Genomic DNA, 144,179 nt, shown 5'->3' on the forward strand with positions numbered 1-144,179 from the left:
ACTAAGACCATTTATAATGCTGCCTCCCAAGACCTACTTCACCTCAGAATGCAGCCTTTTGCCTGAAAAATGGGCGAGTACTGAGAAATTTTACTAGGTAATAATCATACCGAGCCTGTAGTGCGGCACCCGGCAGAAACTATCAGATTGGATTATTACCTGTCTCCACCAAGCAGTGCATCGTGTAGTTGATGTGGGTAAAGTCTTAACATGTAAACCTAGCTCAGGTGAAGAGGCTGAGGAGTTCCTTACCGTTTTAAGGAATGCTATGGTGCTTCCTCTGGTGACGCTAACTACCTACAAGGGTGATCATCCCAATTTAATGCCCTATGTATGACTCTCTTACCTTATCAGGTACAGAAAGCTATTAAAACCCACAATATCCACTGGCAAGATGCTGAGGTTGCACAATTCAGCCGAGAGGTTTGTTACTTCTGAGAATGAAAGGATCCCAAGAGTAAGACAGAACTTGCCCAAACTACAGTGGCTAAACTTAAACCCAGGATTCAAAGTAGACCTTTTCGTCTGCAAGGTCAGTCAAGTTAGCAAATGAAACCCTCATACTATCGTCCAGTATGGCAGGACAGTAGAAATGGTACTGTGTATTCACAACATCCCAATGGACCTTGCGGTCCTCCTATGTATCCTTCCCCAACAGTCCATGATGCCCCTATACATCCTCTCATTACTCTTCACTGCCTCCCCCACCCCCTAGAGTCCCCCAACAACTACACATTTGTTTCAATTGCAATGAACCAGGACATTGGTCCAAGAACTGCCCTTTCCATAACAGTCCCTGGTTCATCACCGCAGTAAAAACAACAGACAATCTCCTGGTCTCCCTCCCCAGTGACCTCAGCAGGTTGCCCTTTTACAGCACAAAACCCTTTTCAAAACTGACTCCCGGATATAGGGCAGCTTCCTGCTTTGAATTTTCCCATACTTACCGCTAGCCCAGAGGATGGACCTATGCTAATTCTTAACCATAATATCCATGATATTGAATTTATGTTTGACACAGAAGCCACTGTTTCATCACTTCCCGTCCATCTTGCTAATGCTTTTGATTTTCAAATCTTGGACGTTGATGAAATCCTGCAGTGTTTTGATAGTTCCTCTAATAAACATGCATACGCTGTCCCTCTGACAGTGGTGTGGAAAACTTGTGTCACGCTCCCTTTTTGCTTTGTTGTTACTGATAGATTACGTATCCCTCTACTCGCTAGAGATCTCCTCTGTCCTCTAAATATTACGATTCAATGTCATGATGATGGTATCCGGATTCAGGATCCACCTCATTTTGTTCAATGCATCAATACCAAACCAAAGCCTCCTCGATAGTGGTCATTTGATTTGGATCCTTATGTTTTTGATCCTATTTTACATAACGTCCCTCACCCCCACATTACTTTAGCTTATGATCTCAGGCTTGAACACACTATAATCCCTTACTGGTCACTACTCAGCACACTTGGGTGATTGGTGAGATCAGGTCACCAGCTGGTGGCGTTCTTTTCGTGTCAGTTCCTCTTCATAGCTGGAAAACTGGCCCTCTCATTTTCCCCTGTGTCACCACTCACTTGAACCCAGAACATAAAGCCTAAGAAGTAGGTTTTGACACACAGACTCTTTTTGACCATGCTGATCAAACTTGCCGTGAAATTCAGCTGCTCATTCAAGGATCAATCCTATTTTATGCACAGCCTTAGTCAATTCACGGCAGCCTTCATCATCATTATGCCCACCATCACCCGCAGGACGCAGTATACCCTGGAGTCTGGGTGGTCTCTAAAACACAAGTGGGCCTTGCTAAGGTCCCACCCATCATTGTTCTGATCAAACCTAATTCTGTCCTCCTGTCTATATCTCAATACCCCCTGAAACCAGAAAGTGAAGCTGGCATTCAACCTGTCATTGCTTTATTTCTACAGCAAGGCCTTCTAGTCCCATGCCATTCTTCTGTCAATACACCTATCTTTCCGATCCCTAAACCGGGATGTCCTGAATGTCGTTCACGACCTTCGTGAAGTAAATAAAATCATTGAGGCTCATATCCTCCAGTTGCTGTTCCTGCTACTATCCTCAGCCAAGTTCCAGTTGATGCCAAGCTCTTCACTATCGTTGACCTCCAACATACATTCTTTTGTCTTCCTTTGCATCCAATAGCCCAATACATTTTTGCCTTTTTTTAAGGGCCACCAATATATGTGGACTTGCCTACCTCAAGGGTTTATTCAGTCGCCAACACCCTTTTCAGAGACTCTTCACGCCCAGCTTGAATTATTTGAATTTCCTGGAGACATTACCCTAGTTCAATACATCGATTACCTCCTCGCCATCCCTGACAAAGTGTCCAATCACACTGACTCCACTACCTTTCTCAACCATCCACATCAATGTGGCTATATTGTACCCCCCAGCAAAGTTAAGACTAATCAGAAAGAAGTTAAGTTCCTAGGTACTCTCATTTCTGAATTCGATCGGTGCTTGACACGTGAACGTATTGATCCTATTCTTTGTATTGCCCCTCCAACCACTCCTAAACAGATACGGTAGTTTCTCGACCTCATCAATTATTGCCGACAATGGATTCCTAATTGTGCCCTTCTGATCAAAAATTATCTCCCCGTCGTCGATTAGTGAGCCTTAACGGTATGAACTCACCCCATAACAACTACAAGTCTTTACGGAGCTTAAAACTACCCTCTCTTCAGCACCCATGCTAGGCCGACGTTTGTATGACTGCCACTTTCATCTTTATGTTGCCAGACTTGATACCTGTGCTTCAGCTGTTCTCACCCAGCAGCATGGCTCCTCTTGGCACCCTATTGCCTATTTTTCTACTAAGCTTGACCCTGTTGCTCAAGGTATGCCTTCCTGCATCCAGATTCTCTCTGCCATCCATACTATGGTAGTGGCTGCATCTAATATAACTTTACATCAAAATGTAGAAGTCTGTACCTCACATTCTGCAGTATCCTTGCTGATTTCTAAACATACTCAACACCTCGTTAAGGTTCGTCTCAGTCGCTGTGAGATTTCATTACTTCTGAATCTGTTTCTCTCCTTTAAATGCTGCTCTAACACTAACCCCCCTACATTCCTGCAGGAAGAACTGCTTGAACTGCCTGATCCTCCCCATGATTGTGTTCTCAAAGATGAACTTGTTACTAAACCATGTCCTGATCTTACGGACGACACAGATGTGATCAACAAAACGGATCAAGATGCAGGGAAGATACCTGCCCAACTGTCGTCTGATTCATATGAATGGAAGTTTACTTGCTGGCTATGATCGCTGTTTGGATGGATCGTGTGGATTGTACTGATAGTCCTTGGTCTCATCCTAGGAATATACACTGTCGTCCGCTTATGCGTGAAATGGACTGTACATTTGTTTTTCACCTAAGCCAAAGAAGAGTCTGCTTAATTGACCCTTGTCTAACCCTCTACCTCCATGCTCAAACTTCCATGCTGAAATCCAGTATCTTTAAGACTCTGCTCCTCTGGACGATGACCTAGCAGAGGAGGCACTTGACTTATTTGAAAAAACAAATTGACTGAATGGACTAATTGTTATAAGCCAAGTAGTTGTCATGAATTAACAAAAGAAGGGAATAAGAAAGTCTATAGCCATAAAACTTGTCTTTAAACATTTAAACTAAAATATAATATTGAATTATAGAGCACATTTTCTGCACACTAGAAAATAGACAGTCAGGGAGGCTTGGTAAAAGGGGAGAACTCAAGGTATGCAGAAGATAACCAAGTGATAACAGGATACCCTAAGGCAATTAAGTACATTTGCCTTAACAGTGAATCTGTGCAAATAGGACACAGAGTGATAACATTCATGGCTGTTCCCTTGTGAAATTAATGACAGCGTTTGATTCTGACCCCGAAACGAAACTTGGTACTGTCAAAAGCCTTGTAATTGACAGTCAGGTCCTGTGAATTATAATGGATTCTTATTACCCTTTGCAAGCTAGGCAAACAGAGGGAAAAACACCTTTGCTGTTAAAAGTCCCTGACTTGAGAGTTCAAAAGGACAAGAGAGAGGAACCATTATAGCGCTGGGGCTCCCGAAGCCATTAAAAAATTACCTGCGTTGGATTGAACGTAATTGCATTTTTGAGACTTTATGATGGTATTGAGTCGCCATTACCGGTTATTAAATATGAACTCTGTAAAAGGTAATGTTGACGAAGCTTTAACTTACTTGCTGTTCTTGCAGACCACTCTACAGACCTTTCAGACTGCCCTACTGTCAATTCCAACTAATCAGATCTTATGTCTTATTTGAATCACAACCCTGAAAAGAGAACATGTTTAATTCGAAGACTAATGAATCAGTTTAAATGCAACCTTTTGGTAACATCTCAGCCTCGGGTCCAGTATGATTCAGTGCCTAAAAAGCAGGAGTCTGCTCCTAGCTTAGAAATTATTCTTGGCCTAACATTGAAGAGATTCTGGCACAATGTGTCAGGAAGCCATTTTATGGTCAAAAGTTTGCCCTCCTGCTTAGAAGCCGTTTTGGAAAATAGTTGTATCTGACTTGTGACCTGTGCAAGGTTAGGAACTCTCCAATTAGCTCAGACTGGTACCTCTTTATGATAGGAGTTTATCTCGCTAGCAGGCACCTAACTCGGCTGGATATGTTTTTCCCACCTGATGAATGGCTTAGGGCCTGTAGGAGTGATTAGTCAAACATACAGAGACCTGTCAATTAACATTTCTTCCTTACGAATTAAGAACATGCAATGTTTTTGTAAACTTTTGTGTAAAGGAAATCACTTTGTAGCAGTACATCAGAGTAACCTGCCAGGACACTTGAAGAGTTGGTCCCCTACTCTCCTAGGTTTCTCGACCCTAGCGAGTTTAGCTTATCGGTATCAGTGGAGCTATTGCTAAATAAAGGGGTGAACTAAAATTAAACTAAACTGCCTGTAAGAGAATTTATTTTATTCCAGACTGTCAAAGAGTACGACCTCTGGGACGAATCGTGAGAGGCTTCAGGTCTGACTCCACAAGGGATTCCCTGGGCTGTCTCAAATCCCTACTTTAACACTCCAACTCATCCATGTTGACAAGTTAGCCTAAACAGTCTAGTCCCATTTGCTAGCACTCGGCCCATATCCCTCTAAACCCTTCCATCTAGATTCCATTCAAATGTAGAAATTATACCAGCCTTCATGACTTCCTCAAGCAGCTAATTCCACACCCACACCACCCTTTGCGTTAAAAGGTTGTCCCTTAAGTCCCTTTTATTTCTTTGCCCTCTCACCCTAAATGTATGCCATCAAGTTCTAGACTCCTCCCAACTCAGAAAAAGACCTTGTCTGTTCATCCTATCAATGTCCCTCATGATTTTATAAATCTCTATAAGGTCGCCTCTCAGCCTCCAACGCTCCAGGGAAAACAGCACCAACCTATTCAGCTTATCCCAATAGCTCAAATCCTCCAACCCTGGCAATGTCCTTCTAAATCGTTTCTGAACCCTTTCAAGTTTCACAACAAACTTCTGACAGGTAGGAGACCAGAACTGCACACAATATTCTAAAAGTGGTCGAACCAGTGCCCTGCACAGCTGCAATATCACCTCCCAACTTCAATACTTGATACTCTGACCAATAAAGGAAAGCATTCCAAACAAAGTGTATAAGTCCTCCTCTGATATGCTTTTCCAAAATGCAGTGCCTCATATGTATCTAAATTAAACTCCATCTGCCACTTCTCAGCCCATTGGCCCATCTGATTAAGGTCCTGTTATCCTCTGAGCTAAGCATCTTCACTGTCCACTACACCTCTAATTTTGGTGTCATCTGCAAACTTAGTAACTATACCGCGTATATTGACATCCACAGCATTTATATAAATGATGAAAACTAGTGGACCCAGCACCCATCCTTGTGGTATACCACTGGTCACAGGCCTCCAGTCTGAAAAGCAACTCTCCACCACCACCCTCTATCTTCCTACGTGTGAGCTGGTTCTGTATCCAAATGGCTAGTTCTCCCTGTATTCCATGATATCTAACCTTGCGAACCTGTCTCACTTGGGGAATCTTGCCAAACGCCTTACTAAAGTCTATCTAGTACCCTGGCATTTAAGCCGTCAGGCCCAGGGGACTTGTCTGCCCTCAATCCTAATAGTTTGCTGTGTACCTTTTCCCTCTCAACGTTGATTGTTTAAGTTCTATCCTTTCTATCACCTCTGACTTGCCCGTTCCATTAGGAATGGTACTATTGTCCTCCAGCTTGAAAACTGAGGAAAAGGATTGACTTAGCATCTCTGCCATTTCAGTGTTCCTCCTATTAACTCACTGGTTTCATTTTCCAAGGGACCATAGCGACTCTGTTCCCTTTAGCATGTCAACAGAAGCTTTTGCTATTCTTTTTGATATTTTGTGCTAGGTTTCTTTCGTAATTTATCTTTTTTTTAGTATCCCTTCGTTTTATGTTTGCAAGTTTTCCAATGTTTCAGCCTTCGAGGTCTTGAATAACATTACGGAAAAGACTGAAAATTTTTTAAAACAACGTTAAAACTTAAAGACAAACCCACCTTTCAGGTGGCTGGCGAGGGGAGCAGGGAACACATTGGCCCCGCCCCCATTGTCTCCGATTGGTTGGATGCCTCGTCGAACCGCGCCCACTACACGCGGGGTGACGTCACGGTCTGGTCACCCAGTCCCTGGTGAGTTGGCGCATGTGCAGTGTAGGTCATGTAGCGAGACAAAGGCAGTGTTACTGAGTGTGGGAGAGGAATGGCGCCGGTGGCTTCAGGAACAAGAACAGGACCCGCTGGAAAAGCTGAGCAGCCCTGGCTGCATGTGTCAAGAGAATCCGAGGAAATGTTACGGGTCCAGTGATCCTCCTTCAGAACAGAAACAGGTTTCGGAAACATCCCGGAGAGGTCGCCAGGCCTGAGCGCCCGGGGAGAGGGGACAGTGAGTACCTACCTCGACACTGTCCTATCCCCCCGAGTCCAGGAACTCCCCACATACGTTCGAGACACCACCCACGCCCTCCACCTCCTCCAAGACTTCCGTTTCCCCAGCCCGCAACGCCTCATCTTCACCATGGATACCCAATCCCTCTAACCTCCATCCGCCATGACCAGGGCCTCCAAGCCCTCCGTTTCTGCCTCTCCCGACGTCCCCAACAGTACCCTTCCACCGACACTCTCATTCATCTGCCCGAACTGGTCCTCACCTTTAACAATTTCTCCTTTGAATCCTCCCACTTTCTCCAGACCAAAGAGACAGCCATGGGCACCCGTATGGGCCCCAGCTATGCCTGTCTCTTTGTTGGCTACGTAGAACAGTCCATCTTCCGTAATTAAACCGGCACCACTCCCCACCTCTTTCTCTGCTACATTCATGACTGCATTGGCGCCATCTCGTGCTCCCGCGAGGAGGTTGAGCAAACTTCACCGACACATTCCACCCTGACCTTAAATTTACCTGGACCATCTGACACCTTCCTCTCCATCTCCATTAATAACGACCGACTTGATACCAGCATTTTATAAATCCACCGACTCCCACAGCTACCTGGATTACACCTCTTCCCAATCTACCTCCTGCAAAAATGCCATCCCGTATTCCCAATTCCTTCGCATCCGCCGTATCTGCTCCCAGAAGGACCAGTTCCACCCAAGAACACACCAGATGGTCTCCTTCTTAAGATACCGCAATTTCCCTTCCCACGTGGTTAAAGATGCCCTCCAACGCATCTTGCCCACATCCCGCACCTGCGCCCTCAGACCCTGCCCCTCCAACCGTAATAAGGACAAACGCCCCTGGTACTCACCTTCCACCCTACCAACCTTCGCATAAACCAAATCATCCGCTGAATTTCCGCCACCTCCAAACAGACCCCACCACCAGGGATCTATTTCCCTCCCCATCCCTTTCCACCGTCCGCAAAGACTGTTCCCTCTGTGACTACCTGGTCAGGTCCATGCCCCCCTACAACCCACCCTCCCATACTGGCACCTTCCCCTGCCACCGCAGGAATTGCAAAACCTGTGCGCACACCTCCATCCAAGGCCCTAAAGGAGTCTTCCAGACCCATCAAAGTTTTACCTGCACATCCACCAATATCATTTATTGTATCCGTTGCTCCAGATGTGGTCTCCTGTACATTGGGGAGACTGGACGTCTCCTAGTAGAGCGCTTTAGGGAACACCTCTGGGACACCCGCACCAATCAACCACACCGCCCTGTGGCCCAACATTTCAACTCCCACTCACACTCTGCCGAGGACATGGAGGTCCTGGGCTCCTTCACCGCTGCTCCCTCACCACCAGATGCCCGGAGGAAGAACGCCTCATCTTCCGCCTTGGAACACTTCAACCCCAGGGCATCAATGTGGACTTCAACAATTTCCTCATTTCCCCTTCCTCCACCTCATCCCACTTCCAAACTTCCAGCTCAGCACTGTCCCATGACTTGTCCTATCTGCCTATCTCCTTTTCCACCTATCCACTCCACCACCCCCTCCCCCCATATCTATCACCTTCTTCCCACCCCCACTCACCTCTTGTACTCTGTTACTTTCTCCCCACCCCCACCCTTCAGGATCTCTGCCTGTATTCCTGATGAAGGGCTGTTGCCCGAAATGTCAATTTTACTGCTCCTCTGATGCTGCCTGAACTGCTGTGCTTTTCCAGCACCACTCTAATCTAGACTCTGGTTTCCAGCATCTGCAGTCATTGCTTTTACCGAGAGGAGACAGTGAGACAGGGGAGGATTGGAAACCGCGGGAGGAGGGAGACTGGGGAGTTTATAAACTCCTAGGGGAGGCCTGAGGCCGTGAATAAAAGCTCCGCAGGCCCAGTGTTTACTTTGTTTGGGGAAGGACCTCTGGGGGCAACCGGTCGCCATATTCGTGAGGGTACGACGCATGTTGTCTTGGGGCGTGGAGCGTGAGCATCCGTCTTGGTGAGGGCACCATCAACTGTCATTTCTGAGAGAGAATTCCAACTTTGTGGCAGCCTTTGTGTCAACTAGAATTTTCTCATTCTGGATGTAAGTTTGCTCGCTGAGCTGGAAGATCATTTTCAGATGTTTCATCACCATACTGGGTAACATCATCAGTGAGTCGAGTTGAGCACTGGGATTATGTCCTGCTTTCTATTTATGTATTTTGGTTTTAGGATGGTGATATCATTTCCGTTCTTTTTCTTAGAGCATGGTAGATGGGGTCCAAATCAATAAATTTCCAGTTGGAATGACATGTTCCAAGGAATTCTTGTGTGTGTTTCTGGTTGGCTTATTGGATGGTAGCTTGTCATAGGATGGATGTATGGTCCCAGTCAACACGGTGTCCTCCTTTGTCTGTATGTAAAGATACTAGTGATAGTGGATCATGTGATTTTGTGGATCATGTGTTTTTGTGGCTAGTTGATGTTCATATATCCTGGTGGCTCGTTGTATTCCTGTTTATCAGATGTTTGTTACAGTCATAGAATCCCTATGTGTGGAAATATGCCCTTCGGCCCAACAGCTCCATACCGAGCCTGTAGAGAGTATGCCAGCCAAGCCCATTCCTCTACAATTACCCCTGACTTATGTACCACTATGGGCAATTTTAGCATGGCCAATTCACTTAGTCTGCGTATCTTTGGATTGTGGGAGGAAACCGGAGCACCCGGAGGAAACAACACAGACACTGGGAGATTGTGCACACTCCACACAGACAGTCACCCCAGGATGGGATTGAACCCGGGTCCCTGGTGCTGTGAGGCAGCAGTGCTAACCACTGAGCCACTGTGCCGCCCCCTTATATTTCAACAGTCTTTCAACTTTAAACACATTCATCACAGTCTTCCCAGAGGATTAGACTGTTCTCTCTCATTAGAGATGGCTGGTGGTGGTTTATCTTGAGGATCACCACACCTCAGCCGAGGGGAAAGGCCGAGAAGGAGATCCTCACGTTTCTCCAGCTTGGGTGATACATAATGTGAAGCACCTTGGTATACTTTTGTTAAAGAGTTATCATCAGTATTAGCTGCTGCTATTGCTGTCATTTATTGGAAAGACTCATGTCAAGTGAAACAATTTCAGCAAGAAATTAGCAGCTGGCAGAGCTCCCCCACCCAATGCCAAAAAAGTGAATGTTTTTGTTGGTGAAAGAAAATTGGCAAAGAAAAAAAAGTTAAAGTATCATGTACCTTTAGAAAGAGTGGAAGGGTTGATTTTTCAAAATAAATGAAAACAACATTTATGAAATGGAGCAACAAACTAAATTAACAACGCAGGTTTCTTTTCACATAACTGCACGACTGCAAATGTCTGTATTATGGGAAAATGTTATGTACTAAAATATGTTCTTATTTTGTAAAGAGTCAGGTCCACAGGTTTAATTTTGTCAACAGTGATCAATAAGATCTTGATTGATACAGCATCTATGTGAGATACACTGGTAGTTAATATTTGATCGAGTAAGTCTCCAGTGACCACCACAAGAACAAAGTTTTTCCCTGTCTGAACTGTCAGAAAAGATGTGCTTTCTTCACAAATTTTGACTTCTTGGTGTGTTTGTATGTCTTGCAATATTTGATTTTAAACTATGTAATTTACAGTGAAAATGAATTGTTTGTGCTTTTTAATGTTGATTTTAAGGTCGCTGATAAGAAACGATATATGCATTTAGGCCGTCTAAAAATAGAATGTTTTTCATACTCAAAGTTGCTGTGCAAACAAAACACAATTTGGGAGGTGATGGTTGTTCCCTATCTCAAAGCCAATATAAATAATACCTGTGGTGTCAACACATGCAACCACTGCCTTTCACTCTTTTTTTTTGAAAATCATTGGGAATTTAACACATCACACTACTGCAGCAGAATCTGAGCACGTCACATCGGGCTTCCCATCAGGATGCTGGAACAAACCTCAACCTATTTTGGGATGTTGGGGAAAGTGCAAAATAAATCAATCACTGGTATATACCCTGTGGTTAAAGAGCGCTACAACAGTATTGTACGGACATGTCAGCTGTCTTGGTGAGACCTAACTTTACTCTGCGACACCTTGATTGGTTGTCGCTGACTGCATGTAAAACGAAACATTATGGAGTAAAGACATTTTTGCGACTGAAAATGTTTTATTTGGCCTTCAGCAGTCACACCTACAGTTTTACCATATATCTTGCTGCTTATTTTGATTTAACTTGATGATGATATGTAACCTCAGTTGCTAAACAACCCTCAGTGGAGCCTCAAGCGTTATTTGAGATCCAACACAAAAGCCAATTTCTTCCAAATACAAAATGTTGCTGACTACAAAGAAAAATCACACAAAAGCATTTATCCACACCCAGATCGATTTACCGCAAGAAATAGCAGTATTGGCCTTCTGCTCCACCATTCAGTGAGATCATGTCTGATCTGATAACCCTCAATTCCATTTTCCTGCCTTTTCCCCAAAACCCTTGATTCCCCACTGATCTTCCTTTGACACCTTCAATTTTTCAGAAGTTTAACTTATCTAGAACTTTGAAGACTGAGACACTTGGACACACAGTACCAACATCAGTCCTTGTTAATTGTCCTTGCTTCTGTGCCATAGAAAATTGTTTTCTGGATCCTTGTTTGAGTCTACAAACTGCTCAATAAGCTCAAACAACCCTCTTCTGTTCTTCTCATGAACCAATATCTCTGATAGCTCCATTTCAATGAAACTGAAAAAGCTTCCTATCACTTTTGGTTGCAGCCAATAGGGCCAATATTAAAGATGATTCTCATTTTTCTAAATACTTGAAATAGATTCAATTAATTTTAAACAAACAAGTTCTGACACATGTTCAGGTTCGTTTGAGAAGTTTAGCAGAATTGTTTTTCTCAGATGGGACAGTGAAACTTCTTTAGATTGTTTCCACTATTGGAGGTCTACCTCCAGTTCTTTTTCTTAGCACATTATAATGATCTTCTGAACTAGTTTTATTTCATTATATCCATCCCTTCAAACAAACCAATTCTTCCCATAAGTAAATTCATCCATCTCCAGCACATTCTAGGTGATATTGTTCCTTAAATTCCATTATAATGTCCTATCTCTTTCCTTAAATCTATGCCCCCTAATTGCTGAAGCCGTCCATCAAGGGGAAAAGTTTCTTCCTATCTAGACCCTAAGTGTCTTATCTGTACAAACAGGTCCTCACCCATCCTTCTCTGCTCTAAGGAAAATACCCTCAGCCGATCTAATCACTCTCATAGCTGAAACCCACCAACCTGCACCACCCTGGGTTAGTATTCCCTTCTGCACCCTTTCTAGTGCCATCACATCCTTCTAATAATGTGACGACCAGATCCAGTACTCCAGCTGTGGCCCAACGAATGTCTTGTACAGTTCCATCATGATCTCCTGGCTCTCATGTTCAATGCCTTAACTATTGAGGGCAAGTATTTCATCTGCCGCCTTAACCATTTCATCCACATGTCCTGTTGCCTTCAAGAATCTATGAACACATATGCCTTTTTCTGATCTTCAGTACATTCTAAGTTCTTGTGATTCATCATGTACTCCCTTGCCTGTTGATCCTCCTGAAATGTACCATCTCAATCTTTTCAGGATTGAACTCCATCTGTCATTGTTCTGCCCATCTGACCAACCCATCTTTATTGCCCTGTAGTCTAAAACTTTCCTCCTTGCCATATATTAGTGTGGGTTCTGAATTTCTTTTGGGCCTGATTTATTTAGGTTGCTATGTGTTTATTTTGTGGGATATTTTAAGAAGATTGGGAGGACACTTGGATCCAGTATCTGTTTATACCCAAAGAAGAAACTCAAACCAGAATTTTTTTTCTAATCCAATGTTTTCCCTGGTAACATTTTCACAATGACTTCAATTCCTGCAACACCCTTAGCTTAACTTAAACTATGTTCAAATCGAGACATTACTGAATGGAGATCATAACTTCTTGTACTATTAAATCTGTCTCCAGCAATGCTGCAAATTAGGTAACCTTGCATTATTATTTTATAACTGTGCTCAAAACCTTTTCTAAAAAGTGACCGGATGAAGATTGAAGTTGACTGAACTGCTTTCTTCATTTTAAAATATTGCCGAAAAAAGTAAATGTTCAACATATGCAATATTTTTCTTTCTCTAAAATAGGTAATGAGGTGAAAGGGAATAATGGACAAAGCAATGAAAACAGTGCTGACTCTAATTCAGCAAGTATGTTCTTTTCAATAAGTTTAATTCCATATTTACATTGATTACAGTTATGTGAGTGACACAAATAACAATACTTTAAGGCTGTTACTTAAGTTTAGAAATTCAATCACACTCTGTGTAGATGGCTTAAAATCATTATATCAAAAGCTTAAAGCGCTTGCATAAAACACAACCTCAGTTATGTTCATTATTTCCCAAAATGGGTTATCAAGTAAAAGGGAAGTATTATTGGAGATTTGATGACAGCGGGCAAAATGGCAACTCTAATTTCGCAAGTATGCAAGGTTTAAGCTTAAAATGCATGACAGGTTTATTTATCCAAGAAATAAGCACCTTTACTCTCTCTAATATTAGCTCCAATTATCAATATTTGATATGAAATTAGAAGATCTAGCTTGAGAAATCTACAACGTATTGCCACATGCTTGCCATAAATACGACAGGAACACAGTAAAAGTAGTGAAAATTAAGTCAGATGTTTGTGGTTACAGATCCATAAGATACAGAAGCAGAATCAGTCCATTCGACTTGTTGAGTCTGCTCCACCATTCGATCATGGCCAATGTTTCTCAACCCCATTCTCCTGCATCCTCCTTGATTTCCTTACTAATCAAGAGCCGACCTTTATCTGTTTTAAAAGCACTCAGTTACTTTCCTCATTTCAGTGGCAATGAGTTCCACAGAGTCAGCTCTTTCTGACTGAAAAAAATCTTCCTTATCTCATCCCAGCATTTCTTGCCACCGATAACTATGGGGGCAGAATCCATGTCTATACTTCCTTGCATGGTAATTTGTAAATAACATTTGTTTTTTCAGGTTCATTAGCTGCTGCTTAAGTGTGTTGGTAGATTTGTGGGCTACCATGATGCGGAGAGGTTTGAGTTGTCTGGACATCATTTCACAGATGTCTTTGATGTAAGGTAATGTGGCTAGGGTTTCTGCGCATGTGTCTGCTTGTTTGAGTTTGTTGTTGAGAAATCAGCGGACAGGGTTTATTAGGTACCGTTCTTCTTGAATATGTTGTATAAATATTTATCTTCTGCTCTTCGTAGTTCCTGGGTGGTGCAGTGTGTAGTGGCTCGTTGAAATAGTGTTCTATGCAGATTCGTTTGGGATGATTTGCTTCTGCATTAGGTACTTGAGTCTGTGTATGTTGTTTTCCTGTAGACGTTAGTCTGAAGTTCCCTATTGACTGTTCGCTCTACTGACATCTAGGAATGGCACTTTGTTGTTGTTCTCCTCTTTTGTGAATTTTATGCCAGTAAGGATATTGTTGATGGTGTTGTAGGTTTCTTCTAATTTGTTTCATTTTCTGATGACAAAGGTGTCATCACTGTGGCGGACCCAAAATTTGGGTTGGAGCACTGGGAGGGCTGTTTGTTCGAGTCTCTGCATTATTGCTTCTGCTAGGAACCTTGATATTGGTGGTCTCATGGGTGTTCTATTGATTTGTTTGGAGGTCTTGTTATTGAATGTGAAGTGGGTAATAAGATACGGGTCCACAAGCTTGACAATGTTATCTTTGCTGATGAAGTTGGTGCTGTTTGGTGTTTGTGTCTTTGATGGTTCTTGTAGTGTAGTCAGTGTTTCTTTGGCCACGTTGATGTTAATGGATGTGAACGGGGCTGTTATGTCAAAGGACAGCATAATTTCATCCTGTTCTATCTTGGTGTCTTTGGTGTTCAGGAATTCTTGGGTAGAGTGAATGGAGTGGCATGAATCTTCGACTTGGTGTTTTAGTCTTCACTGGAGGTCTTTGACTAGTCTGTATATTGGTGGTGTTCCGGGTAGTGAGACTATGGGCCTGAGGCGGGCGGGGGGCTCCTAGTTTGAAGAGGAGGAGAACAACAACAAAGTGCCATTTCCTGGATGTCACAGTAGAGCGAACAGTCAATGGGGAACTTCACACTAGCGTCTACAAGAAACAATACACACGGACCAAATACCTAACTACAGAAGCAATCATCCCAACGCCCACAAACGAAGCTGCATCAGGAGATTATTTCAACGAGCCACCACACATTGCAGCACAGAGGAACTGCGAAGAGCAGAAGAGAAATATGTATACGTACTCAAGAACGGATACCCAATAAACCCAGTCCACCGATTTCTCATTGATGCTTCCAAGCTAACCCTCAAATTTGGTTTGTCCCTGCATTCTTTCCTGGCTGTCTTTTGTGGGTTTTGAAAACTTTCCCAATCCTCTGACTGAGGATAAGAGTTGGGAAGTTGTGTTGTGGCTGTACAATATTCCACTTTTAGAATATTGTGTGCAATTCTGGTCTCGCTCCTATCAGAATGATGTTGTGAAACTTGAAAGGGTTCAGAACACATTTAAAAGGATGTTGCCAGGGTTTGAGCTGAATGGGCTGGGCTGTTTTTCCTCGTGCATCAGAGGCTGAGGGGTGACTGAGAGTCAATAATAAAATCATGAGAGGCATGGATAGGATAAATAGACAAGGACATTTCCCTGGGTGAGAGAGTCCAGAACTAGAGGGTAAAAGGTTTAGGGTGGAGGAGGGCAAGATTGAAAAGGGTCCTAAGGAGTAACCTTTTCATGCAGAGGGTGGTGTGTGTAAGGAATGAGCTGCCAGAGGAAGTGGTGGATGTTGATACAGCTATGACATTTAAAAGGCATCTGGGTAGGTATATGAATAGGAAAGATTAGGAGGGATATGGGCCAAGTGCTGGTAAATGGGACTAGATTAGGCTAGGATATCTGGTTGGCCCGAAGGGGCTGTTTCTGTGCTGTAGATCTGACTCTGGCTTGCCACTAACATTTGCCATGTCTGTATGTTTAGTTTCTCTCGGGTTGTCTGTGTCAATGCCTTAATGTCACATTCCACCCACCACATACCACCACCACCACAGGGACGATAACCAATTCATGTCTTTTTTTTTATCAAGAAGCTGTATATGCAGATTCATCCTGAATTTACACTTGTTTTGCTTCCCAAAATCAGACTTGCTCACTCTCAGCAATATCCCAATATCCTGAAGATAATAATTTTCACGTGGTGTTATCCAAAATTCGAAGGTGTCAGTCCTGACGTTTTTGCTTTTTCTGTCCCTGTAAGATCCTGAATCAGCAACTTCAGGAGAATTAATTTGAGGGAGTGAGAATAGAGGAAGAGAGAGTGAGTGGGATGCTTTCAATTTTGTGGAACAGCAAAAGAAAAAAATGTTCTGCAGAAAGTGGAGTAGCTTGTTCTGAATTTCTACCCTGGACTGACCGTGATGACTGTTGTAATCTCTTTTTCCAGAGTATTTGAAGATGTGAAGACTGAAGTTTAAAAATCAACAGATGAAGGGCCTATGCCTGAATCGTCGATTCTCCTGCTGTTTGGATGCTGCCTGACCTGCTGTGCTGTTCCAGCACCGCACTTTTCAACTCCTCTCCAGCGTCTACAGTCCCCACTTTCACATCAATGTCTGACAGTCACTCAATCCATCGGGACCTCAACGATTTTGAACTATGATTCTGTGAGAAGGAGCAAAACATTTTGGTTCCTGTTTCAGTCCATTTTCAGCATTAGTGGGACTGGATGAGAGTCTCTACTGTTACAGCGCACTGTGTGTAAAGCCTGAAACAGTTATCCAGCCAGGAAAAAGGAATTTACTGTGGGCAGGGGCTGTAGCTGCGGCCATGGTGAAACCAGAGGAATCCCACACCGTGGAGAAACCATGGAAGTGTTGCGACTGCGGGAGAGGCTTCCATGCCCCATCTGTCCTGGAGATTCATCGGCGAAGTCACACTGGGGAAAGGCCATTCTCCTGCCCCGAGTGCGGGAAAGGCTTTACTTGCTCCTCCCACCTGCTGGACCACCGCCGAGTCCACATTGGGGAGAAGCCATTCTCCTGCCCTGAGTGTGGGAAGGGCTTCACCTACTCCTCCCACCTGCTGGCCCACCAGCGCGTCCACGCTGGGGAGAGGCCCTTCCCTTGCTCTGAATGTGGGAAGGCCTTCAGCAAATCCTCGGACCTGCTGAAGCACCAACGGGTCCACAGAGGGGAGAGGCCATTCAGCTGCCCTGAATGCGGGAAGGCCTTCAGTGATTTCTCTACCCTGCTGAGGCACCAGTGGGTCCACACGGGGAAAAGACCGTACTCGTGCCCTGAGTGCAGGAAGGGCTTCACCCGCTCTTCTGCTCTGCTGACCCATCTGCGGGTCCACACGGGTGAGAAGCCCTTTAGCTGCCCAGAGTGCAGGATGGCCTTCAGCAGGTCTTCCCACCTGCTGAGGCACCAGCGGGTCTACACTGGGGAGAGGCCCTTAGAACATAGAACATAGAACAATACAGCACAGAACAGGCCCTTCGGCCCACGATGTTGTGCCGAACTTCTAACCTAGATTAAGTACCCATCCATGTACCTATCCAAATGCCGCTTAAAGGTCGCCAATGATTCCGACTCTACCACTCCCACGGGCAGCGCATTCCATGCCCCCACCACTCTCTGGGTAAAGAACCCACCCCTGACATCTCCCCTATACCTTCCACCCTTCACCTTAAATTTATGTCCCCTTGTAACACTCTGTTGTACCCGGGGAAAAAGTTTCTGACTGTCTACTCTATCTATTCCTCTGATCATCTTATAAACCTCTATCAAGTCACCCCTCATCCTTCGCCGTTCCAACGAGAAAAGGCCGAGAACTCTCAACCTATCCTCGTACGACTTCCTCTCCATTCCAGGCAACATCCTGGTAAATCTTCTCTGCACCCTCTCCAAAGCTTCCACATCTTTCCTAAAGTGGGGCGACCAGAACTGCACACAGTACTCCAACTGTGGCCTAACCAAGGTCCTGTACAGCTGCAACATCACTTCACGACTCTTGAATTCAATCCCTCTGCTAATGAACGATAATACTCCATAGGCCTTCTTACAAACTCTATCCACCTGAGTGGCAACCTTCAAAGATCTATGTACATAGACCCCAAGATCCCTCTGTTCCTCCACCTGACTAAGAACCCTACCATTAACCCTGTATTCCGCATTCTTATTTGTTCTTCCAAAATGGACAACCTCACACTTGGCAGGGTTGAACTCCATCTGCCACTCCTCAGCCCAGCTCTGCATCATATCTAAGTCCCTCTGCAGCCGACAACAGCCCTCCTCACTGTCCACAACTCCACCTATCTTCGTATCATCTGCAAATTTACTGACCCACCCTTCGACTCCCTCATCTAAGTCATTAATAAAAATTACAAACAGCAGAGGACCCAGAACTGATCCCTGCGAAACTCCACTTGTAACTGGGCTCCAGGCTGAATATTTACCATCTACCACCACTCTCTGCCTTCGACCGGTTAGCCAGTTTTCTATCCAATTGGCCAAATTTCCCTCTATCCCATGCCTCCGCATAAGCCTACCATGGGGAACCTTATCAAATGCCTTACTAAAATCCATGTACACTACATCCACTGCTCTTCCCTCATCCACATGCTTGGTCACCTCTTCGAAGAATTCAATAAGACTTGTAAGGCAAGACCTACCCTTCACAAATCCGTGCTGGCTGTCCCTTCTCCTGCCTCCAGTGCGGAAAGTGCTTTACCCAGCCCTCCAACCTGCTGACCCACCAGCGGATCCACACCTGCGAGAGACCGTTCTCCTGCCCCGAGTGCGGGAAGGGTTTTGCTGTTTCCTCTCACCTCGTGGCCCACCGGCGGGTCCACACAGGGGAGAGGCCATTCAGTTGTCCCGAGTGCGGGAAGGCCTTCAGCAATTCCTCTGCCCTGCTTTGGCACCAGCGCGTCCACACTGGAGAGAAGCCGTTCTCCTGCCCCGAGTGCGGGAAGGGCTTTACCCGCTCCTCCACACTGCTGACCCACCGGCGGGTCCACACGGGGGAGAGGCCATTCAGCTGCCCCGAGTGCAGGAAGGCCTTCAGTGATTCCTCTGCCCTGCTGAAGCACCAGCGAGTCCACACCGGGGAGAGGCCCTTCAGCTGCCCTGAGTGCGGGAAGAGGTTTACATTTTCCCGCAACTTGCGGAAGCACCAGCGGGGGCACCAGCGCTCACAACAATCAGATTCCACCGCTGACATTGCCATGAGTCCCGCCCAGGACTAATTCTCCTGACAGTGGGTGCAGTGGGAGAGTTGGTGCACTGTATTTGTTTTCCATTGGACTGCAACCTCACGGCTCAGGGGTGGCATTGTGACTCAGTGATTAGCACTGCCTCATGGCACCAAGAACCAAGGATCAATTCCACCCTTGGGGCGACTGTCTGTGTGGAGTTTGTGGAGGGGAGGAGAATGGATGAGATAAGAAACCGCTGCCTTTCTTGAGACAAGTCTCCCGGAGAGAAGTTGCTGACTGACTGTCTGATCTGTTGATCCTCACAGTGCCCCATTGCCCTCAGTTAATTGGAGGAGGTCCACACGGATGTACCGAAGCCCCTCTTTAGACAGTGGAAGGAAACCTGTGCAGACAGGGAAAACATGCAAACTCCACACCACAGGCTGGAATTGAACCTGGGTCCCTTATGCTGTGAGGTAGCAATGTTAAGCAGTGTGCCACCCCAATATGTTATAAAACTGGAATAAACCTACTAAGTTGGAAATGTGTCCATACCAAGAACTTACTGTAAATGTTTGGAAGCAAACGTCCACCGGAATTGTCTTTGGGATGGTTCCAAAACTAACTTCGTTAATGATTGAAATTACTTTGACCTCTGGAACTGTCTGCCAGAGAGTGTGTTGGAGTCAGATTCAATTATGGATCATTAAACTGAAAAGGAAAGCAATTGCAGTGTTCAGTGAAGAATAGTACAAGGTACTGTAGTGGGCGGCACGGTGGCACAGTGGTTAGCACAGTGGAGATCCGGGTTCAATTCCCGCCTCAGGTGACTGACTGTGTGGAGTTTGCACGTTCTCCCCGTGTCTGCATGGGTTTCCTCCGGGTGCTCCGGTTTCCTCCCACAGTCCAAAGATGTGCAGGTCAGGTGAATTGGCCATACTAAATTGCCCGTAGTGTTAGGTAAGGGGTAGATGTAGGGATATGGGTGGGTTGCGCTTCGGCGGGGCGGTGTGGACTTGTTGGGCCGAAGGGCCTGTTTCCACACTGTAAGTAATCTAATCTAATATGAGTTTCCTGATTGGGGCTGTTCACTTGCTCCTGTTACCATTTCAGGTTGCTAACTTTTCGTTAGCATCCTGCACATGTTGGGATTTTTTCTCCTTTCTATATCTCCTTGAGTGACTCAGTGACAAATCTAGTTTATGAATTGTTCCTATGATATCTCATGAGAGGGTTTATGATATTCACAGTGTGTCCAAGTGACGAAAAACAAACTGTTCATCTTAAATATTTGATTTTAAACAATGGAAATAAAATTAATGTTTGGAAAACACAACTTGCTGTGTAGTAAGATAATCAGAAATAGGAATAGGAGTAAGTAATTGACCGTTGAGATGCTCTGTCTTTCATTTATCTAAATTCTCTTTCCTACACTTGTTTTTTCATGACTTCATCTGCTGAAGTGACTACACTCCAAAAGCTTGTGATTTCAACATAAGAGCATAAGAACTAGGAGCAAGAGTCAGCCTTCCGGCCCTTCGCGTCTGCTCCACCACTCAATAAGATCATGACTAATCTTTTCGTGGACTATGCTGCACTTATCTGCGTTTTCACCATATCCTTAATTCTTTTATTTTTCAAAAACGTATCTACTGATTCTAGTGATTGCTGAAGTAATGTCAAATACTTCCCTGGGCAAGGAATTCCATAGATTAACAACCCGCTGGGTGAAGAAGTTTCTTCTCAGTTCAGTTTTAAACCTGCTTCCTCTAATCTTGAGGCCATGCGCTCTTATCCTAGTCTCACCTACCAATGCAACATCCTACTTTTATTTCTTTCATAATTTAATATATTTCTGTAAGATCCCCTCCAAACAAACCTGCTGGACTATAACCTGGTGTCATGTGACTTATGACTAAAAAATTTATTACGCATCCTCATAGCTGTGGGATTTCAGGGCTCGAAGATAGGGACACTACCACTGCGCCATAAAAAAACCCTCTGCAGCAAATAGGCCTTCTTCTATTGAATGAATGGGCAGTGGTTCCTTCTCAACATGGGATACAAATATTATACCCTCAGAGCCCATTACACTAAATTGAGCCCTCTTCGGTTGAATGAATGGATGCGGAGGTGCCAGAGTTGAATTGGTTGATAACGTTAAAAATCACATCTTCCCCCTGAATATGTGACATTACCGCTATTGCCGCAGAGCCCGTTGCAGTAAATTGGGTCATCTGCTGTTGAATGAATGAACGGGAATGAAAAGGGCGGATACACTGATGTGGTTGTGAAATTCCCAACCAATCCCAAAGCTTGTGGTCGGTACCGACTAATCGGAGAGAGAGATTACAGAAGGTTGGACCAACACGACACGGAATGCCAGCTGCCATTGGTCAGGTGGAGTAAGGTGCGCTCTGATTGGAGGGGACGCGGATGACGAGCGTCACTGAAGGAGGAGACGGTAAAAAGAAGAAAAACAAAGATGGCGGCGCGAGGCTGCGGTTTTCTCATCGACTCAGCGGGCGGTTTCTGACAGAGGGAGGGGCAGACAGGCATCGTTTACCTCAGAAAATACCTTTAAAATACATTTCAAATTAAAGTTGGACCTTTTCAAACAAAAGTTGTGAAAAAAAGGAGACAGTCCCCGGTGGGGTTTATTGTTTATTTGTGTATAATTCCCGGGGCCCGGGAAGGGGGAGGTGACGGTTACCGGGTGAACGAGAAAACAAATTAAAAATGTCGGCGGTGGAGGAGAGAGAGCCGGCGCTCGCGGCTTCTTCGGCGGCGGCCGGAGCCCAGGAGCTCAACAACCCCTCGGAGCTGGAGGAAGGTCCGAGCTCCAAGAAGCGGGGGGTCCGGCTGGAGGCTGGATTTGCTCAAGGCTTGTATCTATTAAATTATTTAAATGGTACCTACTGTATGGGGGTATGGTTTACATTAAAACCGGAGGGTCATGTCAGTGTTTGTTTATATTGAGCAGTTGTAGTTGGTAAAATACACTCCCTGGAGGAGCACCTTCTATGATGCTGCATTTCTTGCCTTCTGCCCTTCCCCCATTTGTTATCTCCCATTTGATTTTACATTTTATTTGGTCAAATTTAATTTCATATTAATGAGACTTGGTATTCACTGTGTGTTATTAATTTGTTTGTTGGATTATTGTAAGAAAAAATTAATGGTGTCATGTCATTTCTGATGTCAGAGTTTGACATTGAATGTGCAGATGTGAATATCAGTCAGTTGTGAAAATAAATCAAGAACTTGTGGTTCTGACAAAAAAAGCAGTTCACTGATATTCATTGCATTGTCTCATTTGAGTCTGACCAACAAACCATTTCATGTAGTCACCCAATTTAATTAAAATTTTCTTTGACTTAATTGAAGAAAATAACCCTGGCAGGCTAAGATTTGTACAATTTGTTTATAAGATTTATTTATACATCCCTTGCTCTCGATGTGGTCTCTGCCATATTGGGAGACTGGACACCAACTTGCAGAACATTTCAGGGAACAGCCCTGGGACACCTAAACTAAACGACCCCACTGCCTTGTTTCTGAACGCTTTAACTTCCCCTCCCAATCTGTCAAAGACACGCAAGTACTCTGCTGCCTCCCTCTTCCAGCTCTAGCTACCTGACACTTGTAGGAAGAACACCTCGTCTTCTGCCTTGGGACCCACTAACTACATGGGATCAATGTAAATTTCACCAGTTTCTTTATTCCTCCCCCCCCCCCCCGTCCATACCACACACCTTGTTCCAGATCCAGAGTTGAAAAATGTGGCGCTGGAAAAATGCCTAGAGGCCATGCCTCTAGGAATTCCCTGGCTGTTCTCTGGCATGGCACTCATCCACAGATTCTCTCAACAAACACATTGACCTGGACCCAATATACCGGCCACTGCAGCAGACAGTTGGAACTGACAACCGGCAGTGGCAGAGACAAACCACTATGATTGCTGGAGGAAACATCACAGGAGCGCTTCACAAGAGGATCCCTAGCACTGAGGATGTCACCTGGACAGGGAATGAAACGTCTGCAACAAAAATTCCCAGCTCGGCGAACAGAACCACAACAATGAGCACCCGAGCTACAAATCTTCTCACAAACTTTGAATTGAGCATTGAAGTTGGGACATCCTGTTGCAACTGTCACACATGCCACACAACACAAGGCGTGGTCCTTCTCTGACTTACCATCCCTTTGAATATCAGGGGGAAGACACCCCCTTCAATTGTAACATTTAGGAAAGATGCCTTATTTCAACAAAAATGTGCTGTGCTCACAGATGTTTGGACAGAGAAAGGGAGTTGCAGTCTGGGGTGAAGCTCAATCTTCATTCAGAGAAAGAGAGGAGCAGCAGTAGCTTCAGAAGCTCATGGTCCAACTTGCGCATTCAGACAACAGGGGGGCTCTTCTGGGAATGAAGCAATGTCTCCCCCTTTCCATTCCTTATCCTGGGAGGGAAAGAGAAGGGGGGAAGCACTGTTCACTTGCAGCAACGGGAGGCAGAGAGTATGAATCCAAGCAGGGATCAGACTCTGCAAAAGTCAATTTCAGTCGGCTTCTTCTGGAATATCGTGTGCAATTCTGGTCTCCCTCCTATAGGCAGGGTGTTGTGAAACTTGAAAGGATTCAGGGAAGAGTCACAAGGCTGTTGCCAGGGTCGGAGGGTTTGAACCACAAGGAGAGGCTGAATAAGCTGGGGCTGTTTTCCCTAGAGCATCGCAGGCTGAGTGTGTGTTTTTTAAAGAGGCTTATGAAAATTGAGGAGTGTGGATGGGGTGAATAGACAAGGTCTTTTCCCTGGGATATGGGGAGTGCAGAACTAGAGGGCATAGGTTTAGGGCGAAGGGGGAAAAATTTGAAAGGACCTTGCAGTCAACCTTTTTTTGCAGAGGGTGATGCGTGTATGGAATGAGCTGCCAGAGGAAGTGGTGGAGGCATCTGGATGGGTATATGAAAAGGAAGGGCTTAGATGGATATGGACCAAGTGATGGCAAATGGAACTAGACTAATTTTGAATATCCGGTCGGCATGGACAAGTTAGATTGAAGGATCTGTTTCTGTGCTTTATGTCTCTGACTGTATGACTGGTGAAAAGCATTGACATTCGTCGAAACATTTATGCAACAGAAAATTATAAGAGGGTAAAGATAAACCTCACGTCATTGATCAATGAATCCTGGTGTGGTATGGCTGTATTTCCAGTAATAGTCAGTATGGCATGGAAGGAGTCCAAAACGACGGCTTCTTTTACAGAAACTCACACGTAAATCCGAGTCTTCTGGGAATCTAAGACAACCGTGCGTTAATATAAGACAGATAAGTCTGGGGTATATGGTACATATTTGATGGAATGTTTATGGCTCTCAAAGCCTGATTTTCAGTGTTTCTGGGCTCATAATATTGCACTGAAGCATATTGTATATCTTCAGTAAGAACGTCAATACCGCATGATAGATGTCCATTCAGCAACTTGAGTGAACTCTTCATGGAGTATGCAATCCACCACATTACCTTGCTGTATACATTTACATAAAGATCAGCACAAAGATCTTGGGTATTAAGAGAGGAAAGAATGTTCCACAGAAACTAGAATTGTGTGTTCTGATTTTCTATTGTGGACTGACAGCAATGACCTTTGCAATCTATTTCCACAGGAATATTACAAGAGAAGAATTTGGAGGCAGAAATCTCAGACCAAACATCACATCGAAGTCTGACAGTCGCTTGATTCACCAGGACTTGGATATTGATAGCCTTGAAAACAAAGGGGAGAAGGTCTGTCTGCTGAGGTTTTAAACGTCAGTGTGACTGGAAACTCAGAGTCTCACATACCCACACACCAGAGTAGTGACTGGAACATGCTTTACAGACTGAATGAGAGTCCTCCAATTACCAGTCCACCAGTAACACCACACCTATGCTGTAAGTGTGAGCGAGTTTCAACTGATTGTTGAACCTGGAGAAATAAGAGGACACCTGCACCATGGAGAAATCATGAAAATGCAGGGAGTGTAGGAACAGTTTTCCTTCCCCACCTGCCCGATATTCATCAGCATTTATACACAGGGCAGCGGCCATTCACCTACATTCAGCACAGGAAAGGCTTCATTCAGTCGCATCACCTCCTGGTCCACATTGGGGAGAAACTGCTCATCTGCCCTGTGTGCTGAAGCAGATGAAGGACATTTTTTTTTTTATCCTGGATGGAACATACTGCAGGTATACCTGAAATAGATACATTTGTCTCTGTCCCATTGAGTCTCCAGCACAGGGCCAGGCTGGGCTGCTCAATTGGTGTCTCAGTGTTTATTCTCCATCTGAGCCTCCATCTACCCCTCTTCATTGCTCCCCCATCTCCCCTCCATCAGCATAAAGATATCCCCCACTTTTCGAAAGTTCACTTTACACTACTTCACTTTTACAAAAGACCTACATTAATACCTGTTCTCACAAACCGAAAGAAATCCGAAGAGGAGTGTCGCTTTTACAAAGAAAGGCATAATATAAATTAATTCATGGTAACTGCTTCTTCGCTTTAGGCCATTTCGGCTTATGAAAGGAACACTCTACTTTCAAATAGTGGGGGAAAGCTGTATCAATACAATACAGCACAGTCACAGGCCCTTCTCACTTGGTTTAGGCACACCGCCCCCCCCCTCAAGCCTGTACTAATTCTTAATCCTTACTTAGACCTGCAATTTGTTGCACATGTGTGGTTTCTGTTCCTCTGTTCACCTCCCCTTCATGTGTCTATCAAGATACACCTTAAACATTGTTAAGATGCCTGCTTCCACTACCTCCACTGGCAGTGCGTTCCAGAACCCCACCACCCCTCTGAAAAATTCCCCACCCCCACCACTTGTCCCCCAAACAGTCCCCCTCTCACCTTGAACCTGTGCCCTCTTTTAGTTGACCTTTCCACTTTGGAGGGAAAAAACGCCTCTGACTATCATAGAATCCCTCCAGCGTGGAAACAGACAATTCAGCCCAACTAGTCAACACCGGCCCTCCAAAGATTAACATATAGAGACCCGTTCCCTTACCCCTGTGATCTACATTTACTCTTGACTAATGCACCGAACTTACACATCCCAGAAAATTGGGGCAATTTACATACAGACAATCCAACTTATCCTGCCTCTCCCTGGACGCCATGGGTAATTTAGCATCGCTAATCCACCCTAACCTATACACGTTTGGATTGTAGGAGGAAGCCGGAGCACCTGGAGCAAACCCACACAGACACGGGAGGTGGGGTGCAGGGACAATGTGCCAACTCCACACAGATAGTTGCCTGAGACTAAAATCGAACGCAGGTCCCTGGCACTGGAGGTGTCTGTGCGAACCACTGAGCTACCCTGCCACCCCTGTCCAGCCAATCTGTGCATCTCAGCATTTTGTCAAGGTCTCCTCTCAGCCTCTGTTTTTCCAAAGAAAACAATCTAGGTTTATGCCTCTTCTGCTCATAACGAGAGCCCTCCAGACTAGACAATGTCCTGGTGAACCTTGTCTGTACCCTCTGCCAGACCACCCACATCCTTCCAGTAGCACAGTGACCAGAACTGCACACTATATTCTGAATGTGGCCATAATAAACAGCTGTAACGTAACTCTTACACTCAAGGAAGTGTGCTGTGTGCTTTTTTGACCACCGTGCCCACCTGCATTACCACTTCCACGGATCTATATGCCAAGATCTCTCTGTATGCCAGTGCTCCTATGTGTTCTGCCATTTATCATACAATTCTTATATTTCCTTCATCTCTATCGAGCTTCACCTTAACTGTCTTTCTCTCCTTCTCATCCCTCCACTCATCAGCATATCATAAAACCATAGCAGCAGAAATTAGGCCATTCAGCCTATTGAGTCTGCTTCGCCATTCAATTATGGCTGATAAGTTTCTCAACCCCATTCTCTCCCTTAACCCTTGATCCTCACGAACCTATCTATCTCCGTCTTAAATATATTCAGTAACCTGGCCTCCACAGCCTTGTGGCAGTGAATTCCATAGACTCACCACACTCTGGCTGAAGGAGCCTCTCTTCCCTCTGTTCTAAAGGGTCTTCCCTTGACGCGAAGGCTGAGCCCTCAGGTTCTAGTCTCTCCTACCAATGGAAACACCTTCTCAACATCCACACCGTTCATTATTTTGTAGGTTTCAATTAGATTCCCTCTCATCCTTCTGAACTCCATGAAGTATAAACCTAGAGTCCTCTAATGTTCTTCATATGTTAAATTTTTCATTCCTGGACCATTCTTGTGAACCACCTCTGAACATGTTCCAGGGCCAGTACATCCTTCCTGAGATATGGGGCCCAAATCTACATACAGTACTCTAATTGTGTGCTGACCGGAGCCTTACAGAGCCTCAGAAGTACATCCCTGCATTTATATTCAAGTCTGATCAAAATAAATGCCATCATTGCATTTGCCTCTCCAACTACTGACTCAACCTGTAAGTTTACCTTGAGAGAATCCTGGAGTAGAACTCCATAGTCCCTTTGCACATCAGACTTCTGAATTTTCTCCCCATAATCCTTCTGTTCCAGAGTAGCAGCAGAGATTTCCAGACACCTCGATTGTTTTCAGGGATACCAAGGGATCTTGGGAATTGCCAGTATCTCAGGAGGAGGCAGAGGGGAATGTGGTGTGGTCCTGTAAACTGCAGAACTTTCCAACTACCCGAGTTAGCAGGAACTCTTTCTGGACCAAGAAACAAAAGGGCCACTGAGAAACTGCTACATCAGAGGCAGAAATTAGGCCATTCAGCCCATTGAATGTTGGAGCAGACTCAATCATTCTTAAGTATCAAGGGTTACAGGGAGAATTGGGTTGAGAAACGTATCAGCCACGATTGAATAGTAGAGCAGACTCAATAGGCTGAATTGCCTAATTTCTGGGAGTTAACCATCCCTGGGAAGAAGGACGCAAAACAACAAGCTGTTTCCTGGGACAGATGAGCGAAGTGTTTAATAAGCTCATGATAAATGGACAATTAAGTTTGTCTGTGGAAGCAAGGCCCTGACGTAAAGGAGTTTTTTGCAGGAAACGCTGTATCAAACAAACCACTAAACCTCGAGGATAAGAAGGTAAGCTACAGACCGGAGATCTCCAGAAGTGTGGGGAGGTGGTGTTAGAATCTAAAGAAGCATCACATCACAGATTTGAAAGCGAGGAATCTCCACCAGAATTCAACTCCAGAATGATGTAGCAGCAGTACTTGGAAGAAGAATGTTGCACTGAATCCCTGGACACTTCCAAGAGACAGATACTGTTGGGGGAAACTCAGTTAAATTCTGCCATCAATTGGGTGATAGCCAAGTTGTGAGTGAGGTTGAACTTGGTTACATAGAAGAATACAGCGCAGTACAGGCCCTTTGGCCCTCGATGTTGCGCCGATCCAAGCCCACCTAACCTACACTAACCCACTATCCTCCATATGCCTATCCAATGCCTGCTTAAATGCCCATAAAGAGGGAGAGTCCACCACTGCTACTGGCAGGGCATTTCATGAACTCACTATTCACTGAGTAAAGAATCTACCCCTAACATCTGTCCTACACCGATCACCCCTTAATTTAAAGCTATGCCCCCTTGTAATAGCTGACTCCATACGTGGAAAAAGGTTCTCATGGTCAACCCTATCTAAACCTCTAATCATCTTGTACACCTCTATCAAGTCACCCCTAAACCTTCTTTTCTCCAATGAAAACTTGAGGAGTTTTATTTTTGGTTGCGACATACAATAAAGTGTTAATCATTGTTTCAGCAGTTAATTGTGTGCAGTTTCTGAGTTAAGAGCCAAATTAAGACGATTCACCCACAACCACAGTGAGAGGCTGGGATTCATGTTGACTCCATTGCATTCAGCACTACATTACGTCAATACTTTTATAAAGCAAAGGCTGACAGCCACACCTATCTCAAACAGAAACACCCAGAGGAGCGTGTCACCCAATAATCTGTAAAATTAGCATGAAAAGTGGTGTAACCTGCTCTAGTGATAAGAATAAATCCCCAACACTAAAATCAACAATCAGCAATTTATTTATCCAACTCTCACGGTGAACAAATGAACAAAAGTATTAACATACTGGATACAGGCCAGGAGCAGATGGGTGGCACTAGTTTAGTTGGGGATCATGGACTGGTTGGTCTGAACGGTCTGTTTCCAGGCTGCATGACTCCATAGCACGGAATGAATGGGGATCCATCCCAAAGATGATAAAGGTTTCAAGCACCACCTTAGGCAAATGTGTGGACACCCCTCCAGATAACTGAGGGCAGTGGGACACTGAGGGTCAGTAGATCAGTCAGCCAGCCAGTTCTCTCCAGGAGACTTGTCTCTCAAGAAAGGAAGTGGTTTCCTGCCCCATCAACCAGATTATCCAGTTTGGATTAGGTCCTATATTTCCAACAAAATAGGTAGACAGGGCAGTGTCTATAACAAATATGTTATTCAACTTGGAAGCGTGCTGAAGACATATACAAGGATGTTACCAGGATTCAAGGGTCTGTGTAAAAGGGAGAGGTTGGACAAGCCAAGATATTTTTATTTGGAGCATTAAGAGTCTGAGAGAGGCCCTTAGAGAAGTGAAGAGATCGTGAGAGGATGAATGCACGGGGTTAGGGAAGTGAGGGCAAGAGGGCGTCAGTTTAAGGTTAGAGGAAAAAGAATAAAAGGGAATGTGAGGGGCAACGTTTCTTTTCACGCAGATGGTGGTACACATATGGAATGAGATGCCAGCGGAAGTGGTTGAGGTGGGTACATTAACAACATTGAAAAGGCATTTGGGCAAATACGTGGATAGGAAAGGTATGGTAGGAAATGGGCCAACTGCAGGGAAATGGGCTTAGTGTTGATGGACAGTTTGGTCGGTGTGGACCATGTTGGGCCGAAGGGCCTGTCTCCTGCTGTCGGACTCGATGATTTGCATCTCTTTGTTGGTCAGACAGTTTTGAGTTTCCAAATGGAACATCTCACAATCAGGCCGAATAATATCCAATCTCATTCGTCAACTCTGATGCGGAGGTGCTGGTGTTGAATTGGGGTGACAAGGTCAGAAGTCACACGGCACCAGATGAAGTGATGAAGGAGCAGCACTCATGAAAGAGCAATGCTCCTAAAGCTTGTGATTTCAAATAAACTTGTTGCACTGTAACATGGTGTCGTGTCACTTCTGACTTCTTCAACTCTGGGTTTGTCTCAAACTTGATGGGATACTTTGTCCAACTCGGCATATTTTATCAAGATTGCTTGGAGGAATTTTTTTTTTAAAGATTAGATTCCCTACAGTATGGAAACAGGTCCTTTCGCCCAACAAGTCCACACTGACCCTCCGCAGAGTAACCCAGCCATTCCCCTATCCCTATTCCTCTACATTTACCCCAACTAATGCACCACACCTACACATCCCTGAACCCTATGGGACAATTTAGATGGGCCAATTAATCCTAACCTGCACACCTTCAGACCAGGGGAAGGAAACCAGAGCACTCAGAGGTAACCCATACAGATGTGGGGCGTGCAATGTGAAAGCTACACACAGACTGTCTCCCCAAGGGTGGAATTGAACCCAGGTCAGCATCGTGAGGCAGTGGTACTAACCACAGAGTCACCATGCCACCCCTGAGCCACGTAGGTGGGCTTGGTGGGGGTGAGTCCAGCACAAAACACAAAAGCTCACTGCACCCACTGTCAGAATGGGCGGGAGGTTCAGCCCTGGGGGTGACCCACTGCAGTGTCACTGGTGGAATCTGATTGTTGGATGCACTGGTGCCTCCGCAAGTTGCAGGACAATGTGAACCTCCGCCCGCAGTCGGGGCAGGCAAACGGCATCCCCCCGGTGTGGACCCATCGATGGGCCAGCAGTTTGGAGGAGTGGGTGAACCCCTCCCCGCACTCGGGGCAGCTGAATGGCTTTTCCCTGGTGTGGACCCGCTGGTGGGACAGCAGGTCAGAGGAATTGCTGAAGGCCTTACCACACTCAGAGCAGGCGAAGGGCCTCTCTCCCGTGTGGATTTGCCGGTTTCTCAGCAGGTCCGAGGATTTACTGAAGCCCTTCCCACACTCTGGGCAGCTGAAGGGCCTCTCCCCTGTGTGGACCTGCTGATGGGCCAGCAGGTTGGAGGACTTACTGAAGGCCTTCCCACACTCTGGGCAGCTGAAGGGCCTCTCCCCCCTGTGGACCCGCTGATGGGCCAGCAGGTTGGAGGATTGACTGAAGGCCTTCCCGCATTCTGGGCAGCTGAAGGGCCTCTCCCCCGTGTGGACCCGCTGATGGACCAGCAGGGAGGAGGAATTACTGAAGGCCTTCCCGCACTCTGGGCAGCTGAAGGGCCTCACCCCCGTGTGGACCCGCCGGTGCCTCAGCAGGTTGGAGGAATCGCTGAAGGCCTTCCCGCATTCGGGGCAGCTGTATGGCTTCTCCCCCGTGTGGACTCGCCGGTGCGTCAGCAGGTTGGAGGAATTGCTGAAGGCTTTCCCGCACTCGTGGCAACTGAAGAGCCTCTCCCCTGCATGGATTCGCTGGTGGGTCTGGAGGTTCTCCACCCAAGTGAATCCTTTCCCGCACATGGAGCAGTAAAACTTCCTCTCACCAGTGTGTATATGCTGGTGGGGCAGCAGGACACAGGAGCAAGTAAAGCCCTTTGCCCGCTCGGGGCAGGAGAACGGCCTCTTCCCAGTGTGATTGCACTGATGAGCCGCCAGGACAGGTGGGACATGGAAGCCCTTCCCGCAGTCGCCACAATTCCATGGTTTCTCAACAGGGCGTGTTTCCTCAGGTTTCTCCATGGCCGAAGCTTCATCTGCACACACACGTGTACAACCCTGCCATGAATTCTTCTTTCCAGGCAGTAGAGTTGTTTCAGGCTCCACACTCAGTGCGCTGCAACAGTAGTGTCTTTCAACCAGTCCCCCATACTCAAACAGGGACCAAAAAGAACGCTTTGCTCTTTCTCACAGAATCATAGTTGAAAATTGTTGCGGTCCTGATGGATTGAGTAACTGTCAGATATTGATGTGAAAGTGAGGACTGGAGACGCTGGAGAGTCAGAGTCAAAAACTGCATCGCTGGAAAAGCGCAGCACAGCAAGCAGCATCAGAGAAGCAGGAGAATCAAAATTTTGGACATAAGCCCTTTATCTGTTAACTTGAAACTTCTGTCTTCAGATAGTCTGTAAGAAAAGATTACAAAAGTCATCACTGCCAATCCAGTTTTTTTTTAATAGATTTTTTATTAGAAATTTAACATTTTAACAAGTTTACAAAAATAAACAAAACTCTCAGATATAAACATTGATATACAATTAACTCAAATATACAATAGCCAAAATTTAACAAAAAACAGAAAAAAACCGAAAAAGAAAAAAACCAAACAAAACTCAACTATCTACTAATCTAACCTACCAGTAACCAGAGTGTATATTTAAGTCACATGCTCGGAATGTGTTAACATCAGATATAATAAAACCCGTATTCGTGCGGGATTCCTCCCCCGAGGGGCCCCGGACCAGCCAGGTTTGTAATCTCAATTAAATAAAAGCCCTTGTTAGGATAGCCGAAATATCTGTATTTATGTCATTCAAGAAGGGCTGCCATATTTTATAAAATAATTCGGTCTTTCGGTGCACCATATTTGTAAGGAAAAGTCAAGGGGAATACATTCCATAATTAATCTGTGCCAATTTGAAAGTCCAGGGTGGCCCTCAGCCGCCCAGTTCACCAAAATATTTTTCCTTGCATGAAAGAAAGAATAGAAAATAGTGTCTTCCCGTACGTGTCCAGGGAGGGAAGGTTCGAAAAGCCCAAGAGGAGAGATACAGGGTCCACTTTAATTTCCGTTCCTAACGTTTCTGTCAGGGTACTTGCTGCTTTAGTCCAATATCTACGGATCTTATGACAGGTCCATAGGCAATGTACATGAGTGCCCACTTCTATTTTGCATTTAGGACACATTGGAGATGCTCCTGCCTTAAATTTTGCCAATCGAACCGGTGCTATATGGGCCCTATGAAGTATCTTCAGCTGGATAGCCTGAGTTCTGTTACAGATAGTAATTCTTCTAGCATTTTCCCAAATATCATTCCACGTTTCTATAGAGATTTCTAGTCCCAAATCCTGATCTCATGTTTTAAGCAGATTATACATATCTCCCGATACTTTATCATGTAGTAAATGATAAATAGTACTGATGGAATATACCCCCACTGGTCGTAGGACACTACATTCTCTATCTGATTTATAAAGACTATCTGATAACGTGGTCTTCTTCTGGATATAATCTCGAATTTGGAAGTATCGAAAGAGGTCTCCATTAGGTAATCCGAATTTCTGACGCAGCTGTTCAAAAGACATCAGGACCTCATCTTTAAATAGATCCCCTAAACATGAGATACCCCTGGATCTCCAGAGTTTAAAAGTGGCATCTGTAAACCCCGGTTGGAATCCCCATGCTCCCACTATCGGTGCATAGGGGCATGTTTTATGTGAATTGCCCTCATTTTGCCGCATTATATTCCAAGCACTGCCAGTCCAGTTAAGAATGAGATATCAAGGCATTGACACTGACACCAGAGAGAAACTGTACATATAGATGTGGCAAATGTTAGTGGCAAGCCAGAGTGATAGAGATATGTAGCACAGAAACAGACCCTTCGGTCTAATTCATGCGTGCCAACGAGATAACCTAACCTAATCTCGGCCAATTTGCCAGCATTTGGCCCATATCGTCTAAACCCTTCCTAATCGTATACCCATCCAGATGCCTTTTAATGTCATAATTGTACCAGCACCCACCACTTCCTCTGACAGCTCTTTCCTTAAAGATGCCACTTTCTGCATGAAAGACTTATCCCTTAGGTTCCTTTGTTAAGTTTTTTTTTTACATTACATTACAGTGTGGAAACAGGCCCTTCGGCCCAACAAGTCCACACCGACCCGCCGAAGCGTAACCCACCCATACCCCCACATTTACCCCTTACCTAACACTACAGGCAATTTAGCATGGCCAATTCACCTGACCTGCACATCTTTGTGACTGTGGGAGGAAACCGGAGCACCCGGAGGAAACCCACGCAGACATGGGGAGAACGTGCAAACTCCACACAATCAGTCGCCTGAGGCGGGAATTGAACCCGGGTCTCGGCGCTGTGAGGCAGCAGTGCTTCCCACTGTGCCACCATGCCGCCCACTTTTGCTTGAGCTTCTTACACTGCAATACGCCAACTTCTGTGAACAACCAAACTTTATTAAGTACAGTACAAGCTGTGGAGACACTCTTAACACTCTTCGCAATGCTGGTACACAACAGTACCAAAAAAAACAAACCCCTTAAACAAAGTAAAACTGAAACAGAGGCTTACAGTTGAAGTTAGAAGGGCAGAAGGAGACAGTGTTAGCAGCCTTTCTCCACATAGTCCACTGCTTAACTCACCCAAACGAGACTTCAGCTTTCAGGACTGACCACTCCCCTTTCATTGTACAGGTCACTTCTAAAACATAAAAGCTTTGGCCTCAAGTCTCATCTGTTCACATATAACCAAAAATGCCTCCCAATACTGTTTTTCATCTCTGTACTAAACCAGTCACTTCGGAGCCCAGGTTTTTTTACCACCCCTCTGAAAAAAAAACCAAGGACACAGCATCCTTGAGAAGAAGGACCAGCTTTTAGTAAAAGGACCAGCTTTTAGTAAAAAGGACCAGCTTTGTGACTGAGGGATATAGGCCAAACACTCGCAGATGAGATTAGATTAGTTTCAGAACATAGCATGGAGTAGTTGGACTGAAGGGACTGTTTCTGTGCTGTTTGACTCGGTAATTGTTCTGCAATGGTCTGAAAACCATTTCCTTGCCTTCCCCCATAAACATCCACTTCTTTGTTGTTCCAAAATCAGATGAACTCAGCCTTGAATATATTCAATGATCCCATAACTGCAGGAAGACATCCCCACTTCTGAACTCAATTCCTCTTGCTAAGATAACACCTGCTTTGCTCATTGCTTGCTGCACCTACCTGACAACTGGCATTGACTGGTATGGAAGGACGCTGAGGCCCCTTTATACACATTCCTGATGAAGGGTCGTGCCTGTAACGCTGACTCTCCTGCTCCTCGGATGCTGCCTCATCTGCTGTGCTTTTCGAGCAACATACTTTTTGACTCTGATCTCCAACATTTGTAGTCCTCACTTTCTCCACATCCCAATATATCACCATTTAAACTATGCATCTCCTTTCTGTTTCTCTCCCCACCCCCCACAGGGAATGCTATCACTTCACATCGTGGTACTGCATTTTCCATGAGTTTGCCAACTGAGACACAGACCTGGCCCAACTTTTCCAGAATCTCTCCCCTCCATAAATTGAGATTGAGAGAGACACACAATAGGGGCGTCTCTGATTAGCAGGAGGACCACGCTCCTTCCAGTCCTCCACGGCTTCCTACAGGCCCAACAAAAGAAGATCACGGGCAGTTTCCGCGGACAGCCAGGAGCACGCGCAGATTTTGCTGACACCGGCGAACATGCGTAGTGTGTTGTCACCGAGGAGCATGCGCAAGATGCTCTGTGACGTTGCTGGTGTTACCGACAGGTTTTGTGCCCAAATGACACTCGGAGACAAGAAAGGCTGGAGCGACATTTTATATTTATCCTGCGGCTCCACATTTTATTCCTTTTGCATTTTATTTAACTACTCATCTTTTCCTCAGGGTAGGGGACTCCCAAACTAGAGGGCATAGGTTGAAGGTGAGAGGGGAAAGATTTAAAAGGGACCGAAGGAGTAGAAAAAAAGTGTGAAAGTTAATTCCCCACAAGTGCCCTCTCCAAACCTGCACATCTTTGGATTGTGGGGAGAAACCGGAGCACCCAAAGGAATCCCACGCAGACATGGGGAGAAGGTGCAAACTCCACTCAGACAGTTGCCCGAGACTGGGATCAAACCCGGGTGCCTAGCGCTATAAGGCAGCAATGCCAGCCACTGAGCCTGTTCAGAAAAAGCAGCAATTGATTTATATGAGGGTGAGAGGGGAAAGGACTAAAAGGGACCTAAAGGGCAACTATTTTACGCAGCGGGTGCTGCGTGGATTGAATGAGCTCCCAGAGGAAGTGGTGGAGGCTGGTACAATTACAATATTCAAAAGGCATCTGGATGGGTACATGAACAGGAAGGTTTGCAGGGATATGGGCCAAGAGCTGGCAAATGGGCCGAGATTAATTTAGGATATATGATTGGCACGGAACAAACAGTTTGTTTCCACGCTCCACTACTGTTTCTACATAGTCAGAATTGTTATGACACGACTGCACCACCCGCTCCCCCAACTAATTTAAACCCAAAAAAGATTTACCCCATGTGGTAATGTGAAAATTCAAGAGGTAAGGAACTGTTTCTAAAAGTCACTATTTAAAGTTTTATTTAATGATCTAGGACACTAACTTGCAAGTGTTTAAATCTGCTGGGATTTTTCGTACCGCCAAATCTATTCAAATCTGTCTCAACCAGTTCAAATCTCGGACGAAAGCCCTCAAATTTTAAAACATTGTGTGCAACCTCCCCTACCTAATTTAAACCAGCAACATAGAGAAGGTTTAACCCATGCAGTAATCTGAAAATTCAAGAACCAAGAAACTATTCCCAAAGGTCAGTATTTAAAGTAAAAATTAACAACTTTATTTATTAAAGTCTAACGGAGAATAATTAATTAACAACTATTTACAATTCCTGTCTCTAACCTATCTTCTACCTTCCCCTATATGATACCAGTCCAATAAAAACCCCTGATTAAGATTTACCGAAAGATTCAAACTTCAAACCCAGCCTGCTGTTAAATCTTCTCTTTGGACCTTCCTCTGTAGATTTGCTCTCCAGGTCGGTGTCGATGTTTTTTCTCTGTGCAGACTCCTCTGGACAGGTACTCTCAGAGTTCTCACTAGCAGCCGACATTTGTTGGTCTTTTGGCAGTTCTCCTGTAACTGTTGAACTTTTTGTTTTGATTTTGTACTCCAAAGCATCAAATCGTTTCATTGGTGTTAATATTAGATTGGATTAAATTCCCTACAGTGCTGAACCAGGCCCTTCGGCCCAACCAGTCCACACCGACCCTCCGAAGAGTAACCCACCCAGACCCATTTCCCTCTGACGAATGCACCGAACACTATGGGCAATATAGCATAGCCACTTCACCTGACCTGCACATCTTTGGACTGTGGGAGGAAACTGGAGCACCCAGACTAAACCCATGCAGACACGGGGAGAATGTGCAAACTCCACACAGTCAGTCACCCATGGCTGGTGTGAGGCAGCAGTGCTAACCAATATTCTCAAAATACTAAATTCAAACTTGATTGGAATTCAGTATTTTGGGGCAAGATTTAAATCGATTGGCCAAAATTGAGTATGTTTTTGTCTCCAGGCAACCCAGCTACTGAGCTGTTCGACCAAATGTTAAATTGTTACCTTGTTCAGAACGTTTGGTGCTATGTCAGGTGGTTCTGCTCGCTTTTCAACTCTCTTGAAGGGAGAATACACCTCTACACCTTCTAACAGAACCAATTTTTCAAGACTAGGGTTCGGCCATTCACCCCTAACAGGAGAATGTGAGTACTGCAGATGCTGGAGATTAGAGTCAAGAATGTGGTGCTGGAAAAGCACAGCAGATCAGGCAACATCCGAGGAGCAGGAAAATTGACATTTCGGGAAAACTGACATTTCGAGCAAAAGCCTCATTCACCCCGAACAGCCTGTCCTCAACTGCACATAGTTCAAAGCAAGTTTTAGAAAGATGGCTGCAGCTTTGTCTTAATATAAAATTGAACATGCGTTCAAACTTTAATGCTGTTTCAGAATATATTATTCTCGCTATTCTCAATTTGAAAGATCAGCCATTTCTTGTGCACCCCGATCTCCCAGGCAGTTTCATCACCAACCATTCTCTCTCTCTCTCTCTCTCTCTCTCTCTCTTCTAAGAGCTTGATACAGCGATCAAAGAGAGCTTGAGGCATGAGAAAGTTCAGTGGGAGTTGGAAGAGAGACAGAATGGACAGGGTGACAGAGTGTGGGGGCCATTGAGAGACTGGGGGGAACAGAGGGTGGTGGGGGCTGAAAGGAAAGACTCGGGGGTCAAAGGGTGGAGGAAGAGAATGAGGGGGAGAGAGAGAAAATGGGGGGCAGAGACCTGCAGGGTGAGAGAGAATGGATGGGGGCGGTGGGTGGGGAGAGAGACAGCACAATTCAGACCTTCCCCAGGACTGGGGCAGTGTTCCATGAACTGGAAACTACTCCTCCCACAGCAGTCATTTCTCAATCCACATATGGCTAAAGGAGAAGAATTATATAATCCCTGCAGGCCATTTCACCTATCAAATTCACACTGACCTTCTGCACAGCATCCCACCCAGACTCATCTACTTACCCTACAGCTCTGCAGTTCCCCATGGCTAACCCACTCTAACCTGCACATTCCTGGACACTTTAGCATAGCCGATCCATCCGAAACTGCAGATCCTTGGACTATGGAAGGAAACCAGAGCACCCAGAGGTAACCCGCGCAGACAGAAGGGGGAGAACATCCCAAAGTTCACACTGCCAGTCATGAGAAGGTGGAATCAAATCGCTTCTAACAATTCTCCCACACCTGTAAAACCCTGAGCACCATGGGTAATTTAGCAGGGCCAATCCACCCTAACCTGGGCAAAGATAAAAATCACATGACGCCAGTCCAACAGGTTTATTTGGAAGCAGTAGCTTTCAGAGCACTGCTCCTTCATCAGGTGGTTGTGGAGTATAAGATCATAAGACACTGAGTTTACAGCAAAACATTACAGAGTCATGCCACTGAAATGATACATTGAAGAAACCTGGATTGTAAAGTCTTTCATCTTTAGAATGAGTTGCTGGTGTCATTAATATGTAAACCCCAGAACTTCTTATAAGACACCTACTCGAGATAACTTAAGGTTTTATAAGAAAAGATGACAACTCAGCTCAGACAATGCATTAAAGGTGTGAGGCCAGAGTCTGTCTGTATCCCAGTTTTTGAGTCAGACTGGTTCTATTTCCAAAGTGGAATTTACAAAATATTCCATGTATTGTCTGCCTGCAGACTGCATTTTTTGAGCAAAATAGATGGTATCTGCAAATACAAATTCACCCCATAGACCTCGGTGTGTGTGTGTGCACGTGCACACACACGAGAGAGAGAGTAAAAGTCTAGTTCCATACTGTATATCTCTGTCTATTGCATAACAGATGCTTTATTTCTGTTGATGTAAACATTGTTATAAAACATAGCTGGGTACTAATACTTAGATGTAAGGGAGAGACAATTCTTCAATTAGGGCACTATAAGAATCCTGGCAGACCCCTATTTCTAGTTTACTTGCCAATGAACAGACACAAGCACCTATTTAATTCTAACTTTTCGCCTGTTTTGTTATATTTTCTGGTATGATACTCTGTGTCTGGATGGTTGACAGGCTGGGAGATTGTGGGTTGGACTTTGATTGACTTTTATTGTTCCGGAAGGTGTCAAAGGAGGTTAAAGCTTCAGCAAAAATGAAGCAGAGCTGTGAACGGACAACAACTGTGTGGGAACAGGGAGATCAATAGAGGACAAAGAAACCAGGACCTGAAATCCGAGCTGACACCAGACTATCCTGTGATCAGTGCTTTGATTAGCAGTGTCAACCCGCTACCTTTACCTAGCTTCCCATTCGACTTGAATGCCTCATCTCCCCTCAATATTTAGGATCCAATCCTTGTCATCCTGAAGCTATGTCTCTGTAAGGAGTCCCAGATCATAATTATTCTCTTCAATGTGTGCAGTCAATTCATTCACTTTTGTTACATTGCAGTGCTATTACGACACAGAGTAACCCCCTCTGATAAATTAAACCAGAATCACAGAAATGATTCACCCCATGCAGTAATATGTAAAAGTTTGAGGTAAATATTTAAAGTAAGAATTAACAACTTTACTCTTTATGTCCAACATGCGAATCCTATGCCCTCTAGGTTTGAAGTTGCCTACCATGGGGAAAGGATTTTGTCTATCCAACCTATCCATACCCCTTATAAACTTCTGTAAGGTCACCCATCAGCCTCTAATGCTACAGGGAAATTATCCCTGGAGTATTCAGTATCTTCCTATCGCTCAAACCCTCCAACTCTGTCTACATCTTTGTAAATCTTTTCTGAACCCTTTTAAGTTTCACAACGTTCTTCCAGATGAGGGCAACGGGAATTGCACACAGTTTTCCAAAAGTGGCCTAACATGACCTCCCAACCCCTGTACTCAATGCTCTGACCAATAAAGGAAAGCGTACCAAATGCCTTCTTCACTATCCTGTCTCCCTGCAATTCCACTTTCAAGGAATTATGAACCTGCAAGGACACTGTTTAGCAACACTCCCCATTAACTATGTAAGTCATGCCCTGATTTGCCTTACAAAATGTAACACCTCACATTTATCTAAATTAAACTCATGTTGCCATTCCTCCGCCCATCAGCCCATCTGATCAATTCTAATTTGTATTGAACTTTATTTCCTCTCTCATCCACTAAAAGCTGAGAATCTCCATCCCACACACACTCCCTCCATTCTGACTTTGCTGAACCCAATTCCTGCTGTAATTCATCTTGAAAGGTGTGGTTCATGCTGATTAACAGGCCCACACTCGGGGGAGGTGGAGATCTAATTGAAACAGACAGAATTCTGAATGGCCTGGACAAAGTGCACATGGGGAAGATGTTCCTAATGGTAGGAGAGTCTAGGACCCGAGAGCACAGCATCAGAGTAAAAGGAATATCTTTTAGAACAAAGATAAGGCGAAACATTTTCAGCCAGTGAGTGGTGAATATGTGGAATTCATTGCTACAGAAGGCTGTGGAGGCCAGATCACTGAGTAGATTTAAGATGGAGATAGATAGGTTCTTGAGTATCAATGGGATGGAGGATTACAGGGAGAAAGTGGGAGAATGGGATTGAGAAACTTATCAGCCAGAACTTAAGAGTACAGCAGCCCTGATGGGTTGAGAGGCCTAATTTCAGCTCCTGTGTTTTATGGTCTCTTGTTGTTCTGGATTAGGAGTGGGCAAATTGGGAGCAGGAATAGGCCATTTAGCCTGTCGAACTTGCACCAGCATTGAACAGATCATAAGTAGATCTGAGTATACCGACGTAAAAGGTAAAAACAAGGACTGCAGATGCTGGAAACCAGAGTCTAGACTAGAGTGGTGCTGGAAAAGCACAGCAGGTCAGGTAACTCCTCGGATGCTGTCTGGTCTGCCATGAATATACCTACATTCAGGTTAATAAGCTGGAAATTTTTTCACTGGAGCAGAGGAGGATTATAACATCGTGAGGGGTTTAGATGAGGTGAACGGCCAAAATCCTCTCTCTAAGCTGGGGGTTCAAGATTACGGAGCAAATTTTGAAAGAGAGAGAGGAGAAAGATTTTAAAAGGATATGAGAGTTGCCATTTTCTTCCCCCCAGAGAGTGGTTTGTGTGTGGAATGAATTTCCAGACAAAGGGGTGGATGCAGATACATTTATAACATTTAAAAGACATTTGGATTAGTATATGAATGATGAAGTTTAACTTCAATAAATGTGAAGCGCTGGATTTTGGAAAAGCAAATCAAAGCAGGACTTAGCATAAAAAGTGTATAAGGTCCTGGGGAGTGTTGCTGAATAAAGAGACCTTGGAGTGCAGGTTCATAGTTCCTTGAAGGTCAAGTCCCAGGTAGATATGATAGTGAAGGCAGCATTTGGTATGCTTTCCTTTATCGGCTACAGCACTGAGTAAAGGAGTTGGGAGGTAGGTGATGTGCAGCTCTACAGGACATTGGTGAGACCACATTTGGAATTTGGGTGCAACTCTGGTCTCCTGCCCATCAGAAGGAAGGTGTGAAACTTGAAAGGGTTCAGAAAAGATTTACCAGCATGTTGCCAAATTTGAAAAAATTAGCTCTCGGGAAAGGCTGAATAGGCTGCGGCTGTTTTCCCTGGAGCGTCGGAGGCTGAGGGATGAACTTAGAGGTTTATAAAGTCATGAGAGGCATGGATAGGGTAAATAGACAAAGTCTTCTCCCTGGGGTGGGGGAGTGCAGAACTAAAGGTTTTGGGGGAACGGGGAAAGACATAAAAGAGCTCTAAGGGGAGCCTTTTCACAGAGTAGTGGGTATATGAAGTGACCAGCCAGAGGAAGTGGTGGAGACTGGTATAATTACAGAATTTAAAAGGCATTTGGATTGGTCTATAATAGAAGGGGTTCAAGGGATATGGGCCCAGGGCTGGCAAACAGACTAGATTAGGATAACTGATAGGCATGGAAACATTGGACCGAATGGTATGTTTCTGTGCTGTACATCTCTATGACTCCAATATAAAAGGTTCAGAGGGATATAGGTTAAACACAGGCAGGTGGGTCCAGTTTAGTTTGAGAACATAGTCAGCATGGACTAGTTGGACTGAAGGGTCTGTTTCTGTAACTGACCTGTACTGGTCTTGCCTCCCCCATAACCATCACTTCTTTGTTGTTCAAAAATCAGATGACCTCAGCCTTGGATATATTCAATTACGCCCAAACTGCAGGAAGGCGTCCCCACTTCTGAACTCAATTCCTCTTGCTAATATACCACTTGCCTTGCTCACTACTTGCTGCACCTGTCTGACAACTTGCATTGACTGGATTAGAAGGACGCAGAGGCCCCTTTGTTCATCCACACATCATTGCTGATGAAAGGCTCGAGCCTGAAATGTCAATTCTCCTGTATTTGCCATTAAAAACAAGATCTGGACTAACTTTCCCAGAGTCTGTCCCCTCCCTGGATTCACTCCGTTTCCCTTCAGTTCCTGCAAGTCAACAGTTCAACCCCGGAACGGAAAAGGGGGTGAGGAAAAAGTGTGCTGTACTCACAGATGTTGGAGAGAGGAAGGAAGTTGCAGTTGGGGTGAAGCTCAATCTTCATTCAGAGAGAGAGGAGCAGCAGCAGCAACTTCAGAAGCACATGGTCCTACTTCCGCATCCAGACGATGGGTTTGCTGTGATTGGCAGGAGGACCAATCTACATCCGGTCCGTCCTTGCTTCTCATTGGTCCATCAAAACAAAGTCACAGAGTGTTTCCGCTTGTTGCGTGAGCATGCGTAATATTTTGCTGACACCTTGGAACATGCGCAATGCGTTGCTGACACCGAGAAGCATGCGCAGTATGGAGATGTTGGCGTTACTGACAGATTTTCAAAGTTAAAAATCACACAATGCCAGGTTATGGCCCACAGGTTTATTTGGAATCACTAGTTTTCGAAGCGCTGCTCCTTCTTCGGTTGGTTGTGGAGCAGAATCATAACACACAGTCTTCATAGCAACAGGATTGCAGTGTCATGGGATGGAATATTAAACAACTTTAGCTTACCTCTACCATTTTTTAAAATGACCATGTTAGTTTTGATTCCTTCACGTGGAAATCCCAGAACTTTTCAAAAGTTACGTTGTCAAGCTAGCTTTTAACAATACGTGTCATCTCAATCAGATAATGCATTGAAGGTGTTAAGTTAAAGTTTGTCTGTGTCCCAATGTTAGGTCAGACGGATTCTATTTCTATCGTTGTATTACAGAATCTTACGTGTATGAGTTTGTGAGCAAAATAAAATGCGATTCTGCAAGTACAAATTCAACCCACAAACTTTTATATGTGTGTGTGTGTGTGTGCAGGAGAAACCAAGTGATCATGTGTGTGTGAGAGAGTGTAATGGAGTATAAGTCTGCGAGAGGGTGTGTGTGAATGCGTGCGCGCGCGCGCGTGTGTGTGTATGAGAGAGAGAGAATGTATAGTGTAGCGTGACATGAACCCAAGGTCCCGGTTGAGGCCGTCTCAAAGGGTATTGAACTTGGCTATCAGCCTCTGCCCAGCCACTTTCCGTTGTTGCCTATCCTGAAGTCTACCTTGAAGGATAGTCATCCGAAGGTCCAAGGCTGAATGTCCCAGACCGCTGTACTGTTCCCCGACTGGGAGGGAACACTCCTGGCTGCTGATTGTTGTACAGTGTCCATTCATCTGTTGCTGTAGCCTCTGCTCGGTCTCACCAATATACCAAGACTCAGGGCATCATTGCCTGCAGCGTATGAGATAAACAATGTTGGCTGAGTCACATGAGTACCTGCTGCACTCATGGTGGGTGGTGTCCCCACGTGTAATGGTGGTAATCGTGTCAACATCATGATACGTCTTTCATCATCTGCCGTGACAGAGTTGTATCGTGTTGTCCTGAAGGCCAGGCAGTTTTCTGAGAACAATTATCTGTTTAAAGTTTGGCGGTTGTTTGAAGGCGGGAAGTGGAGGCGTGGGGAAGGTCTTGGTGAGGTGCTCATCCTCATCAATAATGTGTTGCAGTCTGTGAAGAACATGGCGTAGTGTTTCTGCTCCTGAGAAGTACTGGACAACAAAGGATACAGTTTTGGTTGCAGCTCGTGTCTGTCTCCCAAAGGAAGTCATTACAGTTTCTTGTTGTGACACATTGGAACTGGCAGTTGATGAGTTGAACATTGTACCCCGTTCTTATGAGAGCATGCTTGTATACTTCCAAGTGTCTGTCATGTTCCTCCTCACCTGAACAGATCCTATGTATGCGAAGGGCTTGTCCAGAGGGGGTGGATGTTTTAATATGTTACACGAGAGAAGTATAGCACTGTCAGGTTATCCATGGGTTTGCGGTACAGAGAAGTGCTGAGATATCCATCCTTGATAGAGCTGCATGTGTTCAAAAACGAGACAGATACTAAAGAGTGTGGTGAATGTGATAGTGGGATGAAACTTGTTAATATCACAGTATCGTTGTTTCAGTGACTCCTCACCATGGGTCCAGAGGAAGAAATGTCATCAATATATCTGATGTATAGTGTTGGTTGGAGGTCCTGTGCAGAAAAGAAGCCTTGTTCGAACCTCTGCGTGAAAATGTTGGCATACTGGGGTGCACATTTGGTCCCCATGGCTGTTCCATGTGTCTGGATGAAGAACTGGTTGCCAAAGGTGAAAATGTTGTGGTCAAGGATGAAGCGGATGAGTTGTAGGACAGTGCTCAGAGATTGGCAGTTGTTGGTATTGAGTACTGAGGCTGTTACCGTGATGCCATCATCATGAGGAATGCTGGTGTAGAGTACTGACATGTCCACGGATTCAACTAGTCTGTGGGTGTTGAGCTTCTGGAAGGATTGGATCAGAAGTCTTGATGAATGCTGTCAGTTCTCGTTTGTGCTCTTTGGTCAGATCAGCTGGTAGTTGCCTGTCGTGTTCCTGGTCAGTTGTTTGTGCACTTCCTTGCAGAAGTCCATTCTATTCCGAATTACTCAAAAACTGCATAAATCCATGTAAGATTCTGTAGCTCCCACTTTAGAAATAGAATCAGTCTGACCTAACATTGGGACACAGGCAGACTTTAATGTCTCACCTTCAATGCATTATCTGAGCTGAGATGACACCTATTGTTAAAAGCTATCTTGAGAATGTAAATTTTAAAAAGTTCTGGGATTTACAAATGAAGGACGCGAAACTAGCATGGTCATCCTAAAAGATGCAAGCTCACCTGCACACTTTAGCACAGCTGATCCACCCTAAAGTGCAGATCTTTGGACTGTGGGAGGAAGCCAGAACACCCAGAGATAACCAACACAGACACAAGGGGGAGAACATGCCAAACTTCACACAGACAGTCACCCAAGGGTGGAATCAAACCCAGACTCCTGGCGTTATTAAGCAGCATTGCAAACCACTGAGCCACCATCCCACCCAGTGCTTTGAGGTTCTGCTTTGTCTTTGCAGCTTTTAACTTCTCATGCGCCCTCAGCAGAGGCTGTCTCCTGCTGACATCGTTGGGCCACACCCATTGCACCACCCTTTCCCACTTCTCCAGCCCTGAACGCATCGGTTCCTGAATCCTGGCACCAGATTCTGATGCCATCTGTGCTCCTGCTGCCAACTGCAGAGAACGAAGGCAATCCCCATCACTATTCTGTCCCTTACCTCCTACTCCGTAACGTTGTTCTTACTCCCACCACCCCACAGTTAGCTCCTCCCCCCTGCAGCCCTCCCTCAGATCCCCTTTACCTGCCTGACCCGGGCTCACACCCTCCTGACCCTGTCCAATGAATCCATCGGAAGTCTCTCTACGGAGGGAAAGACCATCTCCCGGAATAAAAAAACATCTGATTAACTTTCCTCCTTGCCTTCCCAGTGTGTCTGCAGCCCGGCCTCCAGCTCCACCTCTGAGCCGAAGGTCCTCCAAGTTGTGTTTGCCCTGGATCACATCATCCAGAACCTTCCACCTTTTGCAAATCGAAAGACAAGTCTCACCCTGCCCTCTCCCGTGTCTATTGTGTAACTGCTCAATCATTTCTCGTGGCCGAGCAGAGACTGATAGCCAAGTTTGGAACCCATGAGGATGGCCTCCACCAGGACCTTCGGTTCATGTTACATTACAGGTGACCCCACTACACTGTACACATTCTGCCTCTCTGACTCTCACACACAGCCATACATTCTCACATACTAAGGCAGACACTCTCTAAGATATACGCGCTCTCTCCAATGCACACACATGTACCCACCCACACTCTCACCCACACACACATCCTCTCACAGACTTATAACTCTGCACACTCTCACTTTACCAAGCATGCACACACGAAAACACACACTCTCTCAGCCAGACTCACGCATATGCACACACTCACTCACTCTCATGCATTCACACATAGATAAGACCACGGGCTGAATTTGCATTTGCAGAATTATGTTAGTAGATACCTTCTATTTTGCTCAAAAAGTGCACAATCTGCAGACAGTCAATCCATGTAATATTTTATAAATTCCTACTTTGGAAACAGAATCAGTCTGACTCAAGACAGACTCGAACCTCACATCTTTCATGCATTGTCTGAGCTGAGATGGCACCTCTTTGTAAAACCTTAATTTATCTCGAGACTGTGACTTAAAAGAAGTTTTGGGATTTACAAACTAATGTACTGAAACCTGCAACCCATTCTAAAGATGAAACACTTAAAAACAGTCGAAGTTTGTTCAATATATCATTTTGCTACAAATTCTGTGTCTTATGATCCTGCTGTACAGTTACCTGACGAAGGAGCAACACTCCGAAAGCTAAATAAACCTGTTGGACTGTAACTGGATTTTAACTTTGTTTCCAGTGAAAACAGCCCACCCCTCCCATTGCTGCCAGTAAACTTTACAATGCTGAGGAAACAATGAACCATCAGTCCTGAAAAATGTACAATTCTAATAATACGAGCTACACATTGACTGCTCCTTCTGATATAAGACATTGGAAACCTCGCGCCGGAGATTGAAAGAAATTAGCAGTTTTAAAAGAAAAACCTGTTGGATCTCATAGCCTTCAACGTCTGAGTCCGACGGTAAGTTCAGGTAACTTTTGTTGGGACCCAACTTTGTTGCAGCTTCAGATCGTCCCAGCAAAAAGGTGCACAAAAAGTAGTTTTTTATTGAAACACACATACACACACACACTCTCTCTCCTGCATCCCACTTTCTTCTCTATTGGTCAGCTGAGTTGTCTCTTTGTAATTCGAACCTTGGTGCAGTCTTAGCCTGGAGGAAGTATTGCTTCACTCAGCAATTGTAACCCATAGCCTGTATGCAAGTAAGATTCCCCCCGCGCATTTGCAGATGGACTGTCAAGAATCAACCACACTGCTGTGGTCTAGAGTCACATATAGGCCAGACCAGGGAAAGGATGCAGCTGGGACGACTGAGCGAATCCTTTCCCACAATGGCAGGTTCCTCCCCAAAAGCATGAGTGAATCAGATTGGGGTGTTTGTTCCCCGAAAATGGTTTCATAATGAGATTCTGAACTCCAGGTTTCTGACTGAACTCCAAATCCGCCATCTGCTATGGTGAGATTCAAACCCGGGAGTCCCCAGAACTGGGTTATTAATGCAGTCGATAATGGCACTCGGCCGAAGCTCCTTCAATCCCCCTGTGATAGGAGGTTAACTCACTGATGTCTCTGCAGGTGGGAGGAGCGGGTGAAGCCCTTCCCGCACAGAGAGCAAGTGAACGGTCTCTTTGATCCTCCAAGCTGAGTAAATGGTGTGAAGTCCTGTACTTTTCACAGTCACCGCACTGAATCTCCCTCATTCGGGTGTATCAGTATTCTTCCTGCCACACCAGTGTCCAAGCAGACAGAAGCACACATTTCTTCTCGACTGGAATGGCTGCTGATATTCAAGTCCCAATGAATCAAATAACTCTGTCAGAAGCTGATGTATCTTTTGGTTTCAGATTTCTTTCCCCATGTCTTCCTGCAAATAAAACCATGAAATAAGTCACGGTCAGTACAGTCAAATGAACATAACATCGGTGACAATTCCTGAGATTGCCAGATACCTGCTGATCATATATTATCCATGACACAGAAACCTGAAAACCCTCATTCAGCCAGATAGCATTAAGTATATAAAGAGGAAAACTTCATTTAGGTGACAATGACCTGGAACAACCTTCCTACAAAGGTGCTGGAAATGGAGCTGAATGAAGGATATGAAAATGAAATGTCAAGGCTGCTTCAGGAAAGAAAGCCAATAAAGTTGCTGAAAGACGTCCTGCTGACCTGTTAAAATAAAAATGAATACAAGAAATACGGGATGTAATTCCATTACTATATTAGAAGGTGAAAAATCACAGCCATTCAGCTTGTACAACAGCGAATATCAGATATACACCATATGAAGCAATCATAAAATCCCTGCAGTGCAGAAAGAGGCCATTTGGCCCATCGAACCTGCTCCGCCATTCTTTAAGATCATGGCTGATCTATCCATCATCTCAGCTCCACTTACCTGCATTATCCTGACTACCCTAAATTCACCTACAATCCAAAATCCCATCGAACTGTGTCTTGAATATGCCTGCGTCTATTGCTTCCTTGGGCAAAGAATTCCATAGATTCACCACTCTCCAGGAGACGTAGTCCCTCCGCCTCTGCCTTAAATCTATCCCTATAGTCTTGTTACCTAGTCTAACCCACCAGCAGAAACGACGAGATAGGGTGGGTCTGGGTGGCAAGTTGTTCGATGGGTCAATGTGGACTTGATGGGTTGAATGGCCTCCTTCCACACTGTAGGGCTTCTATGATTTACTGCAGTTGTGTTTGCCCAGAACCACAGCTCCCAGAACCTCCCAACTTCTGCAAATTGAAAGACAAGTCCCACCCTGCCCTCTCATATGTGTGTTATCTAACTGCTTCATCGCTTCCAGTGAATACAGCCCACACCTCCCACTGCTGCCAGTAACCTTTACAATGTTGATGCAACAAGCAATACCTGCAATACTGAAAACCGTAAGGCTTCTGATGATACCAGTTACTGATTCACTGCTCCTTCTGATGCACAGCATTGGAAGTACATTTTTGGGGGCTGAAAGAAATGAGCAGTTTAAAACAAAAACCCACCCAACCCTTCACTAGGATTCCTGTTCAGGATGCTTTACTTAAAACACTTCAACCCCACATTGCAACAAGTTCCACATTCCATCAAAATCCTGGATGTCCTCACTTACTCAGTTGCTGTCTCTCAAATGAAAGATTTCATTGTAGCTTCTGCTCCCAGTAAGGACAAAATATCTTTGAAAGCTGCTCTGAAATTCCAGTCTTCACAACAATACTTCTGCTTTCCTTCAGTCCAAATTGTCTGTGCTGACCAGATATCCCAAATTAACATAGTCACATTTGTCAGCACTTAGCCTATATCCCTCTCAATTCACCCTGTTACCAGATGCCATTTAAAATGCTGTAATTATACCAGCCTCCACCACTTCCTCTGGCAGCTCAGTCCATGCTTGCATCACTCTCTGTGTGAGAAAGTTGTCCATAAGGTTCCTTTTAAATCTTTCCCCTCTCACCTCAAATCTATGCCCTCTAGCTTTGGACTTCCCTACTATGTGGAAATGATTTTGGCTATTCACCCTATCCATGCTCCATATGAACGTCTGTGAAGTCACCCCTCAGCCTCCAATGCTCCAGGGAAAACAGCCCCGGCCTATTCAGCCTCTCCCTGTAACTCAAACCCTCCAACTCTGGCAATAGCCTTGTAAATCTTTGCCAAACCCTTTCAAAGGTTCACAACACTTTTCCTGTAGCAGGGTAACCAGAACTGAACGCAGTATTCCAAAAGTGGCCTAATCAATGTCCAGTACGGGGGCAACATGACCTCCCAACATCTGTACTGAAATGCACTGACCTGTAAAGGAAAGCATATCAAACACCTCCTTCACGATCCTGTCTACCTACGACTCCACTTTCAAGAAACTATGAACCGGCACTCCAAGGTATCTTTGGTCAACAACACTCCCCATTCACTTTGCAGATCCTTCCCTGATCTGCCTTTCCAAAATCAAAATTTCAAAATGGGGTTGAGAAACGTATCAGTTGTGATTGAATGGTGGAGTAGACCTGATGGGCTGAATGACCGAATTTCTGCACCTATGTCATATGGTCGCTTGCTGTCCTGGACACAGAGTATGAGAATTGGGAGCAGGAATAGGTCATTTGGTCTTTCCAGTCGGCACCAGCATTGAACAGTTCATAACTGGATATAAATATACCGGCATCTCGGTGGTCAGGGTGGGATTTTTTTCACTGCAGCATCGGAGGTTGAGAGATGACCTTAGAGAGGATTATAAAATCTTCAGGGGTATCAAAGATGGGAACAGCAGGTATTCTTTCCCTGGGATGGGTGTTTCAAGGTTAGGGAGCAAACTTTGAAGATGAGAGGAGAAATATTTTAAAAAGACATGAGGGGCACCTTTTTATTTTAAGACAGAGAATGGTTCTCATGTGGTATCAATGTCCAGAGGAGGTGGTGGATGCAGGTGCAGTTACAGTGTTTAAAAGACATTGGATAAGTACATAGATTCATAGAGATGTACAGCATGGAAACAGACCCTTCGGTCCAACCCATCCATGCAGACTAGATATCCCAACCCAATCTAATCCCACCTGCCAGCACCCGGCCCATATCCCTCCAAACCCTTCCTATTCATATACCCATCCAAATGCCTCTTAAATGTTGCAATTGTAATAGGAAAGGTTCAGAGAGTCTGGGCCAAACACTGGCAGGTGGGACTAGTTTAGTTTCGAAACACAGTCAGCATGGATTAGTTGGACTTAATGGTTTGCTTCTGTGCGGTATGACTCTGTAACTGTTCTATCCTGGTCTTAAAACCATTTTCTGACCTCCCCCCAATACCCATCAATTCTTTGTTCTTCAAAGTCAAATGAACTCAGCCTTGAATACATTCAATGACTGACCTAACTGCAGGAAGACATCCCCACTTCTGAACTCAATTCCTCTTGCTAATATACCACTTGCCTTGTTGATTGCTTGCTGCTCCTGTCTGATAACTGGCATCGACTGGTGTAGAAGGACGCTGAGGCCCCTTTGTCCATCCACACATCATTCCTGATGAATGGTTCGTGCCCAAAACATTGACTCTCCTCCTCCTCAGTTGCTGCCTAACCTGCTGTGGTTTTCCAGTGCCACACTTTTCAACTCTGATCTCCATCATCTCACTTTCATCACATCTCAACATATCACCATTTAAACAATGCGCCTCCACTCTGCGCTTTTTTTTAACATCAAAGGCTATAGATTGTGTCACTGCATTTGCCATGTGTTTGTAAATTGAGACAGACCTGGATCAACTTTTCCGGAGTCTGTCCCCTCCCTCGATTCACTCTTTCCTTTCAGTTGCTGCAAGTTAACAATTGAACCCCAGAATGAAACAAAAAATGGAAAAAGTGGTGAGAAACAGACTGTTGTACTCACAAACGTTAGACAGAGGAAGGAAGTTACAATCTGGGGTGAAGTTCACAGAGAAAGGTGCAGCAGCAGCTTCAGAGCTCACGGTCCAACCGCCATATTTCGACAATGGCCGGCTCTGATTGGCTGGAGGACCAGTCTCCTTCCGGTCCTCCAAGGTTATCCATTGGTCCATGGAAAGGAGCTGACGCGCAGTTTCTGCGGGCACCAAGGAATATGCGCAGTGCTTTGCTGACACTGGCGGTCATGCGCAGTGCTTGCTGACACCGCGGAGCATGCTCAGTGTGCAGGAATTTATTACAAATTTTAAAGTCAAAAATCACAAAACACCTGGTTATAGTCCAACAGACTTATTTGGAAGCACTAGCTTTCACAGCGCTGCTCCTCCATCAAGTGGTTGTGGAGTATAAGATCGTAAGACACAGAATATATGATCTTATACTCCACAACCGCCTGATGAAGGAGCGGCGCTCCGAAAGCTAGTGCTTCCAAACAAGCCGATTGGACTGTATCCAGGTGTTGTCTGATTTTTAACTTCGTACACCCCAGTCCAACACGGGCACCTCCACAAATTTTAAGTGTCCAAATGCGAATACGAGAGAAAAATACCAAAGCAATTTTTTGTCGAAATGTTTTTTTTCCCTGTGCCTCGACATGTTACTCCTTTGGCATTTTGTCTTTTTCCCAGGGGAGAGGTATTCCAAAACTAGAGGGTATAGGTTTAGGGTGAGGGGAAAAGATTTTAAAAGATTTAAAAGACTCGGAATATAACATTCACCCCTTACAGGGCGAAAGTGAGGACTGCAGATGCTGGAAATTAGGGTCGAGAGTGTGGTGCTGGAAAAGCACAGCAGGTCAGGCAGCATCTGAGGAGCAGGAGAATCGACGTTTCGGGCAAAACCCTTCATCAGGAAATAGCCATGGGGAACTGCAGGGCTGTAGCGTAATCGAGTGTGTCTGGGTGGGATGCTGTTGGGAAGGTCGGTGTGAATGGCCTGCAGGGATGATATGCCTTAGCCATGCGTATATTGAGAAATGGTTACCCCAAATCTGCTGTGGGACGAGTGGGTTCCAGTTCGTGGGACACTGACACCAGTCCTGGGGAAGGTGGGATTTGTGCTGTCTCTCGCTTCCCATTCTGCCCCTTGTCCATTTTCTCCCCACCCACTGCCCCCGCCCTTTCTCCCCTCTTCACACTGCACCCCGATTCTTTCCCCAACCCTCTGAACCCCAGTCATTTTCTACTCCCCAACCTCTGTCCCCTTTCCATTTCTCTCCCTTCTCCACCACCACCAGTGTCCCCGCCCGTTCTTTCTCGTGCCTCAGCCGTCTTTGATCTAGTGGCCGAGCAGAGGTTAATAGCCAAGTTTAGAACACATGAGGATGGCCTCAGCCGAGACCCTGGGTTCATGGCACACTACAGGAGACCCAGCTACACAATACACTCTCTCACACACAAGCACACTCTCTTACATACTCACACGCTCGTGCAGACCTTCTCTGATAGACATGCTCTCTCTCAGACACACAGTAATACATCCCCACACTCAAACCTACGCACACACCATCTCACATGCTTATACTCCATCACACACACACACACAAACACACACAGTACCCAGCATGCACATGCACACGCACACAACACGCTCTCTCTCATGCATGCGCTCACATATCGAAGTCTTTGGGGTGAATCTGCGTTTGCAGGATTATATATTTGGAAATAGAACCAGTCTCACTCAAGATTAGGATACAGATAGACCCTACCCTCACAGCTTTCATGCATTGTCTTACCTGAGATGTCACCTCCTTTTATCGAACCTAAAGTTACCTGGAGAATGTGACTTTTAAAAAGTTCTGGGATTTACAGATTAATGAACCGAAATCTACAACCCGTTTTAAAAGATGAAAGACTCAACAGCAATCTAGGTTTCTTCAATATAACATTTATGTTACATGACACTATAATCTTTTCTTATATATTTTGTGTCTTATGATGCTCCTCCACAACTGGCAGAAGAGAGCACCGATCCAAAGGGATGCTGCTTGAGGTGACAACAATAGTAGAGGATGGTTTCGATCCATCCACCTTTGGGTTATGGGCCCAGCACGCTCCCGCTGCGCCACTCTGCTGCCGCCCGCACCGTCCCTTCCACAGAACACTTCAGGTTTCCGTCTGGCACGCGGCAGGCACGTTCGAGCCTGATGTCAAAGACCTCCACTGCTGTCGTGTAATATGCTGTTTCGCGGACGTATGGAGGCTGTGTCAATATAAACTTATTTCTAAATTCCCACATTCTGTTGGTCGAACTGTGATTTCACACTGAATCACAACATGTGTCACAGCGCAGACGGAGGCCATGCGGCCCACCTTCGCTCTGCTGGTTCTACACTTAAGTAAACGTGTGTCTCTATTCGTTTCATTCTCTCGCCTTCTCAGCGTAAATCTGCACATCTGAACGTGACCACCGAATTCCCTTTCGTGCCCATTGAATCTTCCTCTTTGTCAATGACAGACAGGGACTTACTGCCCCTAACCACTCCCTGTACGAAAACGTTCTTCCTAATGTCACTTTTACTTCTTTTCCTCGTGACTTTAAAATTCTGCCGAATCGTTGTGGATCCTTTCAGGTGTGGGAGCATTTTCACAACATTATTTCCTGTTTCTAGATTCCTCATGACTTGGAAAAGTTCGGTTCTCCGAGGAGAGCTGTCCCAATTTTCCAATCTCCCTTGATTGTTGACATTCCTCAAACACCGCACCACTCACGTCAACCTGTTGAACACTATCTCCAACTATTTCACTTCCCTGTTTTCTGCCTCATTCGTACTCCAGACAGCCCAACCTCGTTTCACGAAGGATGTTATTTTAGAAACTTAATCAGGCAGTTTTGCACAAGTCAAGTTAAAAAACGCGGGCTCGTTCGGGATTTGAACCCGGGACCTTTCGCAACTCGGTACTGTAAAGGATTCTAAGCGAGAATCATACGCCTAGACCAACGAGCCAGAGAGCCAGCACACAGCGAACGCCCCACACCGCTTGCGCGACCTGAGACTTGCTCAGTATGAAATACATTTGAGATTGCTCTGAGAATTGCAAGCGGCAAAGAGTTTCCCGAACAGCTGCTTCTCATTCAGTCTCCCCTGCTGCTGTTTGTCCCGTCCCCGGGAACCGGGCTCTCTCCACTGGCAGATAATTCAACCATTTTGCTTCGAAACTTTTCTCTGACACCCGAGTGGCCAGTGACAAGCATTGCCCTCCTCAACATAGGATACAGAGAACAGGAGAAGACCACGCAAACCTCCACGAGTGTATCAACTCGACTGTGTGCATTGGGCCAGTATATCACTGGGAAATATTTATGTCCAAGCTTTTTTCGGAAGCAGATGAGAAGGCGAGGTGCAGAACAGAGCGCTGTTATACCGGAAAGCTGCTAAAGACAACATTGAGTGAATAGGAGAGAATGCTTTCTCAGCTGGGTTATGGTCCCAACACGCACCCGTTGTGCCAGGGGTTCCACCTCGGTTCCACTCTTCCTTCACTCGCAACACCCCACACCCACCTCCCATAGTGCCAAGGCACTTTCCCCTGCAACCGTTGAATGTGTAACACCTGCCCATTTACCTGCTCCCTCCTGAATATCCAAGGGCTCTAACATACCTGCCAGGTGAAGCAGCACTTTTGCCACAACCTAGTCCACTGTATTCGCTGCTCACAGTGTCGTTTCCCCAATGTAGCATGAAGCATAAACTGGGTGACTGCTTCGCAGAACATCCCGGTTCTGCCCGCGGAAAAAAGGCCCTGACCTTGCGGTTGCCTGCCACTTTAACACATCACCCTGTTCCCTGGCCAACATCTCTGTCTCAGGCTTGCAGCAGTGTTCTCGCTCCAGATGAAAGAACAACACCTCATTTTCCACTTGGAGACCTTACAGCCCTCCGGTCTTCAATATCGAGTTCCATAACTTTAGGACCTGAACTCCCCCATGTCCTTGACCCCTACCACACAAACGACTCCTTGTTATCACCTCGTCTGCTATGACACACTACGTATTGTTAGCCGCTAACAGTCTCCATTAACAGTTATTCGCCCTCTCACGCGGATCGTTATTCACTCCTACGTCCTTCCTATTGTTCTCTCTCTGAGCTGGCGGCAAACACAGCAATGTACATCGGAGACTCTGAGCCAGCTGAAACTTGCTCAGTGTGAAGTACATTCCACATTGCTCCAAGAATTGCAAGCAGCAAAGCGTTTCCAGAACATCTGCTTGTCATTCTGTCCCCGGGGCGCTGATATTTGTCTCATCCCCAGGAACTGGACTACCTCCACTGGTGGATAATTAAACCATTTTATTTCTACTGGCACGTTGTTCTGCGGGGTGGGACGGGGTGTAGGGTGGGGTGCGGGTAGAGTCCATTCGCTCTTCTGCTCTCTCTCTCTCTCTCTGAAACCCTTGGGGTGAGAGGTGTCAGTTACATTAATGCGGGGAACATGAACAACTTTGATTGTGAACTTTCTCCAAGGGTCTGTTATCGGAGAGATAGAAAGATGCTGTGCTGGCAGGACAGAAAGAAATGGACACCGAGGACTCTTCGCCCAGGTAAATTCACATTGTTGTGCAGCCTTCTTGGTGTTCAGAAATCGTCTTCACGCAGCAATCTTAGGGAAAGTCTATTGCAAAGTGGGCATCGCTTTCTTTGCTGCGACCGCGCAGCAGTTAACATCTGAGCCCCAAGTGTCCCAGATGAAGAGAATCCGAGTGAAACCTTCACTCACTGAGAGTCATCCCCACGGCTCTGAGCTGAGGGACTGCAGGCAGTCCAACACGGAAGGGACGGTTAAAAATGAATCAGTTTTGCTCCCTCAGCCTCTCTGTCCCAGAGACAGGCAGTGGGACGGCATAAACACGTAGCATCATTCTCGCGCAGACAGAAGCCGTTCAGCCCATCGAGTCCACGGCGACTGTCTGTCACTTGTCTCTCTCTCTGAGGTTATTCACAATCGGTGGTATCCGTCCTAATATTCGGGGACTATGTCTGAGTCGTGATGCGGTTTCTGACATGCTTGTCATTCTCGTCTGGACCAGGGTGGCGAATTACTGCAAGGAATGGACGAAACCACAAGGCATGTGTTTCAACTTTACCAGCTGATTGGCATCGCAGAGAACTGGGTTTGCGATTCGGTTCAGAGGAAACAGACGAAGTAAAGACTACCACTGAGACCTCTAAAATCTTGCCACACGAGTTGAGTGGATTTGGCGAGTGCATCGATATGCTACATTTGGACACTCGGTAAGGAGACGCAAAGGCAGGCAGCTTGCAGAAGAGAGCACCGATCTTAAGAAAAGCAGCTCGAGGTGACATTGAACAATAGCAGAGGATGGTTTCGATCCATCGACCTCTGGGTTATGGGCCCAGCACGCTCCCGTTGCGCCACTCTGCTGCCGTACGCAGCGTCTCTTCCACAGAACACTTCAGGTTTCCGTCTGGCACGCGGCAGGCACGTTCGAGCCTGATGTCAAAGACCTCCACTGCTGTCGTGTAATATGCTGTTTCGCAGACGTATGGAGGCTGTGTAAATATAAACTTAGTTCTAAATTCCCACATTCTGTTGGTCGAACTGTGATTTCACACTGAATCACAACATGTGTCACAGCGCAGACGGAGGCCATGCGGCCCACTTTCGCTCTGCTGGTTCTACACTTAAGTCAACGTGTGTCTCTATTCGTTTCATTCTCTCGCCTTCTCAGCGTAAGTCTGCACATCTGAACGTGACCACCGAATTCCCTTTTGTCTCCATTGAATCTTCCTCTTTGTCAGTGTCAGACAGGGACTTACTGACCCTAACCACTCCCTGTACGAAAACGTTCTTCCAAATGTCACTTTTACTTCTTTTCATTGTGACTTTAAAATACTGCCGAATTTTTGAGGTAGAGGTAAACAGCCAAAGATAATCACCGTCACTGCTTTCCTTCCTTCGACTCAACTTTGTGAAACAGTATCTTTCACTGACAAATAAAACACCTTTGTCCTCAGGTGCCTGCTCCATTTCGACCACGACTTCACGCCCCTCACTGTTCTCGTCTCACTTCCAAACACTTGGCTCATATCCTCAAAAACAGCTCTGTGGGTATCTGCTTGTTCCACCCTGACAGGCAGTGGGTTGCAGATTCCCGATCAGTCCCAATGTGATTGAAATATTTCAACCCCCCCCCCCCCCCCCCCCCCCCCCCCGCCACTGATTTGCATCTTTTAAAAAGCCGTGGAGCAATCTCCCTTTCTTTTTGACGACAGTTCTCAACTGTAGTCGGCAGGGTTCACACCTGCGTGGGGAAACCGCAATGGATTTCATATCCATCGCATTCACCACTCGGCCCACCAATACAGAACCACACTGACAGCTTCACTTCCCAGGTCTCTCTGCCTGTGGAGCTGAGAAAGAGTAAATCATTGCAGAGTTTGTTTGAATCCAATCACTTCACAGGTTTCGAAAGGGTTAAATATCTGCAAATGGCGAGTCTGGGTGTTTCATCCCGAAAGATGAAATGGACGTTCAGTTAAAAACAAAACCAGAAATTGCAGGAGCAACTCAGCAGGTCAGGCAGCATCTGTAGAAAGAGAATCAGAGACAACATTTCAGGACTTTTTTTCCCCTCATCCAGGTACAGCCAAACCTACTGAGTTGCTCTAGCACTTTCGCCTTCTGTCTCGGACTCTCAGCATCCGCACTCCTTTCCGTTAGAACTTCAATCAATTCAGAAACCCCTTTGTGCTTCCTCAGTGGAAAAGATTTCCGTTTGGGAAATATTTTCCTGACACCATTAAAAACGCGCATCTTGGCAGACAAGAAAGCTGTAGGAGCGAGAACAACAAACGCCCCGTCCCTGGGTGGTCTCGAACCACCAACCTTCCGGTTAACAGCCGAACGCGCTGACCAATTGCGCCACAGAGACAGGCCCGGGCATTGCTCGCACAGTCTCGTTGAGGAAGCATCTATTCAATTCATAATTCAACCTGCCCCGCCCAGAATTACCATTGTCTTCTATCAGTTCAAACACAGCGAATACTGCAGAAAGCCAACGGGTCGAGCAGCATCTGTGGAAAGGTAAACAGAGCCGACGTTTTGAGTGTGTTACGGTTTTTGTTCAGAACTCAGTGTTTTGCCTCTTCCCAAAGTTGGTCCAGGTCTGTGTCTCAATTGGCAAACACATGGCAAGTGAAGGTCCGCAATGTGAAGTTATAGCCTTGGCTGTTTAATAAAAAAGCAGTGCATTGTTTAAATGGTGATATATTGGAATGTGGAGAAAGTGAGGACTCGCGGTGAAAGTCGAAAAATGTGGCACTGGAAAAGCACAACAGGTCAGGCAGCATCTGAGAAGCAGGACAGTGAACGTTTCGGGCACAAGCCCTTCATCAGGAATGATGTATGGATGTATAAAGGGGTCTCAGAGTCCCTCCACACCAGTCAATGCCAGTTGTCGGGCAGATGCAGCAGGCAATGAGCGAGGCAAGTGGTATATTACGAAGAGGAATTCAGTTCAGAAGTGGGGTATTTGAACATATTCAAGGCTAAATTCATCTGAGTTTTGAACAACAAAGAAGTGGATGGTTATGGGGTGGAGGTAAGAAAATGGTTTTAAGACCAGTACAGGTCAGTCACAGAGTCAGACAGCACTGAACAGACCCTTCATCCAACTCGTCCATGCTGAGTATGTTCTCAAACTAAACTCGTCCCACCTACCAGTGTTTGGCCCATAAACCTTTGAAACTTTCATATTCATGTACTTATCTAAATGTCTTTTAAACGTTGTAACTGTACGTGTATAAAATCATGAGGGGTATGGATAGGATAAATAGACAAAGTATTTTCCCTGGGGTGGGGGAGTCCAGCACGAGAAGGCATGGGTTTATCGTTGGAGGGGAAAGATACAAAAGAGATCTAAGGGGCAACGCTTTCACGCAGAGGATGGTACGTTTATTGAATGAACTGCCAGAGGAAGTGGTGAAGTCTAGTACGATTGCAACATTTAAAAGGCATTTGGTTAGGTATACGAATAGGAAGGGTTTGGAGGGATATGGGGACGTGTGCTGTCAGGTGGGACTAGATTGGATTGGGATAGTTGGTCGGCATGGACAGGTTGGACCAAACAGTCTGTTTCTGTGCTGTACATCTCTATGACTCTATGACTTCTTCTGGACATTCATTCTGCACTCAGACCACTCTCTTAAAAAACGATCCTTGTCCTGTCTTTGTAAAATCTTTCTCTACTCACCTCAAAATATTTGCTCCCTGATCCTGAAACGCCCAGCTGAGGGAAAGGACACCTGCTGTTCACCTCATCCGTATCCCTCATGATTTTATAATCCTCTATATGCAGTGTGTAGTGGTTCATTGAAATAATGTCCTGATGCAGCGTCGTTTGTGGGTGTTGGGATGATTGCTTCTTTGGTTAAGCACTTGGTTTGCGTGTGTTGTTTTTCTGTCGACGCTAGTTTGAAGTTCCCCATTGACTGTTCGCTCTCCTGTGATATCTCGGAATGGCACTTTGTTGTTGTTCTCCTCCTCTTCAAACCAGGAGCCCACCCCCCGCCCCACCCTCCCCTCAGGCCATAGTCTCACTACTTGGAACACTAATATACAGACTAGTCAAAGGCCTCCACTGAAGACTAAAACACCAAGTCGAAGATTCACGCCACTCCATTTACTCCATCCAAGAATTCCTGAACACCAAAGACACAAAGTTAGAAGATGATGGAATAATGATGTCCTTTGACATAACAGCCCTGTTCACATCCATTAACATCAACGTGGTCAAAGAAAACTGGAGACACTACTCGAAGAACCAAAGACACAAACACAGCACCAACTTCATCAGCAAAGTTAGCACTATCCAGCTCGTGGAACTGTGCCTTAACCACCCACTTCATATTCAGTAACAAACCCTACAAACAAATCAACGAAACACCCATGAAACCACCAGTATCAGGATTCCCAGCAGAAGCAATAATTCAGAGTCTCAAGCCAACAGCCCTTCCAACGATCCAACCCAAACTTTGTGTCTGCCACAGTGATGACACTTTTGTCATCAAAAAATGAAGCAAATTAGAGGAAAACTACAACACATCAACAATATCCTTACTGGCATAAAATTCACAAAAGAGGAGAACAACAACAAAGTGCCAATTCTAGATGTCACAGTAGAGCGAACAGTCAATGGTAAATTCAAAACAGCGTCTACAGGAAAACAACACACACGAACCAAGTACTGAGCTACAGAAGCAATGATCCCGACACATACAAACAAGCCTGAATCAGGACACGATTTCAACGTGGCACGACACACTACAGTAGCCAGTAACGACGAAGACCAATAAGTAACTGTACAGCGCATTTAAGGAGAATGGGTAGGCAAAGGATCCACTGAAAAACACTTCCCTGACCGGGAATCGAACCCAGGCCGCAGCGGTGAAAGCGCCAAATCCTAACCACTAGACTACCAGGGAGACAGCATCGCCAGCTCACAGCCCTATTGTAAATTGCTTCCCTGCCCGGAAATCGAACCCAGGCCACGATCGTGAGAAGGCTTCCACCAACATCATTGCTTGTATCCATTGCTCCCGATGCGGTCTCCTCTACATTGGGGAGACTGGAGACTCCTCGCAGAGTCAAGTCACAGCGCTTGAGGGAACATCTCCAGGACACCCGCAGCAATCAACCCCATCACCCTCTCAACTCCTCCTCCCACTCTGCCGAGGACATGCAGGTTCTGGGCTTCCTCCATCGCCCCTCACTCCCCACCCGATGCCTGAAGGAAGAACGCCCCATCTTTCGCCTCGGATAAATTCAACCCCAGGACATCAATGTGGACTTCACCAGTTCCCTCATTTCCCCTCCCCCCACCTTACCTCAGTTCCAACCTTCCAGCTCAGCGCTGTCCTCATGACCTGTCCTACCTGCCAATCTCCCTTCTCAACTGTTCGCTCCACCTCCTCTCTGATCTGTCACCTCCATCCCCACCCCCATTCACCTATGGTACTCTTTGCTACCTTCGGCCCAGCACCCCCCAATTTATCTCGCCAACCATGGAAGCGTCCTGCCTCTATTCCTAATTAAGGGCTTTTGCCCGAAATGTCGATTTTCCTGCTCCTCGGAAGCTGTCTGACCTGCTGTGCTTTTCCAGCACCATTCTGACCTAAACTCTGGTTTCCAGCATCTGCAGTCCCCACTTTTGCCTACCCAATAAACCCAGTGTGACGATTTCACATCAATAAACTGACACTAGCAGACACAACGTCTGCAGAAACCCTAGCCACATTACTTTACATTAAAGACATCTGTGAAATGATTTCCAGACAACTCAACCCTCTCAGCATTAAACAACGGCTAGTGAACCTTAAATACCCTATACAAACAACCCGCAAACGAATGTTATTAACAAAATGCCATACAAGGAAATATATGCATGAACTCTGCCGCACAGTTCTCTGTGGCAAGAAATGCTGGGATGAGATAAGGAAGATTTTTTCAGCCAAAACGAATCGGCACTAACTGGACAGCCATTTAAAATCAACGCTGTCAGGCCAGGATGGAAGACCGGAAGGGATAATCAGTTTTCTTATTTCCTGAAGATTTACAAAGCTGAGACTGGGTTTTGGCGTTTCTTCCCTTTCCACTCCCAGGAGCCGCAGTAGTTGGGGCGGTGAGTTGGGGAAAGTGAAATGTGCCCGTGAGCAGCGTGTGGGGCTATTTCAGCTTCCCCTCCTCTGACAGCACTGTGACGTGACTCTGATGTTCTCAGGGACACTTACTGACGGGAGACAGTGAAAAGATTCCCATTCCCGCAGATCAGGAATTCAAACCGTATGCCGGCTTCAGGACAATGAGAAAGATTAATTGGGGTGTGTGAAGAAGCTGTGAGCTGCATTTCAAACAGGTAGGTGGAGTCAGATGCGTCATCCTTTGCGCCCCCGGACCTGACGCCACCATGCTGCAGAGATCTGACGTTAATACGGACATGCGCAGCAATGGGAACATTGACAAGGTGAACAACCAAAGATAATCACCGTCACTGCTTCCCTTCCATGGTCCCAACTTTGTGAAGCAGTATCTTTCACTGGGAAATAAAACACCTTTGTCCTCAGGTGCCTGCTTCATTTCGATCACGACTTCACGCCCCTCACTGTTCAAGTCTCATTTCCAAACTCTTGGCTCATATCCTCAAAAGCAGCTCTGGGGATATCTGCTTGTTCCACCCTGACAGGCAGTGGGTTGCAGATTCCCTACAAGTCCCAATGCGATTGAAATATTTCAACCCCTCCACTGATTTGCATCTTCAAAAAAAAGTGGAGCAATCTCCCTTTCTTTTTGACGACAGTTCTCAACTGTAGTCGGCAGGGTTCACACCTGCGTGGGGAAACCGCAATGGATTTCATGTCCATCGCCTTCACCACTCGGCCCACCAATACAGAACCACACTGACAGCTTCATTTCCCAGGTCTCTCTGCCTGTGGAGCTGAGAAAGCGTGAATCATTGCAGAGTTTGTTTGAATCCAATCACTTCACGGGTTTCGAAAGGGTTAAATATCTGCAAATGGCGAGTCTGGGTGTTTCATCCCGAAAGATGAAATGGACGTTCAGTTAAAAACAAAACCAGAAATTGCAGGACCAACTCAGCAGGTCAGGCGGCATCTGCAGAAAGAGAATCAGAAACAATACTTGAGAACTTTTTTTTCCTCATCCAGGTACAGCCAAACCTAGTGATTTGCTCCAGCAGTTTCGCTTTCTGACTCGGACTCTCAGCATCCGCACTCCTTTACGTTCGAAATGCAATCAATTCAGAAACCCCTTTGTGCTTCCTCAGTGGAAAAGATTTCCGTTTGGGAAACATTTTCCTGACACCATAAAAAATGCGCATCTTTGCAGCCAAGAAAGCGGAAGGAGCGAGAACAACAAACGCTCCGTCCCTGGGTGGTCTCGAACCACCAACCGTCCGATTAGCAGCCGAACGCGCTGACCAGTTGTGCCATAAAGACAGGGCCGGACCGCCCTCCACAGTCTCGTTGAGGAAGCTACTATTCAATTCATAATTCAACCTGCCCCGCCCAGAATTACCATTGTCAAAGCACTGATAACACGGTAGTTTGGTGTCAGCTCGGATTACAGGTCCTGATTTCTCTGTCCTCTGGTCTCCCTGTTCCCACAGAGTTAAATGTTGTCTGTTCTCAGCTCTGCTCGATTTCTGCTGAATCTTTGACCCCCTTTTACACCTTCTGGAGCAATAAAATATTCTGAGTCTCCAGGAAATGACACCTTATCTATACCCCTCCTGATTTTAAAAATCTCGATAAAGTTATCTGTCAACTTGCTAGGCTTCGTTGGAAAAATGTCCCAGCTTCTTCTTAACTCAAACCCTCCATTCCCAGCAGCACGCTGGCAAAGTAGGGAATAAGGATTTGTATCAAATCACATAAATGTACTGTCTGAAAAAATCTGGCTATGTTCTTGCCTGAGATATTGAGAGTTCCTGGTGTAAGTAATTACCAATGCAATTATTTTGGTCACAGAATTGAACAATCATTTTGCAACAAAGGGGTCTACTCTGATAAGGAGGTAGTGGTTATTTCTAGGTTAAGTGAACAGTTTGTAGATCAGGGAGATGAAGTTCCAGACACTTGGCAAGGGCAAGAAATGACTGTGATAAATAAGACAAAGAACTGTGGATGCTGGAAATCTGAAACAAAAACTGAAAACACTGGAAAAACTCAGCAGGACTGGAAGCATATGTGGCGAAAAAGAAGAGTTAAGGTTTCCAATCCAACAACTCCTCTTCAGGATTCTGAAATAGTTTGTGAGAACCTCTTAAGACTACTGCTCCGCTTTAAGACCATAATACACAGGAGCAGGATGAGGCCATTTGGCCCATCGAGTCTACTCCACCAGTCGATCATGGCTGATATATTTCTCCATCCCATTCTGCTGCCTTCGCCTCATAACCCTTGACCCCTTACTAATCAAGAACCGATCTCTGTCTTAAATGCCCTCAATGACTTGACATCCTCAACCCTTCTCCGAGTGGAAACATCATCTCCACATCCACACTATCCGGTCATAGAGTAGCACAGCGCTGCCTGACCCACTGTGATCTTCAGCATTTGTTGTTTTCAGGAAGGATTCCAGCATCTACAACAATGCGTTTCTAAATTTTGTACCCAAGTGGTTAGCTCTCCCTGGATCGCGTGAGATTTAACCTTACTCAACAATCCACTGTGTGGTACAATTAACAAAGTTCACAGTCCCCACCTCCTTTTGCATACGTCTGTAGCACAATCAGTGGTGAGCACTGCTGCCTCACCGCACCAAGGACCCGCATTCGATTCCAGCCTTGGGGCGACTGTCTGTGCGGAGTCGCCCGCACATGAGCGTTTGCATATTCTCCCTGCCGTGTCTGCGTGGGTTTCCTCCAGCTGCTTTGGTTTCCTCCCAAAGTCTAACGATGTGCGGTTTCGGGAGAAGTGACCATACTAAATGGGGCCAGAGTGTGCAGTAAGTGGAGTGTAATGGGATAGGTGAAATTGTATGCATGCGTTACACTTTGGATGGTCTGTGTGGACTTGTTGGGCTGAATGGCGTGTTTCCACATTGTAGGAATTCTACGTGGCATTCCCCCAACTCCAGAGTCTCAGCGCTCTTGGCTTTTCCCATGGACAGTGTTGGGGAGGGAAACATTGTTTTACACGGGAGGAAGGTTCAGCGAGTGTGAAGCTAAAAGTATACGCAGTGCATCGCTTGAGCTGTTTTCCCCGGTATACCAGAGGCCGAGGGGTGACCTTACAGACGTTTATAGAGTCATGCAAGGCATGGATAGGTTAAATAGACAAAGTCATTTCCCAGGGATGGGAGAAGTCCAGAACAGGAGGGTAATATGTTTGGGGTGAGAGAGGCAAGTGTAAGGCATAATCTGCCGGAGGAAGTAGTGGATGTAGGTCCAATTATAACATTTAAAAGGCGTCTGGATGGATATATGAATAGGAAGAGTTCAGAGGGATATGGGCCAAGTGCTGGTAAATGAGACGAGATTAATTTAGGCTATCTGGTCGGCACGGATGAGTTGAATCGAAGGACCAGTTTTTGTGTTGTGTATCTCTATGACTCTGGCTTGCCCATAATGTTTGCCATGCCTGTATGTTCAGTTTCTGTCTGGTGTCGGTGCCAATGCCTTGATATCTCATTTCCTCCACCTCCCCAGATGTTAACCATTCCGTGTCTGGTTGTTTCTCAAGAAGCTGCATTGAAGGTTCATCCTGAATTGATACTTTTTTTTGCTTCCCAAAATCAGACTTACTCACTGCTACATATCGTGAAAGATACTAACTTTCAGGTGGAGGTATCCAAAAGTCAGAGGTGTCTGTCTTGATGTTTTCACTTTTCGGTCTCTGTAAGATCCTGAATCAGTACCATCGGGAGAATTAGTTTTCGCGGAGTGGGAATAGAGGGGTGAGAGGGGGTGGGATGGTGCTTTCAATTTTGTGGAAAAAGAAAAGAATGTTCTGCAGAAAGTAGAATTGCTTGTTTGGAATTTCTAACCTGGACTGACAGTGATGATTTTTGTAATCTCTTTTTACAGATTATTTGAAGATCTGAAGACGGAAGTTTCAATATCAATAGATGAAGGGCTTTGCCTGAAACATTGACTCTGCTGCTCCTCAGATGCTGCCTGATCTGCTGTGATTTTCAAGCATTGCACTTTGACTCTGACCTTTCAGCATTTGCTGTCCTCAATTTCACGTCAATGTCTGACAGTCACTGAATCCATCGGGACTATAACAATTTTCGACCATGATTCTGTGAGAAGGAACCAAGCTTTTTGGTTCCTGTTTCAGTACTTTTTCAACATCAGTGAGACTGGAAGAGAGACCCTACTGCTGCAGCACTTTGATTGTGGAGCCAGAAAATGTTATAAAGACTGGGAGGTGGAATTCACGACAGAGAGGTGCTGTACACGCGTTTGTGTGCAGGTGAAGCTTCGGTCATGGAGAAACCTAAGGAATCCCGTCCCGTGGAGAAACCGTGGAAGTGTGGCGACTGTGGGAAAAGCTTCCATTTCTCATCTGACCTGGAGACTCATGGACGCAATCACACCGGGGAGAGACTGTTCTCCTGCTCTGAGTGCGGAAAGGGCTTCAGCAATTCCACCCGCCTGAATTGTTACTTTTTTTGCTTCCCAAAATCAGACTTACTCACTCCTAGATGTCGTGAAAGATACTAACTTTCAGGTGGAGGTATCCATAATTCAGAGGTGTCTGTCTTGATGTTTTCACCTGATGAGCCATCAGCGGGTCCACATTGGGAAGAATCCCTTCAGCTGCCCTGAGTGCGGGAAGACCTTCAGCAATTCCTCTGCCCTGCTGAGGCACCAGCGGGTCCACACCGGGGAGAACCCGTTCTACTGCCTCAACTGTGAGAAGCGCTTTACCCAGGCATCCCACCTTCGGATCCATACGGGGGAGAGGCACTACCCCTGCCTAGAGTGCGGGAAGGCCTTCAGCAATTCCTCCCACATGCTGAGGCACAGACGGGGCCACACTGGGGAGAGGCCGTTCACCTGCCCCGAATGCAGGCGGAGGTTCTCATCATTCTGCAACTTGCAGAAGCACCAGCGGACACACCAGTGCTCCCAACAATCTGATTCTGCTGGTGAAAATGCTGTGGGTCACTGCGAGGACTGAACCCCTGCCCATTCTGACAGTGCTTATAGTGGGAGAGTCGGTCGGATTTTTTTGTTTTATGCCGTCGTGCCCGCCCACCCCCGCAACTTTGCTTCCAGTGGGGGAGCCCAGGAGCCCAGGAGCCCAGGAGCTTTCTCTCTAGTGTTTTCTGTCCAGTTAAAGAATTATTGTCTGGGAACGGGCTCCAGTCTGTAAGAAATAGCTGAATACTTCAGGGTGTCCATTCACATTCAGCAGTGACATTGAAATTAAATTTACAGTTATGTGCCTGTGAACAACTCATCATCGAAGGATTCCCCAACGGCTTGGCAATCCATTGTTGGGAACTGTTTGCTTGAATTGATAATTTTAAAAATTCTCTTCCTTAATTTACCCCTTAATTTTGTGTCTATGGGATGGTGGAGGACTTGATCATAAGGCTTAAATCATTGCTATTAACTGGATTATCTTGTTTAACTTTGCCCTAGTAAATTTGCGGTATTCATAATTGTTTGTTCTTGTTTAAATTATAATTCTGGTGTGCAAGATCTGTTCATCAAGTGTGGTCCTCTTGATGAAACTGCTGTGGGTCACTCCCAGGACTGAGCCCCTGTGCATTCTGACAGTGTGTGTGCAGTGGGAGAGTCAGTGGGCTTTTTTGTTTTATGCCCTTGCCCCACCCTGCCCCGCCGCCAACTTTGCCTCCATTGGGCGTTGCTGCTTGTTGAGCCCAGGAGCTTTTCTCTCTAGATTCTACTGTCCAGTTAAAGAATTGTTGGCTCTTTCTGAGAATGAGTCCCAGCCTGAAAGAAATGGCTGAATACTTTGGGGTGTCTATTCACATTCAGCAGTGACTTTTAAATTAGATTTACAGTTACGTGTCTGTGAAAAACTCATAGTCCAAGTATTGCACAAAGGCTTGGCAATACATTGTTGGAAACTGTTTGTTTGAATTGGTAAGTTTTAAAAATAAATTCTTTCTTAATTTGCCGCTTAAATTTCTGTCTCTGAGATGATGGGGGACTTGATCAAAGGGTTTAAATCTTTGCTATTAATTAGATTATCTACTTAACTTTGCCCTAGAAAAGTTGCCTTATTTATAATTGTTGGTTTTTGTTTAAATTATAATGTTGATGGTGCAAGATCTGTTCTTCATCAAGTCTGGTTCGGAACAGTTGAGAAATTGAGGGACATTGCATGTATTAATTTCACTGTGTTGTGAATCTGGTGAGAGTGACATTCATTTGTATTGGGTTGCTTACCATTAGTTGTAATGTCTTTCACCCCAACTATTCACTATGGTAGTGAGTTCCACAGTCTCACCACATTCTGAGGTTTTTCATGAAATCCTTAGTACAGAATTGGAAGGGAAAATGTTGACGAGGGCAGAATATAGGGTCTTAACTGCAAAAGCCAGGAAGTCATTCGACAAAGTAAGACCATGACAATGTAGGGACAAATAAGGAACTTTGACAGCAATGAAGACGTCACACGTCAGAGTTCAAGATAATGGTCGTGACAAAAAGAAAAAGTACTCTGCTGATATTGGATATTGTAATTAAGCAAGTTTCGAGATGCTGCAGTTGGTTGAATATAATGACGTAAGAGATGAAATAACCAAAACCACGAATGTAATTTGATGTCGGTAACCATAAAGCAAGTGTATACTATTGATTGATAGAGGTCAATTGCGTGCAAGTAGGCCATTCAGCCCATCGAGTCAACATTGACTGACCGTCCCACCCAGACCCAGTTCGTTACCCTATCTCTGTAACCCTGCATCTCCCATGGTCAATCTACCCTCACCTGCACATCCTTTGGATTGTGGGAGGAGGCCAGAGCACCAGAGGAAACCCACGCAGACACAAGGGGAGAAGTGCAAACTCCACACAGCGAGTCGGCCCGAGGGTGGGATCAAACCGAGGTCACTGATGCTGTGAGGCAGCAGTGCTAACCACCGTGCCACTACCACATGCTGCTCTCTAAAGAAATGAATTTCAAAGACTCGGGAACACTTGAGAGAAAAACAAAACTCTCCTATATTAAATGAGAGGCTAGTCTCTGGCTAGAAATGAGTGGACATTACATTTACATTAAGTCCTCTCCAGATGTTATACAGCTTCATCAGATCATCTGTTTCTTCTAAACTCAAACTGAGACAAGCCCAGCCTGACATCCTCCTGTCCCCGATTATAAGTTGAGTAAATCAGCGACCCTCGACCTGACTGGCATGACACAGGATGCCCCCAATCCAAGTTGACCTTAATTGTCTAATCTCTTGACGCCTACGCCACCATGTGGTCAGCTGAAACTCAGCCCTGAACGAGAGCAGAGGAACTGAATCGACGGCAGTGAGGTGGACATTGCATTCCCAGAGAATATTGTTCAAGTGAGAAAGTTGTTCAGCTCACATTCGGATCATTGCAGGGACCATGTCTCCTGTCATTTAAATATCTTAGATCCCAATAACAGTCTAGTTTTGTTGTACATTGTGTGTTTTACCTGATTTTCTGTTGCTGTCATTCCCATTAGGGTGTGTGAATTCAGTACCGGATAGTAGTCTCAGTTCTGAATTATCCTTGAGGATTGGTGTAGAACGTACTAAGTGTCAGTCATAATGGAAGAAGCTCTACTGTTTATTTAACCCTTTGCTGTCATTGTCCTGGGACTCAATGAATGGGGAAGTGTACAGGGAGTTTTACTCTTTATCTAACCCAATGCTGTCTCTGTCTTGGCAGTGTTTGTTGGGGACAGTTGAGGTAGCTTCACTTTTAATTTAAGAGTAGAGGAAGCTTTATTCTGATTGTAATCCCATGCTGTCCTTTTCCTGGGAGTGTGAGATGGCATCTGTAATTGAAGTAAATGCAGACTTGGCTGTGGGAGTGGAGGGTACTTCTACCTGAGCACACCCATCTTTGAGATTGCTGTGCTAATCAAGACAATCTCAGACATCTTCATTCACTTTTCCAACCAACCAAAGGGTGGTTAAGGATGGTATAAATGCTGGCATTGCCAGCGATGCCCACACCCCATGCATGAATAAATACTTTTTGTTTAAAAGTTACATTCACGTTCCAAACCCTCTAATGTATGATTACTTACATGGAAAATTCCGGTCTGTTTGGAATATCATTTTAAAACATAGGAATGTGTCATGTAGAAATATAACAAGAACAACAAATGGAGAAGTTAACAGGGAATGAGCAGGACCAGAATGCTGAGTCAGCCTGACCCCCATGGCTGAGAGAGTTCTCCCAGATGTTGAAGTTACACCAGTGCCTTTTACTCTTGCAGCTTTCCCAAAAGTTTGTCCCTGATGTAAGATCCTTCAATGACCCAAAGAACTAACTGTTTTTATCTCCATAGCTGCTGCCAGACTTGCTGAGTAATTCCAGCCCTTCTGCTTTATTCTTTTATAGGATTTGAGCTTCCCTAAGTCAGTGTAATGAAGAACTGCAGATGCTGGAGATCTGAAACACAAAAATACACCAATTGCTGGAGAAACTCAATAGGACTGGCAGCACATTGGAGAGAGAAGCAGAGTAAGCATTTCAAGTGCTGTGACCCTTCTTCACAACTGTTCTGGACTCAGGCCAGGATATTGACTCTGTTTCTTTCTCTCTCTCTCCACCACTGTTGCCAGACTGGCTGAGTTTCTCCAGCAATTTCTGTTCTGACACTTTCACAAGGTTGATGTTTGTTATCCATCCATAAGTGCAAGGTGTCTTGCTTGTGCCAATTCAGAGGGCAATTTAAGAATCAACCACATTGCTGTGGGTCTGGAGTCAAATGTAAGCCAGACCAGGTAAGGATGGCAGTTTCCCTCCGGAAAGGACATTGGTGAACATGGGTTTTTATGACAATTGACGTCAGTGCCATCGATACCATACTGAGACTAACTTTGTGTTCCCCATTTATGATTTGAATTATTCACTTCTCACCTCTTGTTGTGGTGGGATTTGAACTCATGTTCCCTGGATTACTCATCCTGTGACATTATGTCTATACTGTTGCTTCCCATCTTTTGCTATTTTGTGTTTGCTCTTTACGTCTTTGTCCTCTGATGTTTGGGAAATTGAACCTGTTTAAAAGATAGCACTAAACCTGCCCCTTTGGTGACCTGTCCTAATCTGTGCTCCGGTCTCGTGATTTTTAAAGGAATTCTCATTATGTTCACGTGAAGCACTTTGAGATAGTTAACTGTAGCATAGGTATTATTTGAATGCAGCTTGTACCCCTATCTTAATATCTTAAAATAGAGGGTCATATTTTAAAAGTAGAAGACAGAAATGAGGATGATTTCTTATCTTTCTGAGGGTTGTGTGTCTTCCTCAAAAGGCAGTGAATTCAAAGTCTTTAAGGCAGATGTAGATAGGTTCTTGCCAACCAAGTGGGTGACAGATTGTCGGGGATGTGTAGGAATGTAGAGCTGAGGTTTTATTCAGATCAGCCATGATCTTATTGAATGTTGCAGCAGGCTCGAAGGGCCGAGTGGCCTACTCCCGCCCATTGTATGTCTGTATCAAGCAGTCTGTGTCTCCCCTCTTATAGCTATGAACTGGGTCATTCCTTTCCAATATTGCCGCTTGCAGACAGTTAATTGAATATCAGGTGGCTTCCTATTGGGAGCAGGCACATTGTAGCAATTGCAGTATTTCTTGTGTTAATTTTGTTGTTTCTTACTCAATGTTGCTGAGAATCATCTAAATAAAAACCAAAACACTTCTATAATTATCGCACCAATGGAAGTGTTGGTTTGGATGTAACATTGTTGAATTAGCCATTCCCATCTTTTCCAGAATTCTGGATTTAAAGCCCTCGAGTCTGGTTTCTACCCCTGAAACAGTTCTTATCAAGGTCATATTTGACATCCTTTGTAACGGTGACAGGTATGAACATTGCCTCGTCGACCTGCGGACAGCCTTGATCAGAGTTAATGACAGTACTGACCCTCTCCAATATCACTGTATGCTCTGGGAGGGTCTGCTTTTAGCGTCTTCCGTTCTTATTTGTTTTACCGTAGCTGCTGGGGTTGGCATCTATACTGATGATATCCAACTGTGCCTGAACACCACTTATCTCCTGACTCCTCTGTCATTCATAATTTATCAATAATTTAATCTGAATACCTGCCCAATTTCCAGCATTGGATAACCATAAACATTCCCTGAGTTAAATTTTGTGAAGTGTGAAGCATTGTTTTAGTCCCCAAGTTCGACCTGACCCCCCGCCCCACCCGCCTCCAACCCCAGTAACTCTGTTGACAGCCTTCTTGTCACATTTAAACTAGGATCGATAGATTCGTGAACAGCCGGGGGATGAACAGTTACAGGAAAAGGGCAGGAAAGTGGATGTGGGGAATGCCAGATCAGGCACGATCCTACTGAATGGAGGAGCAGGCTCAAGAGGCTGAATGGCGTATTCCTGTTCCTATTTCTTATGGTTCCCGAGCCCTTACCTCTGATACAGGTCCATGTGCCATTACTGAGAGTGCTGATGTTCCCTTGTGTAATATCAACAACTTAGCAGCTGCTGAAACCTCTTGCTCCTTTGTTACCTCTAAACACAATATGCCAATGTGTTCTGTGGAGGCGATGGCCGACTTTATTGTCATCAGACCATTCACCCAGGTAATGTTCTGGGGACTTGGGTTCAAAACCTGCCACGGCAAATGGTGGATTCTGAATTCAATATAAATCTGGAATTAAGAGTCTAATGATGAAATCGTTGCGGTTTGTTGTAAAAACTTATCTGGTTTCCTGCTATCCAAACCCCTGTGGGGTTGTTTTCATTGGAGAAAATAAGGTTTGGGGGTGACTTGATAGAGGTGTACAAGATGATTAGGGGTTTAAATAGGATTGACCGTGAGAACCTTTTTCCATGTATGGAGTCAGCTATTACGAGGGGGCATAGCTTTAAATTAAGGGGTGGTAGGTATAGGACAGATGTTAGGGGTAGGTTCTTTACTCAGCGAGTCGTGTGTTCATGGAATGCCCTGCCAGTAGCAGTGGTGGACTCTCCCTCTTTATGGGCATGTAAGCGGGCAGATAGGCATATGGAGGATAGTGGGCTAGTGTAGGTTAGATGGGCTTGGATCAGCGCAACATCGAGGGACAAAGGGCCTGTACTGCACTGTATTCTGCTATGTTCTATGTTCTATGTTCCAAACCTGGTCTGATCTACATGTGATTCAGATCCACTGTCAGCTGGTTGAATCTTCACTGCACTTTCAATCAAAACCTCCAGGCGGAGGTTCACTATAACCTCCCTACTTTTGTACTCCGTTTAAAGGCCAATCTCCCTTTTGCCTTCCCCATTACTCACTGAACTTCGCTGAAGAGTTCATGTCATCCTTACCACCGGCATTCTAATCAACTGTCTCTACTGCAGTCTTGGCAATAGTACATTCACTTTACTTATCCAAGTAATTCATATACATATTGCAAATAATTTTTGCCCAAGCACTGATCCCTGTGGCACGTTGCTAGTTATAAGTTGCGATTCTGAACATGCCCCTTATCCCTCCTGTATCATTGGTTAGCCAATCATCTATCCATACGATTAGACTGTTTCCAATATCATGTGCATATCATTGGCTCTGCCAGCAAGTCTTGCCAAACTGTCCTTGAAAAAGTGGTGGTGAGCTGCCTCTTAAATTACTTCACAAATATGATGTGGTCTATAATAAAGGTTCAGGAGCGAGTTCCAGGATTTTGATCAATAACATCGAAGTAATGCGTATATGTCACAGTTGGAATGTTGTGTTCACGCTTATATCCTCTTGCTGGTTGAAGTGATGGAGTGGAAGGTGCTCTTGAAGAGCCGCCACTCATATAATCAAGCCAGACAGATCGATTGTGGCCAGAGACTCTGCCATTTTGACTTCTCATCAATCTACGTTCTTTCCATCCAAGTTTTAGTCCCATCAAACTGCCACGCAATGCTGTTATGGCCTCAGTAAACTATAATAACGTGAAGATCGCTGGGATGATTTTCGACATCCGACTGCAATATAAACACAGATCATTGTTTCCAGTTTTGGTGGAACAAAAGACATTATATTGGTGGATAATTACAGTTAGTGCATACACAGCTATCCATCGATATATATTAATTCTGATCATTTCATTGGTCAAATTTCAATTCAGAAACCAAGTGCACTCGGCTGCTTGTAACATAGACAACATGACAAAGTGGCTCATAGGAGGAGAAATGGGACATTGAGAAGGAGTGAAATGTTTGCTTTTGGTCACCTCCACAATTGTTAGAAAAACAGGTTAAAAGGATTCTTAAAAGGTGTCTGAAGTAATAATGCGGCAGCACACTTCAGACAGCGCAAAGTGGAAGATCACTTTCTAGTGGAAGAAAAAGACATATCTTATTTCTGAAAGAACTGGGAAACAGAAGAGGGAATGAAATCTGACTTGGGAGCTGTGTCCTATTTGTTGAGGATGGTGTTTCATCACAGTCTTGGTTTAGAGCATAAGCTCTTCATCAGGAATAAAGGGTGGTCCAAGGGGGCTGAGAGATAAATGGGAAGGAAGTGGGGCTGGAGGAAAGTCAGCCTGGAGTGCAATAGGTAGATGGAGGTAGGGATTGATGGTGATAGGTCAGAGATGAGGGTGGAGCAGATAGGTGAGAAGCAAGGTGGACAGGTTTGACAGGTCAAGAGGTTGGTGTCGAATTGGAAGGTTGGATCTGGGACAAGGTGGGGGAGAGGAAATGAGGAAACTAATGAAATATACATTGATACCATGTAGTTGGAGAGTCCCAAGTCAGAAGGTGAGGTGTTTTTCCTACAAGCGTCAGGTAGCAAGGGTTTGGCAGCGGAGGAGGCCCAGGACTTGCATGTCCTTGGCGGAATTGGAGGGGGAGTTAAAGCGTTCAGCCACAGGGCGTCGGTCGTTTAGTTTTATTGTCCCAGAGTTGCTCCCTGAAACGTTCCGCTTGTTGGCGTCCAGTTTCCCCAATGTTGATGAGACCATATTGCGAGCAATGGACATAATCTTATAAAGAGATTGCATAAATCGTAGCATGCCAGAGTTATTTTCTTTAATTAAATTAAAGAATTTTTTAATTAAATTGGGTGACTGCGTGAAACGGTTTGTTGGTCAGATTTGAATCATCACTCCCAAATGAGACAATGCCATGAACTGCTCTTTTTGTTAAAAACCACAAGTTCTTGATGTATTTTCACAACTTACTGGTATTCGATTCTGCACATTCAATGTCAAACTCTGACATCAGAAATGAAATTACACCATTAATTTTGACTTACAATTTTCGAAGAAACAAATTAATAGCACACAGTCAATACAAAGTCTGATTAATATGAAATTAAATTTGACCAAAAAAATATAAAATCAAGCTGGGAGATAAGAAATGGGGGAAGGGCATAAGGAAGCAATGCAGCATCATAGAAGGTGCTCCTCCAGAGAGTGTATTTTACCAATTACCGCTGCTAAATATAAACACTCTGATATGATCCTCCGGTTTTAATGTAAAACATAGCCCCATACAGGAGGTACCATTTAAATGAGTTAAAAATACAAGCCTTGAGCAAATCCAGCCTCCACCCTTACCCCCCGCTTCTTGGAGCTTGGACCTTCCGCAAGCTCCGGGGGTCGTTGAACTCTTCGGCTCCAGCTGCCACTCCTCCACTGAAGAACCTTTGGGAAGCAGATGCAAAGGCAAGATACAGAACAGAGCACCATTATAAATGAAAGCAGCTTACGAAGACATTGAGCAATAGCATCACATGGTTTTGACCCATCGACCTCTGGGTTATGTGCCCAGCACACTCACGCAGCACTACTCTGCTTCTGGGCACCCAGCAGCTGGATGCTGGATCAGTTTAAAGTAGGTCCTATATCTCTGATAACATCGATACACAAGGCAGTGAAGAAAGGTTTCAGCACACTGGCCTTCATCAATTAGGGAATTGAGTATAGATGTTGGCAAGTTATGTTGTAGTTATACAGGACGTTGATGAGGTTGCACCTGGAATATTGTGATCAGTTTTGGTCCAAATGGTGTTCTGACTTCTGTCGTCTTCAACTCTGTGTTTATCTTGAACTTGATGGGATACTTTGTCCAACTTAGCATGTTTAAACAGTATCGCTCAGAGGGATTCATTTGAAACTTTTCAGGAAGTGAGCTCAATAAGATTGAACTATTCAAATTTACTTGGTCTCTATTTTAAAATTACATCAGGACCAGTAGTCAAGGTCACGTACAGCATGGAAACTGGCCCTTCGGTCTAACTTGTCCATGCTGACCTGATATCCTAAATTAATCTAGTCCCATTTGACAGCACCTGACCCATATACTCTGGCAGCTCATTTCATATATGTACCACCCCTGCATAAAGACGTTGTCCCTTTAATATATTTCGCCTCACACCCTAAACCTATGCCCTGTAGTTCTGGACTCCCCCACCCCAGAGAAAAGACCTTGTCTATTACCCTGTCCATGCCCCTCAAGATTTTGTAACCTCCATTAGGTCACTCCTCTGCTCCGATGCTCCATTGAAAACAGCTCCAGCCTGTTCAGCCTCTCCCTGGAGCTCAAACCCTACAACCCCCAGTATCATTTCTATAAATCGTTTCTCATGGAGAAGTCAACGTTTCAGTCCTGAAGAGGGGTTAATACCCAAAACGCTGACTACTCCACATGCTGGTGCTGCCTGGCCTGCTGTATTCTCCCAACCTCCTGCTTGCAACTTCGGGTTGCAATGTGTAGTGGCTCAGTGGTTACCACTGCAGCCTCACAGCGCCCAGGATCCAGGTTTGATTCCAGCCTTGAATGGCTGTCTGTGAGGAGTTTGCACATTCTCCCAGTGTCTGCATGGGTTTTCTCTGGGTGATCCTGTCTTCTTACATAAACCAAATATGTGCAGGTCATGTGGATTGGCCATGCTTAATTGCCCATAGAGTTAGGTACATTAGTTAGAGGGAAATGGGTCTGGATGGGTTACTCTTCGGAGGGTCGGTGTGGACTTGTTGGGACAAATGGCCTGTTTCCTGTCGCTAATCTCATCTGCACTAATTTTGTCTCTAACGAATGGCAGAGTAGACTCGACGGGCCCAATAGCCTAACTTCTGCTGAAGGACACACAGGTGTTTCAGCAGGGTGGAGGAATTGCTGAAGGCCTTCCCGCACTCAGGTCAGCAGAATGGCCTCCCCCCCAGCCCCCGTGTGGGCCAGCTGGTGCTGGAGGAGCGGATAAAGCCCTTCCCACACTCGGGGCAGGCGAACGGCTTCTCCCCAGTGTGGACGGAGTGGTGCCTCAGCAGGGCTGAGGAATTGCTGAAGGCCTTCCTGCACTTAGGGCAACCGAACGACCTCTCTCCCATGTGGACCCACCAATGGGCCAGCAGATCGGAGGAAAGAGCAAATCCCTCCTGCACGCGGGGCAGAAGAACGGCCTCTCCTCAGTGTGGACCCACTGGTGTCTGAACAGGTGGGAAGAACTGCTGAAGGCCATCTCGCACTTGGGGCTGGAGAACAACCTTCCCCGGTGTGGACCAACTGGTGCGTCAGCAGGGCAGAGGAATCACTGAAGGCCTTCTTACACTCAGGGCAGCAGAAGGGCCTTTTCCCCTCTGTGGACCCACTGGTGCTTCAGAACCCTTTCAAATTTCACAATATCCTTCTGATGGGAGGGAGACCAGAATTGCACACAATATTCCAAAAGTGGTCAACCAATGTCCTCCACAGCCACAACATAACTTACCAACTCCAATACTCAGTCAGGGGATTGGGAAAGCTTTCAAAACCCACAAACACCAAACAGGAAAGGATGGAGGGACAAACCGAAGTTTTGAAAGTCAGCTTGGAAGCATCAATGAGAAATCGGCGGACTGGGTTTATTGGGTACCCGTTCTCCTTAAATACACTATATACGTATTTCTCTTGTGCTCTTCGTAGTTTCTCTGTGCTGCAGTGTGTAGTGGCTCGTTGAAATAATGTCCTGATGCAGCAACTTTTGTGGGTGTTTGTTTTAAAAAAATTCTCAAGGTCAAGGACCAGGCTCGCAGGAAAGTAGTCTGACACAGATCAAACAGCCAAGAGGCGAGTCTGCTAGAATATAAGTGTTTTATTCCCCGCAGCGTCGCCACAACCAGGTCTCGTACTTACAACGGGTCTGGTTTATACTCACTCTACGTGTTACCGGAACTGGGAGCCGTCAGTTCTCGTAGAGCGGTTGCCAACAACCCACGCTCGGCGGTTAAACGCAACCCCGGAGCAGACTCTACCGAACTGGAGACTTTTCCAGCTGATATACTCTTTTCGAGATCTAAACATTCATGTGAACAGCAGAGCAAGGCTGAAAAACACATTCCATTCTGGTCACATGCAGATAAGAAGATTCACACGGGAAGGTGTGTAATAAGATTCACACGGGACTAAGCGACACCTTCCATTTTCGGTTAGATTCACACATGTATTGGGACACAATTTTAACCCTTTCACCACATTCCACTGCTTGGCCCAATACATGTGTTACATTATGATTCACACATGTATTGGGACATAATTTTACACCACATTCCACTGCTTGGCCCAATACATGTGTTACATTATGCCCATATGTATTCTTTCTAACAAGCGCCTATGTACACGCCAAATATACAAGCAAGTCAGGACATTACAGCATGTTAAAATCACCAGGACCGCTACCAGGATCGACAAGGGTGGGAACAGGAATGTCCCCGCAGTGGAGGACATACCACTCAATATGTCCCACCAATGATGAGCTGACTCCACGTCCACTACACGGGCAGCATGTACTACCTCCTGTCCATGTATAAAGGTAGACACCGTAACCTTGGTGACATTGGTTTGATGCTTTCGTAATATCTGCTTAAGCTCCTCGGATCGGTTCAATGCTCGCTTAAACCGATCCAGGGAAATGTTCCAAGGATTCATCAGCACTTTCCACTGCACCTTGGTAAAGTGGCGAGCACTGCTATAAGTGGTCAACAGATAGGTCTGATTCTGCCAGTGCCACTGATAGACATTTGAGAGGCATCCCGAGAACGGTGCTGAGGGAAGCATAGGATGTGGATTATTGGTAGCCACACAGAGCGTGTGTGGCCCAATCTGCCACATCATGTCCCTTGGAGTTTCAACAGTCCATTCGCACAGGGCCGTTCCCTTAGTCAAGCAAGGGTCCCGATACCTGTCCATCAGTAGGCAAGTTTTCCCCTGATCAGTCTGTTCACAAGCGGACAGATCATAGGTAATATTGGTATCTGGGCTAAACCACTGTCCCCTTGTCTTCAGAAAATAATATCCAGAAGATGTAATCACTGGTAATACATAATATCGACAGACCGTAACAGTGTGGGTTACATTCATGGTAACAAAGTATCCGTTACACATAGTTGCGTTACACCATGTTCGTTCTGGATGGGTTATCATCCACAATTTCTCAGATACATTCCATATTCCCCTCCACGCTTGTACATTGGGGGATGTTACCACACGCAAAAAGCGTTCTTTCTGTATTTGAGCATGCAACATTTGAATATGACAGGCAGTCCAATTTAACTGAGCCGTAATGTTCTCAAACAGTTCCTGAGTGGCACCCCAGACATCGAGTTCCCATTGCAGAGATCTAATCATTATTTCAGCTGTCTCTTCTTGAGTCATCATTACGGATGGCATCCACCTTCCAATAGTATGTAGTCCTTGTGAGGTGGCCTGTCCCGTGTTAGATAATTTAGTACGGGTTACCTCAGAGTCAATGGCATTCGAGATACCCATAACAGTTCCTGCGCCTCCCAGCAGGTTGTCGTACCACGCTCGTCGCCGCCTCTTGGTATGACACTCGGGTATGAGGGGCAACTGTACCCGCCAATGAACATCAGTGTGCAGTACTGCCCGGGCCATCTGTTGACAAGTTGACATAATAGGGGCCAACTGTGTTCGATGCGACCGCACGCCCCCCGTGGCACCCCTCTTCGGTGCTGGCCCGCCCCGCGTGGGGTTTAATAACGCCTCAGACGGGGCGTTCGTCGAGGGCAGTACCATTATTAACCACATGAATCGATGACGATTCCGAATATCGGTGGCATTGCGCAGCCACAGATCTTCCCCCCGAGCTGTGACGCTCCAATGAGTCCCCGTTGTCCCGCATGTCTGGGTGCGTCGGTCCCACAAACACGTCTTGACTTGGGCATTCACCACCAGGGTGCAATTAGGCGGTATGAACGATATGTCATATTTTTCCCCATCCCGGCGCATGTAGCACTGTGCACACGTGTACAATTGACAGTCGCTGGTGAGAGTCAGAACAACGCACTGCTGACCGGGTTCACATGTAAAATTGTCCTGCGTCCGTCGCTGGCTACTGGCCTCCCACCGCACCTCATGGCGGGCGACCGGTACCAGCGTCCAGGCCGTGATACCGATGCCCTGGAGTGGCCATCCGATCGCGAACATCGCCAATAGGAGTCGCAATCCCCATGACCACCCCATGTTCAAGGCGGAGGGCCAGCCTGCGGGTGCATAGCAATTACAACATTATTTAGGTCTCACGTAAGTAGCACTGGTTCGCCGGGACGTTTGCCCAGGTCGGGTCCCCGGGGTACATAATGGTGACCAGACTGTCCTTCCCCTGTGCTATGATTTCGGCCGGCCTGGGGGGGGCCGGTCGTCTGGCGCACCCATACCTTGGCCCCCTTAGTGTCAGTAGACCCAAATCCCCCGTCCCACGCTCAGTAACCGTAACGGGAGCTCCCGTCTCTTCCACCGTTGTAAGGTTACATGGCTTAATGACCAATTGCGCTATTCTGTCCCCCTTCTGTATCACGTAAGGTTCAGCAGTGATGTTGACCAGGACCACCCCCAACTCCCCTTGGTAGTCCGCGTCAATTACGCCTGCCATCACATCAATCCCCTTTAGTGACAGTCCCGACCGCGGGAGGATATGCCCATAGGTTCCAGGGGGACAAATCAATCCTAATCCGGTCTTAATCACCGTAGGTTTCTGTTGGATCAAAGTCTGGGCAGTTAGTGCTCGTAGGTCCAGTCCAGCCGAAGCCGGCGTGGCCCTTACGGGAATATCAGCTTCCTCAGCGAATCTCCACATTTTAATAGGCTGAGTCTTTGGGGTATCACATACTCGTATCATCCTATTCAAGGGTGTTACCCCATTTCCTAATGGGCGGTTATTAATTTGTTTCACCACCCGAATTAGTTGCTTCTTCCAACCTGTTAAGTCATTGCAACCTCCTGCTTTTCGTAGTGAGGACTTCAGAAGCCCATTCATTCGTTCTATAAGTCCCGCAGCTTGTGGGTGATAGGGTACATGATAAACCCATTCCACGTGGTTATCGTGACACCACTGCTTTACCACCCTTCCTGTGAAATGGGAGCCATTGTCACTCTGGACCTTTATGGGCAATCCATAAAATTGTTCAATCAAATCTAAACATCGCAAGGTAGCCTGTTGATTGTTGTGACGACAGGGATGGGCTACCAAAACCCCAGACATAGTGTCCACAGCTGTACATATGTGGTTACATCCTTGTGAGGAGGGTAAGGGACCCACAAAGTCCATTTGCCAGCTCTGTCCCGGACCATCCCCCCGATGGATATGTCCCATCATGTGTTGGGGCACTCCCTGCCGCTGATGTTGACACTGCTCACACTGGTTTACTGCAGTCTTAACATCATCTACCATAAGATCTATTCCTCGGTCTCGAGCCCATTGCAAGGTTCCTTGCACTCCCCAGTGCCCAGCCTTAAGGTGTGCCCATCTAGCTAGGTCCACTGAGGTGCCCCTTTGCACAATCATGGTTCGGACGATACCATCCACATATCGGTTATGTAGAGCTTCCACATCATTTCGAGATGTATGGGCATCTACGTGGGTGATGTATATGACCAGGTATTGAGCTTTCTCCCATATATCTTCCCATAACTGTTTACCCCATACTTCCCTATTCTGGATCATCCACTGATTGGCCTGCCAAGTTGGCATCCATTGTGTCATGCCGTTAACCACTGACCACGAGTCAGAGAACAAACAAACTCCCATGACCCCTGCTTGCATGACTACCATATGCACTGCTTTTAATTCTGCCCACTGACTACTTTTTCCCTCCCCTAATTCTTCTAGGGTAGTGCCTTGTTTTGGGTTAAAGGCGGCAGCTTTCCATCTACGCTGTCCCGCTTTCCATTGGGCTGACCCATCTACGAACCAAGCCGTGGCTTGTTCATCCGGGGTCAGTTCATCATACCGTTTTCCCATCTTAACGGGTGATTCCTTGTATTCAATCACCTCAAACCGTTTTTCCCCTTCCTCAGGGGCCTCCGCCACTTGCTCATGTAGGACTGACACTCCTTTCTGTCCAGTCCGCACTCTCTCCGACACATACCATTTCCATTTAATGATGCTGCTCTCTTGGGCAGTTCCTATTCGGTGGGCAGTGGGGTCACTAAGTACCCACGGAAGAATAGGGATAGCTGTTCTCATGATCACTTCATGTCCAATGGTCAGGGCTTCGGTTTCCACCAAGCCCCAGTAGCATGCTAATAACTGTTTCTCAAAGGGGGTATACCGTTCCCCTGCCGGGGGTAATTTTCGGGACCAAAATCCCAATGGCTTGCGGGTTCTTCCCTGTTTTTACCATAAGCTCCAATTGGCATAATCCCCCTGTGCTGAGACTTGCAGTTCTACAGGTCCTGACTGTATCTTTCCCAAGGATACAGCTTGCTGTATCGCTTGCTTGGCCATTTCAAATGCAGTTTGATGGACCTCCGTCCATTCGAACGCTGCCTTTTTCCTCGTAACTCGATACAAAGGTTTTAAAATTTGTCCTAAATGGGGAATATGCTGTCTCCAGAATCCGAATAACCCAATAAATTGCTGCACGTCCTTCTGGGTGTGAGGGACGGCAAAGACCTGAATCTTATTTTTAGCTTTCGCAGTGATTTCCCTTTCCCCCTTGTTCCACACGATTCCTAAGAATTTTACCGTTTTTGAGGGACCCTGGATTTTGGCTGGGTTGATCTCCCACCCATATCCTCGCATATGTTGAACCAGTTGGTCCAGCAATTCCTGAACCTGCTTCTGACTTGTCCCCTGTATCATCATATCGTCAATATAGTGCGAGATCATCACTTCGTCAGGCACTTTAAAGGCAGCCAAGTATTCTGCAACTATCCGGTGGCAGATAGTAGGGCTACGCAGATATCCTTGGGGCAATCGCGTGAACGTGAATTGTCTACCCTCCCAAGTGAATGCGAACTGTTCCTGCCTATCTTCGGGAATAGGAATTGTGAAGAAGGCATTAGCCAAATCAATTACTCCGTACCACACTCCTGGATGATGTTGGATTCGTCCTATAATAGTGACGGCATCTGGGACCGCTGCCGTCAAGGCCGGAGTGTGACGGTTTAGTTGCCGATAATCTACCGTCATCCGCCATGACCCATCGGCTTTATGTACGGGCCATAAGGGGTTATTCCACGCCGTGGTGCATGTCCTAAGCACTCCCGCTTCCGAATAATCCTTAATTGTGGCGGATATTTCTTTATGTCCGCCGGGAATCCTATACTGTCTAAGACTTATTACGCGATCGGCGATCGGGATGGGGAAGGGGTCCATTTTAACCTTTCCCACTAACACCGTCCTACAGCGCAAAGCCATTTTCGTGATTCCAAATTCAAACTTCCCTTGTTGGAGGTGAAGTGTTAAACCGGCCAGAATGTCCATTCCCAGGATCCATTCTCTAACTGGTGTAATGATAATTGAATAAGTTTTAATGGGCATTGTACCTATCTTTAGGGGCAATTGTACTGTTTTTCCTTCAATCAGATTACCTCCCAGCCCAACCAGCGTGACTGGGGTTCCTTTAAACTTATGGGGCGTCCCATAGATTAAGGTGGCCTCCGCCCCTGTGTCCACTAGAGCCATAACGGTTTGGACGGATTTGCGCCAATAGATAGTCAATGATACATGAGGTCGAATGTCGTCTGCTGACCATTGGCTCGTTCGTGGGCAAACCCTTGGGGCTTGGCCCGATTCCTATTGTTCCTCCCATTCATCTTCCCCAGACAGCACTGGGTAAAGACGTTTGCCTCGCCCTTCTTTGTTCTTGCCTTTCTTACTAGTTTTCCGGCCACGCCTATCCACTTTATAACACTCTCGGAGGGGAGGCCGTACCTCCTCCTCCTCCTCGTCCTCCGAGGATTCCCACCGCTGGGAAGTGGAAGTTCTACCCCTTCGAGGCTCATTAACAACCGGACCCCGTGTCTGACATTTTTGTGTTAGTAATTCCACTAGGTCTTCCATAGTGGGTCGGGACTCCGTCTCTACCCGGGACACCTTCAGTCCCTTTCGTCTGCATAAGTCTTTTAATTCCGGTGTAGGTAGGCCATCAATCTCCGATGCTGGGACCTGCGCCCGTATCAAAGCTTGCCACAAAGCACGCCGTGAGGGGCCTTGGTTACTTCCTTGATTAGGGTTTACTTTTCCCCCTGCCCGAGCCTCAGGGCGACGCCCCTCCGTGCCCCCCTGAGAAGCACGGGTTGTGGGTCCCCAATCCCCCAAACCACCCATCTCCCTCATCATACTACGGGCATCTCCTAGGGTTTCTCCCCGTCCACTCAACATTATGGTTAATAACAGTGGTTTATAATGGGGGGGGGGGGGGGCAGTCTTCACTAGGTGGTCTCTAGTCTGTCTATTAACATTTGTGTTATCTACCTCGTCCAGCACTCCCAGCAACAGGGCATCCCGCACACACAAACGGGTTAGCCTCTGAACCCCTTCCTTAATTGTTGTCCAAGTTCCTTCCAAGGGGGGCCAATCGGACGGGAAGGGATACTGTTCGGCCACTACCCTGGCATACATCCCAAATAAGGTCCCCATACTGCGATCTATTACCATATCCTTGGCTTGTCTGCGGTACCCCAGGTCTATGGCAGCATCCTTTGCTAATCCACCAAACTTGGGAGCATCCTGATAGTCTACCTGCACTTGTTGCCCCCCTTCCTCGAGGAGCCGAATTAGCCATAGCTCTAACGGCTCCCCAGGATTACGTCGGGTTTTCTGGGTGATAAACAGCACCTCATCGGTAGTGAAGTCTTCCGTTAATTCAGAGAATTCTGCAGGAGGCTGAGCCCGCGGTAATTCATGCATAATTGCCTCCCCTTGTTCATTCCGTATAGGGTTTCCTTCCTCATCTAACATTACCTCCCGTTGCACTGGGAGACGTCTCTGAACCTGCTTTCTCCTAACCACTGGTTTAGCTTGGAGTACGGGTGGGTCCTCTTCGTACTGATCATCTGAATCTCCCCAAATGTTCCCATCCCAATGATCGATATCCCACCGATCCCCGTTATTTAACTGGGCTACAAACGCCCGTACTTGTACTGGGTCCGGGTTCGAGGGACCTTCCTTTTCTCTTTCCGTTTCTTAGCAGACAGATACATAATAGTTCGTCCTGCTAGTTCAGTTAATGCTGTCAATTCAGCTTTTAACTTCATAATTTCCTGCCTCAACATAGAGGCATCTCCCGAACTGAGTCCCTGCTCATGTTTCAGGAGGGCTAATTCTGCTTCAGCTTTTTGGCGCTTGTCTGACTATTGTCTACAAGCCGCCGCACAGGCCCACATCCTCCGCTGTACCCCAGGCAAGGGGTTCTTCGGCAGGACTGGGATCCTCTCAAGGGTGGACAGCAGCGACCCTGGGGTTCCTACGCCCTCGGCCTCCCAGTTCTCCGGTCGCCCCCCACCATTTCTCAAACAAACTGCCACGCCATGCCACGGTCCATGCCATCCCGGGACGGTCGGGACCTCCACAGTTTGTTCCTCTGGTTTCTTAGCCTTTTTCCAAAACATTGTTCTGTATCAAAATCTTTCCTCAATTGCGATTGATCCTGCCGACTACGCCAAAATGTTTTTAAAAAATTCTCAAGGTCAAGGACCAGGCTCGCAGGAAAGTAGTCTGACACAGAACAAACAGCCAAGAGGCGAGTCTGTTAGAATATAAGTGTTTTATTCCCCGCAGCGTCGCCACAACCAGGTCTCGTACTTACAACGGGTCTGGTTTATACTCACTCTACGTGTTACCGGAACTGGGAGCCGTCAGTTCTCGTAGAGCGGTTGCCAACAACCCACGCTCGGCGGTTAAACGCAACCCCGGAGCAGACTCTACCGAACTGGAGACTTTTCCAGCTGATATACTCTTTTCGAGATCTAAACATTCATGTGAACAGCAGAGCAAGGCTGAAAAACACATTCCATTCTGGTCACATGCAGATAAGAAGATTCACACGGGAAGGTGTGTAATAAGATTCACACGGGACTAAGCGACACCTTCCATTTTCGGTTAGATTCACACATGTATTGGGACACAATTTTAACCCTTTCACCACAGTGTTGGGACGATTGCTTCTGTGGTTAAGTATTTGGTTTGCGTGTGTTGTTTTTCTGTAGACGCTAGTTTGAAGTTCCCCATTGACTGTTCGCTCTACTGTGACATCTAAGAATTGCACTTTGTTGTTGTTCTCCTTTTCACACCAGGAGCCCCCCTCAGGCCCACCGTCTCACCATTTGGAACACCAATATACAGACTAGTCAAAGGCCTCCACTGAAGACTAAAACACCAAGTCGAAGATTCACGCCACTCCATTTACTCCATCCAAGAATTCCTGAACACCAAAGACACTAAGATAAAAGAGGATGGAACAATGATGTCCTTTGACATAACAGCCCTGTTCACATCCATTAACATCAACATGGCCAAAGAAAACTGAAGACACTACTCGAAGAACCAAAGACACAAACACAGCACCAACTTCATCAGCAAAGATAGCACTGTCAACCTCGTGGAACTGTGCCTTACCACCCACTTCATTATCAGTAACAAACCCAACAAACAAATCAACGAAATACCCATGAAACCACCAGTATCAGGATTCCTAGCAGAAGCAATAATGCAGAGACTCGAACAAACAGCCCTTCCAACGATCCAACCCAAACATTGGGTCCGCTACAGCGAATGACACTTTTGTCATCAAAAAATGAAACAAATTAGAGGAAACCTACAACACCATCAACAATATCCTCGCTGACATAAAATTCACAAAAGAGGAGAACAACAAAGTGCCATTTCTAGATGTCACAGTGGAGCGAACAGTCAATGGTAAATTCAAAACAGCGTCGACAGGAAAACAACTCACACGAACCAAAAACTTAACTACAGAAGCAATCATCCCTCCACATGCAAACAAATCTGAATCAGGACAGTATTTCAACGAGCCACGACACACTGCAGTACCCAGGAACTAGTTTAAATAATTGCACAGCGCATTTAAGAAGAATGGGTAGCCTGCACGCCTAGAAAAGGCTTCCCTGACGGGGAATCGAACCCGGGCCGCGGCGGTGAGAGCGCCGAATGCTAACCACTAGACCACCAGGGAGATGCGGGTGCATGCTGTCAGCTCTACTATAAATACTTTCCTGCCCGGAAATCGAACCTCGGCCGCGGTCGTCAGCAAGCTTTCACCTGTGCATGCAACAATGTCATTTCTTGTATCCATTGCTCCCGATGCGGTCTCCTCTACATTGGGGAGGCTGGACACTCCTCGCAGTGTCAAGTCACGGCGCTTGAGGGGATATTTCCAGGACACCCGCAACAATCAACCCCATCGCTCTATGGCCCAACATTTCAACACCCCCCCCCCCTCCCACTCTGCCGAGGACATGCAGGTCCTGGGCCTCCTCCATCGCCGCTCCCTCCCCTCCCGATGCCTGGTGGAAGAACGCCCCATCTTCCGCCGTGGATAAATTCAAACCCAGGCCGTAAATGTGGACTTCACCAGTTTCCTCATTTCCCCTCCCCCACCTTACTTCAGTTCCAAACTTGCAGCACAGCGCTATCCTCATGACCTGTCCTACCTGCCAATCTCCCTTCCCACCTATCCGCTCCACCCTCCTCTCTGACATGTCACCTCCATCCCCACCCCCATTCACCTATTGTACTCTTTGCTACCTTCGGCCCAGCACACCCCCACCCCCAATTTATATCTCCACCCTGGAGGCGTCCTGCCTCTATTCCTGATGAAGGGCTTTTGCCCAAAACGTCGATTTTCCTGCTCCTCGGAAGCTGTCTGACCTGCTGTGCTTTTCCAGCACCACTCTGATCTAAACTCTGGTTTCCAGCATCTGCAGTCCTCACTTTTGCCTACCCAATAAACCCAGTGTGCCGATTTCACATCAACAAACTGACACAAGCAGACACAACGTGTGCAGAAACCCTAGCCACATTACTTTACATAAAAGACATCTAGGAAATGATATCCAGACAACTCAACGCTTTCAGCATCATGGTAGCCCACAAACCTACCAACACACTTAAACAGCCGCTAATGAACCTTGAATACCCTATACAAACAACCAGCAGACGAATGTTATTTACAAAATACCATACAAGGAAATATATACATGAACTCTGCCGCACAGTTCTCTGTGGCAAGAAATTCTGGGATGAGATAAGGAAGATTTTTTTCAGCTAAAACGAATCGGCACTGACTGGACAGCCATTTAAAATCAACGCTGTCAGTCCAGGATGGAAGATCCAACGGGATGAACAGATTTCTTATTTCCTGAAGATTTACAAAGCTGAGACTGGGTTTTGGTGTTTGTTCCCTTTCCACTCCCAAGAGCCGCAGTGGATTGGGCGGTGAGTTGGGGAAAGTGAAATGTGTCCATGAGCAGCGTGTGGGGCTATTTCAGCTTCCCCTCCTCTGACAGCGCTGTGACGTGACTCTGATGTTCTCAGGGACACTTACTGACGCGAGACAGTGAAAAGATTTTCATTCCTGCAGATCTGGAATTCAAACCGTATGCCGGCTTCAGGACAATGAGAACGATTAATTGGGGTGTGTGAAGAAGCTGTGAGATGCATTTCAAACAGTTAGGTGGAGTCAGATGCGTCATCCATGGCGCCCCGGCCCTGTGCGTACCTGACGCCGCCATGCGGCAGAGTTCTGACATTAACATGGACATGCGCAGCAATGGGAACCTTCACAAGGTGAACAACCAAAGATAATCATCGTCACTGCTTCCCTTCCACAGGCCCAACTTTGTGAAGCAGTATCTTTCACTGGCAAAGGAAACACCCTTGTCCACAGGTGCCTGCTTCATTTCGATCACGATTTCATGCCCCTCACTGTTCTAGTCTCATTTCCAAACACTTTGCTCATAGCCTCAACCGAAGCTCTGAGGGTATCTGCTTGTTCCACCCGAACAGGCCGTGGGTTGCAGATTCCCACCAGTCACAATGTGAGTGAAATATTTTTCCCCCTCCACTGATTTGAATCTTAAAGAAGAAGCCGGGGAGCAAGCTCCCTTTCTTTTCGACGACAGTTCTCATTTTGTAGTCGGCAGGGTTCACACCTGCGTGGGGAAACCGCAATGGATTTCAAGTCCATCGCATTAACCACTCGGCCCACGAATACAGAACCACACTGACAACTTCACTTCCCAGGTCTGTCTGCCTGTGGAGCTGAGAAAGAGTGAATCATCGCAGAGTTTGTTTGAATCCAATCACTTCACAGTGATTCGAAAGGGTTAAATATCTGCACATGGCGAGTCTAGGTTTTCATCCCAAAAGGTGAAATGAACTTTCCGTTAAAAACAAAACTAGAAATTGCAGGAGGAACTCAGCAGGTCCGGCAACATCTGTGGAAAGAGAATCAGAGACAACATTTCAAAATTCTGTTTTCTCCGACAGGTACTGTCAAACCTGCCGAGTTTCTCTTTTTGTGTCGGCTTCTCCACATCCGCAGTCCCTTACGTTAGACATTAATTGAATTCAGAAAACCCTTTGTGGAGAGGATTTCCGTTTGGGGAACACTTTCCTGACCCCATTAAAAGCGTTCAGCTTCGAAGCCGAGGAAGAGCAGCGAACACACCGCCCCTGGGTGGGATCGAACCACCAACCTTTCGGTTAACACCCCAACGTGCTGACCAATTGCGGGTGCAGGCTGCACCATCGCTTCAGCGAAGCTATTAGTGAATTCATAATTCGGCCTCCCCGCCGAGAATTACAGTTGCTGTCTACCGTGCAGTCTTGCGAGAGATCCCGGCTTTCTTAACTTGACTTGTACAAAAATGCCCGAATAAACTTCTCAAAAAGAACCTTCGTTAAAAGAGGCTGGGCGTCCTGGAGTACGAATGGGACAGGAAGTAAAATGATTGGAGATAGCATTGAACAGGTTGGCGTATTTACTTCCCTAATTTTCTTATCCCTATACCAATTGGCACGTGGCTTGGGCAGTAATGTTATTACACACGCTGGAGCAGTGGGATTTGAACCTGAGTCTCAGGGCTCTATGGGAGACTACAGCTGCACCACAAAAAAGAACTCTAGTAAATAGGTCCTCTTCTGTTAAATGAGACGAAACAGCTTCCTCCTCAACATGAGACACGACCACTGTACCCTCCGTGCCCATTACAATAAATTGAGCCGCCTCCTGTTGAATGAATGAGTGCGAACCCCTCTCCGAGCTCCAAGAAGCGGCGGGCCCGGCTGGAGGCTGGATTTGCTCAAGGCTTGTATCTATTAACTTATTTAAATGGTACCTCCTGTATGGGAGTATGGTTTCCATTAAAACCGGAGGGTCATGTCAGAGTGTTTGTTTATATTTAGCAGTTGTAGTTGGTAAAATACACTCCCTGGAGGAGCACCTTCTATGATGCTGCATTTCTTGCCTTCTGCCCTTCCCCCATTTGTTATCTCTCATCTCGATTTTACATTTAAAGCCAAATTTAATTTCACATTAATAAGCCTTGGTATTCACTGTGTATTATTAATTAATCTGTTGGATTGTTGTAAAACAAAATTAATGGTGTAATTTCATTTATGTTGTCTGAGTTTGACATTGAATGTGCAGGTGTGAATGCCAGTAAGTTGTAAAAATAAATCAAGAACTTGTGCTTTTTAAACAAAAAGACGAGTTCAATGGTATTACTGGCATTGTCTCCTTTGAGGATGATGATTATAGTCTGACCAACAAACCATTTCATGCAGTCACCCAGTTTAATTAAAGTCTTTTGGAAAATAATTCTGGCAGGCAAAGATTTATACAACCCAAAATACGGTTGGTAATCATGTGTATTCTTATCTTTTAAGCCGTAACAGAAGGCATTGCGTGGCGGTTTGAGACTGAAACTTCGCTGGAAAGAATGTAGATTGATGAGGGAAGTCAAAATGGCAGAGTCTCGGGCCACAATCTATCAGTCTGGCTTGATTGCATGAGTGGTGGTTCTTCAAAAGCACCTTCCAAGTCATGACCTCAACCACCAAGAACAAGCAAATGTGAACACAGGATTCCGACTGCAAGATATATCGCATTGTTTCTTTGGTATTGAACAAAATGCTGGAAATCACTCCTGAACATTGGTGCAGTCCACACCATATTTGTGAAGCAATTTAAGAAGCAGTTCAGCACCACCATTTCAAGGTAAGTTTGGGAAGAGTTGTTGGCACAGCCAATGATATTCACATCTCATGAAATAGTAAGCAAAGAGCCCACGGTGTTGGGAGGCTGTATGTTAGCATGGATAGAGGATTGGCTAACTACCACAGTTGTGGTAAGTGGCATGTTCAGGATGACAACTTGCAACTAGTGGTGTACCACAGGGATCAGCGCTGGGGGCAACATTATTTACAATATATACACGAATTACTTGGATAAGTAAAGTGAATGTACTATTGCTAAATTTGCAGAAGAGACAGTTGATGTGAAAGCAGGTGGTGAGGATGACATTAGCTATCTGGAGAGGGATATAGACAGGCTAAGCAAATGAGCGAAAGCTTGGCAGATGGGAAAATGAGGTAATACAGTTTGTTAGGAGGTGAAGAAGTGAATATTAAATGGAGAAAGCTTTAGAATAGAGGGATTTGGAATCACGTCCACGAATCTCTTCATCCAATTTCAGTGAGTAATAGGGAGGTAAATGGGAGGTTGGCCTTTTCAATAGAGTAGAAATGTAGGGAGGTTATAGTGAACCTATGTAAGGCATTAGTCAGGCCACAACTGAATACTGTGAATCGTTTAGGGCCCTTTACCTGAGGAAAGATATATTGGCATTGGAGGCAGGCCAGAGAAGGTTTACCATGATGATACCAGGGATGGAAAGAATGTCTTATGAGGAGAACTGAATAGGTTGGACCTGTGCTTATTAGAAGTTAGAAGAATTAGAGGTAACCTTATTGTCACGTACAAGATTCTGAGGAGACTTGACAGGCTAGACGTGGAAAAGTGGGTGAGTCTGGGACCAGAGGAAGTAACCTCCAAATAAGAGATTGCATGTTTAGGACAGATAGGAATTTCTCCTGAGGGCAGTAAATCTGTGGAACTTGATACTACAGAGGGCTGTTGAGCCTGGGTTGTTACGTGCATTCAAGGCTGAGATAGATTTTTTTTAACCAGTAAGGGAATTGAGGATTATGGGGAAATGGCAGCAAAATGGAATAAATGTTTCCCAGAATTATCGTGATCTGAATAAATCGTAGAGTCAACTCAATGGGCTGAATTGAATAGTAAATAGTAAGGTGGAAAAGGATGCAACTGGCAATTACAGACCAGTCAGTGTTGGGAAGCCTAGAGATTGTAGGGAGTTGGTGGCATTTGGGCATTGTTACTGGATTTAACATCTGGAGTTTCAAATTGATGCTGCTATGGCCTCGATGCAATTTGAAATCAATTTATGTATCTGGAATATAAACTTATCGCTGCTTTGGTGATCTTATCAATTGTCATAAGTACCTATCTTGTTCACTAATAACCTTTTTTAAGGAAGGAAATCTTCGGTCCTTCCCCGTTTGGTGAATGTGTCACTCTTGATCCAAAGTCATGTGGTTGACTCTTAACTGCCCTCTGAATTGGCACTTGGTTATTTTTTGGGAGACCAAGTGTCACGTTCCATGAATGAATAATGAAAAATATTCAGGACAAGATTGTCAATGTCACTGTCAGTGAAGGGAAGATTGTGATCTCGTGATACTGGTTAAGTAGCCCAGAGATCTCGGTCTTCTGAGAACAAAAATTAAGATCCCATCATGGATGCTAGTGGACTTTATTTTCAACGAATAAAAAGATCTGGAAGTGAGAGTTGTCTCTGTACTGACAACCAGGAAACCATTATTGGCTAAGACAATGAATTGCAGATGTTGGAGATCAGCAACAAAAGGCACAATTGCTGGGGAAATGCAGCAGGTCTGGCAGCATCTGTGGAAAGAAAACAGTCAATGTTTTGAATCCAGCCTAATTTTGAAGGGCCACCGGACTCAAAACAGTAACACGGTCGTCTCCTCATAGATGCTGCCAGAACTGTTGTTTTTGTCCAATCATTACAGAATGTTGTGAAAGTGTTCTTTTAGGGAGGGAAATCTACCACTCACAACCCTACACACGCGTGCACACGCTCACACCACATGACTCCAGACCTACTACAATGTGGTTGACTCTCAACTGCCTTCTCGCATGTAGCCAATTGCTCAGTCCAAAGGCCATGAGAAATGGGGAGCAAATGTTGGACGTGCTAGGAACAATCCCATCCCTCAAAATATTTTCTTATATATTATAAAGCATAGGTTAATGAAGGACAACCAAAACAAACTGCTATTGGAAAGCCATGCCCAACTAACCTGATTTGCTTGTAGTTATAAATATTGTTTTAAAATCCTCTTCAGAGAAGACATTGGTTCCATCATTGTTGCAATACTGGATGCAATTCTTTGCTTTCTGCTGCAGGAAGGGTGTTGTGAAACTTGAAAGGGTCAGAAAACATTTACAAGGATGCTGCCAGGGTTGGAGGGTTTGAGCTACAGGAAGAGGCTGAATACACTGGAGCTATTTTCTCTGGAGCTTTGGAGGCTGAGGGGTGACATTAAAGACATTTATAAAATCATGAGCGACATGGGTAGGGTAAATAGGCAAGGTCTTCTCCCTTGGGTTGGGGGAGTCCAAAATTAGAGGGCATAGGTTTAAGTTTAATGGCAAATGGAGCTTAATATAGATAGGTGTGAGGTCTTTGGCGGCACGGTGGCACAGTGGTTAGCACTGCTGCCTCACAGCGCCAGAGACCCGTGTTCAATTCCCGCCTCAGGCGACTGACTGTGTGGAGTAAGCACGTTCTCCCCATGTCTGCGTGGGTTTCCTCCGGGTGCTCCGGTTTCCTCCCACAGTCACAAAGATGTGCAGGGTCAGGTGAATTGGCCATACTAAATTGCCCGTAGTGTTAGGTAAGGGGTAAATGTAGGTGTATGGGGTGGGTTTCGCTTCGGCGGGTCGGTGTGGACTTGTTGGGCCGAAGGGCCTGTTTCCAATCTTGTCTTACATTTTGTATAGTCTTAATCTAATCTTGTCTTACATTTTGTATAGTCAAATCAAGGTAGGAATTTCATGGTGAATGGTAGGACCTTAAGGAGTGTAGTGGAACAGAGGGATCTTAGAGTACATGTTCACAGTTCTCTGAAAGTGGAGTCTCAGGTAGAAAGTTATGGCACACTGGCCTTCATCAGTCATGGCATTCAGTATAAAATACCGAATTAGAGTCGAGATAAGCACCTAATAATAACACATACCAACAAGCACCAAATCTGTTTCATATGCAGTATTTCAAACCAAGAGATGTAAGGGTGCAGGTTCATAGCTCCTAGAAAGTGGAGTCATGGGTAGACAGGGCAGTGAAGAAGACTTTCGGCATGCTTGCTTTCATCAGTCAGAGCACTGAGTACAGGAGTTGGGATGAATTGTTGCAGCTACCACAGATTCCACACTTCAACACCAGACGTGACCCTGCCCTTCCCTGACTGACTGCCCCTTTGCATATCAGGGGGAAGACACCCCTTTAATTGTGATGATCAGAAAACATGCCATCCTTCAAAAAAAGGGATGTGTTCACAAATATTTGGACAGAGGAAGGAAGTTGCAGTTTGGGTGAAGATCAATCTTCATTCAGCGAGGGAGGGGAAGAGCAGCAGCAGCTTCAGAAGTTCATGGTCAAACTTCTGAAAAGACCTCGTCTGATTTGCAGTTGTTCTTGGGCTTATAATATCGTACTGCAGCATATTGTAGATCTTCAGTAAGAGTGTCAATACTGCACGACAGAGGTCCATTCAGCAACTTGAGTCCATGTGAACTCTTCGTGGAGGTATGCAGTCTGCCCCATAACCCTGTCGGTTTACAGTTACATATAGATCTACACAAAGATCTTTGGGATTGAGAGGAAAGAATGTTCCACAGTAACTAGAATTACGTTCAGATTTTCTATCATGGACTGACTGTGATGACCTTTGCAATCACTTCACAGGAATATTACAAGAGAAGAATTTGGCGGCAGAAATCTCAGACCAAACATCAGATCAAAGTCTGACAGTCACTTGATTCACGAGGACGTGGATATTGATGGCCTTGAAAACAAATGAGAGAAGGTCTGTCAGCTTAGTTAGGTTTTAAACGTCAGTGTGACTGGAAACTCAGAGTCTCACATACCCTCACACCAGAGTAGTGACTGGAACAAGTTTTACAGACTGAATGAGAGTGTTCCAATTATCAGAGGGTTCACCAGTAACACCACACATATGCTGTAAGCGTGAGCGAGTTTTCAACTGATTGTTAAGGTCTGAGACAGACGAGGGCACCTGCACCATGGAGAAACCGTGGAAATGTGGGGAGTGTGGGAATGGTTTCCCTTCGCCATCTGTGCTGGAGATTCATTGGCGTTTGCACACCGAGCAGCGGCTGTTCACGTGCACTCAGTTACACCACCTCCTGGCCCACCAGAGGGTCCACACCAGCAAGAACCCGTTCATCTGCCCCGTGTGTGGGCAGGGCTTCACTCAGTCTCACCACCTGCTGCCGCACCAGCGGATGCACACCAGGGAGAAACCGTTTTCCTGCTCCGTGTGCGGGAAGGGCTACACCCAGTCGTATCACCTGCTGCTCAGCTTCCGCGTCCACACTGAGGAGAAGCCGTTCACCTGTCCCACGTGGAGCAATAACTTCTGTGATTCCTCCACCCTGCGCAAACACCAGCGCATCCACACCAAGGAGCGGCCGTTCACCTGTCCAGTATGTGGGAAGGGCTTCACCCAGTCGTGCAACTTGTGGAGACACCAGCAACTTCACAAGTGAGATGGTGCAGGGATTCGGGTGGGACTCTGCTGTTACCGCTGCTGAGAGTCACATCTTGAACCCTGTTTAGTGGGTGAAGTGGGAGGGGTAAGGAGTTCCTTTATGCTGAATGGACGCTCTCTCACCCACTTTACTTCCAGTTGGGGCTGACGCTCTCTGAGCCTGGGATTGCAGCTTCCCTACGGAAACAGTCCACAGAAGCGGCTGAAGTGCAGGTAGATCTGAAATAGATACATTTGTCTCTGTCCCATTGAGTCTCCAGCACAGTCGATCCAATTGGCCTCTGTCAGTGTTTATGCTCCACCTGAGCCTCCACCCACCCCTTCATCAGCATACAGGTATCCCCTGCTTTTTGAAAGTTCACTTTACCCCCTGCCCCCTCCCCGCCCAAGCCTGTGCCAATTCTTAATCCTAACTTAGACCTGCTATTGATTTCCGATGCGTGGTTTCTGTCCCTGTATACACCTCCCATTAATGTGTCTATCCAGATACACCTTAAGTGTTGCTAAGGTGCCTCTTACCACTACATCCACTGGCAGTGCATTCCAGGCATCCACCATCCAACTGTGTGAAAAATCTTCCCTTTCAATTCTCCCCCAGACTGTCCCCTTCTCGCCTTGAACTTGCCCTCTTGTAGTTGACTTTTCCACCCTGGGGGGCCGGGGGAAGCCTCTGACTATCTAACAGACTATCTGGCCCAACACCAAACATCCAAAGAATAATCCACACAGACCCATTTCCCAACCCCTATTACTCGACATTTACCCCTGAATAATGTACCTAACTTTCACATTCCTGAACACTCTGGGGCAATTTAAGCACGGACAATCCAACTTAACCTGCCAATCCCTGGGCATTGGGATAATTTAGCATAGCCACTCCACCATAATCTACACATTTGGATTGTGAGAGGAAACCAGGGGAAACTCATATCGACACAGGGAGAATGTGAAAACTCCACACAGACAGTCACCTGGGACTGAAATCGAACCAGTTTCCCTGGCGCTGTGAGGCATCAGTGCTAATGATTGAGCCACCACGCCGTCCCCGTCCAGTCAATCTGTGTGTCTCATTATTTTGATGAGGCCATCCCTCTGCCTCCATCTTTCCAGTGAAAATAATCCAGGTTCACACATCTCTTCTCATAATGAGACCTCCAGACCAGGCAATGTCCGAGTGAACTTTCTCTATACCCTCTCCCAGAGCATCCATGTCCTTCTGGTAGTGTGGGGGACCAGAACTGCACGCAATATTCTAAATGTGACCGGAATAAATAGCTGTAACATAACTCGCCAACTCTGACATTCAAGGCAAACGTGCTGTGTGCCTTCTTGATCACGTTACCCGCTGGTATTGCCACTTTTGGAGATCTATATGGCCAGATCCCTCTGTATGCCAGTGCTTCTATGTGGTCTGAAATTTATCGTACAATTCTTGTATTTCCTATGTATCTGTATCCAGCTTCACCTTAATTGTGTTCCCCTCTTTATCTCTTTTCCCCCATTCTCACCCCTCCACACATCAGCATATCATAAGATTGTAGGAGCAGAAATTATGCCATTCAGCCCATTGAATCTGCTCCACCATTCAATCATGGCTGATACGTTTCTCAACCCCATTCTCCCCGTAATCTTTAATCCTCTTGATACTCAAGAACCCAGTTATCCCATCTTAAATATATTTAACGATCTGGCCTACACAGCCTTCTGGGGCAGTGAATTCCATAGATACACCACTCTCTGTCTGAAGAAGTTCTCCTCATCTCCGTTCCAAAAGATCTTCCCTTTACTTGAAGGCTGAGCCCTCGGCTCCTATTTTCTCCTACCCATGGAAATATTTTCCCAACATCCACTCTGTCTAAGCTGTTCAGTATGCTGAAGGTTTCAATTAGTTCCCTTGTCATCTTCTAAACTCCATTGAGTATAGACCCAGAGTCCTCAAATGTTCTTCATATGTTAAGCTTTTCAATCCTGGGACCTTTGTCATCAACCTCCTCTGAACATGTTCCAGGGCCAGTACATCCTTCCTGAGATATGGGGCCCAAAACCGTGTACAGTACTCCAATTGTGGCCTGACCGGAACCTTATAGATCCTCAGAAGTACATCCCTGCTTTTATATTCAAGTCCTGTCAAAATAAATGCCGTTGTTGCATTTGCCTTCCTAAGTACTGACTCAACCTGTAAGTTTACCTTGAGAGAATCCTGGGCTAGAAGTCCCAAGTCTCTTTGCTCTTCGGATTTCTGAATTTTCTCTGCATAATCCTTCTGTTCCAGGGTAGCAGCAGAGACTTCCAGACACACTGATTTGTATTCCGGGATATCCAGGGATCTCAAGAACTGCCAGTATCTCAGGAGGAATCGTTATTCTGGGAGGAGGCAGAGAGGAGCGTGGTGTGCACCTGTAAACTCCACAGCTTCCCAAACTTCACGGGTCAACAATAACGCTTTCTGGACCAAGAAACGAAAGGGCTGACGAGAAACTGTGACACCACAGGAAGTGAAATTAGGCCATTCAGCCCATTGAGTCTGCTCTACCATTCATTCATTCTTGAGTATCAAGGGGCTCAAAGGTTACAGGGAGAATGGGATTAAGAAACATATCAGCTATGCTTGAATGGCAGAGCAGATTCAATACGATAAATGGCTTATTAACCATCCCTGGGAAGAAGGAGGCAACACAATAAGTTGTTTCTTGGGACAGGTAAGATAATGTTATTTAATAATAGTGTGACAAAAGTACAATTAATTCTGCCTGTAGAAGGAAAGCCCTGACATAGCGGGGTTAATTGCAGGGCAGACTGTTTCAAACAGACAGCTAACCCTCAAGGATAAGAAGGTAAGCTACAGACCTGAGGTCTCCAGCAATGTGAGGTGATGTTAGAGTCTTAAAAAAAAGTCACACCACAGATTTGAAATTGAGGAAACGCCACCAAAATTCAACTCCAGAATGATGCAGCCGCAGCAGTACTCAGAAGAATAATACCGCATCAAACCCCTGGAACTTCCAGAGATGGGCAACTTCTGTGGAAACCCATTTAAATTCAGCCATCAACTGGATGATAGCCAAGTTGGGGGGGGGGGGGGGGGGGGTGGTGAAGCTGAATGAACTTGAGGGGTTTTATTTGTGGTTGCTACATGCAATAAAGTGCAAATCATTATTTCAGCAGTTGATTCTCTGTGCGGTTTCTGAGTCAGGAGCCAAATTAAGGTGATTCACCCACAACCACACTAAGAGGCTGGGAGAAGGATTGACTCCTTTGCATTCAAGAGAATGTCATCAATACTGTTACAAAGCGAAGACTGAACCCCCCTCCCCCCTCACCAAGATCTCAAACTGAAACGTCCAAAGAGTGGCACGTTGCCCTTTAATCTGTAAAGTCAGTGTGATAAGTGGTGTAACCTGCTGTAGTGTTAAAAATAAATCCCTGACACTTTAACATCGACAATCAGCAATTTATTTAGCCAACTCTCACGGTGAACAAATGAATAAAACTACTAACAAACTGAATAAATCCGTCCTAACTACTGGGTATTCTGGAATAAATCAAGATTCTTCTGGTATGCTGTTCCAATCAATACATGTCCCACTCAGATAACATAAAATAGAATTTAATCTCTCAGATTACAACCAGGTTATGTGTCTTCCGGAATATTCTGTGCCATCTTCTGTCGGGGATGCCTCCTCCGATTCCTCTGTCAGGAATGCCCTTCTCTGTTTTTCTAAATGATGCTTTCTCTAATACACAGATGACTGAGAGCGCCAATTCTTTATGATAGGATTGGTCCTGTTGTCAAAACTTTAGGATTTAAATTTAATAAGTTTTTGGTAGCCAAGGGGGCTGATTTAAATTGATTGGTGAAATTGAAAACCGTTTTCTTGTCCTGCTAACTGTACAGCCTTCTGTTACAAACGTTTCAGTTCAGGTGCTTTTGTTGTGATCATGCTGCTCCTTTAAGAAGATTACGTTGTTGGTTTATTTTCAGGAGGAGTTGTAAAAGGCAGAGCTTCCCATTCGTTTAGGATTAAGGATTTCGCTAATGGTTAACAGATACTGGCTAAGGCAAGAATCCGGGAAAAGGGTTTGACATTTTGTTTTCTAAAACACTTCTACGATGAAAGGGCAGTTGTCCCATTCTTTTCCCCTGGTTTGGGTTTTAGCAAGCAGTCTGTCTGAAGCTGCTGCAGGAAGAGATGTTTCCTGATTCAACAGATGTTTCTGGCTGACTCTGAAGCTTCAGGGAAAATTGTACCAGCGTATTCAGCCTCTCCCTGTAGCTGAAACCTTGCAGCCCTGGCAACATCCTTCCAAACCTTTTCTGAACCCTTTCAATTTTCACAATGTCTTAAAAAGACGTCACCTTTGCTCGACTAATGTGGGAGAATTTTCTGCATGACGCGTTGTGTCTGAAAGAGCCCTCCCCTGTGCTGTGACAGAGCTGCAGTGACTTTCAAAAGCCTGACAAATGCTGTTATCAGTCAAAGATTCATTGGGAGAAGCTTCTCAATCATATCTGTAAATGGAGAAAGTGTTTTTAATAATGAGACATGAATAAAGTGCTGCATTAATCTTTAGTTCTGAAGATTTACTCATACATCTCAAAACAGAGCATATGAACCCGCTCACAAGAAGTCTACGGGAATGTAAGACACCACTGCATATTTCCTGACCAGGACCGACTTTACACAGAAAACATGGACATTTTAATTGAATAGGGTGCCATTCGTTTTAAGATCAGGTGAACTTAAGAGGCACAGCATTGGCTGAGAAATGAGAGATCCTTGACACACACACAGCCAAAATCATCACTGCCATTATTATCAAATTAGAATTTAGGCTGGATAGGCTGGGATGTTTTTCCACTGGAGCAGAGGAAGTTGAGAGGCAATATTTTCAAACCATGAGGGGTAGAGTTAGCTTAATGGTAGCTGTCTCTTCCCGAGGCGGAGGATTTCAAGAGCAAGGACGCGTTTTTATGGTGAGAGGAGAAAGATGGAAGAAAAGATGTGGGGCAAAATATTTACAGAGTGTAGTTCGCCTGGGGAAACAGCTGCCAGTGGAAGTGGTTGAAGCAGGTACATTAACAACATTGAAAAGGCGTTTCAACAAATACATGGATAGGAAAGCTTTAGAAAGATATGGGCCAAGTGCAGGGAAATTAGGTTAGTGTTGACAAACATTTTGGTCAGCATGGACCGGTTTGTAACTCTGACAGTGTTGAGTTTCCAATGAACCAGGAAAAAGTGAGGACTGAAAATGCTGGAGATCAGAGTTGAGAGTGTGGTGCTGGAAAAGCACATCAGGTCAGGCAGCACCCGAGGAGCAGAAGAATCGATGTTTCAGGCATAAGGGCATTCAGATGAATATCTCACTAAATCATGCTGAATAAAATCTGATCTCATTCGTCAACTCTGATGTGGAGGTGCTGGGGGTGGACAGGTCAGAAGTCACACAACACCAGGTGACAATCCCAATAGATTGATTTGAACTCATGAGCTTTCGAAGCACTGTTCCTTCATCAGGTGAAGTGATGAAGGAGCAGCACTGATGAAGGAGCAATGCTCCCAAAGCTTGGGATTTCAAATAAACCTGTTGGACTGTAACCTGGTGTTGTGTGACTTCTGACTTCTTCAACTGTGCATTCATGTTGAACTTGATGGGATACTTTATCCAACTCGGCATAGTTAACTCATATCGCTTGGAGCGGTTCATTTGAAACCTTTCAGGAGTTGAATTCAACAAGATTTAATTATTCAAAGTTACTCAATTCTAAACTTACATCAGGACCAGTTGTCATAGAGAGGTACAGCGCGGAAACAGATCCTTCAGTCCAACTCGTCCACGCTGACCAGATATTCTAACTTAATCTAGTCCCATTTGCCAGCACTTGGCCCAAATCCCTCTAACCCTTTCTATTCATGTCCCCAACCAAATGTCTTTTAAATTCTGTAATTCTACCAGCCTTCTCCACTTCCTCTGGCAGCTTATTCCATCCACGCACCACACTCTGCATGAAAAGTTTTCCCTTTAGGTCCCTTTTAAATCTTTCCCCTCTCACTCTAAACTATGCCCTCCAGTTCTAACAACATCCTGATAAATCATTTCTGATGGAGATGTCAAGGTTTCGGGTAGAACCCTTCTTCAGTCCTGAGGGATAATACCTGAAATGCTGACTTCTCCACGTCCTGGTGCTGCCTGCCTTGTTGTGCCCAGCCTCCTGTTTGTCTATTTTAGATTCCAGCATCTGCAGTTTTTTATTTTGTCTCTTACAAATGGTGGAGCAGATTCGATGGGACAAAATATCCTAACTTCTGCTCCAATGGTCTTGTGGTCGTAGGTTTGTGCGGGTCTTGGGCTCAATGAGCAGCAGCGCCCACTGGAAGCAAGGTTCATAGAAACATAGAACCACTACAGTGTGGAAACGGGCCCTTCTGCTCAACAAGTTCAGAGCGACCCTTTGAAGAGTAACTCACTCAGAAACATTCTCCTATCCTATCACTCTGCACTTACCCCTAACGAATGCACCACACCTACACATTCATCAACACTATGGGACTATTTAGCTTGGCCAATTCGCCCAAACATGCGCACGTTTGGACTTTGGGAAGACACTGGAACACGCAGAGGAAACCCATGCAGACACAAGGGGGAATTACATGCATTTCCACACAGACAGTCACCCTGAGGATGGAATTAAATCTGGGTCCCTGGTGCTATGATGCAGCAGTGCTAACCACTGAGCCACCACCCCCCTTTCCCCCAACTCCCCCAGTAGAAAACAAAAAAGCCTACCAACTCTCCCACTACCCCCACTGTCAGAAAGGGCAGGAGGTTCAGTCCTGGGGGTGACCCTCAGCAGCGTTACCGGCAGAATCTGATTGTTAGGATCATTGGTGCCTCCGCTGGTGCTTGTTCAAGCTGCAGGACATTGTGAACCTCTGCCCACACTCGGGGCAGGCAAACGGCCTCTCCCCAGTGTGGACCCGCTGGTGCGTCAGCAGGTTGGAGGCCTGGATAAAGCCCTTCCCGCACTCAGAGCAGCTTAAGGGCTTTTCCCCAGTGTGGAGTCGCTGGTGCTTCAGCAGGTCGGAAGAGCGTGTAAAGCGCTTCCCGCAGGCAGAGCAGGTGAATGGCCTCTCATTGGTGTGGACCCGACGGTGGGCCAGCAGGTCAGAAGAATCGCTGAAGGCCTTCCCACATTTGGGGCAGGGGAAGGGCTTCTCACCGGTGTGGACCCGCCGGTGAATCACGAGGTGGGAGGAGCGAGTGAACACCTTCCCACAATCGGGGCAGCTGAAGGGTCTCTCCCCTCTGTGAACCCGCAAGTGCCTCAGCCGGGCGGAGGAATCGCTGAAGCTCTTCCTGCACTCAGGGCAGCTGAAGGGCCTCTCCCCTGTGTGCACCTGCCGGTGCCTCAGCAGGGCAGAGGAATCACTGAAGGCCTTCCCACACTCAGGACAGGAGAATGGCTTCTCCCTGGTGTGACTGCGCCGATGTGTCTCCAGGGCAGACGGGACACGGAAGCCTTTCCCACAGTCGCCACACTTCCATGGTTTCTCCATGGCTGAAGCTACAGTTGCACACAAACGCGTGTATGTCCCCTCCCTGCCTTGAATTCCTCTTTCCAGGCCAGATAACTGTTTCAGGCTCCACACTCAGTGCATTGCTGCAACAGTAGGGTCTCTCTTCCAGTCCCACTGATGCTGAAATCTTACTGAAACAGGAACCAATTGGATCACAGTTGAAAATTGTTGCAGACTCACAAATGCTGGAGAATCAGAGTCGAAAACTGCAGGTCAGGCAGCATCTGAGGAGCAGGAGAGTCAATGGTTCAGGCATAAGCCCTTCATCTATTGATTTTGACACTTCATCTTCAGATCAAATACTTTAAAAAGAGATTACAAAAGTCATCAATGTCAGTCCAGGGTAGAAATTCAGAACAAGCAATTCTACTTTCTGCAGATCATTCTTTTCATTTGTTATTCCACAAAACTGAAAGCACCATCCCTCTCTCTCTCTCTCCCTCTGTTCTCACTCCATTCTAATTCCCCTGAAAGTGCTGATTCAGGATCTGACAGGGACAGAAGAGCAAAACAGTCACAACTGACACCTCTCTGAATTTTGGATACCTCCACCTGAAAATTAATATCTTCCACGACATTGGGATAATGTTGAGAGTGAGCAGGTCTGATTTTTGGAAGTAAACATATAGTGTGTAAATTCAGGATGAACCTGCAATGCAACTTCTTGGCAACCAATCAGACACAAAATGGTTAACGTGCCCCCACGGGGGTGGGGGAGTTTTAGAATGAGACATCAAGGCTATGACACCAGAGAGAAATTGAACAGACTGGCGTGGCAAACCAGAGTCATCTAGATATACAGCACAGAAACAGGTCCTTTGGTCCACTGGTCTATGCTGACCAGATATCCTCACAGAATCTGGTCTCATTTGCCAGCATTTGGCCCATATCCCTCTAAACCCTTCCTATTCATAAACCTATCCCAGATGCCTTTTAAATGTGTCATAATTATACCAGCATCTACTCCTTCCTCTGGCAGCTCTTTCCTTACACGCGCCATCTTCTGCATGAATTGCCCCCTAGGTTCCTTTTAAATTCCTCGCCACCTCCCCGGGCCACCTCACCCTAAACCTATTACTCTATAGTTCTACACTCCCAGAGAAAAGCCCTTGTCTATTTACCCTATCCATTCCTCTCTTGATTTTATAAACAATGGAAGCATCAACGGCTCAGGGCGGGGATGGGGAGGGGGGGGTGGCGGGGGGGGGGGGGGGGGGGGGGGGAAGGAAGCCGAATGTGCTGGAGCCAACGCGTAAGAAGAGGACACAAAACCTTGAAGCTGCAATGAGGAATACTGCACGTGCTGTACTTGTACCTGTTGATTTTATTTGTGGGAATCAAGTGCATTTTAAAAATAAAAACAAACAAGATATCTATCCCTCCCCTTTCCCAATCTCCTAATGCTGTCCTGGACACAGTGAGAGAATTGGGAGCAGGAGTTGGCCATTTGAGCCTGCACCAACACTGAACACATCATAACTCAATATGAATATACCTACAGCCAGGTGGATAGAATGGGTTTTCTTTCACTGGAGCAGAGGAGATTGAGAGGTGACCTTATGGAGGATTATAATATCACGAAGGGTACAGATGAGGTGAAAGGCAGGTGTCCTTTCCCTAGGATGGGGCTTTCAAGATTAGGGAGCAAATTTTCAAGGGGAGAGGAGAAAGATTTTAAAAAGACATGAAGAGTGGTTTGTGTGTGGAATGGGTGTCCAGAGGAAGTAGTGGATGCATGTACAGTGACAATGTTTAAAAGACATTTGGAAATGTACATGAATAGGAAAGTTCAGAGGGATATGGGCCAATCACTGGCAGACGGGACTACTTGAGTTTGAGAACATAGTCGGGTTTGAGAACATAGTCAGCAAAGACTAGTTGGACCGAAGGGTCTGTTTCTGTGCTGTATGACCCTGTAGCTGTTCTGTACTGATCTTAAAATCATTTTCTTGGAAATCCAAAATGGCGGTGGTTTGAGTGGTCTGCTGTGCTGGGCTCTGTGCCATATCCCCGGCAAGGTGGGCTTTTACCCCTCCCCCCACCTCATTAACCATCTGTAGGAGAAAACAATTGCTAATATAAACTTACTGAACGTCTGGAGCTGCTATAATTGTGGTTTGACAGCTTTAGGACCAGAATGAAAGCAAATGAAGGAAAGGGGCCGACAGGGGTGCATCAGGCAGGGCACTCCCCTACTGCATCGGGGGCGCCTGAAGCCATTGCTCAAACTCCCAGGGCTGTCCCTTTGGGTTTAATGGGACAGCAGCAGTTACTCTCGGAGTTTGGCAAACTCTGAGAAAAAATTGAAGCAGCGGTGGAACCATTATCTGCCACGCTGGAAAAGCATGGAGCAGGAAATTCAAATGTTGGCCCGAAGAGAATAGGCAGCGGAGGAGAGGACCGTGGCATCGGAGACTGCGGCGGAGGTCTCAGGAGGAAGGATCCAAACGCTGGAAGACCAGGTTCGGGTCCTTCAGGAGCAGGTGGACGACCTGGAAAATTAAAGTAGAAGAAATATCTTACAGCTCGTGGGTCTTCCGGAATGCGAGGGAGGCGAAGACCTTATTGGATTGCTGGGGCTGGAGTTGGAGTCGGGCCTGTTGAGTGTGGAGCGGGCCCACCGGATCAAAATGCGCAGGTCCGGATCGGACCCGTGGTCCTCGTGCGCCCCTGCATTATAAAGAAAAACAGTTAATGATTGAAACAGCAAGAAGACTGGGAAGAGATCCACAGGCTTTAATGCACAAAGGCTTAAGAATAATATATTTTCAGGACTTCTCAGGAGCCTGGATTAAGAAAAGGGCATTTGATGAAGTTAAGAGAAAATTAAGGGATCTGAACATAAAATATTCTTTGAGGTCCCTGACCGTATTGCGTCTCACTCATGGAGGGGTGGTATATAATTTTGATTCAGCAGAAAAGGCGAAGGACTTTGTGAATTCTCTGAATTAAAGAAATCGAGTCGGGGTGAAGGCGGGAGGGACATCATTACTTTTTTGCCCTTTTTCTTGTGGTTATCGGCTTTATACGTACTGCCTTGACGTAAAACTGGAATTATATAGTATATCGGTCAGTTAGGTAATGTCTGGGGGCTTTTCTTTACTGCTGTCCCTTTGTTTTTGGATTGGGAGTGGCTATACCTGTGCTTAAGATGTATGGAGAAGGGGTGTGGGGAGATGGGCAACCATTGTTAACTCTCAGAATGTAAATAACATATTTTTTTCAATCTGTGAATTGCCTGGAGTTTGGGGCACAGCCTCAGTGGGAAGGAGCCAGGATGGTGGCAATGGTGGGGTTTGGGGAGGGGGGTAAGAGATCTCTACATAATTGGGGGTTATTTGCGCATTTGCTTAAGTTATATGTGGTGGTTAGATTTTTATTTATAGCAGTTTTGAAGAGGAGCAGTTTTTAGACTTTATAGAGTTAATGTCTTTGTTGCTCACCACACCTCAGATAAGCTTCCTCGTCTTGGGAAACCACGGGCTGCCCTGGATGACCATGGCTCTTGGTTCATTCAGGTGGTGCCCCTGGAATGTAAAAGGGAGCCATTTCCCCATTGAAAAGAAAGACGGTGCTGTCAAGCCTCAGGAAGGAAAAGGTGGACATCGCCCTGCTGCAGGGGACACATTTAACTGATAAGGAACATCTGAAACTGCAGCAAGGAGGTTATGATAGGGTATTCTTCTCCTCCTTTAGCTCCAAGTGGAGAGGAGTGGCTATACTGGTAAGAAGGAACCTCCCTTTCCAGGTAATTGAGCAAATTAAGGACAAACATGGACTGTCCGTCATTCTTAAAGCTCTAATACATGGTGAAGAGTATGGCGTCCTGAATGTGTATTGTCCCCCCGGTGCACCCTCTTAAATTTCTAATTGATGCAGTTGCTAAATTAATGAGTCTTGGGGTACGCCGCATGGTCATTGGAGAGGATTTTAATCGCCTAATGGATCCCGAGGTAGACAGGGTGCCAAGGGGCCAGGCAGGTACACCCGCGCAACCTAAGCAGTTGATGGACATGTGCGAGGAGTTGGGATTAGTGGATGTGTGGAGGCATCTCCACCCTAATGAAAGAGACTTTACTTTCTCTTCCAACCCACATAAGTACCACATGGGAACTGACACTTTTTAATGCCATTGGATTGCTTGGACAGAACATTGGCTTGTGAAATTGGCAATATAGCTGTCTCGGACCATGTGCCAGTATATTTAGATGGTAAAATCAAGAGTGGTGGAATGGATGCACAGCACTGGTGCATGGACCCATTCCTGTTAAGGGATAGCAAATGTGTTGAGTACATCACAAGAGTTCAGAGCCTTCTGGGATATCAACTCTGGTACGGCCAGTAATCTGGAAATACTGTAGGAGGCCACAAAGGCATATTTATGAGGCCTGATTATTTTTTATTCAACGACTAGAAGGACGCAGAGGAAGGAGTAACAACAGATGTTGGAGACCCGTCTGCAGATAGCTGAGGAAGTATATTACAATAGGCCTTCACTGGTCAAGCTGTAGCTCTCCGGGCTGCTCCCAACTCATTGCACACACTGGGAAAAAAAAGGCCTGCTTTGTACAACAAAGATTGTTTGATTTTGTAGTTAAGCCAGGTAGATGTCTGGCCAGAAAGAAAAATGTTTCCCAATCTATTATGTCTGTTAGCGAGAAGGCTGGTACAGTTACCTGTGAGTTAAAGAAGATTCAGGGAATACTTTGCAGAGTTAAAGCGGTCGGAGGGAGATGAACACAGTGCAGCGAGAATGCAGGCCTTTTTTGAGATCCTGCACCTCCCTAGTATAAACGCGGAACAGGTTTCCTGTTGAATGGGCCTATGACGATACAGGAGGTGCAGGATGCAATAAAGCATCTCCAAGGTGGCAAAGCACTGGGGTCAGATGGATTCCCAAGTGAATTCTATACGGAATTCATAAATGTGTTGGTGGGGATGTATAGCTATTCATATGCACAGGATTATCTTCCGCCCTCTCTTAGGAAGGCTAATATCTCCCTCATTTTAAAGAAGGGGAAAGAGCCCGAAGAATGTGCTTCATACAGACCCATTTCACTGTTGAATGTAGATTTTAAAATTCTACCCAAGACGCTGGCCCTGAGGTTGGAAAAGGTGTTGTCCTGTATTGTGAAAGAAGATCAGGTGGGTTTTGTAAAGGGCCGTAGCTCCTCCAACAATATCAGGAGGGTACTGAACATGGTGCAGGTATGCCAGCAAAGGTTGATCCTGGGTTCGGTGGCCTCCCTAGATGCAGAAAAGGCATTTGACCAGATAGAATGGCTGTACCTGTTTGGGGTCCTCAAGCGCTTTGGTCTGGGGACAAACTTTGCTAGATGGTGGTGGTGTTGTATAATGATCCTAAGGCAGCAGTCATCACAAATGGCACTAAGTCAGATAACTTTAATACTGGAAGAGGTAGTCAACAGGGGTGTCCTCTTTCACCACTGCTATTTACCTTGGCAATTGAGCCATTAGCTGAAGCTATCAGGAGGGATCCTGAAATAGTGGCGCCAGGAGTGGGAATGGGGGAACATAAGATTGCCCTATATACTGATGACGTCCTTTTGTTCTTGGCCAATCTGGAGGAGTCAGTTCCTCGATTGATTCGAACAATTAATTTATTTGGGTGGGTGGGGGGAGAGAAATAGTGGAGGTGCCTGATCTGAAGGATGGAATGCAGTTCCTGTTTAGATGGTCGTCAAAAGGGTTTTTGTATTTGGGAATTTTTATTACCCCTGCATTCCACCAGCTGTATAAAGCTAACTATATACAATTACTGGAGAGGATAAAGCAGGATTTGCAGCGGTGGGACGGATTACCGTTATCATGGTTAGGCCGAATAGCTCTGATTAAAATGAATGTTCTTCCTCGCCTGTTGTACCCCATGAGAATGCTCCTGTTGTTGCTACCCAGATGAGTATTACTGAGGCTCAATGGTTGGCTCGGTTCTTTTATTTGGTGTCGCAGCCGCCCCCTAATTAAGTTTACGAAATTGCAGCTCTCACAGGGTGAGGAGGTGTGGACCTTTTGGACTTGAAGAGATATCAAATAAGCGCTTTCTTAGCACGTGTGTGTGACTGGGTACGGGGGGACTCAGGTAGATTTTGCTTGACGTTGAAGCATTGCAGTCGAGATGTCCCCTAGTTAATCTATTATTCATTGATAAGATGAAATCCGAGACTGAGCAGTGTAAGAGTACAATCATTTTAAATACAGTGAAAGCCTGGAGGATAATGAGGCAAGACAAGGGCAATTGGCTCACTGATTACCCCACTGGTGGCAGCCCAAGGATTTAAACCTGGGGCAATGGACTCCGGCTTTAAGTCATGGGAGAATAAGGGAATCTTCTGTCTGAGAGATTTATTTGAGGGTTAGGTCTTGATGTCATTTAGCCAGCTAAGTCAGAAATATGCATTGTCTAATGGGGGCCTTTTCCGGTACTTTCAGCTAAGGGATTATAAACAGAGGAATACCACGCTCCTGGCTCAGCATTACAGGTCAAATGTGGAATAAAGAGTACTCTGGTGTACAGGCGCTCTTTCAGTTAGTACGTTGTATCATTTACAGAAGGGACGTACCTTAGGGCATGTGGAGGGACTCTCTAGGATGTGGAATCGTGAGCTAGGATAGGATATTTCATTAGAAGTATGGCAAGATATATGGGAAAATGTAAGGAAAATTTCAATATGTAACAAAGCACAGGGTATGCAATTGAAGATTTTACACAGGGCTTATGTGGTGCCAGAGAGGCTAGCTAAGTTCAAGATAGGCACATCACCCGGGTGTCCCAAATGTAAAATTAGTATAGGCACTCACACACTGCTATTGGTCATGTTGTAAGATCCAGAGATACTGGAGTGCTATAGTAAGGGAGCTGAAGGACATCCTGGGGGATTGAAGTTAATGTGAATCCGGTATTTCTTCTTCTGGGGTTTCCAAATTTGCCTTCTCTCGGAGAACACAGCAACAGACTGTATAACATTCTTATGCACTGTGCAAGGAAGATCATTTTAATTAATTGGACGTTGGAAAAACCCCCAGGGCTTATGGGGTGGCATATGCTGGTGATGGAGCATCTCCCCCAAGATGACCTCACAAATATGGTGCACCACAAAACAGTAGTTTTACAAGATGTGGCAGCCCTTTCTAAATTATATTGATGCAGACTGATCAGCAGTATTAATTAGAGCCGTGGTATAACTGTGGGAATCAGTCTGGGCGCTCATGGGGCCCTGGGAGGGCAAGGCTGGGTGAAAGGAATACGGATGCAATAACTGGTGCTCCCATGGATGGGAGCCTTAATGGAGGTGTGGTGAGTGAAATAGAATAAAGTAATGTGATAGAATTCAAATTAACTTAAATTATGTTTAATTTTATTTTTATTCAATTTGATTGCAGTTTAGTTTAAGCTAAGTTTGTTCTAGTAGAATAATAGGTAGCTCATTATTAATAGTATCATAATATGACATTGTTGTACTGCTATGTTTCTGTATTTTGGTATTGTTCTTTTTTGTATATAGAGGTCTTGTGAGAGATTTGAAAAAGTTTCTAATAAAAATTTAAAAAAAAATATTGCCTTCCCCATAACGATTTTTGACATTCAAAAGTCAGACGAACTCAGCTTTGAATATATTCAATATCTCCCTAAGTACAGAAAGGCATCACCACTTTGAACTCAATTCCTCTTGCTAATATACCACTTGCCTTGCTGATTGCTTGCTGCACCTATGTGACAACTGGCATTGACTGGAGTAGAAAGCCTGAGCAGAAGGTAGCTGAGGCACGTTTGTACATCCACACATCATTCCTGATGAAGGGCTTTTGCCCAAAACGTTGACTGTTCTGCACCTCGGATGCTGTCTGACCAGCTGTGCTTTTCCAGCGCCACAATTTTCGACTCTGATTTCCGGTATCTGCAGTCCTCACTTACTCCACATCCCAATATATCACCATTTAAACAATGTACCTCCTTTCTGTTTTTATTTCATAGGAAAGGCTATAATTTCACACTGCGTTACTACATTTACCATGTGTTTGCCAATTGAGACACAGACCTGAACCAACTTTGCTGCAAGTCAAGAACTGAACACCAGAGTGAAAAAATAAAATGGAAAAGGGGGTGAGAAGAGTGTGTTGTACTCACAGATGTTGGACAGAGGAAAGAAGTTGCACTCTGGGATGAAGTTCAATCTTCATGCATAGAGAGAGGAGCAGCAACACCTTCACAAGCGCATTGTCCAACTTCCGCATTCCGAAAATAGGGGGGGGGGGAGGCTCTCAATGGCAGGAGAACCACACTCCTTCCGGTCCATCAGGGCTTCCCATTGGTCGATCAGAAGAATGTTGCGCGCTATTTCCGCTAACAGCAAAGAGCATGCGTAGTATTTTGCTGACACCAGCGTACATGCGCAGTGCTTCCTGACACCGAGAAGCATGCGCAGTATGCCCAGTGGAGATGCTGGTCCAACTGCCAATCGGAGAGAAAAAAAGGCTGGAGCCACACTTCTTATGTTTTCCTGAGGCTCAACAGTTTATTCCTTTTGCATTTTGTCTGGCTGCTCAATTTTTGAATGTCGTTTCCCCATGGTAGAGGAAATCCAAAACTGGAGAGGCATAGGTTTAGGGTGAGAGGGAAAGGTTTAAATGGGACCGAACTGGTAACATTTTCATGAAGAGCGTGGTATATGTATAGAATGAGCTGCCAGAGACAGTGGTCGAGGCTGGAACAATTACAACATTTAAAAGGCATCTGGATGGGTATATGAATAGGAAGGGTTGAGAGAGATATGGGCCAAATGGATCACCAGATTAATTTAGAATATGTGGTTGGCATGCACCGACAGGTTTGTTTCCCTGCTCTGCAACTCTATGACTCTATTACTACTTAATTTAAACCAACTTCACAAGACGAGGAATTGGTCATTCCATCCTGACAGCCTGTCCTCAACTGTGGCCTAATTGCACAGATTTCAATGCAAGTTTCAGAAAAATGTCTGGAGCATTTTTAAAATATAATTGAATTTGCTTTCAACCTTTACTGATGTTTTTGAAAATATCATTTTAACGATTCTCAATGTTAAAGATCAGCCATTTCTCAAACCACACCCTCCCATCTCCCAGGTAGAGTCATCACCATCCGCGCTCTCTCTCTCTATCCTTAGAAGGGCTGATACAATGATCAAAGAGGGCTCGCGACACAAGAAAGGGAAACAGAGGCTAGGGGGAAGAGAGAGAGAAAAAAATGGACACGGGGACAGAGCATTGGAGTTAGAGAAATCCTGGGGGTGCACAGGGTGGGGGGCAAAGCGTTTGTCAGAGAGAGAGAGAGAATGAGGGTGCAGAGTGTGGGGAGAGAGAATGGACGTGGGTCAGTGGGTGGGGAGAGAATGGAAAGGGGGGCAGAGGGTGGGGAGAAAGAGAGCAACAATGAGTGTTAGGACAGGGTGGGGGGAGAGAGAGGGAATGGATGGAGAGCAGAGGGTGGGGGAAGAGAGAGAATGGAGAGGGGCAGAGAGTGGGAGGAGAGAGAGAATGAATGTGGGGAGAGGGACTGGATGGAGAAAAGCAGAGGGTGGACGAGAGACTGGACTGAAAAGGGGGCAGAGGGTATGGAGATAGAATGGACGGAGGTGCAGAGGGTGGCGTGTGTGAGAGGGGGGAGCGAGGGATAGCGAGAGAGAATAGACAGGGGGCGCTGTGGGCACGATTGGATCTTGATTGAATGGGGAGTTGGTGAATGCGTCCCACCCACTCCCAGCATCCCCTTCTTTGCACATGTGCAGTGCAGATTATTGTGAATGACGTGAGAGAGAATCTGGAGCGTGAGCGCAATTACCCTCAGATCCTGGCATCAGCAAACCACTGCCTTTCTGTTTTAAAAACTAAATAAAGATGTGGGCAATATACTGGGAATGGCAAGAAGTGACTAAGAAACTGAACCAAGAGTCAGCGCTTTCCGGTGAGGGGAGCTGGGCAAAAACAGGAGGATGGAAGGATGAATTCGAGTTGGAATCCATTGAAAGGTGGAGGAAATGGGAGACAGAGATTTCGGATAGGAGATAGGGAAGGTTGTTCGGTACAAACTAGAATTCTCTTATCCTATTTCCTGCCCTGCACTGACAGCAATGATCTGTTTTCTCAAGGTATTAGCAGAGGAGGATTTGCTGTTCAGGCGTGCACAAGAAATTTACTCAGGGCCTGAATATCAGCAGCGTTTAAATCCAGGAGGGGAAGTTATTTCAAACATCAACGTGACTAGAGAAGCCCCGAGATTACACGCAGCGTGCGTGGGAGTGTTCCAGAGTTCTGACTGTGCAGAGAACTTTAACTCTGTAGCGAAATGTGGACTAGTGTTCTCGCTGTAGACGAGCCCTTCTTTTGATCGTTGAAGCTGCTGAGACGCAATGACCCCTGTACCGTGGAAACTCTGTGGAAGTAAATTCAATTCCCCAAACGGGCTGGAGTGTCACCAGGACTGGCATGAAGCCAATCGATTCCTTCAATCCAAGACTGTAGGCGGCGCGGCAGCAGCTCAGTGGTTAGCACCGCTGCCTCACAGTACCAGGGAGTTGAGTTCGATCCCACCCTCAGGGTGTTTGTCTGTGTGGAGTTTGCACTTTCCTACCCCCCCCCCCCCCCCCCCCCCCCCACCCAATCTCCTGGTGCTCTGGTTTCCTCCCAAGATGTGCAGCTTAGAGTGGATTGGGTGTTCTAAATTCAGGGATTAGCTGTGGAGCTTATTGAGTGGGATGCTCTGAGGGGGGGTCAGTGTGGATTGTTGGGCCAAAGGGCCTGTTTCTACAGTGTAGGGGGTTTGATGATTCCCCCAACGTGTCTGCAGCCTGGCTTCCAGCTGCATCTCTCTGAGCCGAAGGTCCTCCAGCATGTGTTTTCCCTCGTTTCCAGCACCCAGAACCTCCCACCTTCTGCAAATCGAAAGACAAGTCCCACCCTGCCCTCTACAATGTGTACTATGTAACTGCTTATTCAGTTTTAGTGGCCCAGCAGAGGCTGGTAGCCAAGTTCGGAACACATGAGGATGGCATCAACCAGGACCTTGGGTTCATGTCACATGACAGGTAACCCCACTTCACTGTCACGCTCTCTCACACCCACACAAAACACACACTCTCACATTCACACAGATCCCTCTCTCAGACACACACACATATACACCATCTCACAGGCTGATATTCCATCACTCACACACTTTATCAAGCACGTACACACTCACCCATACTCTCATGCATGCGCACTTACATACAAGGCTTTGGTGTGATTTTGTATTTGCAGATACATTGTGCGCTTTTTGAGCCAAATACAATCTACAGGCAGTTAATCCATGTGAGATTTTATGAATTCCTACTCTGGAAATAGAACCAGTCTCACTCAAGATTGGGATACAGACCTTAAGTTGTCTCGAGAATGTGTCTTCAAACAAGTTCTGGGATTTACATATGAATGAACCAAAACCTGCAACCCATTCTAAAAGATGAAAGAATTCACAACAATCTAAGTTTGTTCAATATATCATTTCTGTTGCATGAAACTGCGATCTTTTGCTATAAATTCTCCTATGATCCTGCTCCACAAACACCTGATGAAGGAGCAGTGTTCCGAAAGTTAGTGCTTCCAAATAAACATGTTGGACTATAACCTGGTGTTGTGTGATTTTTAACTTTGTTTCTCATGAATACATCCCACACCTCCCGGTGTTGCCAGTAAACCTTACAATGTCGATGAAATGATGCAATACCAGCAGAGATGAAAAATTTACAATTTCTAACGATATTAGCTACTCATTCACTGCTCCTTCTGATACACGACATTGGAAACTTAGTGCAAGAGGTTGAAAGGAGTGAGCAGTTTTAAAACAAAAACCTATTAGATCTCATAGCTTTCATTGACAGTCTGAGACTGGGGTTAAGTTCAAGTAACCTTTATTGCCACCCAACTTTGATACAGCTTCAGATCTCCCCAGCAAAAAAAAAAGTGTATGAAAAGAAGCATTTTTTAAACAGCTCAAAGCTCACACACTCCTCCCAACTCCACTTTCTTTACTGTTGGTCAGCACCAAGTTGTCCCTTTATAATTGGATTCTTGGTACAGCCGTAAGCTGAAGGAAGTATTGACTCACTCAGCAATTTCCGCCCACACACTGTATTCATTTAAGTTATTCCCACTCATTTGACATGGGAGGGGAGGGGGCAGTCAAGAGTCAACCATGCTGCTGTGGGTCTGGAGTCAGGTGTACGCCAGACCGGATAAAGGATGCAGTTGAGATGACTGAGTGAATCCTTTCCCACAATGGCAGTTTCCTTTCCTAAAAGGGACATGATGGAATTAGATGGCAGTTTCTCCCCCCAAAAATGGTTTCATTATTAGATTCAGAACTCCAAATTTCTGACCGAATTCCAATCCCACCATCTGCCTCGGCTGGATTCAAACCCCGGGAATCCCCGGAACTGAGTTGATAGTCCAGTCGATAATGGCACTCGGCCATCACCACTTCAATCCCCCTGCGATGGCACGTGAACTCAATAGACAATAGGTGCAGGAGTAGGCCATTCTGCCCTTCGAGCCTGCACCACTATTCATTATGATCATGGCTGATCATCCTCAATCAGTATCCTGTCCCTGCCTTATCTCCATAACCCTTGATTCCACTATCCTTGAGAGCTCTATCCAACTCTTTCTTAAACGAATCCAGAGACTGGGCCTCCACTGCCTTCTGGGGCAGAGCATTCAACACACCCACCACTCTCTGGGTGAAGACGTTTCTCCTCATCTCTGTCTTAAATGGCCTACCCCTTATTTTTAAGTTGTGTCCTCTGGTTCGGGACTCACCCATCAGCAGAAACATATTTCCTGCCTCCAGAGTGTCCAATCCTTTAATAATCTTACACGTCTCAATCAGCTCCCCTCTCAATCTTCTAAACTCAAGGGTATACAACCCCAGTCACTCCAACCTTTCAACATAAGATAGTCCCTCCATTCAAGGAATTGACCTCATGAACCTACGCTGCACTCCCTCAATAGCCAGAATGTCTTTCGTCAAATTTGGAGACCAGAACTGCACACAATATTCCAGGCCAGCATGCTATTAGCTTTCTTCACTACCTGCTGTACCTGCATGCTTACCTTCATTGACTGGTGTACAAGAACACCCAGATCTCTTTGTACTGCCCCTTTACCTAACTTGACTCCATTTAGGTAGTAATCTGCCTTCTTGTTCTTGCCACCAAAGTGGATAACCATACATTAAACTGCATCTGCCATGCATCTGTCCACTCACCTAACTTGTCCAAGTCACCCTGTAACCTCCTAACATCCTCCTCACGTTTCACGCTGCCACCCAGCTATGTATCATCAGCAAATTTGCTAATATTACTCTTAATACCGTCTTCTATATCATTAATGTATATATTGTAAAAAGCTGCGGTCCCAGCACTGATCCCTGCGGTACCCCACTGGTCACCGCCTGCCATTCCGAAAGCGAGCCGCTTATCACTACTCTTTGTTTCCTGTCAGCCAACCAGTTTTCAATCGATGTCAGTACTTTTCCCCCAATACCATGCGCCCTAATTTTGCTCACTAACCTCCTATGTGGGACTTTATCAAAAGCTTTCTGAAAGTCCAGGTACACTACATCCACTGGATCTCCCTTGTCCATCTTCAGAGTTACATCCTCAAAAAATTCCAGAACTCGCTGGTGGCTCCGCAGGTGGGAGGAGCGGGTGAAGCCCTTTCCACACTGAGAGCAGATGAACGCCCTCTCCATGATATGGACCCTTTGGTAGATGACAGTGTAGATGTCTGAGTGAACCCCTTCCCGCACACAGAGCATGTGAATGGCTTCTCCCTGGTTTGGATCGGCTGGTGCCTCCACAAGTTTCCCACATGACTAAGCTCTTCTCGCACTTAAGGCAGGTGAACGGCGCCTCTCCGATGTGGACCTGCTGGTGGGTCAGCAGGGTGTAAGAATCGACAAATCCCTTCCTGCACTCAGAGCAGGCGAACGGCCTCTCCCCCAGGTGAACCCGCTGGTATTTCGGGAGGTGGGATGCATCGATGAATCGCTGCCCACACAGAGAGCAGGAGAATGGCCTCTCCCTGATGTGAACCTTCTGTGTGTCTGCAGGTGGGACGACTGAATGAATCCTTTCCCACAATGGCGGCAGATGAACAGCCTCTCCCTGATGTGAACTCGCTGGTGTGTCTGCAGGCTGCACAGCCAACTGAATCCCTTCCCACATACTGAGCAGGAGAATGGCGTCTCCCGAGTGAGAACGCATCTGTGGGTGTCTAGCCCCAATGGGGAAGGGAACCCATTCCCACAGTCCCCACATTTCCATGGTTTCCCCATGAGGGGAGCATTCTATGTGTCGCGCTGGATTTGAAATTAAAAACAGAATGGATACATAGTCTCTCCCCACTGTGAGGGGTGAGATTTTGATCCCCCAAGCTGAGTAAATTGTTTGACGCATTTTTCACAGACAGAGTACTGAATCTCCCTCACTCGGGTGTCTCAGTATTATTCCTGCCATACCAGTGTTCAAAATCTCTCACACAGACAAAAGCAAACATTTCTTCTCGAATTGAATGGCTGCTGATATTCAAGGCCCATTGATTCAAGTGGCTCTGTCAGAAGATGACGTATCATTTGTTTTCAGATTTCTTTCTGCATGTCTTCCTCCAAAAAGAATCACAACTTGAGTGATCACTGTGAGTACTGTTAAATGAACATAACATCGGTGGCAATTCCTGTAGATTGCTAGATGAGTGCTGACCATATATTATGCAGGACACAGAAAACCCTCATGCAACAAGATAGCCTTAAGTGTGTATGGAGGAAAACGTAATTTAGATCGCAATAACCTGGAACAAGCTGTCGACAAAGGTGCTGAAAATGGAGCTGAATCAAGAATATGATAATGAAATGTCAAGGCTGCTTGGGAAAAGGATGCCAGTGAAGTTACTGAATGACGTCCTGCTGTCCTAGTAAATAAAAAAGACAAGAAATATAGAACATAACTCTATTACTGCATTAGAAGGTGAAAAATCATAGCCACAAAGTTTTTTTATAACAGCCAACAATATCAGATTTACACCATATGAAGCAACATATGTCTACATTTGAAATCAATGTGCCAATCCCTTAAATACTGCTCAGTTCCATGAGAAACTACCCTTATAATTCTGAACATGAGGAAAGAAGTAAACCTTTTCCAGGGTACAAACTCTATACGTGCCAAACTGAGGGAATACCTTTAAGAGGGACAAAGAGCATCTGAGCACCTTTGGAGAGCCTGCTCCCTCCATGGAGTCACTCCAGTTGCTACAAGTGAACAGTCTCCACCCCACCCCACACCCCGCCACGCCTCTCTCCCCCCCCCCCCCCCCACCTCCCAGGACGAGGAATGGAAAGGGGGAGACATTGCTTTGCTCCCAGATGTTACCCAGAGGGAGGGAGTTTCACTCTGAAATTGACAGGGCTACCTCCACGTTGTGACGTCCACAATGGGGTGGGGGGTGGGGGGGGGGGGGGAAGCACTGCGCCTGCGCTGCCCTGTAGCTGAGGCACATGGGGAGGGGAGGACACTTTGCAAACTCCTTTCGCCCTTCTCCACGTCAATGTGGTTTGAGTTCAAGCAAAGCACGGGGTTTAATTTTAGCTTTACACTCTCAGAAGATGCCCACCTCTGTGAATCCAACACTTTACTCCCCCCTCCACTCCATGGAAATACCGATTTGAGAGACTCCAGAGTTGGAGTTGCTACCATACCTGTTGTAGGGGGTTTGGTAGAAGCTGTTTTTTTGAATGAACCATTTCAATTCAACTTCATCCTTGCCATTCAAATACTAATTTTACACAGATGGTGGTTGATTTGTGGAATGAACCTCCTCAGGAAGCGTTGGATGCGGATACAATATAAAGACATTTGTTTTAGTGCATGAATAGGAAAGGTTTGGAGGGATACAGGCCAACAGCAGGCAGGAGAGACTGATTTAGTTTGGGATTATGGTTGGCATGGACTGGTTGGACCAAAGGTCCATGATCATGCTGTATGACTCGATGGTAAGTTCATAGTTCCTTGAAAGGGGAGTCGCACACAGACAGCATAGTGAAGAAGGTGTTTGATATGCGTGCCTTTATTGGTCAGTGCACTGAGGAGTCGGGATGTCATGTTGCGACTGTAGAAGACATTGGTTAGGCTACGTTTGGAGTATTGCATGCAATTCTTGTACAGCGATCCCACCCTGACACACCATAAACCAGAGATAGTGGCTGAAATTGACTCTGATACAAAATCAAATCATTAGATCGCTGCAGTGCAGAACGAGACCATTTGTCTCATTGAATGCATTGTGTACAGGAGTTGGGAGGTCATGTTGTGGCTGTACAGGTCATTGGTTCGGCCAGTTTTGGATTATTGCATTCGATTCTGGTCTCTCTACTGTAGGATAGGAACGATGTTGTGAAACTTGAAAGTGTGCAGAAAAGATTGATAAGGATGTCGCCAGGGTTGGAGGGTTTGTGGTATAAGGAGAGCCTGAATAGGGTGGTGCTGCTTCCCTGGAGTGTGGGAGGCTGAGGGGTGATCTTATGGACATTTATAAAATCATAAGGGGCACGGATAGAGTAAATAGGCTAGAGGAAGTGGTGGAGGCTAGTACAATTACAACATTTAAAAGGCATCTGGATGGATGTGTGAATAGGGAAGGTTTGGAGGGATATGGGCCAAATGCTGGCAAATGGGACACTAGATTTATATAGGACATCTTGTCAGCATGGATGTGTTGGATCAAAACGTCTATTTCCGTGCTGTATATCTCTATGTCTATTTGATAACAGATGCTTTATTTCTGTTGATGTAAATATGGTTCGAGAGAGAGAATTCCTCAAATGGGGGATGATACGAATCCTGGGAGACCCCTAATTCTGGTTTACTATCTAATGAACACACTTTAAGCGCCAAATGTGCATTTATGTATAATTTTGTTTCATTTTTCTTGTTTTATTCCTTGCTCCGATGACTCTCTCAGTCTGGATGGTTGTCAGGCTGAGAACATTGTGGATTGGGCCTTGATCGACTGAATGTTTTATTGCTCTGGAAGGTGTAAAAGGGGCTCAAAGTTTGAGCCGAAAGCCAGCTGAGCTGAGAACAGACAACATCTTACTCAGTGGGAACAGAGAGAAGAGGACAGAGAAATCAGGACCTGAAATCCGAGCTGACACTAGAGTACCATGTTATTAGTGCTTTGATTAGCAGTGCTAACCCTCTACCTTTACCTCGCTTCCTATTCAACTTGCATGCCACGTACCCCCTCAATATTCAGATCCAATCCTTGTCATCCTGAAGCCACGTCCCTGTAAGGAGTCTCCGATCATAATTATTCTCTTCAATGTGTGCAGTCAATTCATTCAGTTGTGTTACATTGCAGCACACATTCAGCCATACAGTCTTCAGTTTCAATTCTTATGTTCTGTAGAATCCAGTTTTGATTGATTAGATTCGATTCCCTACAATGTGGAAATAGGCCCTTCGGCCAACAGGTCCACACCGACACCCTGAAGAGTAACCCACCCAGACCCATTTCTTTCTGATTAATGAACCTAACACTATGGACAATTTAGCATGGTCATTTGACCTGACCTGCACATCTTTGGACTGGGACATTTACTTTCCGTGTCCCTTTCTATCATTCTCTGATGTTCATTTCCACACCACTACATTGCTCACCTGTCTTGAAATGGATTGGCCATAAAAAATGCATGTTCATACATTCGCAGTAACAGAAGCAGGAGTAGGTCATTTGGTCCATTGAGCTACTCCACCATTCATAAAGATCATGGCTCATCTATCCATCGTCTCAACTCCTCGTACCTGCATTATCCTGACTATCCTAAATTCACCTACCATACAAAATCCCATCGAACTATGTCTTGAATATGGCTGCTTCTTCTGCTTCCTTGGGCAGAGAATTCCATAGATTCGCCACTCTCTGGGAAAAGCAGTTCCTTCTTCTCTGTCTTAAACCTACTCCCCCTAATCTTGTGACCTAGTCTCACTCACTGGCTAGATAGGGTGGGTCTGGGTGGCATGCTCATCGGATGGGTCAGTGTGGACTTGATGGGATGAATGGCCTGCTTCCACGCTGTAGTGATTCTATGATTTACCGCAGTTGTGTTTGCCATGAACCGCAGCACCAGAACCTCCCACCTTCTGCAAATCGAAAGACAAGTCCCGCCCTGCCCTCTTGTACGTGTGTTATCTAACTGCTTAATCATTTCTAGTGAATCCCAGCCCACACCTCCCGCTGCTGCCAGTAACCTTTACAAAGCTGATGAGACAATGCAGTACTGAAAATCGTAAGGCTTCCAACGATACCAGTTACTGATTCACCACTCCCACTGATGGACAGCATTGGAAATACAATGTTGGAGGCTGAAAGAAATGAGCAGTTTAAAACAAAAACTCAGCTAACTCTTCACTAGGCTCCCTGCTCAGCACACTTTACTTAAATCATTTCAACTCCACATTGTAACAAATTCCCACTTTCCACCAATATCCTGAATGTCCTCACTCACTCAGTTGCTGTCTCACAAATGAAAGATTTCATTGTAGCTTCTGCTCCCAGTAAGGACAAAACATCTTTGAAAGTTGCTCTGAAAGTACAGTCTTCACAATGACACTTCTGCTTTCCTTCAGTCCAAATTGTCCGTGCTGACCAGATATCCCAAATTAACATCGTCTCATTTGTCAGCACATAACCACTACCCCTCTCAATTCTCCCTATTACCAGATGCCTTTTGAAATGCTTTAAATATACCAGCCTCCACCACTTCCTCTGGCAGCTCATTCTATACACACAACACCCTCTGCGTGAGAAAGGTGCCTGTAAAGTTCCTTTTTAATGTTTCCCCTCTCACCTCAGACCTGTGACCTCTAGTTTTGGACTCCCCTACTCTGGGGAAAAGATTTGTCTATTCACCCTATCCATGCTCCTTATGAACTTCTATAAAGTCACCCCTCAGCCCCCAATGATCCAGAGAAAACAGCCCAGCCTATTCAGCCTCTCCATATAGATCAAACCCTCCAACTCTGGCAATACCCTTGTAAATCTTTTCCAAATCCTTGCAAGTTTCGTAACACTTTTCCTGTCGCAGGGAAACCAGAACCGAATGCAGTATTCCAAAAGGGGCCTAATCAATGTCCTGTACAGCCGCAACATGACCTCCCAACATCTGTATTGAAATGCACTGACCTATAAAAGCAAATATGCCAAACACCTTCTTTGTTATCCTGTCTCCCTGCGACTCCACTATGAACCAACACTCCAAGGTATGTTTATTCAACAACACTCCCCATTAAATGTGTATATCCTGCCCTGATCTGCCTTTCCAAAATCCATATTTCAAAATGGGGTTGAGAAACGTATAAGCTGTGATTGAATGGTGGAGCAGATCTGATTGACTAAATGGCTTAATTTCTGCACCTATGTTGTATGGTCTCTTGCTGTCCTGGACACAGTGAGAGAATTGGAAGCAGGAATAGGTCATTTGTTTTTCCAGCTGGCACCAGCATTGAACAGTTCATAACTGGATATAAATATACCTGCTGAAAATGTGTTGCTGGAAAAGCGCAGCAGGTCAGGCAGCATCCAGGGAACAGGAGAATCAATGTTTCGGGCATAAGCCTTCTTCAGGAATGAGGAAAGTTTGTCCAGCAGGCTAAGATAAAAGGTAGGGAGGAGGGACTTGGGGGAGGGGCGTCGGAAAAGTGATAGGTGGAAAGAGGTCAAGGTGAGGGTGATAGGTCAGACTGGGGTGGGGGCGGAGACGTCGGGAAGAAGATTGCAGGTTAGGAAGGCGGTGCTGAATTCGATGGATTTGACTGAGACAGGGTGGGGGCGGGGAAATGAGGAACCTGGTGAAATCCGAGTTCATCCCATGTGGTTGGAGGCGGAAGATGAGGCGTTCTTCCTCCAACCGTCGTTTTGTTGTGGTCTGACGATGGAGGAGTCCAAAGACCTGAATATCCTTGGTGGAGTGGGTGGGGGAATTGAAATGTTGAGCCACTGGGTGGTTGGGTTGGTTGGTCCGGGTGTCCCAGAGGTGTTCTCTGAAACGCTCCGCAAGTAGCCGGCCTGTCTCCCCAATATAGAGGAGGCCACATCGGGTGCAGAGGATGCAATAGATAATGTGTGTGGAGGTGCAGGTGAATCTGTGGCGGATATGGAAGTTTCCTTTGGGGCCTTGGAGGGAGGTGAGGGGGGAGGTGTGGGGGCAAGTCTTGCACCTCCGGCGGTTGCAGGGGAATGTGCCGGGAGTGGAGGTTGGGTTGGTGGGGGGTGTGGATCTGACGAGGGAGTCACGGAGGGAGTGGTCTTTATGGAATGCTGATAGGGGAGGGGAGGGGAATATATCCTTGGTGGTGGGGTCCGTTTGGAGGTGGCGGAAATAACGGCGGATGATGCGCTGTACATGGAGATTGGTGGGGTAGTAGGTGAGGACCAGTGGGGTTCTGTCCTGGTGGCGGTTGGAGGGGCGGGGCTCAAGGGCGGAGGAGCGGGAAGTGGAAGAGATGCGGTGGAGGGCATCGTCGCCCACGTCGGGGGGGAAATTGCGGTCCTTGAAGAAGGAGGCCATCTGGGTTGTGCGTTTTTGGAACTGGTCCTCCTGGGAGCAGATGCGGCGGAGTCGAAGGAATTGGGAGAATGGGATGGCGTTTTTACAGGGGGCAGGATGGGAGGAGGTGTAGTCCAGGTAGCTGTGAGAGTCGGTCGGTTTGTAGTAGATGTCCGTTTTGAGTCGGTCACCTGAGATAGAAATAGAAAGGTCGAGGAAGGGGAGGGAGGAATCTGAGACTGTCCAGGTGAATTTGAGGTCGGGGTGGAAGGTGTTGGTGAAGTGGATGAACTGTTCAACCTCCTCGTGGGAGCACGAGGCGGCGCCGATACAGTCATCGATATAGCGGAGGAAAAGGTGGGGGTGGGGCCAGTGTAGCTGCAGAAGATTGATTGTTCCACATATCCTACGAAGAGGCAGGCACAGCTAGGGCCCATGCGGGTGCCCATGGCTACTCCTTTCGTTTGGAGGAAGTGGGAGGATTGGAAAGAGAACGAAAGGAGTAGCAGTTCATCCACTTCACCAACACCTTCCACCCCGACCTCAAATTCACCTGGACAGTCTCAGATTCCTCCCTCCCCTTCCTCGACCTTTCTATTTCTATCTCAGGCGACCGACTCAACACGGACATCTACTACAAACCGACCGACTCCCACAGCTACCTGGACTACTTCTTCTCCCATCCTGCCCCCTGTAAAAACGCCATCCCATTCTCCCAATTCCTTCGACTCCGCCGCATCTGCTCCCAGGAGGCCCAGTTCCAAAAACGCACAACCCAGATGGCCTCCTTCTTCAAGGACCGCAATTTCCCCCCCGACGTGGTCGACGATGCCCTCCACCGCATCTCTTCCACTTCCCGCTCCTCCGCCTTTGAGCCCCGCCCCTCCAACCGCCACCAGGACAGAACCCCACTGGTGTTCACCTACTACCCCACCAATCTCCATGTACAGCGCATCATCCGCCGTCATTGCCGCCACCTCCAAACGGACCCCACCACCAAGGATATATTTCCCTCCCCTCCCCTGTCAGCATTCCGTAAAGACCACTCCCTCCGTGACTCCCTCGTCAGATCCACACGCCCCACCAACCCAACCTCCACTCCCGGCACCTTCCCCTGCAACCGCAGGAGGTGCAAGACCTGCGCCCATACCTCCCCCCTCACCTCCCTCCAAGGCCCCAAAGGAAACTTCCATATCCGCCACAGATTCACCTGCACCTCCACACACATTATCTATTGCATCCTCTGCACCCGATGTGGCCTCCTCTATATTGGGGAGACAGGCCGGCTACTTGCGGAGCGTTTCAGAGAACACCTCTGGGACACCCGGACCAACCAACCCAACCACCCGGTGGCTCAACATTTCAATTCCCCCTCCCACTCCACCAAGGATATGCAGGTCTTTGGACTCCTCCATCGTAAGACCACAACAAAACGACGGTTGGAGGAAGAACGCCTCATCTTCCGCCGAGGAGCCCTCCAACCACAAGGGATGAACTCGGATTTCACCAGTTTCCTCATTTCCCCTCCCCCCACCCTGTCTCAGTCAAATCCATCGAATTCAGCACCGCCTTCCTAACCTGCAATCTTCTTCCCGACCTCTCCGCCCCCACCCCAGTCTGACCTATCACCCTCACCTTGACCTCTTTCCACCTATCATATTTCCGACGTCCCTCCCCCAAGTCCCTCCTCCCTACCTTTTATCTTAGCCTGCTGGACAAACTTTCCTCATTCCTGAAGAAGGGCTTATGCCCGAAACGTCGATTCTCCTGTTCCCTGGATGCTGCCTGACCTGCTGCGCTTTTCCAGCAACACATTTTCAGCTCTGATCTCCAGCATCTGCAGACCTCACTTTCTCCATAAATATACCTGCATCTAGATGGATAGGCTGGGACTTTTTGCATTGGCGCATCAGAGGTTGAGAGGTGACCTTAGAGAGGATTATAAAATCATGAGAGGTATAGATGAGGTGAACGGCAGGTATTCTTACCCTAGTGTGGGTGTTTCAAGATTAGGGAGCAAATTTTGAAGGTGAAGAAAGAAATATTTTAAAAAGAAATGAGGGGCACCTTTTTTTTAAAAGATAAAGAGTAGTTCGTGTGAGGAATCAATGTCCAGAGGAGTTGCTGGATGCAGGTACAGTTACAATGTTTAAAAGACATTTGGATAAGTACATGAATAGGAAAGGTTCGGAGGGATATAGGCCAATCATTGGCAGGTGGGACCAGTTTAGTTTCAGAACACCGCCAGCATGGACTAGTTCGACTGAGTGGTCTGTTTCTGTGCTATATGACTCTGTAACTGTTCTGTACTGGTCTTAAAACCATTTTCTTGCCTTCTCCCATAACTTCTTTGTTCTTCAAAGTCACATGAACTCAGCCTTGAATACATTCAATAACCGACCTAACTGCAGGAAGACATCCCCACTTCTGAACTCAATTCTTCTTGCTGATATACTACTTGCTTTGTCATTGCTTGCTGCACTTTCTGACAACTGGCAGTGATTCGTGTGGAAGGACACTGAGGCCCCTTGGTCTATCCACACATCACTCCTGATGAAGGGCTCGTGCCCTTTACGTTGACTCTCCTCCTCCTCAGTTGCTGCCTGACCTACTGTGGTTTTCCAGCGCCACAATATTCGACTCTGATCTCCAGCATCTCACTTTCACCACATCTCAAAATATCACCATTTAAACAATGCACCTCCTTTCTGCTATTTTTTTTACACTGCAAAGGCTATAACTTCACATTGTGGGACTGCATTTTGCGTGTGTTTGCAAGTTGACACACAGATCGGGATCAACTTTTCCAGAGTCTGGCCCCTCCTTCGGTTCACTCTTACACCCCAGAATGAAAACGTGGTGAGAAAAACACTGTTGTACTCACAAATGTTAGACAGACAAAGGAAGTTACAGTCTGGGGTGAAGTTTAACCTTATGCAGAGAGAAAAGACCAACAGCAGCTTCAGAGCTCACGATCCAACCTCCGCATTTCCACAATGGCCGGCTCTGATTGGCAGGAGGACCAGACTCCTTCCGGTCCTCCAAGGTTCTCCATTGCTCCATGGAAAGGAGCTCGCGCGCCGTTTCTGCGGACACCCAAGAGTATGCGCAGTGCTTGCTGACACTGGCGGTTATGCACAGTGCTTGCTGACACCGCGGAGCATGCTCAGTGTGCAGGAATTTGTTTCAACTTAAAAATCACAAAGCACCTGGTGATAGTCCAACAGACTTATTTGGAAGCACTAGCTTTCGGAGCCCTGCTCCTTCATCAGCTGATTGTAGAGTATAACATCGTAAGACACAGAATTTATGATCTTACGATCTTATATTCCACAACTACCTGATGAAGTAGCAGCGCTCCGAAAGCTAGTGCTTCCAAACAAGCCTATTGGATTGTAACCTGGTGTTGTGTGATTTTTAACTTCGTACACCTTAGTGCAACACGGGCACCTCCCGATCATGACAAATATTAAGCGTCCAAATGCGAATACGAGAGAAAAATGCCGAAGCTATTTTATGTTGCCGATTTCTTTTCCCTGTCCCTCCACATTTTATTTCTTTTGCATTTTGTCTGGCTGCTCAACGTTTCTGTCTTTTCCACATGATAGAGGTTTTCCAAAACTAGAGGGTAAAGGTTTAGGGTGTGGGGGAAAGATTTTAAAAGATCTAAAAGACTAGGAATAGAACATTCACCCCTTACTGGGCGAAAGTGAGGACTGCAGATGCTGGAGATTAGGGTCGAGACTGTGGAGCTAGAAAAGCACAGCAGGTCAGGCAGCATCCGAGGAGCAGGAGACTCGACGTTTCGGGCAAAACCCTTCGTCAGGAAATAGCCTGGGGAAATAGCCATGGGAAACGAGTGAGTCTAAGTGGGATGCTGTTTAGAAGGTCGGTGTGAATGGCCTGTAGGGATGATATGGTTCCACTGCCTTAGCCACGCGTCTTTTGAGAAATGTGGGAGGAGTGGGTTCCAGTTCGTGGGACACTGACACGAGTCCTGGAGAAGGTGGCATTTGTGCTGTCTCTCTCTTCACATTCTGCCCCCTGTCCATTTTCTCCCCATCCACTGCCCCCTGCCTATTCTCTCTCCTCATACTGCACCCTCTATTCTCTCCCCAACCCTCTGAACCCCAGTCTGTTCCCCTGTCCATTTCCCTCACTTCTCCACCACCACCAGCGACCCCTTCACCACCCCCCACCCCCACAATCGTCCTTTCTCGTGCCTCAGCCCTCTTTGATCGCTGTATGAAGTCTTTGTCAAGGAAGAGAGAGAATGGATGGTGATGACTTTACCTGGGAAACACGGCATGTGAGAAATAGCTGATTTTTAAAATTGAGAATAACTAAAATCAAATGTTCAGAAACTTCGTTACAGTCTGGAAGAATGTTATTTTTTTTTTTCAAAACAAAAGCTGCAGAAATCTTTCTGAAACTTGCATTGATGTATGTGCAGTTAGGCCATAACAAAGGACAGGCTGTAAGGAGTGAATGAGTGAATAAAAGACAAGTCCAACCTTGCCCTCGAGGAGAAAGTGAAAAATGCAGATGCTGGAAATCAGAGTCAAGAGTGTGGTGTTGGAAAAGCACAGCAGGTCCGGCAGCATCCAAGGAGCAGGAGAATCGACGTTTCGTGCATAGGCACTTGGCACTCGACCATCGCTTCTTCAACACCCCTGTGATGGCGCGTGAACTCACTGGTGCCTCCGCAGGTGGGAGGAGCAGGTGAATCCCTTCCGGCACTTCCAGCAGGTGAATGGTCTCTCTCCAGGGTGGACCCGCTGGTGGGTCAGCAGTGCAGCTGACTGAGTGAAACCCCGCCCGCACATGGGGCACGTGAATGGCTTCTCTCACTTGTGGACTCACTCGTGCGTCTGTAGATGGCTGATCCGACTGATGCCCTTCCTACACACTGAGCAGGTGAATGGCCTCTCCCGGTGTGAATGCGTCTGTGGGTTTCCAGCAGGGATGAGGAAGGGAATCCTTTCCCAAAGACCCCACATTTCCAAGGTTTCTCCTTTGGAGGGAGGTTTCCTTGTGTTGCTCTGGGATTAAAATTACAAACAGAACGGGTACATAGCCTTTCCCACCTTGAGGGGTGAGACTTTGATTCCTCCAAGTTGAGTAAATGGTTTTAAGCACTTTTCACAGTCAGCGCACTGAATCTCCCTCACTCGGTGTCTCAGTATTCTTCCTGCCACAGGACTGTCCAAAATCTCTCAAACAAACAAAAGCAAACATGCCTTCTTGATTGGAATGGCTGCTGATATTCAAGTCCCAATGAATCAAGTGGCTCTGTCAGAAGTTGATGTATCATTTGCTTTCAGATTTCTTTCTGCACGTCTTCGTGCAAAGAAAAATCACAAAATAAGTGATCACTTTCAGTACAGTTAATGAACATAACATTTGTGACAATTCCTGTAGATTGCGAGATGTCTGCTGATCACAGAAACTCTCATGCAGCCAGATAGGTTGAGCTGTGCATGGAGGAAAACTTCATTTCAGTGACAATAACATGGAACAAACTGCCTACAAAGATGCTGGAAATGGAGCTGAATCAAGGATATGAAAATGAAATGTTAAGGCTGCTTGAGAAAAGAAAGGCAGTAAAATTACTGAATGACTTCCTGCTGACCTATTAAATAAAAAATTATGACAAAAAAAGGACGTAACTCCATTACTACATTAGAAGGTGAATAATAATTACAAGAACCTTTTACAACAGCCAACAATATCAGATATACACCATATAGAACAAAGAACAAAGAAAGTTTACAGCCCAAGAACAGGCCGTTCAAGCCTGAGCCGATCCAAATGTACTGTCTAAACCTGTCGGTCAATTCCTAAGCATCTGTATCCATCTACTCCCCACGTACTCATGCATTTATCCAGACGCATCTTCAATGAATCGACTGTGCCTGCCTCTACCGGCAACGCGTTCCAAACGCCCACCACCCTCTGTGTGAAGTAAAATGCGTTTTCGCTTTGAATAAGTGCTGCCCTTGCCGCGTTCATTGTAACGGGAGCTCTGCCCCATCCCTAATTCAGGCAGTCGGATCTCGTTCAATGAAGCTGCTTTTTGAGAGTACTGACTGGCCGTTTTTGCACAAGGCAGTGTAAGAAGCAAGGGCTCGTCCGGGATTTGAACCCGAGATCTCCCGCATGCCCACGCACCAAAAGGCCCGTAGCGAGAATCATACCCCTAGACCAACGAGCCACCGGCCCCAGGCGTCCTACATTTTTTGAGCAATGTGCCAATCCCTTAAATGCTTCTCAGTTCCTTGAGAATCTTATCGTTTAGGTGTGAACATGAGGAAAGGAGCAATGCTTTTCTAGGGTGCAAACTGTATACGTGCCAAACTGAGGGAATACACAAGGAAAACAGCTTAAAGAGAGATAGAAAGCATTTGAGCACCTTTGGAGTGTCTGCTCCCTCCCTGGATTCACTCCAGTTGCTACAAGTGAACAGTGTTTCACCCACCCCTACCTCCCCTTCCCCCTCGCTGCTGGAGGATGGTATATGGAAAGGGGGAGACATTGCTTTGCTCCCAGATTTTGCCCAGAGGGAGGGAGTTTCACTCTGAAACTGACAGGGCTGCATCCGCATTGTGACGTCAACAATGGAGGGCGGGCCGGACAACTGTCCTGCAGTTGACATCCGTGTGGAGGGGAGGACACTTTGCAAATCCCACTCTCCTCCAAGTCAATGCAGTTTGAGTTCAAGCAAAGCAAGGGATTTAAATATACTTTAGAAAACCTCCTTTGTGCCGTGGGAAAACTCCGGCCGCGGGAAATGCAGTGTTACAGATTCAAAGTAACAGAAGCAGGAGTGGACCATTTGGTCAAGCCTGCTCCGTCATTCATTAAGATCACAGCTCCACCAACCTGCACTATCCCGACTACCCTTAATTCCCCTTCCATGCAAAAACCCATCCAACTGCGTCTTCAATAAACTTTATGAAGCTGTCTCAACTGCTCTCTTGGGCAGAGAATCCCATGGAGTCTCACAGAGTGAAACAGATGTACAGCACGGAAACAGACCCTTCGGTCCAACTCATCCATGCAGCCCAGATATCCTAATCTAATCTAGTCCCATTTGCCAGCACTTGGCCCAAATCTCCATAAAACCTTCCTACCCTTCAACCTCCAACCCTGGCAACATCCTTGGAAATCTTTTCTACACCTTTTCTCGTTTCACAACATCTTTCCTATAGGAAGCAGACCAAAATTACATGCAATATTCCAAACGTGGCCTGACCAATGTTCTGTACAGTGGCAACATGAGCTCCCAACATCTATCCTCGATGCTCTGACCAACAAAGGAAAGCACACCAAACGCCTTCTTTACTATCCAATCTGCCTGCGTCTCTACTTTTAAGGAACTATCAACCTGATCTCCAAGGTCTCTTTGTTCAGCAACACTTCCAAGGAACTTACCATTAAGTGTAAAAGTCCTGCTTTGATTTGATTTTCCAAAATGTAGCACCTCATATTTATCTACATTAACCTCCAACTGCCATTCCACAGCCCATTGGCCCATCTGATCAAAGTCCCGTTGTGATCTGAGGTAACCTTCTTTACTGTCCACGACACCTCCAATGTTGGTGTCATCTACAAACTTGCTAACTATATCTCCTCCGTTTACATACAAATCATTTATATAAATGACAAAAAGTAGCGGATCCAGCATCGATCCTTGTGATACACCATTGGTCACAGGCCTTCAGTCTGAAAAGCAACCCTCCATCACCACCCTCTGTCTTCTGCCTTCTAGCCAGTTCTGTATCCAAATGGCTAGTTGTCCCTGCATGCCATGAGATTAAACCTTGCTCACCAGTCTCCCATGAGGAACCTTGATGAACGCCTTCCTGAAGTCCAGATAGATCACGTCCATCGCTCTACCCTAATCAATCCACTTTGTTACTTCTTCAAAAAACCCAATCATGTTCATGAGACATGATTTCCCAAGCATAAAACCATGCTGACTATCCCTAATAAATTCTTGCCATTCCAAATACATGTAAATCCTGTCTCTTAGGATTCTCTCCAAAAACTTGCCCATCATGGATGTCAGGTTCACCGGTCTATAGTTCCCTGGCTTTTCCTTAACACCTTTCTTAAATAGTGGCACCACGTTAGCCACTCTCTAACCTTCCAGCAACCCACCTGTGACTATTGATGATACAAATATCTCAGTGAAAGGATAAGCAATCACTTGCCCAGTTTCCCACAGAGTTCTCGGGTACTCCTGATCAAGTCCTTGGTATTTATCCACTTTTATGCATATCAAGATATCCAGCAATTTCTCATCTGTAATATGGGCATTTTTTCAACATGTCACCATGTACTTTCTCACATTCTATATCTTCCATGCCCTTTTCCACAGTAAACACTGATGCACAATATCCGTTCAGTATCTCACCCCCGCCCCCCATCTACTGCAGCTCCACACAAAGGCCGCCTTGCTGATCTTTGAGGGGTCCTATTCTCTCCCTTGTTATCCTTTTGTCCTTAATGTATTTATAAAAACCCTTTGGGTTATCCATGACTCTATTTGCCAAAGCTATCTCATGTCCCCTTTTTGCCCTCATGATTTCCCTCTTAAGTACGCTCGTACTGCCTTTATACTCTAAGGATTCACTCGATCTCTCTGCCGATACCTGATATATACATCCTTCTTTATCTTAACCAAAATCTCATTTTCTCTAGTCATCCAGCATTCCCTACACCTACCAACCTTTCCTTTCACCCGAACAGGAATATACTCTGCATCAGACAATCACCTGATGAAGGAGCGTCGCTCCGAAAGCTAGTGTGCTTCCAAGTAAACCTATTGGACTATACCCTGGTGTGGTGTGATTTTTTAACTTTGTACACCCCAGTCCAATACCGGCATCTCCGAATCAGGAATATACTTTGTCTGGACTCTTGTAATCTCATGTTTGAAGGCTTCCCATTTTCCAGCAGTCCTTTAACCTGCGAACATCTGCTCCCAATCAGCTTTTGAAAGATCTTGCCTAATACCTGAATCTTCCTCCAATTTAGAACTTCAACTTTTAGATCTGACATTATTTTCAATCACTATTCTAATGTTAATAGAATTATGGTTGCTGGCCCTTGGGTTTTGCACCTTCGCCAGTATGTACATCCACATTGTGAATTAGAAAATGTCCTTGTACACACTTAACAAATTCCTCTATTTAGCAGATAGGTAAATGGGCAGGAGTTATACCTTGGGTCCACTCTTCCTTCATTTCCATCAACCCTAACCCCATTCCTACCCCAATAGTCCAACGGCACTTTCCCCTGCAACTGCCGAATATGTGACACCAGCCCATTTACCTGCTCCCTTCTCACTATCCAATGGCCCAAACTTACCTTCCAGGTGAAGCGGCACTTTACCTGCACTTCCCACAATCCAGTCTACTGCATTTGCTGCTCACAATGTGGTCTCATCTACAATGGGGAAAACGAAGCATAAACTGGGTGACTGCTGCACAGAACATCTACGTTCTGCCTGCAAAAATGACTCTGAGCTTCCAGTTGCCTGCCAATTCCACACCCCACCCTGTTCCCTGGCCAACATCTCTGTCTCAGGTTTGCTGTAGTGTCCCAGCGAAGCTCAGCACCAGCAGAACGAAAAGCACCGAATATTACACTTGGGGACCAGACATCCCTCCGGTCCCAATATCGAATTCAATAATTCTTGGGCCTGAACTCCATAGTATCCTTGTCCCTTCCACACACACCAAACCTTGTTATCACATAGTCTGTCATTACACACTGGAAATGTGTTGCTGGAAAAGCGCAGCAGGTCAGGCAGCATCCAGGGAACAGGAGAATCGACGTTTCGGGCATAAGCCATTCCTGAAGAAGGGCTTATGCCCGAAACGTCGATTCTCCTGTTCCCTGGATGCTGCCTGACCTGCTGCGCTTTTCCAGCAACACATTTCCAGCTCTGATCTCCAGCATTTGCAGACCTCACTTTCTCCTGTCATTACACACTACCTATTCTTAGACACAAACAGTCTCCATTCACCCTCCCACGCAGATCGTTATCAACTCATTTTCCTGTCCAATAATTCTTCCCTCGCTTTGGGCTCCGTCCTGATCTATCATTAACTGCATCCGCCTTCCTCCCACAATATCTCCTGCATATAAACCAACGTTTTCCCAATCACCATCAGTTCTGTGGAAGGGTCACCGGCAACTCCTGTTTTTTGTTCCTGATATACAGCATCCACAGTTCTTTTAGCTTTTTATTGAGGTAGAGTTGGAAATTGTTTCGAGAGACAGAAGGAGAGGAGGGAGAGACAGAACAGACATGAACTGTTGATCTCCGTTGTTACTCATAACGTAAAATCATTGCAGTGCGAGTGCGATCCCTTCCTTTAAGCATGAATAGAGGTCGCGGGCCGTCCGTGAGTTTGTGGCGCAACGGTAGCGCGTCTGACTCCAGATCAGAAGGTTGCGTGTTCGAATCACGTCAGGCTCACTGACGTCAACTGCTTCCCTTTCAAATCAAGAAAGGAGTACGTTTACTCCGGATATCTGCTGAGCCAAATCTTCTTTGCGGAAACTTTCGGTTAGACGTGAAGCTTTGCTGTCAGTTTGATTTGTGAACACTGTGTCAGGGAGGTGGTGTCCCCATTGTTTGGGTAAATGCTCAGCTCCCCCCAGTTCATCATGGGATTTAAACACAGCCGCCTCCCTCTGGGCTGCCGCTTCGTTCAGTTGGTTCAGCCCGATGTGAATAACAGAATACCAATATTTTTACAATATAATCCAGAGACTCCCAGCTTTATGTTTCAATCTATCAGGAGAGTGACAGCGAGTTCAGATAGAAATGTTTCCCACCAACAGCAAATCCTTTCCTCTCACTGAACACAGTTAAAATTATCTTTATTCAACAGAAGGAGCGGAAACTCTAGTCCGACGGCCCCTCTCCACATTAATGGTGAGCCTGAATTTTATAAACGGTGTCAGTAAAATCCAGTGGCGGACACTGATTTGGTTCAATCGAATTTTTTGCCAAGAGTAATTCACCGAGAGGATGCTGCTGTGTGAAACAGCGTGGGGAATTACTGCAGGGCCTCCTGCACATGGAACACACCGCAACTGATGTGTTTCACCTTCACCAGTTTATTCCTAACTTGGAGAAGAGAGGTTTGATGATTCGGATCATAGCAGCCAGACAGAGGACAGGGGAAGAGCACTCAGACCTTCACAAGCTTGTCACCACAGCTGGGTCATCGGGGCCCGTGTATCAGTATGGGATAGTGAGCTGCATCTACTGACTGGAAGCACAGCAAATTGGAGTGCTGGTGGGACTATCACACAGGAGAAAACGGCTTCGACCTATCAACTGGAGTGGCTCCCAATGCGCAACTCCGCTCAACTCAACTGAATAACTGTAAACAAACTACTCAGTGATTCAAAGGAATACTCGGTTTTGAATCTGCATTGTGTCATGTACCTTCGAGAATGATGTAAAAACACCTTCATTGCTGTGATGGAGTATCCTGGTGGGCAGAATATATCCGTTGTCAAATTTCCTACGTTCTGTTGGTCCAACTCCGATTTCACTCAGAATCACAAAATGTGTGACAGCACAGACTGAGGCTACGCAGCCCACCTTAGCTCTGCTGGTTCAACACAATATGTAAATAAGTCTCTCATTCTGTCGCTCCCTGTAAATCTGCACATTGTTACATTGAACATGCCCACCGAATTCCCTTTTGTGTCCATTGAATCTGCCTCTTTGTCACTGTCAGACAGTGACTTACTGACCCCACTCCCTGTGCGAAAACGGTCTTCCTAATGTCACTTTTACTTATTTTCCTAATGACTTTAAATCTCTGCCAAATCATTCCCCATCCTTTCAGGCCTGGGAGCATTTTCACTGCATTATTTCCTCTGTTAAAACCCTCATGACGTGGAAAACTTCAATCAGACCAGTTTTCAACCCTCTGTTCTCCAAAGAGAGCTGCCCCAAATTTTCCAATCTCCCTTCATTGCTGACATTCGTCAGGACGGCACCATTCACGTTAACCTGTTCAGCGCTGCCTGCAATCACTTCACTTCCCCGCTTCTTGAAGTATCACCTTCAGAATTGAGCGTAATACAGGTGGAGGATTCATTCAGACTCGGATTGCGCGGGTGAAAAATCTGCAATACTTGTTTTCACTTTGAACAAGTGTTTCCCTTCGCCGTGTTCACTGCAATGGCAGCTCTGCGCCGTCCCTAATTCAGGCAGTCCGATCTTATTTAACAAAGCGGCTTTTTGAGAAAATTCATCGGCCATTTTTGCTCAGGTCAATTTAGGAATGATGGTTCGCCTGGAATTGGAACCCGGGAACTCTCACACGGCTGCATATGCTCGAAGACCCAAAGCTAGAATCATAACCCAGACTAACGAGCCACCAGCCATGGGTGCAGCCACCTCCGGAAGCAGCTGAGACTTGCTCAGTACGAAATACATTGTGCATTGCTCCCAGAATTGCAAGTAGGGAAGAGTTTCAAGAACATCTGCTTCTCAATCTGTCTCCTTGCTCCCAGGACGCTGCTGTTTGTCCCGTCCCCAGGGACCGGGCTCTCTCCACTGGTGGATAATTGAAATATTTCGTTTCTACTTGCAAGCTGTGCTGGTGGAAGGCAGAGCCCATTCACTCTTCTGCTCTCTCGCACTATTATGTGAGGCAGGATAAGTCAGTTACAGTCATGCGTAGGAAATGGGCAACTTTGAACTTGTTCCAAAGGCCCTGTTAACGGAGAGATAGAAAGATGCTGTGCTGTCGGGACAGAGAGAAATGGACACCAGAGACTCTTCCCTCAGGTAAATTGATATGAGTAGATTTTTGTGCAGCCTGCTTGGTGTTCAGAATTTGTCTTGACACAGCAATCCTGCAGAAAGTCTTTTATTACACGGCTGTTGGTTTCTTTACTGCAGGAAATGGACTAAAACAGCAAGTCATGTGTTTCAACTTCACCGGTTCATTGCCATCTGAGAGAAGAGGTTTCACACGAGATCAGGACACACCGACAGAGAACAGGACAAGACAACTCAGAGCTCCACAAGGGTGCCAGCGCAACTGTGTAAATTTGACTTGTGTATCGATGCGATATATTGAGATCAGATACCCGAAGTTTTGGGAAGCAAACGACATGGCAAGGAAAAGAACAGAGCGCCGTTATAGACATTTAGACACTCAGGAAGTCGTTTGAAAAGCAAGATGCGGAACGGAGTACCATCGCAAAGGAAAGTCGCTCAAGGAGACACTGAACAAGAGCAGAGGAGGGTTTCGATTCATCGACTTCTGGGGCGCTTCCCACGGGTCCCTTCAACCTTTCGTCTGGCGCGTGGCATGCACGTTCGACCCCCTGATGTCAACCTCTCCACTGCTGTTGCCTTATAGGCTGTTGTGCAGACGTATGGAGGCTGTGTAAATATAAACTCTTTCTAACTTCCCACATTCTGTTGGTCGAACTGTGATTTCACTCTGAATCATGTGCCATAGCGCAGACAGACGCCATGCGGCCCACCTTCGCTCTGCTGGGTCGACACAGTAAGTAAACATGGGTCACTATTTGTATCATTCTCTTGCCTTCTCCATGTAATTCTGCACATTGTTACTTTAAACATGACCACCGGATTCCCGTTTGCGTCTAATAAATCTGCCTCTTTGTCAGTGTCAGTTAGGAATTTACTGACCCCAACCACCACTCCCTGTACGAAAGCGTTCTCCCTAATGTCACTTTTGGTTCTTTTCTTCATGACTTTAAAACACTGCCGAATCGTTGCCGATCCTTTCAGGCGTGGGAGCATTTTGACTACATTACTTTCTTTGTCTCGACTTCGCATGACTTGGAAAGCTTCAATCGGGCCAGATTTCAAACTTCTGTTCTCCGAAGAGAGCTGTCCCAAATTTCCAATCGACCCTCATCGCTGACATCCCTCAAACACCGCACCACTCACATCAACCTATTCAACGCTCTCTCCAATCATTTCACTTCGCTGCTTTCTGTCCCATTGGTCCTCCAGGGAGCCCAACCTCGTTTAACGAAGGTGCTTTTTGAGAAAATTAAATAGGCACTTTTGCACAAATCATGAAACGCGGGCTCGTCCGGGATTTGAACCCGGGATCTCTCGCAAATCTGCGTCGAAGCAGACCCAAAGCGAGAATCATACCCCTAGACCAACGAGCCACAAAGACAGAGCGCCTGTTACCCGCTCTACCTCTTGAACCAGCTGAGTCTTGCTCTGAGTGAAATATAGTTGACATTGAACAGGCTGGGGCTATTTTCTCTGGAACGTCGGAGGCTGAAGGGTGACTTTATGGAGGTTTACAAAATTATGAGGGGCATGGATAGGATAAATAGGCAAAGTCTTTTCCCTGGGGTCGGGGAGTCAAGAACTGGAGGGCATAGATTTAGGGTGAGAGGGGAAAGATATAAAAGAGACCTAAGGGGCAACTTTTTCACGCAGAGGGTGGTGCGTGCATGGAATGAGCTGCCAGAGAAAGTGGCGGAGGCTGGTACAATTGCTACATTTAACAGGCGTTTGGATGGATATATGAATAGGAAGCGTTTGGAGGGATATGGGCCGGGTGCTGGCAGGTGGGACTAGATTGGGGTGGGATATCTGGTCGGCATGGACGGGTTGGACCGAAGGGTCTGTTTCCATGCTGTACATCTCTATGACTCTATGAACAGCTGCTTCTCATTCTCTCTCTCAGCTGCCGTTTGCCCGTCCCCAGGAACCGGGCCCTCTCTACTGGCAGAAAATTAAACTGTTTTCTTTCTAAACTTTTCTCTGACACTGGAGTGACCAGTGACAAGCATTGCCCTCCTCAACATAGGGTACAGAGAACAGCAGAAGACCCCGCAGACCTCCACGAGTGTGTCATCTCAACTGTGCACATTGGGCCTGTGCATCAATGTGAAATATTTACGTCGAAGTTTTTTGGGAAGCAGATGAGAAGGCAAGGTGCAGAACAGAGCACTGTTATACCGGAAAGCTGCTAAAGACGACGTTGAATGAATAGAAGAGAATGGTTTCTCTTTTGGGTTATGGTCCCAACACGCATGCGTTGTGCCATTCTCCCGCATTGCTCGGCAGTTTTTCCAGAGAAGTATTCAGCTTTTCATCTGGCGTGTGGCAGGCACGTTTGAGAATGACATCAAACGATCTTCACTGCTGTCGTGGCATATGCTGTTGTACAGACATATCGTCGATGTGCAAAAATAAACTCTGTATAAATTCCCACATTCTGTTTTTCGAACTGTGATTTCGCTCAGAATCACTAATTATCAAAACTCGCAATATTTAAACTTTAACAAAGTGTTCATAGAAATGATTAGTGAACACCTTTGAAATTCTTCCAAACTTACCTGGGGAATTTCGCTTTGAGGGGTCTTGAACTTTAAGTGGAAGGAAGGGAAGTTTGCCTCGAGGCTGTTTAATGTGGAGATGTGTTCTCCATGTAAACTGGTCGTAGTTGAACATCCCAGTGCTTCCCGATGCAGGGCTGCCTGACCCCCAGGGAGGTTTACTTGTAGCAACTGGAGTGAACCCAGAGAGGGAACAGATTCTGCAAAGGTGCTCAAATACTTTCTATCTCTCTTTTAGGTATTTTCCTTGTGTATTCCCTCAGTTTGGCACGTGTGCAGTTTGCACCCTGGAGAATGATTGCTTTTTTGCTCATGTTCACAATTAAAAGTATAGTTTCTCATGGAACTGAGCCGCATTGAAAGGATTAGCATATTGATTGATATATATATGTACACGTATTTAGTTCAAGATTAGATTAGATTAGATTAGAATGATGTTTTACTCTAAACACACCTAAGCCTATCTGGCTGCATGAGGGATTTCAGGTTTCTGTGTGCTGGGTATTATGTGATCAGCAGGCATCTGGGAAACTGCAGGAACTGCCACAAATGTTATGTTCATTAACTGTACTGACAGTGATCACTAATTTTGTGATTGTTTTTTGCAGGAAGACGTGCCGAAAGAAATCTGAAAAGAAATGATACATCAACTTCTGACAGAGCCACTTGATTCATTGGGACTTGAATATCAGCAGCCATTCACAGCTGGGAGAGGCCATTCACCTGCTCGGTGTGCAGGAAGGGCTTCAGTCGGATCAGCCATCTGGAGACGCACGAGTGGGTCCACAAGGGAGAGAAGCCATTCACGTGCCCCATGAACGGGAGGGGGTTCACTCAGTCAGCTGTACTGCTGACCCACCAGTGGGTCCACACCGGAGAGAGGCCGTTCACCTGCTGTCAGTGCCGGGAGTGCGTCACCTGCTCCTCCCACCTGCGGAGGCACCAGCGCGTTCACGTGCCATCGCAGGAGGATGGAAGGAGCGATGGCCGAGCGCCGCTAACAACCCAACTCTGGGGACTCTCAGGTTCGAATCCCGTCGCGGCAGATGGCAGAATTGGGATTCGGTCAGTAGTCTGGACTTCAGAATCTAAGGATGAAACCATTTTCAGAGGGCAAAAACCCATCTGATTCACTCATGTCCTTTTCAGTGATGGAAACTGCCGTTTCGGGAAAGGATTCCCTCAGTCGTCCCAGCTGCATGCTTTACCCGGCTGTACGAAGGATCCAGTTACAAAGGGACAACTCAACTGACCAATAATAAAGAAAGTGTGGTGGGGGAGTGGGGGTGAGTGTGTGCACTTTGAGCTTGAGGTGCTTTTTTTTTAAGAAAAGCTACTTTTTGTACGCCTTGTGGTGTGGAGATCTGAAGCTGTAACAAAGTTGGGTCGCAGTAAAGGTTACCTGAACTTACTGTCAGGCTTAAACTCTCAATGAAAGCTGTGAGATCCAACAGCTTCTCATTTCTCTCAGCCACCAGCACCGACTTTCCAATCTCGGTCTCAGAAGGAGCAGTGAATGAGTAGCTAGTATTGTTCGAAATTGTAAATTTTTCAGGACTGCAGTTTTATTGTTTCATTGGCATTGCAAAGTTTACTGGCAACAGTAGGAGGTGTGGGCTGTATTCACTGGAAACAAAGTTTGAAAATGACACAAACACCAAGGTATAGTCCAACAGGCTTATTTGGAAGCACTGGGTTTTGGAGCGCTGTTCCTTCATCAGGTAGCTGTTGCGTAGGATGGTAAGACACAGAATATATAGCAAAAGATTATAGTGTCATGCAACATAAATGATATATTGAAGAAACCTGTTAAGTCTTTCATCTTTTAAAATGGATTGCAGATTTCGGTTCATTCATCTGTAAATCCCAGAACTTCTTTTTAGTAACATTCTCCAAATAACTTAATGTATTATAAAGGGAGGTCAGACAACGCATGAGAGCTGTGAGGTTAGAGTCTGTCTGTATCCCAGTCTCGAGTCAGACTGGTTCTATTTCCAAATATATAATCCTGCAAATGCAATTCACCCCAAATGTGTGAGTGCATGCATGAGACAGAGCGTCTGTGTGTGTGCGTGTGCATGCTGGGTAAAGTGTGCGTGTGATGGAGTATAATTGTGTGAGAAGGTGTGTGCATGGATGTGAGTGTGAGGGGTGTATCAATGTGTGTCTGAGAGAGAGCCTGTCTATCAGAGAGGGTCTGCACGACCGTGTGAGTACTTGTGTGTGTGTATGCGTGTGTGAGAGAGAGTTTGTGTGTGTATTGTGTATCTGGGTCTCCTGTAGTGAGACATGAATCCAAGGTCTCAGCTGAGGTCATTCTCGTGTGTTCCAAACTTGTTATCAGCCTCTGCTCGGCCACTAGAAAAGATTAAGCAGTTAAGCAGTTTCACAACATACACTGGAGAGGGCAAGGTGAAGGGCTTATGTCTGAAACGTTGATTCTCCTGCTTCTTGGATGCTGCCTGACCTGCTGTGTTTTTTCAACACCACACTCTCGACTCTGATCTCCAGCATCTGCAGTTCTTACTTTCTCCTCATGGGCGAGGTGGGACTTGTCTTTTATTCACTCATTCACTCTTACAGCCTGTCCTTGGTTGTGGCCTAACTGTGCATATATCAATGCAAGTTTCAGAAAGATTTCTACAGCTTGTTTTTTTTTTTAAAGAACAATCTTCCAGGCTTTAACAACGTTTCTGAATATATGATTTTAGCTATTCTCAATTTTAAAAATCAGTCAATTCTCGCACACCCTGTTTCCCAGGTAGAATCGTCACCACCTATTCTCTCTCTCTCCTTAAAAGGGCTTGATACAGCGATCAAAGAGGGCTGAGGCACCAGAAAGGACGGGGAGGGGCGCTGGTGGGGGTGGAGAAGGGAGACAAATGGAGAGGGGGACAGAAGTTGGGAGGTAGAGAAGGACTGGGGTTCAGAGGGTTATGGGGGGAGAATGGGGGTGCAGTGTGAGGAGAGAGAATGGGTAGGGGGCAGTGGATGGGGAGAAAATGGACGGGGTGGGGGGGGGGCAGAGTGTGAAGAGAGAGACAGCAAAATCCCACCTTCCCCAGAACTGGTATCAGTGTCCCACGAACGAACCCACTCCTCCCACAGCAGACTTGGGGCAATCATTTCTCAATATACGCGTGGCTAAGGCAGTGGAATCATATCATCCCTACAGGCCATTCACACCGACCTTCCCAACAGCATCCCACCCAGACCCACTCGATTGTGCTACAGCTCTGCAATTTCACATAGCTATTTCGTGATGAAGGGGTTTGCCGGAAACGTCGATTCTCCTGCTCCTCGCACGCTGCCTGACCTGCTGTGCTTTTCCAGCACACACTCTCGACCCTAATCTCCAGCATCTGCAAGTCGTCACTTTCGCCCTGTGGGGGGTGAATGTTCTATGCCGAGTCTTTTGAATCTCTTCAAATCTTTCCTCCTCACCCTAAACCTATACCCTCTAGTTTTAGGATACCTCTACCCTGGGGAAAAGGCAGGAACGTTGAGTAGCCAGACAAAATGCAAAAGGAATAAAACGTCGAGGCACATGGGGAAAAAACATTTCGGCAAAAAAAAATGTCGTTGGCATTTTTCTCTCGTATTCACATTTGGACACTTAAAATTTGTCATG

The 144,179-nt window shown here is 46.0% G+C and overlaps 1 protein-coding gene, 1 long non-coding RNA gene and 4 other non-coding genes across 8 annotated transcripts; 2 read left to right on the plus strand and 4 right to left on the minus strand.

Moving 5' to 3' along the window:
• Positions 1-6,785: 6,785 nt before the first annotated feature.
• LOC148143613 (uncharacterized) lies at positions 6,786-17,474 on the plus strand. Of its 3 annotated transcripts, none has more exons than XR_015751275.1 (3): positions 6,786-6,946; positions 13,125-13,187; positions 16,451-17,474. It is a non-coding gene; the product is annotated as an uncharacterized LOC148143613 (long non-coding RNA). The 3 variants fall into 3 exon arrangements; XR_015751276.1 differs by lacking the exon at positions 6,786-6,946 and adding an exon at positions 8,938-9,031; XR_015751277.1 differs by lacking the exon at positions 6,786-6,946 and adding an exon at positions 10,119-10,537.
• A 13,459-nt stretch (positions 17,475-30,933) lies between these two features.
• On the minus strand, positions 30,934-104,505 carry LOC148143614 (uncharacterized). Its single transcript, XM_087975245.1, has 2 exons — positions 103,907-104,505; positions 30,934-31,726 (listed from the first exon to the last, which is right to left on the minus strand). Exons 1-2 carry the CDS (start codon positions 104,503-104,505, stop codon positions 30,934-30,936), a joined length of 1,392 nt encoding a protein of 463 aa, XP_087831371.1.
• Positions 58,951-59,024, minus strand: trnan-guu (transfer RNA asparagine (anticodon GUU)). The gene has a single exon. It is a non-coding gene; the product is annotated as a tRNA-Asn (tRNA).
• On the minus strand, positions 61,504-61,575 carry trnae-uuc (transfer RNA glutamic acid (anticodon UUC)). The gene has a single exon. It is a non-coding gene; the product is annotated as a tRNA-Glu (tRNA).
• Positions 104,506-135,581: 31,076 nt separating the features above from the next.
• Positions 135,582-135,653, plus strand: trnaw-cca (transfer RNA tryptophan (anticodon CCA)). The gene has a single exon. It is a non-coding gene; the product is annotated as a tRNA-Trp (tRNA).
• Positions 135,654-139,273: 3,620 nt separating this feature from the next.
• trnap-ugg (transfer RNA proline (anticodon UGG)) lies at positions 139,274-139,363 on the minus strand. Its single transcript is given in 2 exon segments — positions 139,274-139,309; positions 139,328-139,363. It is a non-coding gene; the product is annotated as a tRNA-Pro (tRNA).
• Between the last annotated feature and the right edge of the window lie 4,816 nt (positions 139,364-144,179).

Source organism: Chiloscyllium plagiosum, unplaced genomic scaffold (assembly GCF_037043375.1).
Source record: "Chiloscyllium plagiosum isolate Xiang-an unplaced genomic scaffold, Cpla_swu_hap1 HiC_scaffold_27, whole genome shotgun sequence".
Lineage (NCBI taxonomy): Eukaryota > Metazoa > Chordata > Chondrichthyes > Orectolobiformes > Hemiscylliidae > Chiloscyllium > Chiloscyllium plagiosum.

Bases quoted from the DNA above. Each gene is read 5' to 3' on its own strand.
- LOC148143614 (XM_087975245.1), bottom strand. From the start codon at position 104,505: ATGGAGAAACCATGGAAGTGTGGCGACTGTGGGAAAGGCTTCCGTGTC. The intron at 31,727-103,906 runs GTTTGCCTGCCC...TGCAGGGGAGAG, and splicing joins GTCCACACTGGGGAGAGGCC to GCTCTTCAGTTGCCACGAGT.